The following is a 144,179-nucleotide window of genomic DNA, read 5'->3' as shown; positions in this document are numbered from 1 at the left end:
TACTTTATATTGCTTTGCACATTCCTTGCTAATTTTATCTCATCTGTGCTTTACAATACCTTTGAAAAATGGGTGAAAAAGAAATGTAATATGAGTTGAGACACAGAATGTTCTAAACCCTTGCAACTCAAGACCAAATTCTACTTTGACACTTACTACTTACTTCTATAGTCTGCCAGCTGTTCTCCCTGCCTCTTCCACCCCAACCCACTCCTGCCCCATCTCCATCAGGACATCAAAGGGCTCTTTTAAAAATTCAAATCTGATCATGATACTCTCCTGCCTAATCCTCCCCAATGAGCCCATGTCACCAACACTGCTCAGTATGTTTTCCAGGCCAGCATTTCAGCCCCACCAAAGCCTCCACGTGTGCATTCCCCCCACCTGGACTTCCCTTGCCCCACGTGGTCACCAGAAGGCCAACTCCTACTCACCCTACAAGACTCAGCACAAGTATACCATCTTTCATGAAACATGTTTCTTAGAAAAACTCAGTTTTTCATTAGGAAAGACATTTGAATCAGTGCCTTCTTTGGAGGGACACCCTTTGAGGGATGCTCTTGACCCTGGAGAGAAAGCTATACCAAACCTCAGATAATTTGTGTCTCTGCTTTTTCTTCTATCCAGTACCCACAATCCCTTCTGAAGAGGACTCAGCATACCAGAATGGAAGCCATGTTGATGTTACTATCACGACCTCAGAAAATAGACACGGAACCAGTCGAAGCTGACAAGGTCTCACAGGAAAATGCACATAGAAGCAAAAAATACACTTGATTATTTTCTGCCCTTGCATAATACACTTTCTGTGAAAGTAGATCTTCCCCTTTCATCACTGTGTCCAAGAACTTTTGGGAAATAAAGTGGCCACTCTGTGAGTTAATCTGTAAAACCATCAGATAATGAGCACACAGGAGGTTCAAGAGAAAGAACAGCTCCCAGACCAGCAAGACCCTCAGGACTAGATTAGCATATCTAAAGACAAAATGTGTTCCTTATAAAGGAGACTGGTGAGGCACAGAAGCTGTCCAGCCCTGTGCAGCTGGCATTCCTTGACTTGAAATTTCGTAACTCCAATCTCTGTCTCACCTTCATGAGACCATCTTTTCTGTCTTCTCCCCTTTTTTTTCTTATAAGGACACTTAAAATTTGTGATTTGTCATTGACTTTAGGGTGCCACCTTATCCAGGATGATTTTATCTTGAGATTGTTAACTTAATTGCATCTGCAAAGACCAAATAAGGTTACATTCACAGGTTTCAACCTACAACAGAAATCATGCATCACTCTAATTGAAACCTTAATCATGAACACCTCCAGTTCTGAATCCTGGCTGACCACACTTCTCTCTGATTGATTTCATGCCCCAGGTCACATGACCTCTCTGGAGTTCTGAGATTCCAACCTCTCTGCAGTTATATTCTTTATGGAAAATCAATGGATAAGAATTTTGGTTTTACACTTGAGTCTTGCGAGTCAAGTAATTGTGTATCTGTGCTGGAGAACCAAGGTTCCATCTTTTAATGTGTTGACCCAATACTCTTTCTGAGCCTACTGGCGTGGAGCCCAACTCAAGTGTGGTAAATTCCCTATGGTAAGCCACCAAGGAAGCTTCCAGAGAGACTGCTTACTGGCCATTCTGCAGATGACCCTCTCCTATGCCTGGCCATGCAAGGATAGAGAAGCAGAGAGGATCAGAGGTCCTCAGTGAACCAGTAAACATTCCGGATCTTTCCACTCTGTTTCTGTGCTGACCACAGTGGACCTTTGAGCCAATATTCAAAGAGACAACTGTGGAGCCAGTTGGGGTGGCAGAAGAAGAGGTAGAGAAGAACCTTGAAGACCATCGTGAGCCCTAACAAACTGTCTGAGTGAGCAATGCCCACTGCAAACAAGTGGGACTTGTGGCTGGGCAGCCACTTGAAGGGAAGCACAGACCTCCTGCATGGGCTTTGACATGCAACCTCTCCTCCTTTAACATGCTCAGCTCTGACTCTGGTCATTACCCAGGAGACAAGGAGGGATGACAGGGACAGATCTTGAGAAAAGTTATGGTCAGCTGTGGAGCATCTTCTCTGTGAGGCCACAGCATAATCCCCTAGGAGGGGGAGCCTGATTTCTGCAGCCTCTGCCAGCCAGGAAGCTTCAAGCCATTGGGATCCAATATCCTCAGTCTTGGCAGGCAAATGTCACCATCCAAGTTCTCAGGGTCTCCTCGTTAAGATCATATGTGTCACAATGACACTACATGTGTGTCCTCAGGAAGACATTTCAGCTGAGAGATTAAAAAGTTCCAGATGCTTTCCTCTGTGCGCTTCTGGCAACAGTAGAAATTCACCGACTGTGGATGTGCTCATTACCAGCCTATGGCCCCTGAAACACGGAAGGGACTCAATGTGAAAGGATGGGCATAAGGGCAGATTTGTGAAACCAGAGCTAGAGACAGGGAACTCAACAGTGCTTTCATGAAAATCATCCTGGTTTATGTTATTAAAGTTAATTTAACCTAAAAACACATTTTTCTTTAAGTATGAAACACATAGGTCTATAATGAGTGTCCTGCCGGGGCTCCTGGGTGGCTCAGTCAGTTAAGCATCCAACTTCAGCTCAGGTCATGATCTCACAGTTTGTGGGTTTGAGCCCCACATCAGGCTTTCTGCTGTCAGCACAGAGCCTGCTTTGGATCCTCTGTTCTCTCTCTCTCTCTCTCTCTCTCAATTAATTAATTAATTTTTTAATTTTTTTAAAAAATGAGTGTCCTGCCTGGCTTCCCTTCATCTCCCATACCAAAACTCACCCTAAATGCTGTCTGCCCAGTCCCTAATCAATTCTGGCCATGCAAGCAAGAATGCAATGGCAAGGAGCTCCAGTTCATTCGTGCCCAGTCCCCTCCCCATCCCCTGTGTCACCAGACATCCATGGGACGTTGTCCAAAAGTGGCAGTGGTTTCTGGAGAGAAAAAAATGACTTACTCGAAAGAAGAGTTCAAGGAGGGAGTGGTGCATGTTTTGTGTTGCATTTCAGACCTAACCCCCCTGGGTCTCTGCCTAACAGAAAGGAATGAAATATTCTGGGAAACATAAGCAGTGCGATCATTAACTCTTAGGCACAGTGTCCTAGATACCCACCCCCACAGCTCTTCAGACAGGAAATAGCAATACCACTTTAGCAAATAGCAATGAACTTAATAACTTAGTATTTCCTATAAAGAGGAGTAGAGGAAGAGAGAAATGACATGTTAAGCTTGCATAACCTGCTGTGTCTCACACGTACCAATCCTACTTATCTAAAGGCTTCAAAAGTCAACCCCAATGTGAACACAGAAATGTCACTGGTTGAGATGAACGTGTTATTGAATATACTTCTGCCATACTGACCTTTCCAAATGCCATCTAAGTTTCCTACAAGGATTTTGGAATACGTCATATACACCAATAGTAGGTATTTTTGTTACATTGAAGGGTTTCTCATCCTCAGGTAAGGATCAGACAAGAGCCTTAAACAACTCTTTTAAACCTGCCTGCCTTTTTTGTAATAGAAGTCTTCATTTTCGAAGGTGAAGCATGCTGTTTTTCATGACAGCTTTGTTGCCACCAACAGAAATTCAAAGTATGGTTCTGAAGGTGAATCAGGTAGGATTACCTACGTGCTGTTCTTGAAATCCAGCTCAGCTTATGGAAGAAGTGCCAACCATTTTCATATTCCATTTTCCAGGAAAACGTAGTCCATGTTCAACAGAAGGCCATTAAATCCCAAACCAGTGGACCCTGTCTGCCGGCGGGACACAGCTACATTTGAGTCAACATCTTAAAGAAATACATTATCAATGTGTAAACACGAACAGTTCCAGGAAGCAGGAGTTTGTATTCCTGCCTTGTGTTTCACTGAAACCAAGACCCAGAGCTCACGCTTTCAGACAAAAGTTGAGTCAGGTTTGACCCTTGCTTCCACCAACTTCACTGACACTCCAGAAAGGCAGAGTTGCCTGGATGAAACCAAAGAAACTTCTGGCAACCTCCAAATCCTGCTCCTGATAGTGGCCTATACAAAGTGAGCCTGAGAAGTGTAATTCATCCTAGGAATGCACCTGGAAAACAGCAATATTATATCCACCAGGGGAAAAGTATTCCTGGGGAGTACTGTGGGCTCTGAAACGTGAGGCTTCTCGTGCTTTCATAATTGTTATCCCAATTAATGTAACTGCAGACACCATTCTGTTCCCAGGTACAATTGTGTCCTGTTCTGAAGCTCACAAAGCCATTTGCATCAACACTTATCTCTGCGAGGGAGTCTCAAGGCTGATGACCCCTCACGTGGGCCCATGTACCTCTGTGCAAGTGCATTTTCTTTGCATTTCAGTTATATCCCTGACCTTGGAGGGGACAATGTAAAGGGGAAGCCTGATTAACTTTCCATTTATAAACCAATTATTTTACTATTGGCACCTTCATTCTGAAATCACTGACAGAAAATCTTTTACAAAACAAAATGTAATGAATGAGAAATCGATTGGATTTTTTTAAAGTCTGCCTCGAACTCAGCTATTAATAAGAGATGTCCTTTAATAAGAAAGGTCTCTCTGTAGAAGTTACTCCACATCAGAACCCAACTGTGCTGTTTCAATGAAGGACAACATTTTCTGCTCCCACCACAGACTCCTTGCCCTGAATATGACCCTCCCAGACACTCTTCCCAGAGGGCAGCTCAGCTGCCTCCTTTCTCTCCTGTAGGTCTTCATTCAAATGCCACGTTCTAGGTGAGGTCTTCCCTAACCACCCTGTTGATAACTGTAGGGCCCCTGCCCCATCACACCCACCCACTTTCTCTATTCAACTTTCCTTCACAGCACTTCTATACTTGACAGTCTTTACCTTGTGTCCAGCCCTTTATTTTGCTTATTGCGTGTCTCCTTCTATAAGAATGGAAGCTCCATGAGGACAGGGAGATAGTAACGACACCCAACCAGAAACCAGAACTGAGCAGTCACTCAATAAATACAATGGTCAATGTTTAAAATGGAAAGTCACGGGGCGCCTGGGTGGCTCAGTCGTTTGAGCGGCCGACTTCGGCTCAGGTCACGATCTCACGGTCCGTGAGTTCGAGCCCCGCATCGGGCTCTGTGCTGACAGCTCGGAGCCTGGAGCCTGTTTCAGATTCTGTGTCTCCCTCTCTCTGACCCTCCCCCGTTCATGCTCTGTCTCTCTCTGTCTCAAAAATAAACGTTAAAAAATTAAAAAAATAATAATAATAATAAAATAAAATGGAAAGTCAAAATAAAATTGCCTACCAGGGACAAATAATCATCCTTATCTCCACTAAGGTAGACAGTATGGTGAAGCCATTGTCCAGGTGAGCCAAGGACAAAAATATAATAGGAGGAAAAAACTTGCCTTGTGCCCTTGCACATCAGATACAAAGCCTTGTGCCTTCCATTCCACCTCGGATTCCTGACTCTGGCAATGGCCATGATCTCTCTGCACACCTCCACCTGAAAGACTCCAGAGAGAAGAGACGAAATGTTCCTTCTGGCTTCTGGCTTGCTTACTGAGACACTGGTCAGTTGTTTGCAGGACCGGCTTCAAGACAGTGCAATCAGAAGGGCTCCCATGCTTTGTTTAATGTTCTGTTGTCAATGTCTTCAAATTCTTAATAATTTCACCTTTGAACTTGAAAGTGAAGTCCAGTAGGACAATGAAGGGTACATGTGAGCAGAAAAGATTCATGAAATGAAGGGAAAAGCTTCATGTTTTAGTGCCTTTAACAGCTCTTTTTGTCTATCTTTTCCAACAAGCAGTGCACAGGGGCCCAACAATTATGTAGTTGGCCCCAACTGTATCCAGTTTTATTTCCGGAGGGCAACAAAAACTTTCTACAATGGTGAAAACCTGTTCTGTCTTACAATCTGTTCTCCCAACTTGAGAGAAACATGGTCATCTTTTTGGCTAACAACCACCACCACCACAAAGCTCAGATCCAATTAAACCAGAAATTAAGGAAAGCAAGTGAGGCAATGAGTTGCTTTTGGAAGGAAAGAAAAAATAGAGAAAATTATTTTATAAAAGTAACTACTGGAAATGTTAACAATAGCAGCTTGAAAACTAGTCCATTGTTTGGAGACTCGTCAAAAAGTTATTCATTGAAATCATAGGACAATGTCTATAGCAAGTGTACCAGGTACTAAAAGAGAACTGTTTAATCCACCTTTTCCCCAGGGGAAGAGTGGGGACCAGTAAACATAATCCAAGGCTTCTCAAATATTGCAGAGAATTTGGCCACTCAACAATTATGCAAATTAATTGAAGGCAAAGTGTATCTTTAATTCCACAATTTTCTAACTCTGAGAAAACTCTATGAACCCACAGGTTAAATTAAAATAGAGAAAATTTAAATGAGCTGCTGAAAAGCAAAAGTTAGATGGGTCATTTATAAATTAAGTTATCATGACATCCATGATGACAAGAAATCAAACAGTTTAACCCCCATAATCTCAAAGGCATAATATTTTCCTAATTTTCCAGACCTCCCCTGTTTCTGTAACTCCACTATCCTATACAAGAGGATACAAGACCTGAGAAGTAAAAGCCAACACCTCCAGGGGCCCAGACACATAACACCAATGTGTAAATCAGGCTGGATACAAGACAACAGGAGAGGTGGGTGAGTGGGAGTTGCATGTTTCTTTTCTAAGGAGGATTTTTTTTAAGTGGGGGCCTGTGTTAGTCTGGGTCTTCTGAAAAGCGAAAATCAAGAGAGGATGGCATGTACAAGTCATTTATTAAGAGAGCTGCCCATGAAAGGACATGGGAAGGAACCAGAGGAGGCTATGAGAGATGCTGGACCATGATGCAAGTCTGCCCCGAGGAAGGAAAGAAGTTCAAGGGGATGCCTCCTGAACTGCAGAGTAAGTCTACAGAAGGTTGGGCAAGGCCACCGAGGAGGGCTAGAGCCACAGCCAGAGGCATCCCACCTCTCCCAGAAACGGAGCTGCCTCCATATGTCACCTTGCTCAGTCATGGGAAGGATGGCCTCCGTGCCATCCAGTGATGGATTTCAGAGCACCACAGCTGGGGCTGTAAGTTAATTTCCACCCTCACCATTGGAGATCTGAGGCCATACCCATGGTGGCCATAGTGCCTACAAGATACACCTGAAAGCCAGCAGTTAGAGACTCTGCCTGAGCCCACTACAGTTGCATTCTTCATTCTCTTGACACCACTCTCTGGATGAACCGCCATCATCCTTTATATCTATATGTCTCTGCTGATAAAATGAGAGTTTAGTTACCCACCACCCCGTTCAGAGACTTTGAAAAGATTTATTAGTTGAACAATGGGCCTTGCATAGCTAGAGCAAACACATTTTCAAAACAAGCTGTCATAATAGATCTGTTGGACGTTCAGTCACTGGAGTTGCCTTCAGGCCATGAAATTTGGATCCGGTGTTCAGTTTGTTCCATTTCCTCAAGGAGGTCACTGTGCCCCTTGGTGAATGTGATTCCATGGTCAATAAGTTATGCAGAAACAAACAGCCTTTTTTTGACTAATCAATTTTATACGAGTTTCTGGAACATAAAGGACTCTCTCGTCCTCTGCTTTTTATACAGAAAAGTGTTGCCCTTGGGAAAGTCTCAGTGATCCCACTGTTCCTCCCACAGATACCAGAAATAGTGTCAGTGTTATATTTTAAAAGTTGGGAAGACAAAACCCCCAGCACCACCACACCCAGGGCCTGTGAAAACATCAGCAGCATTGTTGCCACACAGCGGGACCAAATGTACAATGGCTATATTCCCCAAAGTAGTCTCAAGTTACCAAAATCATTCTGTTGAAGGCTGAAAGAAAATAAAGTAGAAGGTCCCTGTAAATACGGAACTAGTGAAGAGAAAAACAATAAAAGGGCATCCTTTTAAAAACACAAATGTAATATGAAACATGAGGGAAGATTAGTAGCTAAGTCCTCACAGGGGGGACCAGAAGAAAAAAGACAACTCTGCTGTTGACATGTCCAAAATACCACCTGAGAAAGCACATTGCAATGGGCTTGTCAGAGGGAAGGTGACAGTCTTCCTCTGTAAGAGTAGGCAGAGAAAGGATCCAATAAAACTATGCCCGCAAAAATACATGGTATGTGTTTTTTGGAAGGAGATAAGTGGAGAAATACTTTGTCAAGAACTAATGTGGTATGTAGGGAAGAAAAGAACGTCAGAGTTCTAAGTGAGCAACATTTTACTGACATTGTTGACCAAGGCCTCAGTTAGACTATGTCCTCTGAAAATGAAATCGTGACATCATCTGTGTACTGCCTTTCCAGATCATTAGTCACCCACCAAGAAGCCCAAGAATCCTCACTTTCAACATGTTCCCCCAATGAACACCGTACCCTAATGTTTTCTTTCAGGAAATGGCAGCCATCTGTTCAGTCATACTCACTGGAAACCCAACCATCTTGGAAAACTTTTCTCCTTCACCCTTACACCACCCATCACCAAGACCACGTGGCTTCACTTTCCCTTGAATCCATGTATTTAACCCCAACTTCCACCCTCGTCCAGACAAAGGTCACTCTTTGCCTACTCTCCAGTGACTGCACTCCAACTGGTCTCCTCAATTCTACTCTTGCTGCACACCCCCATCATTCTCTGAAGAGCAGCCATCGATCTTCTCCAGACACAAATGGGATTGTAGTGCTCCACTGTAACCTCAACTTCTCCAGTGGCTTTCAGTTCTGCTTCACTTACAAAGACCCTCATCCTCAACGTGCCACACAAGATCTTGCATGGTTGCACCCCCTCTCTCCAACTGGTCCACCCACGTCCTTAGCCCCTGACACAGCAGCAGCACTGCCTTCTTTGAGCTCTTCCAATACTGTACTCTTTGTGGCTTCAGAGACTTTGCAACTACTGTTCCTCCTGCATTTTCTAAAGTTCAGAAGCCACTTCCTCAGGAAAGCTTTCCATAACATGCCTTCAACTACCCCATCCCAGAATAATTTATGCCTTTTTTAAATTTTCCTTATTCTTCACTACTTGTTACACAAAAGAGAGCAAACCGTGCACACTGTCAGGCACCTCGGTTTTTTGTTGTTGCTGTTGCTTAACTTAGCAATGTGTTCCAAAGACCTCTCTGAATCAATTCACTGAGTGCTTCCTTACTATCCTCTGCAGCTCCATGGGAGGGCACTATATAGAGGCACCATGGTTTGTTTAACCCTTTTCCCCATCCAAGTCTTTTGCTCTTTGAAACAAGACTGCAATGCCTGTCATTGTGTACATATATATCCAGGTCTGACTGTAAGGTCAATTCCTGCAGAAGTAGGACAATGGAAGTGTACTGATGATTTTGATAAATTTCCATGCATATATATTTTAAAGTAAAGTCTCACTTTGGAAATCTAAAATTCTGGGGAAAAAAATAAATCAGGAGATGGTGGGAAAGCCTTAGAGCCAGACATGTCCAGGCTTGAGTCTTTGCTCTATTATTTATCAACGATGTCAACACAGGTTAGAAAACTCCTCTCAGCCTGTGTTGTGGCTTCAAGCAATTCCCAAGCCTCCATGCTCTGCTGAAACTGCCCCCATTTTTCCACTTGCCAACTGGACACCTCATCTTACATGCCACACATCTTTAAATTGCGAATACCCAAAATGAAACTCATGATTTACCACTCTCTGGGTCTCATGGCCGACCCAGAGAGAGTCTAGGACAACCCCTCTCACCAGCCCTGAAGTGATCTTTCCAGAATACAAACCACACCTTTGTTGCTCCATTGATTAGAGCTGTTTGTTTGTCCCCCACCTTCTGTGGGCAGGTATCTACATACCCAGCATATGAAACACATAAACCACAGCCTCTCCCTGCCCCACGTGTACCCCTCCCCTGGCCTCTTGCCACAGCAAACTCCTGCCTTCCTCTGAGAAGCTATGTCTTTCAAGCAGCCTTCTCTTTGCATATGGAACTCTCGTTACCTCTGTGCTTTTCATTTCATTTAGCAAATAATTTCGAGTGCTTAATATGTGACATTTATCTTTTAACTCAAAAAAATGGATGTTTAGTTTGCCCCCAGACTACTGAACCCTTATAAACTTCATTCATGTAACAGACCCCTGAATTTTCACAAAGCTCCTCCTACTTCTGGTACACAGGTATCTTACTAGGGTAGTATTTCTCAGCCTTGGCACCACTGAAATTTTGGGCCACATAATTCTTTGTTGGAGGATGGGGAGGGTGGAGAGCTGTATTTTATAATGTGTGGTAGCACATTCTGGACTCTACCCACTAGATACCAGTTGCTCACAATCCCCCATTTGTGACAATCAAAAATGCCTATAGACATTCTCAAATGTCCCCTGGAAATTAAAATCCCCTAAGAACCAATGTTTTCAGGCATTTATGATGCTTTCCACATCCTGATCAGCAAGCCCAAGTAGCATGACGTCATTAGGAGGTGGACCCGAAGTGATGTTCTGTGCAATGTCAAGACGACAAGGCCCCTGTAGACGTGTTGACAGTGAATACATACAGCTGTCCTTCTCATATAAAGGCACCACTACAGATTTCCCCTGTTGATGAGGACTGAGAAGGAAGCATTTGCCAGATCAATAGTCACGTACCAATTTGAGAACATGTGTCGATCTTCACCAGCCAACACAGCACGTCCAATATAACAGCTTCAAAAGAGATCATCACCTAAAAAACTTTGTGGTGGCCTGATTACCTCTGCTATAATTCACCTGATACCTACACAGTGGGTAAATTTAATGGTGATATTATGGACCACCACCTTGCAACCTTTATGTCTTTGATGGTGGCAGTAATACCTACAGTTCCTCCTGGGATGTGATGTTGTTTCTGATTTACTATCTTGGATAATGGGGGAATAACAGTTTCAGGTGGTCTTACTTGGTCTTTGCTCCTATTATGTCCATTACTTCACAGGTCATGAGACCTCCTGGGAGTTCTAGAAACCACTGAATATGTCTATCCTGTTCTGGGACCTGAGAAGTAACCACAGGATAGTCTTGTGGACCGATGGACCCATTGCAAAATGGACATGGGGTAAAACTTCATTTGTCACCTACTCTCCTAAAGCTGCTAATCTAGCTGTGGACCCAATGTGTGGCATTTCAAATCCCCTGTTACCAGTGTCAGCTTAGGCCTTGTATGTAGAAGTTCTCGAAAAGTCTGGCTAGTCCCCGTTCTCTGGCACTGGTTACATGGGGAAATATCTACAGATCCCTCAAAGGGGAGGATTAAAATAGTAAATTTTCGTGTAGACTTGTGGGAAACAGTAGCATCCTTCTTCAAGGGGATCCCAGCCTCTCATTAGACTCTTTGGATTCTAGATGCAAAAACAGACTTACATTTGAAAACTGAGTGAGAGACCATCATTTTCCACTGAAGTTACCTTATGTTCTCCAGCTTCTATTATCATTATCATTATTATTATCCAATTTTAACAACACCCTAGCCAGCTGTCTGTCTGTCTCCTGTTTGGGAACACCGTGATCTCTTAGCCATTGCTGCACATCTCTGAAGGTTAAGGCACCCTAACTGCTACTCTGCAGTGTTTCCAATTATGATAATCATGGCCACCTTTGCCTCGGCTGGTTCAAAGCTGCTCCGGAATCTTATCCCCACTGACACTAAGGAGCCCAGCTCCACGGCAGTGTTTACCACCATTACCCCAGCCTACAAAAGACAGACGCCACCTCTCACACATGTCAGTGAGCCCTTAACTTGGGCATTCCCATTGCCTTCAGAAGGAAGTGTCCTCCAGTCTCTTTCAAGAAGCATTGTTGAGTGGAGGGTACTCAGGCTTTACATAGACAATCCATTCTAACATTCCCGACTCCTTGAGCCTGACCCTTTCCTCCAAATTATGTCAAATATACTGCAGCATCTCTCCCCTATCCATTTGAGGCCATCAACCCACCCAATGTCAAGGAGTCACCTCAACAGACTACTAAGACCAGCTCCAGGTAACCATGACAACCTGACACCCTCGAGATCCACTCCTACGTGTCTTTGCTGACACATCTGCCCATTCCTGTAAGTCCTCTGACACACGGACAGATTTCTCCCGGAGCTGAGTACATTTCCCCACCCACTGAAGCTGTGCTCAGCTCTGACTCCGGTCATTACCCAGGAGACAAGGAGGAGTGACGGGGACAGATCCTGAGGAAAGTAAAGGTCAGCTGTGGTGCATCTTCTCCGTGAGGCCACAGCATAATCCCCTAGGAAGGGGAGCCTGATTTCTGCAGCCTCTGCCAGCCAGGAAGCTTCAAGCCATTGGGATCCAATATCCTCAGTCTCGGCAGGCAAATATCACCATCCAAGTTCTCAGGGTCTCCTCGTTCTCCATCAGGGAACTTTCTTTGACATTAAAGGGACTTTAAGGCTGTCCATTTAGTCTTTTCCATTTCCTCCATCCTTCAGATCAGATCCTGACTTTTAGAACCTTGTGTCCTGCAGCTTTAGGAGATGAGAACTCCCTTTAGAGCTACGATAGGAATACCCTGGCTTTCAGAGAGAGCTTCAAGATAGCAATTAGCTGCCTATTATTTTCATCTAGTATTTTCTTTTTGCAAGGCTTCCAGTGCCTTTCAAAGTGATTATCCCACATCACAATCCTTATAAATTTTCATTGCCTCAAAATGGGCCAAGTGTCACAGTGAGTTGATACCTCAACACTCTACCTCCACCTTCTCCTTGTCCTCATTAACCACAGATAAAAGCTTTGGTAGCTGTGATGCCACCAGATGCCAGGTGATGTCACCATGTGCTTACCACAACCAACGCCCACCAGAGTGTCTGCTTGCTGGAGTCAACACAAATTCCAACTCTTTTGGCCCAAGTTCTCTAGACAAGAGACCCTGGAGCACACACTTATGTGCTAACACTTCACTGCAACGTGCACTCCTAGAGAAGCAGGGGTGTGGGGGGGCGGGGGCGGGGAGAGCAATGAAGCAGGGCAAAGGGAGCCTAAATGCAGAAGTGCAGAGTACCAAGTTGGCCAAAGCTTCGTAACAGCCTGGCTGTTTGCGTGACCTCATGAGATGTCTTCAGGAAGGTTGTAGGGACTATGACATCTCAGAACAATCACTGGGGCTCAGGGAGTGGGGGCAGTGGTAGGGAAGGGCCCGTCAACCAGCCTCTTCCTATCAGCTGCCTCCCACTGGGCAAAGTCAGCCCCATGGTTTTTCTGTCTCCACACTTTCAAGACAGAAACCCCAGCCTCTTCCAGTGCAGTGGGCTCTCCTTGCCAGTCAGGGCTGAAAGGACAGTGGCTTGACCTGCAGTGGTGGTAGCGGCGGCCTCAGTGACCTGACTCTGTGACTTTGGGAACAGTCCAGGCCGAGGCTGGGCAGATATGTGGTGTGCGGTGGGCGGATCTGGGTGGGTCCATAAGCGGACTCTGGCACACACCCTGAGCACTAGCCTTGCCTTTGCATATTAATAAGGCCAATGGGTTGGAGGTAAAGAAGCACAGACACGAGACACAATGACTTGCAAAGTCATGTGAAATCTGTTCTCATCCGTTTCAGATTCACATCCTTAGTTTCCTTCTCTGTTTGTTTTTTTAAAGAAAGACGGTTGTATAGCAACTAAAGACATGGCTATTTCCTTAATGCAGTCACTGAACCCATGAAGATAACCACAGTTTTCAGGGAATTTCACCTGCTTAACCAAGAAGGGGAATTTAGAAAACCAGAATTGTCTTAAATTATAAATTCTACCCCGGGGGGTACGTTCTTACAGCTCACTGCTGCTGTTCCATCCCCTGGATTTTTGCTTTAATTAGCTAGACGAATTGCATACATTCTGCATTTCATTTTGTACTTTACAGCCTCAACTCCTTCGGCTTCTTACCGTCTCACCCGCCCTCTGGCTGATGGTCACGTCTGACTGCAGAACAGCTGTGTGTGTATGCTTGGCGGCAGGAGCCCACTTGTCTGAGACTACAATCAGCCAAAGGAGAGAGAGAACGGAAAAGGTCAGAGTGCCTCCCATTTGCACCTACTAAGAGCCAAATTGAATCTGAGGGACCTGGGATATTTCAATTATAAAATGTACCATGTCTGACTTCATTACAGATTCTGCTCTTATAGTTCTTTTATTTATTTTTAATTTTTTTTTTATTTATTTTTGAGAGAGAGAGAGAGACAGGGCATGAGCTGGGGAGGGGCAGAGAGAGAGGGAGACACAGAACCTGAAGCAGGCTCCAGGCTCTGAGCTGTCAGCACAGAGCCTGATGCAGGGCTTAAACTCGTGAACCACAAGATCATGACCTGGGCCAAAGTCGGACGTTCAACCTACTGAGCCACCCAGGTGCCCCACAGATTCTGCTCTTAAAATGGCACAAAAGTTGACTACATCATATTTCATCTGAGTGATGGCCATTACTCTTTAAAGATACTGCATTGAATATTTTTATTACTGTACCATTTTGTGACGTGAATAATCACAATGTATTGCATCTGTGCTATCTGTTTAAGTCTACTGAAAAACCTTTCTGAATATCCCCGTATTTCATACGTTTGAATTTAGGACTTAGCAGCCAAAACAAACTTTGCCTTTGTATTAAACGAATAACACAGTGCAGTACAAGTCAGCCCAGGCCAAAAACAAGAGCACACACAAAAAAGTGTATTCAATGGCACATCTGCCGTGCCTACACAGTCTCCTGTTACAACCCAAGATAATGTGCACTTACCATATTATTCTGGTTTTGCATTCAGCAAACCAACATTCATGTGGCATTCGAATGCCACAAGAGGACAAGGCTTAAAAAGTAATCCTTCATTTTAGTTGTGGGTCCAGCTATCTTTGGAGTACATGACCTGAGCACTGCCAAGAGCTTACAGAGCAGCAAGATTGACAGCCCTGAAGGAGAGACAGCCAACACAATATTTACCCACTATATGAATGTGGAGGGGTTGTTTGTTTCCAGTAAGAAATATCCCCTCTTGGAACATGAATCTTTCAGACTGGATTAGAAAGGGGCTTTCGTAGACATCCAAGGAAACAGCTGATCGACACTTGGTTGTCAGCCACAGTGCCCACTGCCAGATATACAAAAGGGTCCCTCATGAGCATATTTTGCTTTAGGTTCTTAACTGTTTCCCAAACTATTCCTTTTCTGGAGTAAAATGAGAAAGAATATTACACAGATGAGAGAGAGCCATGTAGGAAAAAAGAACCTCACACAACAAAGGTATCCACCAAATACTTGAGGAAGGAAGGAAGGAAGGAAGGAAGGCAAGCAAAAGAAGGAAGGAAGGAAGGAAGGAAGGAAGGAAGGAAGGAAGGAAGGAAAGAAGGAAGGAGAGAAGGAAGGAAGCAAGGAAAGAAGGAAAGAAGGAAGGAAGGAAAGAAAGAAAAAGAAGGAAGGAAGGAAGGAAGGAAAGAAGGAAGGAAGGAAGGAAGGAAGGAAGGAAGGAAAGAAGGAAAGAAGGAAGGAAGGAAGGAAGGAAAGAAAGAAAAAGAAGGAAGGAAGGAAGGAAAGAAGGAAGGAGAGAAGGAAGGAAGGAAGCAAGGAAAGAAGGAAAGAAGGAAGGAAGGAAGGAAGGAAAGAAGGAAGGAAGGAAGGAAGGAAGGAAGGAAGGAAGGAAGGAAAGAAGAAAGGAAAGAAGGAAGGAGAGAAGGAAGGAAGGAAGCAAGGAAAGAAGGAAAGAAGGAAGGAAGGAAAGAAGGGAGGAAGGAAAGAAAGAAAAGGAAGGAAGGAAGGAAGGAAGGAAGGAAGGAAGGAAGGAAGGAAAGAAGGAAGGAAGGAAAGAAGGAAGGAAGGAAAGAAAGAAAAAGAAGGAAGGAAGGAAGGAAAGAAGGAAGGAGAGAAGGAAGGAAGGAAGCAAGGAAAGAAGGAAAGAAGGAAGGAAGGAAGGAAGGAAAGAAGGAAGGAAGGAAGGAAGGAAGGAAGGAAGGAAGGAAAGAAGAAAGGAAAGAAGGAAGGAGAGAAGGAAGGAAGGAAGCAAGGAAAGAAGGAAAGAAGGAAGGAAGGAAGGAAGGAAGGAAAGAAGGAAAGAAGGAAGGAAGGAAGGAAGGAAGGAAAGAAGAAAGGAAAGAAGGAAGGAGAGAAGGAAGGAAGGAAGCAAGGAAAGAAGGAAAGAAGGAAGGAAGGAAAGAAGGAAGGAAGGAAGGAAAGAAAGAAAAGGAAGGAAGGAAGGAAGGAAAGAAGGAAGGAAGGAAGGAAGTAAAGAAGGAAGGAAGGAAAGAAAGAAAAAGAAGGAAGGAAGGAAGGAAGGAAGGAAGGAAGGAAGGAAGGAAGGAAGGAAGGAAATAAGGAAGGAAAGAAGGAAGGAAGGACGGAAGGACATGGCACCATATGCATTTTTCTGTATCTAAGGTCTTATCTGTCTAGTTAAAGTTTGGTAAGATAAACTAAGCAGTGTCTTTTTCATCCCTTTTTTAAAGTAACATAAACAAGCATCACACTTATTAAAAAATAATATTAATTATAAAATGTGGAAAATAAGAAATGAAGTTCCCCAAAACCTATTCTTTAGCCATCACCTCCAGTAACCATTTGCTGCATATTCTTCCAGGCTTCTTTCTCTAGCATGTATAAAATATATGTACATATTTTTAACAAAATGGGATCATATATATATATTGTATCCTCTTCTGTAAGTCACTTTTAAAATCTAATTTTCTATTATAGACATGTTTTACGTCAGAATACACAGTAACTATACCTCACTCCTTTAAACACTGAATAATATTTTACGAATCACTTACCCAATCCCCTGTAGATGAAGCAGTATAATTATAAGGTCAAAAATAAAGGCACGTCCTTCTTCTTAATAGATAGTGTCAAATTTTTCTCTAAAATACTACACCATCAACAACACTGACTACTGTCAATTTCCTTAATGCTTATGATCTGGAAGAAATGTGTTTTAGTTGTTCTAATTTGTATTAGCTTGACTATCAGTGAGGTTAAGCACCTCTCCTATTTATAAGTTATCTATACTTCTGTGAATTGCTTTTTCATATCCTTTGCTATTTTTAACTGGATTGTTTACTGCTTCTCACTGGTTTGTAGAAACTTAGGCACTTCTTAGGTTAATTGTTTTAGTTATATATAGTGAATATTTTCTCCACCTTGGTAATAGTTTTTTAATTGGGATTATGGTACTTTTAGCTATATAGAAGAGTTTTTCTTTCAATGCTATCAAATACATCATTCTAAAACATTATGGCTTCCAGGTCACATGTCACGATTTAAAATGCCTTGCCTAGGGGTACCTGGGTGGCTCAGTTGGTTAAGCATCCGACTTTGGCTCAGGTCGTGATCTCATGGTTCATGGGTTCGAGCCCCATGTCAGGCTCTGTGCTGACAGCTCAGAGCCTGGAGCCTGCTTCAGATTCTCTGTCTCCTTCTCTCTGCCCTCCTTCCCTTGCTCACACTCTGTCTCTCTCTCTCAAAAATAAATAAACATTAAAAAATTAAAAAATAAATAAATAAATTTAAAATGCCTTGCCCACTCCAACATAATGAAAATGTTTTCTGTTTTTACTAGTACTTTAAAGATTTTCTTATGTTGAGATACATAATCATTTCAAATTTACTTTTACATGCAGTACAAGTTAGAGATACAACTTTTTAAAAATTTTTTTAATTCTTAAATCTTAGTTTTATTGTTTTTCAATTTTACCCAGTTACAGCCAGTTTAAAACATAATTTCTTCATTAATCCATCCTATTGTCACTGATTTAAAATGACTCCTTCATCATCTACCAATTTGCCACTTACAGTTAAAGGCTTTTAGAGCCAAGACTGAGGTTTTCAGAAGAAGAAGCAATTCTGCCTCAAGACTGCAAATAGAAACCCTGGCCGAGTTTCCAGCTTGCCTGGCCTGCCCTGCAGAACTTGGACCCAACTGTGCAACATCATCTCTTTATTTTATTCTGCTAATCTCTTGGTCGAATCCTGGGCTGGCATCTTATTCTTTGAATTACCATGACCTTATAGTTTGTTTCACATCAAGGGAAATAAGAATCTCCCCTATTACTCCTTTGCAAAAGTTCATTGGCTCTTCTAGTGCCTTGCTTTTCCACATTAACTTTAGAATCAAATCTGCAACATACACTTGCTGCCTTAGAAGAACCCTTTCCCTCCTCCATCCAAAGTCCACTTAGAAGGCATCTTCTGTGTGCTGGCCGTGGTGGGTAGGGGCTCTTGCAATGGTCCCAAGCATTAGAGAGCCCACAGTCTGATGGGTTATAGACTAATAAAGAGTGAATTTCCATGATATAATGTAATGAGGGAAACAAAGGATGATCTGGATGTTCGAACAAGCTCAACGCCAATACAGAGCTTCAGGAAAGGTTTCTACAGGAGGTGCTCTCTAAACCTCAACATAATAATCATAGGAGTTATGCAGAAAAAAAAATAAGGAAGAGAGTAGATCAAGGAGGCAGAAGATCAAGAGAGTAGGTTACAGAAGGCATGTTGAGCCAAAAGACCTGAAAAATGTCTAAAGTGATGGAAACATGATAGATGAGGCAAAGGGCCTGACACACTATATTAAGGAGGCTGGGTTTCTTCTGAAGACCGATGAGCTGCCTTCAAATGGGTTTTGAGCAGAAGAGAATAAGGGAAATTTGTCAGAGACAATGAGTAATCCTTGAGGATCTAAGCGTTCCCAGCCCAGTGGGGCACATCAGGTTAGGCGGTGCCATGTGACCAGTTCCAGCCAATGGGCTGTGTGTGGAAGTGACGTGTGACCTTCCATCCCAAAGCATTTAAAAGCTGGTGCTTGACCCTCCCACACTGGTTGCCACAGCAACCCGGAAGCCCCCGTGCTGAAACGGTGGCTCCCCAAGGTGGCAGCAGCCTGGACCACCAAGTCACTACTGCATGGGGGTAGCTGACCTGAAGAGCCACCCAACCCACGCTGGAATTATCACAAGGCAAGAAAGAAATCTCTATGTGCAAGCCACTGAGACCTCGAGACTTACTTATTTCTATGGTACAGCCTGGTGCTAACCTGACTAATAAAGTTCCCAAACACAATCCACCTTTTCAAAGCTCCACAAACCACTGAAAGTCCCTGTCCTCTATAGTTAAGAATACTCCTTCCTCCCTTGGGGAAAAAAAGGATGATATAAACTCATGTCATTGCTATGTCTTTTCAGGGATTTACAAATCACTTCACTGATGAGCTCTGTGCTCCCCTGAACAGATGTGAGGTTCTTCCTGCATAGGGAACTCCAATCTGCAATTTTCCTCTCTCCTTCTTCATGGTCCCACCTTCTCTCCTTATTGCCTCTTTGTTCTTTCAGCCCTGGCCTTTTTCCTATCTTTCTTCATCAGTGAGATGGTCCTGGTTGCTAACTCAGAGGCAGCCATATGGCAGCTATAGCCACACACAACGACTTTGCTTCCAGCCCCTCTGTGCCTTCACAGGGAGCAGACAGGCTCCATAGCAATGCTGCTCCTGCAGACAGAGAGACCTGAGTTCAAATCCTCCCTGGTCTCTTCTTCTTCATATGAACTTTGATGGGTTCCTTACCTTCTCTGAGACGTAGTTCCCTGTTCTGCAAAATGGGGCTACTAGTACTTTTTGGAAGTCTTTTGGAGATTATGGGAAATATAAAGTTCCTAGCACAAGGCCTCGGCCCACAGAACATGAATTTCCTAAAGGTCTGTTTCTTTTTTTTCTTTTGCCCTTTCTTCTGAAGGGTAAACCAGCTCCTTTTGGCTCCTCCCCGTTTAATTCCATTTTTATTCATCCAGGTCTTTTGATGGACAAAACCCCATACTCAAGTCTGTGGAGGATGCCAGTGATCAGCCAAACTAGGCACGGAGGCAAGATATACTCATGGAGGAAAGTTAGCAGGCTAGTAATAAAATTTGTAAATGCCCGGTGTTTAATATGAGGCATAACCCTTGAAGAAATACACAGAAGGAGAAATTTCCTAGGCTCGGGTTTAGGCTAATGACTCAGCACAGGAGGCAGAAGGGAGAAACTGGTCCTGTTTTCCCAGTGGCCAGGACTCTCACGGCTCAGTCAGGCACCCTCTCTAGTTCCTAACTGTTATCGGATTGACAGCTGTCCCAACGATGACAGACGAAGAGAGATTTCTGGACAGGCTCTGTCCACTCAAAACAGAGACCCCCTTAGGTACTATCACTTGTCTACTGATTCAGGAAAGTGAAACAAATCTACTTTTGAATGAATGTACCCACCCCACAGTTGTGGAAGGTCTGTTCTGTACAAGGCACAAGAGTAGTTACCACCAAGGCTGTTCTTGACATTGAAGGCTGGGACGGTGTCTGGTGCCGCTTAGCTTACCCTGAACCTAACACCAGCAGCATACACACAAAGGGTATTTACACAAGGTCAGAAGATCATCCCAGGGCCCCGTAAACAGTGCCCACAGATGTTCTCAAACTTCTGACTGGGGCAGGGCCAGCTCCTTACTGAGGTCAACACCTTCATGCAGCAGGTGGCCTGCACATGAATTTGTTTCAAGTCCAACAAAGCTCCAGCCACCACTCCCAAAGAGGAACGTGCACTTTATCCGATCCTATCACACTAAATACAAAAAATAGGCAAAGTTGCATATCAACATAACATACCCACGTGCCTAAGACTCCAATATCAAATGGCACATTCAAAGGCCCTGATAAAAGTAAAACAAGTCAATAGTGACTAGGTCAACATTTCTACTTCTGCTTCTTTCCAAACCCTTTGGTACATGGAAATTTAATGAATGGAAGGTTGATTTCTCCTCAGACTTTAAGGTAAACAAGTACCAAGGGTGTGACACAGCACCAAAAAAAACCAAACAAGATCTTAGGATGGATTCATCAATAGAGGTACACCATCATGAACAAAGGCAACAAATCCCCACATATGAATGATAGATGCGCCCCTCCACAATCAGACCTGGGGGATCCCTGAAGGAGGTGACAGAGTGGTGACCACTGTGCTTCCTTTGAATCAGTGAGGACATTCAGGCAGGAGACAATCAGCTCAAACACTGTGTCATCTTTAAATGTTGCAAGAACCAGTGTGAAGACAGCTAGATTTTACCACATAGTTCCCAAGGCAGTGCTGAGACCAATAGATAAAAGTGACAGGGACAGAATATTGCAGCCCTCAACCAAATGTGAGGGAGACCTTTCAAAACGATTAAAGCTGTTCAAAAAATTGTTCAAAGTCTCCTGAGGTGGTGAGCATCCTGTCACTGATATATTCACACAAATGTGTCTTTCCACTTTCGTGGCTACGTGGAAATTTAGAGGGAACATGAGATTCTTCGGGCTTCAAGTCAGGTTTTGTGGAAAGTGTCCCAAAGGACAGAGAGGTTAGGCCGGGTGGCCTCAAATGACTGTAGTTAAGGTAACCAAAAAGTGTTGCTTCCTCAGATATTTTCTCCTACGACAAAGGTTAAGAATTTCCCCGGGTCAGGTTTTGAATCACATCTTTAACATTTCCAATCCTTCTCCCCACAGGCATGTCCCCTGCTCAGTGGCATCTGGGTGTCTTTGCCCACTTCTCCCAGACCCCAAAGTCACACCCACACTCTTGCTAAAAGCTGTGGACTATAAACTTCATCATGTATAATGCAGAAAGGGAATCATTGATTTTGTTCTGATTAGTCATCATAATGCTTTTCTCTTATATGTACTTAATCGCTGTGGTTTCTCCGAGAATGGAAAGCTTTCCTCTCTATAGAAGAATCCAAATAGCTCTCTAAACAGACACCAGCTGGGCAAACAGTGCAGAGAATTTCGGTGCAATGTGATGAGAGCAACCACACCCACAGCCAAGGCCAAGCAGCCTCTCCACACGGCAGCCAAATTACAAAGAACTGTGGAGGGACTCCTTCTGATCTAACCGTAGGGTGCTTCCATTTCTTAAGAGAATGTTCCATCCAGCTTTGTGGTTAGTCGCAAAGCCTGAAAGTGATTAATGGACTAGAGCATCGGCCAGTGTTTCCCTTCCAGGACTAGAACCGGACGGAGTCGAGCAGCACCAGCTCCAGCAGGAAATGATAATTCAGCTGGTGGCCTGGCCTTGGGCCACAGTGACAGGCTTCCCTGTAGGCCCCGTCGCTCTGCAGGCTCCCCTTCCCGCCTTGCCTCTTCTCGCTAAGCCTGTCTCTCTGCACAGGGACGAGAGGCCTTTCGTGTCCATGTCTGAGGGATGCTGGGGAAGTGTGCAATCTTAAACACAGGAAACACAGACGGTGGCATCCAAGACAGTGTGCTCTCCTCCGCTCTCTGCTCTCTGTTCCAAAGGAGAGTTCCCAGCAGCTAACAGGGTTGTGTGACCACCCACCATTACAGAATTGTCTGGGGAAGGATGAGGTGGGGTAGGAAAAATGAATGGATGAATGGATGAATGAATGAATGAATGAATGAATGAATGAATGAATGAAAGTGACTTCTCTAAGACTACAGACTGTTGAATAACCAGGTGGTAATCTTCCCTTAACGAATGTTCTAGCATGGAGAGGCGGGGACATGTGGGTGTGAGAAGGGTCATAGCCTCCTCCTATTCTAAGGGAACCAATGCTTGCTAAGCCAAGAGGTTCCTTAGGGCTGGAGCTGGGACCTGTATTTCCAACTAATGCTCCAGAGGACACTGCAGCTGATGGAAGAGACAAGAAAGAAGAGCATCTTTGATGCCAAGGCCCCCTGAGGTCTGACCATGGGCACAGTCAACCTCCCAGAGTAGGCACAGCGAACTCAGAAGCTTCTCCTTGGACACAGGACCACCCAGCTTCTTGCTCCATTGGAGGAAGTATGAAGCCACATCTTCAATTTGTGTTTTCACATTAAGCAGCATCAAGCCCTTTTGTGTCCTCAGATTTTGCCTGGACTGGGTAGTGTCTCTACACTGCGAATTCCAAATTACCAGACACAAACACACTTTTATTTCTTTGCAATCTTTATTTGACCTAGAACACACTCGGCGGAAGCTGAGCTGCATCCTGCAAGGGTACACTGCCCCCAGCTGGTGCTGGGCTCGGCGACCCAACTGGACCACATCAGTAAAGCTGGCTCCACCTGGTCCGGGTCTCCAGGCTGAACACTGACCAGGCTTTCAAATACAAGACTTGGTGAAAACAGCGGAACTATTAAACCTACCTGTGAACTGAAAACTAAATTATATGTATGTTCATTCTCCTTGGAGCTGACCTGGGCATTAGTTACATCCATGTCTGAGAACTGTAATCAGCAAGATGCCAATGTCAACAGGGGGTGAGGCCCAGGGCACTGTGGGTGCAACAGTGCACTCCCCCTCTCTCTCCTTTGGAGAGTGGAAAGGGGTCAGCCTAAGCAAGGGCAGGGTTCTGGAGAGACATGGGGAGGGAGCGAGGGAGGCAGGTGGAGGCTGTGTTATTGGTATAGAGAAGCGCATCCCAGCAGAGAGGGTGTCTGCCTGGAGCACAGGTGATGACTGTCCTATGGACACAGACACCACAGGTGGCCTCAGAAACGAGCTCCTGCTCTGGCGGGCAGGAACCACGGGTGGAGGCCTCACAGAGCCCACCTCCCTGGCTTCTTTCCACGCTCCACCCTCTTTCCTAACTTCCTCCTCCAGAAGCTTCCATGGAGAAGCAGCTGTGCTGCGGGCAGGTGTGGTAGCTCCTGGGGCCTGAGTCCCATCCACAGACACAGGCAAGGAGGCCCCTCACTGCCCTGGGGCCAGTTTCCACTTGCTCTACCCTGACAGCAGCCCCAGCACTCTGGTCTGGAACTCTCCTTGTGGACTCTGCCCATCCTTCTTTATGTTCTTGTTTCTGCGTGACCCATGCTGGGATGTTGCTCTCTTTTTTTTCAGGGACCTAACTCGGTCTCTTCTTGGGAACTGCCCCAATTCCCTCTGTATATTGATTGCATTACCTCCACCGATTGTTTTTTGCAGAGCGTGGCTTTCCCCAGATCAAGAAATGCCCACAGCCCCTCTGAACTGAAGAACCGGGGTGAAACACAGAACTCTCTGGCTCCCTCTCCATCCTCCACACTCTCTGGCAAGCCCATCTTCCGGCACAGGCTGAGCCCTACATGTCGCAGGCGAGGAACCACTGGCAAGAGGCGTTTCTCATTGGGTTCCAAGAATGTGGAATCGTGAACACCATGGCACATTCAGGAGGACAAGTCAACGAGAGCTGGTACTGCGATGGGAACTGCGGACAGAATTCCTCAGTGATGCCTCAACTTTGAACTTGGACGAGCAGGTAAATGGCAAATGAGGGAAGGAAGACCAGCCAGAAGGGGCATGGGTGCATGTCCATGTTTAGATCCTCCCCCAAAAGTACCTGCTATCGTTATCCCCTTGCTTCATCATATACACAGTATGCGATGGTAAGTGTATAACTACCACCTCCCCCAAAATCAAATGTGTGTGTGTGTGTGTGTCCCTTTGTAAGTTTCTTATACATTTTTTATACACAGGATGTACAGCACACAATTTACAAAAAATGATAAAATACATGATATCCCATAATATTCTTTATTATAAATCTGTACAGTTAATTGATTCGCACAGACTTTTTTGAATTTTGCCACACCTTCATAATTTCAGCCAACCAATGGCCGTAATGGGGGAGCGAATGTAGTTCCAGGACGAATGTTGGTTAATATTTTGTTTACATTAACAAGTAAAGAGAAAGCAAAATGACAAAAGTATATGGCAGAGCCTCACCTCTTCATCAGTCATGTGAGCAGCTTTTTTGTTGAATCAGACAATAGTTTTCAAATAGTAGAAGACCATGTATTCAATTCCTGTGCTATTCGTGAGGTAACATCCACGGACACGACCAACTTTTAAGTTTAATCAGTTCATCACCATTCACATTTCGTCCACCATTTTGTTATGTGCACATGGGTATGTTTATACCGAACGATCAAGCCCTAGTTTGTAGCGTTAGCCATCTCTTTCATGTAAGTTACAAGTTCTCCCCTCATGGCCTATTTCAAACTACCAAGGTGACGTCACCAAACGCAGAGTCTGAAAGAGATCGTAGTAGCAGGCCAGCATATGAGATTTTCACACACACACATAGAATAGAAATAAATTACCTCAAAAGCACAGATAATAGTAAAATCCAGTAAATTAATTGGGTGATGAGGTTAGCATATTTATTACCATTGTCTTTAGTATATAATTTTTATTGTAAATTTATATAATTTAATTTTTAATGTTGGCTGCGCTTAACGACTGGCTCGCAAAGTCCCTGAAAATTTAATTATTGGGTCTCACAAGCCAGTTCAAGCCACCTCTAACACACCATTGTATGAAAATGGGATCACGCTCTATGTAACCTTCAGGCAGCTGTTTTATCACATATTATGTTATTCTTGTCTTTGGACCTCCCACCCTCTTCTTTGCTCACAGCTCTGTCACAGGATGTGGAGCCCTGAGAACAACTCCCAGAATCCCTTGCCAACAGGATTTCTATTCTATTACCAATGAGAGGTGGATGGGAGGACAAAAGTAGATTTCATCATCCTCAGGCAGTGATGGTGGCAGAAAACACGGGCTCTGCAGAAGCAGTAGTGGCTTCCTGAGACTTCCTGGCCTGTGAGGGGCACCCTCACCCTTGGGTTTTGCCCCTCCCCCATCCTTTCCAACAAATTTGTAGGGCCTGATTTCCTGTATTCAGCCCTTCCTGTTGTAAATATGTAGAATGGTTTCTGGTTTTCAGATTAGAAGATTGGGATTTATCCATGTTCAGGCATGGAGCCCAGTGCCACCATTTTCACTGTGGTATAATATTCGATTCTAGGATGGTATCACCTAGGACACCCCACAATTAGGCTCCATTTCACACCCTGCTGACCCAGGCTTTAATGCTTTCAATACAGCCAATATACCCAGATTATACTGTCACAAGCAACCAGACATTGTTCTCGTGTTTACCCAAATGGCTCTCATGCTTACCCATTAGACATGTCATTCCTTGCTCTTATCAGCACCTTCTGCAGGTGATCCAGTGGGCCTTGCCTTCTAGTCCATCAATCTTGACCTAATGTGCTCTCCTGTGTTGAAGGAGGGCCTACTGGTGGTCAAGAGACTGGTTCCTATAGGTCACTACAAGCCCACAGGAGCAGGATGAAAACAAAAATCATATAATAAAAATGTAGTTCACCTTCTCACAGTAAATTAGTGTTAGTTGTAAGTTTATAATAGTGAAACATAACGGGCAACAGTCCACATATGCCCACTAGTCAATCAGACTCAGCCACGACTTCTCTAGAGTGCCCCCTGTGCTCACACAATCTGTTCTGAGATATGCAGGAGAGAAGTTAATTTATTGTTAGGAAGAAAAGGGAAAATATTTCTCGCCTTGTCTGTGGGCCCTATTCACCCTTCAAAACCCAATTCAGACATCTCCTCCATGATGCTTTCTCAAACACTACCAATCTGAAATACCTTGCTCTATGTCCGCTGTGCCTTGTATATAATTCTTTATACCCTTGAGGGATGAGGTAATGTCTTTTCCCCAAAGAAGAGATTTGCTTACCACTTACTGTTAAGAGCATTGGAATCCCCAAGTTCTGTGTTCCTCAGCTGTGAGGCAAACCCCCTGCATGCTTAGTATCTACCTAGGCCCCTTCATGTTGCCCTGTGCGACATAGGGGATAACAAGAACCCATCCCAACATGAAGCTCATTCCACTTGCTGTGCCACGAATAACAAGTCCTTTGTCTCTGACCCAGGAACCTTGAATCTTTTGCCAGCATCCACAAAACAGGAACAGGCTGATGTACTAGCTTGTAAGCAGAATACAATCCCAGATCCTTCACAGATCCTGGACCGACTCTGTGTCTTTTCATCCTTACAGGCTCCAGAGTCCAACACAGGTCCTGATTAGTATATGTCTGGATTTTAATCAAGTTGAATTGACAAGGGGCGCCTGGGTGGCTCAGTCAGTTAAGCGGCCGACTTCAGCTCAGGTCATGATCTCACGGTTTATGAGTTCGAGCGCTGCACCAGGCTCTGTGCTGGCAGCTCAGAACCTAGAGCCTGCTTTGGATTCCGTGTCTCCCTCTCTGTCTGCCCCTCCCCCGCTTGTGCGCTATCTCTGTCAAAAAATGAATAAACACTAAAAAAAAGTAAAAAAAAATTAAAAAGTTGAATTGACTAGACCAAAGACAAGAACTTTTCTTCTACTGAGTACCATATAGCCCAATGTTTCTCAACCTTGGCACAACTGACATTTGAAGACTGTCAAACCAGGGCTTGATTGACATTCTTCATTGTGGGGGACTGTCCTGTGCATTGCAGGATATTTAGCAACATCCCTAGTCCCTGCCCAGTTGATGCCAGTAAACCCACTCTCTAGTTGTGGCAACCGACAATGTCTCCAGACATCGCCAAGTAATTGTTCTTTGGGGAGGCAATATCACTACCCCCAAGAACCACTGGATTAACCTATCCCAAGGATGTGGGTGACGGTTGGAAGGGCAAGCAAAGGGGCCATAATTAAATGATAATTTAGCATAGTCTGAAATTTTAACACATTGGGGAGAAATACAAAATACTGCATCATCTATTATATCTCAGTAAAACTAGGGGGAAAATATTGCACTACCTGCTTTTCACAGCTAACAGTAAACACAACTGTTGTTAACATCTATGGCATAAGTGCCATGCAGAGGCCATCAACTAGATCTCCCCATTTATACCCTCCAGCAATGCTGTGAAATAAGCATTTCATGTTATAGGAATCTGAGGGATGGATTGCATAAGTGGCTCACCCAAGTGGAACAGTTTACACTTAAACACAGAGCTACGAATCTCCAACACTCTTGCTCTTAATTATTAACCAACCTCGTGCTATAATCCCAGAAAGAAAGGGGGAGTCAGTCTGGTGGTTGGAAATCATGAAACGGGAAATCAAAGCCTATCTTAAGAAAAAAAAAAAAACCAAACTCACATGTCGATACCAGTGTCTTAACGGTTAAAAATACACAACCCTTTAGATATTTTAAGTGGGCAGATAAGTGTCAAAATCTGTAATAATATGTACTTTGATTCCTACATAAAAATGTTAAAATACAAGCCCTCATGTGTTGCTGTCTTTTCTGCATTAAAAAAAAAAAAAAAAAAATGCTAACCAGCCAGTCCAGGAAGGAGAAAAGTGCCAAAACCTGTTTCAACAAGGCAAACACCACTCAGAACTTTGGTGGAGTACCTTCTCCATCTGGCGGTAGGTTAAAGAATTGTCCCTGAAACACTTCGAGCCACCCAGTACTCTGAATGAGTCAGACACACAGTGATGCTCCAAACTGATCAGATTTGTAATTTGGAGACAGCAAAATTACTAATTACCTATGGAATTACAGGGCTGAGTAACTCCTAAATAAAAATACTATTTTGACTATATTTAAAACTTTCTCTGAGAAGCTAACATTCTTAAGTACCCTACATCCTTACATAGATTTGGTCCATTCCAATGGATTTGGTCCATGAGGATGTATTCCCAATATACTTAACGCTCAGAAATATTTTAAATGCACTACAGTGTTTCATCTTGGAGGCAGAGAAAGATAGCAAGAAAGGAAGGGGGAAAGAAAAGAAATGGAAGAGGGAGGATGTTTTTGCCATATTCTGTGGACAACCAAAAACCATAATTCTATTAAAAATACCTATGTATATTTCTCAAAGATTTAAAATTATATAAGTGAGCTTCTTGCAGGAATCCTGAAAAACATCATCTAGAAAAATAAATGACGACTTCTCAACTAAAATAATAAGTTTACCTAAAAGTGAAATTAATGTCCAATACTAAGATATACATGAATAACTTATGTTGATAAAAAATATCTTTGGGGCACCTGGGTGGCTCAGTCGGTTGAGCATCCAACTTTGGATCAGATCATAATCTCCCGGTTCATGGGTTCAAGCCCTGCGTTGGGCTCTGTGCTGACAGCTCAGAGCCTGGAGCCTGCTTCAGATTTTGTGTCTCCCTCTTTCTATGCCCCTCCCCTGCTCACTCTGTGTGTGTGTGTCTCTCTCTCTCTCAAAAATAAGTAAACATTAAAAAAAATTTTTTTTAATCTTTCTCCAGGGTGCCTGGGTGGGTTGGTCAGTTAAGTGCCCAATTCTTGATTTCAGCTCAGGTCATGATCTCACGGTTCATGAAGTTGAGCCCCACGTCGGGCTCTGAGCTGACAGCACAGAATCTTCTTGGGATTCTCTCGCCCTCTCTCTCTCTCTGCCCCTCGTCCCCTTCTCTCAAAATAAATAAACATTCTAAAAAATACACGTTTCTCCAATTATTTTGTTTCTAATATAATTGCCTCATATCTCCATTCCTCAAATCTTTAAACTGTTCTCTTTCTTTTCACGGTAATATTACAGAACAATCTGTAACACATTTTTATTCATCTAACAAATATTTTATTGAGCACCTACTATGTACCAGGCATGGGGCTATAGCAGCGAACAGCTATAACAGGAGAAGGGGCAATCCACAGGCTCTCTACTAAGTGTGAGACACCATTTCATTTCATTTTCACAGCTCTGGATGGTGGGTCTCATTATGCCCATTTTACACATGAGGAAACTGGGGCTGAGAGAGGTTGAGTGGTTTACCCAAAGACTCAGAGAATAAGTGGCAGAGGCAAGATTCAAAATCATGTATCTTCTCTAAAGCCCAGCTCTTAAGCCCTGTACCATCCAGCTACACATTTTCTTTCTTTAAAGTATATTTATTTATTTTGAGAGAGAGAGAGAGAGAGAGAGAGAGACAACACAAGTGGGGGAGGGGCAGAGAGCGAGGGATAGAGAGAGAATCCCAAGCAGACTCTGAGTTGCCAGCACAGAGCCTGATGCAGGGCTCAAACTCATGAACCACAAGATCATGACACAAGCCTAAGTTGGACGCTTAACAGGCTGAGCCACCAGACGCCCCCCAGCTACAAGTTTTCAAGAGCAAAGCAGACAGCACGCACGGGGAGCTGGTATGTGTGGGGCAAAATGCCTGGTCCTGGGGGGCACAGGGAGACTCGGCCCTGCCTCCTGGAACTGAAGCAGCACCTGCCTTCATGAGGCTTCCGGGACCAAGCACCCACCTGTCCACTCGCCAGCATTTGTTAACAGTAACAAATCTCCCAAACTCAGCTCCAACATTCTAGGGGGGAAAATCATTCTTAAAAATTAAAATTAAAGTGAAATTCAACAAAAAGACTAACATGAGGAGGATCATCAACAGGTCCTGTGATTTCCCCATAGAGGGGTGGGAAAGGTTAGGTTGGGGCTGCGGATTTCATGTGGCTTCCCTCCCTCCCCCCACTGAGTCAATGGGGCAGGCCAATTACTGGAATGTTCAGGCGGCCAAATACACAGACAAGTGGAGATCTTACGTCTGGACCAAGAATGCATTTTGAAAGGCTCGGCGACACAGAGCATAGAATGAGGAATAAAAAAATTACAAAAGACGCTCACTTGAATAGATGGAAAGTCAGCACTTCAATATATATCACTTCTATATATCATAGATTCAGGACCGCATCTAACAAAAACCAGAGTTGACATCAGAGGAGAAACCCCGTCGCAAACACCACTGCTCAATGAGCTCATTACTCCTGGCCGTTTCTGGCAAATCTTTGTTTCCCACTTCTTGTCTAAAACACACTGTTTGCTTGGCAGAAGGAGGGAGACGTGAGAACCTCCTACAGCAAATGTTGATATAAAGGAAATGTCCCAAGTGACCGGTGGTATTTATCCAGGTATTATTTCTGCCACCTGCACGGAGTTTACCAAGTAGGTTGGGGGGAAGGGGGCCGTGTCACTCTCTTGTCGTTCAGCTTGAGTTGCCCGGATACCCCTTTTTGGATTCAACAAGGAACATAAATCTAATTGTCCCTCTCTTCACTTAAACCGTAAGGATCCCAAATTAGGTCATGTCTGTGAACCACATGAATGAACCCTGGACACTGGAACTCTCTGTGTGGCTTGCGAGACCTGCCCTCTGAAACCAGAGGCAGCAAGCTTTGCAATCGAGATGTTCTGGGGTCTTGTCAAACACGGTCAACATTCAAGAGTTCTTCCCCTTGGCTCAGTCTCGGGGCGCCTGGGTGGCTCAGCTGGTTGAGTGTCCGACTTCAGCTCAGGCCATGATCTCATAGCTCGTGAGTTCGAGCCCCGCGTCGGGCTCTGTGCTGACAGCTCAGGGCCTGGAGCCCGCTTGGGATTCTGTGTCTCCCCCTCTCTCTCTGCACCTAACCCACATGCATTCTGTCTCTGTCTCTCTCAAAAATAAACGTTAAAAAAAAGAAAACAAGAATTCTTCCCCTTGGCAGGCATCCATTTTGGCGTTCTCACTCCTACTTACTGATACCAATGAGCAGCTCTCTGAGTTCTGATTCCCTTTCTGCAGCCAAACTGCTGACTTACGTTAAAAACACCCTCAGCATCGCGTGGGTGGCTCAGTTAGTTAAGTGTCCACTTCAGTTTGGTTAATGATCTCATGGCTCGTGAGTTCTAGCCCTGCATGGGGCTCTGCTCTGACAGCATGGAGCCTGCTTGGGATTCTCTCTCTCTCTTCTCTCTCTGCCCCTCTCCCCCTCAACAAATAAATAAACTTAAAAAAGAAAACACCCTCATAAACTGCCACTTGTGGGCACAATTGTCACTGCCCATTCACTTCAGAACATACTTAGTTTCCATGGAGCAGAAAAAGAGAAACAAAGGAAGAAATTTGATGAAAATAAACCCAGAAAAGGACACAATTATAAATGTATATAGGAGCAAACTTTAAAGCTGTAGCTACTGCAGAATCATAGGCAAGTCTTAAAATAAGGTTTCTAACCATTGTGGAAATTGTTAAAGTTTCTTTCATGAAATCAACTTTTTTTTTCCTTTAGGCTATATTTTCATATCATAGCATTATCACAACTGTGATTAATGAATTATCTGCATAATTTCTAATTTAATGTCGATCTCCCTGGTTATTCTGTAACTCTCTCAGGCGAGGACCTGACTGGTTTACATCCCAGCTGCCCTGTATATTATTAACTGGCACATAGGAGGGACTCAAAAAAATGTCAACACTAGCTTTGCAATAGCGCTATGATTTCATTATTTCCATGTGCCACCTGTGTCAAAAGCACTATACATCATTTCCCAGGTTTGTCACCATGCTACAGTTATGCAAGATGTTACAGGGGTGACAGGCGTATGGGACCTCCCTGGATATGTTTTTTATTTTGCCACTTCCTGTGAATCTTTGATTATTCAAAGTCTTTGATTTCACCTAAACAGTGGAACTTCCATTTGCCCTGACGCCCACACACCACACGATGCTCCTGGCTTGCTGGATTTCACCAGCGTTTTCCGTCTTTCACCAGCTCCACTTCTAACAATCCGACATCCTATATAATACCTAGGAGCTCATCCTTTCCTCCCGTGGACACTTGACACAGCAGATCACTGTGTACAACAGCGACCCTCCTGAGACAGCCAGCCAAAATGCCAACTATGATGGCGATTTTCATACGATTTATCCCTTTCTGTCTTCTCCACACAGACACCACCCAAAGTTGTCACATGGTAGTGATATTCAAGAAGAGCTAGCTGGAATACCAAGGGTCACGGAGAGATGTTATCATGATGAGCCAATCATCCCCTCAAGATTGTCGGTTGCCAATAAAATCCAGAACACGCGTGTCCAGGTTCCCAGTCGGTGAACCACACTCCTAAGTACTATGTAGCCACATCTGCGACAGCCTCACACTACACAAAGAATGAGGCCACCACCAAGCTGCCAAGAGCCTCAGAAAACGGTACAAAGTACTTTCAAATCAACAGAAAGGCTTGCCATGTCACAATTTTTGGATAACTTCTCACCCCTTCCTCCCCAAAAGCCACCACTGGCTGAAGTTTGACACCACAGGCTTGAATCACACAATCAGATTCAAACTCTTAAATAAACCACTGAACAGATATTAACTTCCCTGTAGGCCTGGGAACACAATTCAGCCCTGCTGGGCATAAAGGGAGATTGAGTATGTAGGGGCAGAGCCGCGTCAGGAGAGCAGAGCATTCTCAGAAAGTGGGTTTACCAGCTGCCCACACCAGCCCCGAGCTTGGCCCACTCTCTGTGCTTCTTGGCCCTCCTAGTTGATGTCCTCCTCCAGGGAAAAAAAACAAAGGGGGCCCACCTTAACACTGACATTAGTCTCTGTGGGTCAGAAAACAAGAGCTGTTCAGCTTTCCAATACCTTCACCAGCTCAAAGGCTCAAAGCATTACCTGTCGTTGACTCTTGTTGTAAAGACAATAGCAAACAGCAGAAATTCAAGGGCAAACAACTTTGAGAGCTTCTCTAAACAGTGAGGCTTGGCTACCAGGAAAGAGAAAAATAAATGAAAACTAATCTTCATTACATCCTGGACAAAAATGGCAGGGAGGGAGAGAGCCAAGAGAAGGAGAGAGAAATGATCGTCATTTAAAATGTTTTAATATGGCGGCGCGATCAAGACTAACTTTCCCACTGCCAGGCAGTGAGTCTGGAGAGGGCCAAATGGCCCATTCTCTCACAGGCTTTTCAGCAGAAAAGTAATACCCATTTGTATAACATTTATAAATCAATAAAGTACTTGCACATGTGGAAACTCAAAGTCTCAGCAACCCTGAGCTATTATACCCACTTTACAGATGAGGAAACTGAAACTCACGAGAGACACAGAGTCAGCAGGAAGTGGCAGAGCCAGGGGCACAATGGGACCAGTCAGCTGGTCAGTAGAGACATGAAAGAAGCGGCTGAGGACTGTGCTGTGCTATTCTTTGAGGAAAAAGAAATAAAGCATGGTCCCAACAGTTTATTTTTGTTTTTACTGTCCTTGCCTTAGAAGACATATCTAGAAAAATGTCGCTTCGGCCAATGTTAGAAAATATTGCCTATGTTCTCTTCTAGGATTTTTGTGGTTTCAGGTCTCACATTTAGGCCTTTAATCCATTTTGAATTTATTTTTGTGTAGGGTGTAAGAAAGTGGTCCAGTTTCATTCTTTTTTTGCACATAGCTGGCTAGTTTTTCCAGCATCATTCATTGAAGAGACTGCCTTTTTCTCCATTATATATTCTTCCCGCCTTTGTCAAAGATTAATTGACCATATAAGCATGGGTTTATTTCTGGGCTCTCTGTTCTGATCCATTGATCTATGTACCTATCTCTGTGTCACCACCACATTGTTTTGATCACTACAGCTTTGTAGTATATCTTGAAATCTGGGATTGTGTTACCTCTGGCTTTGTACTTCATTCTCAAGGTCATTTTGGCCATTTGGGGTTTCTCATGGTACATACAGATTTTAGTATTATTTGTTCTAAGTTCTGTGAGACGTGCTGTTGGCATTTTGGTAGAGATTGCACTGAATCTGTAGATTGCGTTGGATTGTATGGACATTTTAATAATATTCATTCTTCCAATCCATGATCATGGAAGATCTTTCCATTTGTGTCGTCTTCAATTCCTTTCATCAAAGTTTCACAGCTTTCAGAGTACAGGTCTTTCAGCTCGTTGGTTAAGTTTAGTCCTAGGTATTTTATTCTTTTTGATGTAATTATAAATGGAATTGTTTTTTAATTTCTCTTTCTGCTACTTCATTATTAGTGTATAGAAAAGCTACCAATTGCTGGGTATTAATTTTGTTGTACAGCAAAGGAAAGCACCAACAAAGCAAAAAGGCCACCTACTGAATGGGAGAAGATATTTGCAAATGATTTATCCAAAAGGGGTTAATATCCAAAATATATGAAAAGTGTATACAAATCAACACCAAAAAAACAAGCAAACAATCTGATTGAAAAATGGGCAGAGAAACTGAATAGACATTTTTCCAACAAAGACATCCAGATGGCCAACAGACACATAAAAGGATGCTCAACATCACTAATCATCAAGGCAATGCAAATCAAAACCACAATGAGATACCACTTTATACCTATCAGAATGACTAAAATCCAAAAGACAAGAAATAACAAGTGTTGGTCAGGATATGAAGAAAAAGGAACCCTGGTACACTGTGGGTGGCAATGGAAACTGTGGGGACCATTGTGTACCCATTGTGGAAAACAGTTTGAAGGTTCCTCAAAATATTAAAAATGGAAATATCATATGATTCCATAATCCACTACTAGGTTTTTACCCAAAGAAAGCAAAATATATATCTATATAGATATAGATATAGATATAGATATAGATATAGATATATATACCATATATAATATATAATATTCCATTGTGTATGTATATACCATACATGTATATCCAATATATATATGTGTGTATGTGTATGTGTGTATACAATGTATACAATGGAATATTACTCAGCCATAAAAAAAAGGATGAGATCTTGTCATTTGTGACAACACGGATGGCCCTACAGGGTATTACACTAAATAAAACAAGTCAGACTGAGATAGTCAAAAAGCATATGGTTTCATTCATATATGGAATCTAAAAAAAAAATGAATAAACAGACAAAAAGCAGAATCAGGCCTACAAATACAGAGAACAAGCTGATGGTTGCCAGAGGGAAAGGGTGTGGGGCGAATGGGCAAAGGGGAGTGGCACGTTCAAGCTTCCCATTATGGACCGGATAAGTCACAGGGATAAAAGGCACAGCACAGGGAATACAGTCAGCGGTGTTGTAATGACCTGTATGTTAACAGATGGCAGCTACACTTGTGAACACAGCATAACGTATAGACTTGCTGAATCACTACGTTATACACTTGAAACTAACGCAACACTGGGTGTCAAGGATACTCAAATAAAAAAGCAAGCAAGCAAGCAAGCCTAGTCCCCAGATGGGGATGAAGGGGGCTGGGGGATTCCTCTCCATCTTTGCAGTGGATCTAGGAAGCAACACTTCAGGGAGTTACTTTTATTCTCACCCTGACAATTCAAAGAGAAAAGTGCCTAAGCTGATAAATTCTCATTTCAAAGGTGATTCATAGACTATTATCTCCAAAAAGAAATCCACCCAGAAACTTGAGATGAGAGAGTTAGGAACAAAGGGCTCCAGCTGTTACTTGAATCTGTCGGTGCCTCAAACGGGACAGCAGCTTAAACCAAAATATCAAAGGACTTTTTAAGGCCAGCAGCTCACCTTGAAGTGACTCCGGAATACGACCCCAGCCGCAGATGGAGACACTGGATCTCAAAGGCCAGGCCCACAGTGGCAGCAAGAGGTCAAGTCCACGACTCAAACCCAAGACTGTTTTCTGACTTTGCCACAAGGAAGGGCAAGCGAGGCACACCCTCTAGTGCAGGAGAGCAGCGGGCTCTCCACCCGTGCATTTTGAGGACAGGCAAGCTCTCACCTGATCTCGGAAGGTGGCCTGAGGGGGGCAGAGAAGGAAGTCGGAGGTGAATGTTGCCGCAGCGGAAGGAGCAGAAGGAACGGGTTGGGTCGGACCAGGGCTCTGCCCTCCGAGAGCGCCCTCTCCTGTCGCCACTGGGAATAAAAGTGCTGGGCCTCGCTGGGAGCGAATCCAACCCTCGCCAGTGCCCTGGGAACATATAAAGATAAATAAATCCCGAGGCTGGAGAGAAGGGACTGGGGCAAGATCCACCCCACCAGCCAGGTCCCAGGGAGACCCCACCAAGCTTCCACCACCCAACTGCTCCCCACTGCTCTGGGAGAGAGAAACAAACGCCTGTCTTGTTCAAGGAACGCAAAACACACACACAGGCTTGGGACGAGAGACAACACTCCCTTTGATGACATTTTGGATGATATTTCTTCCATTTCAAAAGGCACCAGGAATTTGCTCTAACTCAATGCTCTGTGAGATAACTGAGGCTGCCTCAGTTTTCCCAGCTTACTTCTTCAGGAGGTTAATTCCAGATTTCTCTTTCCACCCTAAACGTTGTAAGGAGTTAGGCCCATTTTGTTGGCCTTTCCTTTTTTTTTTTTTTAATCGTGGCAAAATATGCGTAACATAAAAGCTGCCCTCTTAACCATTTTTAAGTGTACAGGCCAGTGGCGTTCGGTACCTTCACATGAGCCATCACGTTCCTCATCTCCAGACTTTTTCATCTTCCCAAATTGAACCTCTGTCCCCGTTAAACACAAAGTCCCCCGTCCCCCTTCCCTAGCCCCCCACATCCACCACTCTGCTCTCTGTCTCTACGTGCTTGACTACTCTGGGGACAGCACATACAAGGAATCCTACAGTGTTTGTCCTTTCGGGTCTGGCTTGTTTCACTGAAAGGTGACCTCGTAGTTCACCCCTGCTGTAGCATTGTGTCAGGATTTCCCTTCTGCATTTTTAAGGCTCAATAATGTTCCATTGTAGGGATCTATCACATTTGGTTTATCCATCAGCCATCAATGGACACTTGGGCTGCTTCGACCTTTTGACTCTGAATGACGCACCTATTATCAGAGAAAACTCTGCTTTTATTATTGTGATGTCACTGCCCAAGCCCATCTGAAGCTCGGGCCAGGAGTCGTCTCAGTGGTTTCGAAAACCCCCCTGGCGTTCAGTGCCCTCCCCCACGTGATACCCAGCCCCCACCACAAAGCCCAAAGCAATCAGAAAACAAAACTCCACGCTCACACAGTCCAAGCGTCACACACACCCCATCCCTCACCCACCCCAATCCTCACCCACCCCAACTCTGATACACCCCAACCCTCACATACCCCAACCCTCATACAACCCAAGCCTCACAGACACAGCAACTTGACATACCCCAACTCTCACAAACCCCTTCACACATACACCCAGTCCCCACACACCCCAGACCCCCCCTGTCTCTAGGGACTTTATGGGCTGGCCTCCAGCCTACACACAAGAACCACAGGGACTTCCCAGCCTTGGGGCATCATTCAGGGAGCCCCAGCATTTCCATTTCTGTCTCCCTCCCTCTCTTAATGGGACCGCATAGTTTTGAAAACAAAATGCCTCCCGCCTCTGCCACCTCTGCCATGTGAGCGAGGGCACCTCCAGGTCTCCTGGACAGAAAGCCCTGCTCTCACCTTAGACACTGGAAGCAGGGGGAAAAAGAATTCCTGTAAACTATCCTGAGTTATAAAGGTTTTTGCACACTAACCCCAGCCTCTTCGGACCTATTTTTATTACATTATGTTCACTTGTCATCCAAAAGGAGGACTCAAGTAGAAAAACGCATTTTAAATATTCTAAGGTTTTCCTGCTGTCCTTGGGCCATAGGTGGTACAGAAAGCCTATGGAGAGAGCTGTTAAGGAAGGAGATGGATCTAGATGCTGTTCTATGGATTAGGCAGAAACAGGCTGTGCCAGTCTCATTCACCAGCCGTTTCCCCGGTAAAGACTACAGGTATGTAGTTGGTGCCCAATCAGTGACTATTGAATGAGGAAGTGAAGAAACGTTTCAAGTCAATGGAAGGTGAAGGGAGAGAATGGGTGCCCCCTTGAGTGTCCATCTTCACCTTGAATCAGCCAGGGTAAAAGTGCTGCTTAGCAGTGGGAGCTTTGGGGAAAACCTAGAGTTGAGTCCAGGGGCTATTTAGTCTTCGCTCACCAGAAGAGGTTGGGCCAAGGTGAAATTCACAGGCAGGAAACTCTGGGTGCACCTGCCCAGCTCATGGACCTCACAAAGCATTCCCCTAAGCTGTGGCTGCATGAGATACAAGGACAAGAGTAACGAGACTCGCACAGATGCTCCTGAGCCCAGAAGGGCAGTCTAGTCTTTCTGGATCGTCTTGACAATGGGAAGTTGCCGCAAATTCCAACCTGCTTGCTTTCCGGCTTCTGAGCTCCAGCCCTCTAGGAGGTGAATTCACCACTCACTGCACCAGTAGGTAACCCACCCTGTACCTCCAACCTCAGGCAGTTCAAGCATCAGTTGGTCAAAGTAGGGAGAAGGATGCTTTCCCACACCTTTTCAGGAAGATTGGGGGAAAAGGTTTTTCTGCTAACAACATATGCATATTGGCTGACTTTACCAAGCCTGTGGTTAGTTACAGCCACAGATTTGGGCAAGATTTGGACACAAAACAAAATGACCCAGCTGCTAAGACCAGGACTGCTTCTCAACAGGGCACTAAGGAAGTAAATCTAGTACCAATCAAGTTGCTGATAGAGAAACCTGATCAGAAACAGCAGAAAAGATGCTCTCCTCTGTCTCTGTTAGATGGGCCCTTTTCTGCAACCAGTCTGTGTTTTTGTCATGAACCAGTGAATTCAGCTGTATCTCAGAAGACCCCCACTCTGGGCAGCAGTATGCTTGAACTTGAAACAGGAAAACTGGAACCCATCCTAGCAGGAACTAAGAGGTAACCTACAAGGAACAACACAAAGCTGTTGGCCCACCTCTTGTAGAAAGCATTGTTCCTGGTTTATTTAAAACACTAGGACCACTGCAGAAATAATTACGCGTACTAACCATACTCCTCCTCACTTCAGGTGACCTCTTCACAGCAACCGAGACCCAGGAAAAGTCTGTCATTAAGGTTCATAAAGAAAAGATAGGTGTATCAACATTGAGGTTTTGTGGTGAGCTGAGAAGAAGCCTCCCTAGAGTCTGCTGGTTCTATCTCACCAAGCTATTTTCTCCCAACATGGCTGTGGTCTGGTCTTCAAACAAGCTGAAAGATAAGCAAATACCCTTCCTCTCAGCTTACATTTGACTGCCTTCAGCATCCAGTGTGTTTCATGAATGACAACAATATAGTAGAAAGCCACAATTCACCCACACTCAACCACAGAACTCCCATCTAGAATAAACCAGAATTGGGGCAGAGGAACCCATCCAAAAACAAAATCAAATTTGATTGAAAGGTGATACAACCAGCCTCTTTCAGCTACTGATCATTCTGAAGTGGGAAATATGAGAGTTAGGGAAATCACATGACTAACTCAAACCACTATAAAGTCACAAACCATGTCTTAGAATCAGAAACAAAAACTTGAGAATGGATTGCTAGACAAAATCTACACTGTCCAACTCAGTACCACTAATGACATGCAGCTGTTTAAATTTAATTTTCAATTAATTAAAATGAAATAAAATTTACAATTCAGCTCCTTACTCTTGCCAACCACACATTTCAAGGGCTCAGCGGCCACATATGGTTAGTGACCACCATATTGAGCAGCACAGATATGGAATATTTCCATCATGGCAGAATGTTCTTTTAGACAGCACAGGACTACACACTAAGAAAGGAAAAAAGAAAGGGAATTTAAAAAGCAATAAAAGAGTTCTCCTCAAAAAAAAAAACAAAAAAAAAAAACCAGAAACCTAAGTATCCACCTTGTCCCTATCTTTTGCTTCCTGAAGGCATATTCAAACATAACGAACACATAGACGATATGAGACTTTAGGGCTACATAGACCACCGATGTTCCATAAAAGCTAGAAATGGAATATGTGCCATGGGTATTTTTGTAATTGTCATCAATAAGCTGAGAGCAACCCTTTCAACAAAATGTTAGTTGGTGGCCTCGTGCTCATTTTGTTGATCTATTCTTCTGATTTCTAGTGGAACAAGTTCAGATCCTCCTGAAAAGGAACAGGAAAATATCCTACTTCCCACTTCTAGAACACATATATTTACTAGCCCTCTTCTTTCCATAAATGTGCATCATAGATTAGAGTTTTTGTTTTTGTTTTTGTTTTCAGGAATTTCCTTAGCAGAAGCCTCTGCCCCACGACCACCTTGAACGCCAGCTTTGGGGCAGTAGAGAATGTCATAGTCAAGGTTCCTTGCACAACAAGCAACAGAAACCAATCTGTCCTACCTTAATTAGAAAAGGAAAATTGTCAGATGGATTCCAGAATACTTCATGAAGCCTAAGGATAATGAGGCATCATGAGACACTTCAAGACTTGACAATCCACTGTCTCTGTCTCAAATTTCTGCTTCCCTTTGTCCAACAATGTAATTTCTTGCTCTCTTCAGAACTTCATTCTCTGCTTCTCTTCTCACAGAGTAGAAAAGGGCCACCCCTCAGCTCTAAGGAGCATATGTGGCCACCTCATGACTCTTGAATTTCACATGTCCCTTGGTACTTAGAATTTCAGAGACCCAATTCCAAGAGCCCAGGAGAACTGATTAGCTCAGCTTATCTCTCAGTAGTCCAAACAATCATGGAGGGAGAGTGGAACCATCTAGAGTAAACATGTCAGCAGCAGCTACTGAGGTACAGAAGAGTGGGAAGCAGAGAATTCTCAGGGAGGGTGCTCTGAACAGTGATACCAAGGATGTAAATGGGAAAAAATGTGAGTTTAAGAAACTAAAGGGCCATCTAATAGATACATTCCAATAACCCAAAATATTATAATACAGGATGTCTATAAAATCTGGAAACATAGCTAATATTATTTTTATTTGTAACAGATTAAATATGTCTTTGAAAACAAGTATATTCATTCACTTGTGTTTCCCAGACATTATGGACATAGTTTACATCATATGCTTCTTCATTGCTACATTGCTCAAAGAAAGCAAAGATTTTATAAAGAGATTAAAGTGTTAGCAAATTATTTCCAATATACTTGAAAAGCTGAGATGATTTTTATTCTTAAATTTCTGAATATACATGCTTTCTTTGGAAAGGAAGTATAGCCATATTTTATAGTTTAATTTAGTGTTTTTGTAATAGTCTTTACTTTAGAGATATTCTGTGAAATTGATTTTTTACCAATTATCTCCCTGTTTTCTCAGAGATACTAAATATTGGTATTCTTTGAAAGGTACTGAAGCAAAAACGATGATAAAAGCCAAATTATCCTCTTTATATTTTTGCTGTGAAAAACTGAAAAAAAAAAAAAAATGGGCACCTGAGTGGCTCAGTTAGGCGTCTGACTCTTGATCTCAGCTCAGGTCATGATCTCATGGTTCATGAGACTGAACCCTGCATCAGGCTCTGTGCTGACAGTGTGGACCCTGCTTGGGATTCTCTCTCTCCCTCTCTCTCTCTTTCTCTGCCCTCCCCCACTCGCACCTGTGTGTGCTCTCTCTCTTGCTTTCAAAATAAATAAATAAACTTTAAAAAAAAACTAAAAAAAAAAAGTTTATAGGTCACTCAATGCAGCTCAGTTTTTTGGCAGACATTAATACTGTACTTTAATTTTTAATAATATTTGCCCAAATTTTTTATACTAAAAATTCATTTCTAAAGGAATACCTTTCCCTTGTACTGAAAAAGGCATTTATTCCCATTTGCATCTTTTTATCAGGTAAGTTTTTTTTTCTCCCGGAGCTCCCAGGAAAAAATAAAGATCAAGTCATTTAAAATGGAACACATCATGGGGGCCAGAATGGCCAAGGAAGTAGGTAACAAGGTGAACCTTTCCTTTATCCCTTTGGCTTTTCATGTCTCATGTCCCAGGCTTTCAAGATCTCCAGAAGCCCACCCAGTTTTCCCTCTGTTCATAGCTAGTGGGGTAACAGGAAAAACATGGGCTTTGAGGTCAAACGCTGTCAATAAGCTACATGATTTTGAGAAAATTACTTCATCACACAAAGCCTGTTTCCTCATCTGAAAATGAGATTAATGATGGAAATCTCACAGTTTTGTTGTGAAGATTAAGTGAGTCAACGTGTGTAAAGTACCTAACCTCAGCATACAATAAACATATCTATATTCATATTAGAATTATTATTGTCATTTTCTTTCTTTCAGTGGCATGGCTTTTAATTAGTACTATCTTTCTGAAAGTGACCTTCTTTAGCTTGGTCTTGCAAATCCCTCCTCTCCCAGCCTCAGTTCCAGCCCTCGGATGCAGCTCAGCCCAGACTCCGAAACAAAGGAACAGCAAGAACAAGTAGACGCTGAAATGGCTAATAAATATTGCTAAACCTCTATAAGTCTGATTGAAGAAAAGAGAGAAGGCACAAATAAAAAGTATTAGGAATGAAAAACAGAAACAGAAATACAGATGTGCAAATTAAAAAGAGAAAATTATGAACAATTTTTGCCACTAATCTGATAACTTAATTGAAATAGGTAATTACCTAGAAAAATATTAATTGTCAAAAATGACTATAGAAGATATAGAAAACCCGAATGGTCCTATGCCATTTACAAAATTTAATCTCTAATTTAAAATCTTTCTCAGCTGAGTAAGTACATGGAGTTTATTATACTATTCTCTCCACTTTTTATTATGGAAAATTTTAAGTATATGCAAAAGTTAAAATAATAATTTCTCATATAGAAATGTTTTTGCAGGTAAGTTTTATCAAACATTCAAGAAAGAGGGATTCTAATCTCTCATTAATTTTTTCAGATAATAAGAAAAAACAGTACAACTTACTTTTTATGCTAATATAATCTTAATGCCAAAAATAGACAAGAATGAGATGAGAAAGGAAATTTTAGGCCAGAGAAGCTATAATGGGAACCGGGGCATGTTGAACTCTATGGTGACCTGGACTTTCAACTTTTATCATCCTTCCTCTTTTATGTTGTAATTTATCTTATTTAAACTTCAGTCCTTCCACTAATGCCTGATAAATCCACACACCTGCAGGGTGGTGTTGTAGATGGATGTGAGGAATAAAGCCTGTCCTATACATACTGTCCTGGCTCTTCAGAGACCCAGAGACTAGATGCAGAGGCTCTAGACCATGTGTTCCAGAAAGGAATCCTAAGTAAAGTAAACAGTGAGGATATCAGCGACTCTTAATGGTTTTGCTGCCCCTTTCTCTAGGTGACTATTCAAAGAAATGATTTCATCTGATCACATCTTATGAATCAGACAGGTACACCCCACAGCAGCCCTATGGCCATGGCTCAGGACAGGCTGATGCCTTTCCCCTACTCATCTCATTAGAAGCAAAGCCCATGACCTGCTGCCCTTGTCCCCCAAGGTGTTACATCAGATACATCAGAGGTTCAGAGCTATCAACTACTGTACTCATGTGGCCCTCCAGCCAGCAGTGTGTCCTCATTGGAGTCATAAGCCCAACTCTACACTATCTTGCTAAGTGAGACTAATTTTAGTAACTTCAGAAACTAAAATATTCTTGCACTTGGCAATTTCCCATTGTCCAAGGCTAGATCATTGCTAACAGGACCCACGTAAACGGGGATGGGCATGAAATATTTAAAAGACTGACATTATCTGCCCGATTGATGTAGAGAGTTCATTTGGGGAGTACTAAAAGGTAAGTTTGGTTATACCAAGCTAGACCCAGGGGAGAATGGTGTTACTTGTTTGAATAAACCATGGGGGAGGGGTCCAGCATTCTTTTAGCAGCGGTGTAATTTTAATGAGTAAAATTACATAGAAACCTTCAATATATAAGGCTGATGAAATCAGAGCTGGTCTTCTTATAGAAGGAAGATGGAGATTCAGAAATTCACCCACTTGACTTTCTCCTATCCTCTGAGTCAACCCCTCTAGAACACAGACTCCTTCCCTCGGCACTATGGGTATTGGGCACACAGCTCAAAGTCCACTGACATGTGACATTAAAGTTCCACTTAAAATCTTTGTCACAGAGTCATCCATAACATGAAGTTAGGAGGTTTATGTAAAACAGACCCTCCACTTTGCCAGTGAGAAAACTGTGAGAAGGAGAGTCTTCCTGACCTGTCTGAATTCCACGTCTACTCAATGGCAGAGGCAAAAATATTATATATGCACCTTGACTCCCACCTCCTCCTATTTCCACCACACCCTACTGAAGTTTCGCCAATTAATTAAATGGAATTGGTGAACTTGCATCTACTACTGACTCCTGTATTGTTAACTATTCCCATACCTCAATGATACGTGTACACACTTCTGCATGGTTCTAAGGATACGTGTAGCAGAAGTCCTGGCTAGGCTATGGATGAGGCCTGCAGAGATAGATGGCCCAGCCACACACACACGTCATCCACTAAGCATCACGGTAGCCAGAAGCAACTTGAACTTGTTGAGCCTGGGGGCAGGTAGAACAGGGCCAGGGAAGGGGAATCAACAGAAGGGAGGAATAGGGAGACTGTGGGGGTCCCTGGGAAAGAGCCTACTGTGCTAGATAAAAGGGTTGGATCTGATGGTCCAATCTCACCAGCCGAACCTGAGGGATGGGGGGAATGGCAATTCCAGGTATGACAAATGCCTCTGCCTAGATGTTGCCCCAAACTCAACCACACTGACAGTGTGTACACGACTTGTGAAAGAGAAGAGGTGTGGAATACAGACTATTTAATAAGCTGTAAGTCCTAGAGGATCCAGCACCCAGAATCTCCACAGAGGGTCCCCCCACAAAAGAGATTAAAAAGGTGTTTCCCTACTAGCAAGAGTGGTGGTAAGCCTCGGGAGGCAACAGACACTGCATCCTTCCCCCGAGCCTACTCCCCACCCCCAAACAAGGGTCAGCAGCCGGAAGGAACCTCAAAGCTACAAGAGACCTGAAGTTCCAAAAGCAAAGCAAGGCCTCCCTTTAAGTCCAACACAGGAAACTACAGAAAATCACACTGATTGTCCCGGCTTGTGTCACATGACAACTCCCAAACCAATCGCCATGGGGAAAGGACATATGCCACGAGTGGCACGTGGAAGTCAGGTGCGCTTTGGGCCAGCCAGCCTCTCCCAACCATACATCATGGAGGAGGAATGGCAGGACCCCTGAAGCTGAAGATAAATGGGGGAGGGGCGGTGAACAGACCAAACAACCGCAGATTCTTAGGCTGAGAAATTTCTAGACTGTTACCTAAAAACAATCAAGAATAAAAGGTTTGAATAAGCTGAAATCCTTTTAGAGAGGAGTATCTGAAAAAGGAGATGCAGAAGAAAATTTAAGAAGGTAACCATCATAGGCAAGGGGATAAGGACACTGATAAGGAGCTAACACAACCAGAGATGGAATAACAAGAATACAGACGATAAAGGAATAAACTAAAGATCAATAAAAGCTACCACCTAGTCACACCTCCCAACATCTATGGTTTCATTTTATCCTCCTCAACAGCCCTGCCTCAAAAACTGTCATCCCCCAGCCAGAGCTAAGCAATCTGGGTTTCACGAGGTCATAGCATCCGAAGTCATTTAGCTAGTTCCACAGCAGAATTCGAAATCAAGCCCAGGTGTGAAGGACCTCTAAATCTCTCCCACCCCTTTCATGTCCCTCAGCCCCCTCCCACACCATACTGTCTCCCATGTTCTTCAGTTTTAAAGCCAAATCATGAGGATTTTGGAGCTGGTGTATTTTTGAAGCTACGGTAACAGCCATATTAGAGGCTAGTGTGTAAGAATTCAATAACTACTGAGAGTCTAACTGGAATGGAGAGAAGAAAATTGGAAAACCAGCAAGGTTTAAGGTAGTGCTTCTTGGGTATTAAAAGCATCTCTGAATGCTTATTAAAACTACACCTTTGGGGCACCTGGGTGGCTCAGTCAGTTAAGCGTCTGACTTCAGCTTAGGTCATGATCTTGCGGTTCACGAGTTCAAGCCCCACGTCAGGCTCTGTGCTGTCAGCTTAGAGCCTGCAGCCTGCTTCGGATTCTGTGTCTCCCTCTCTCTCTGCCCCTCCCCCACTTGCGTTCTGTCTCTGTGTCTCAAAAATAAATAAAAACTTCAAAAAAATTAAAAAAAACACTACACCTTCTAGGGGTGCCTGGCTGGCTTGGTAAAGGGGAGCATGGGACTCTCGATCTCAGGGTCATGAGTTCAAGCCCCACACTGGGAGTGAAGCCTACTCAAATTTTTTTAAAAAGTTTAAAAAAACAAAACCTGCACCCTCTAGGTCCTCATCCCCAGAGGTTCAAGGTTTTTAGGTGTGGGGCGAAGCCCAAGAATGCCAGCTTCAACAAGCACCAGTGATTCTGAGGTAGGCCATTGGCAGACCAGTGTTCAAAAACACTAGTGAGAAACCAGGGCAATTAATAATAGCAGAGTGTGAGAAAAATTGGAGAGAGATGTATGTAGTCTAATACTGTGCATACTGGGAAAAGAGGAAAAAGAAACACGTCAAAAGTGACCACTGAATTTACTTATCTCTGCTTTTGAAGATGGATGTCATCTTTGTCCCAGAAAGAGAATATTCTGGAAAAACTAAGCAACTGGAAGGGGCAGGGGGAGGGGGAAGTATCTCCTGCATCACTAAGTGGCAAAGTACCAAACCTAAGCAAAGGCTTAAAATAATTATTAATACTTGATCTAAGGTTATAAAAGAATAAGGAAAGAAAATAAGAGGAAAGAATACACTAAGTCAATGTTATTGATTTACACTCTCTGAAAGAAATGCCAGACTATTATTTAGATGTCAAAATAACTCCAAGAAGAGTACAAGGCTGTTTTGATCATTTGAAACCAAATACCTGCTTTCTCTGAGATGGGGCTTTCAGACATAGAGCCTCCTTAAATACCACTGCGATGCTCTGAACAGATCACATTTCCCCTTCAAAGGTTACACCATGTTAAATTATATGCAATTTCAAAAAGAACAAGTCGTTGTCCTACTTTGAGTCCCCTTCTCTTAAAAGCATGTTTTGACTAAGATTAATTTATAGCCCAAGGAGATTTGGGGAGAGGAAAAAACCTTGAAATTGCAAGCAAAAATAACTAAGAATTCCGGTCACTTCTTAAATATCAAGTGATGTTGTTTTGGGAATAGGACCAGATTTGCACAGAACCACAGGTAAATGGACCAAACTTTGGGATTTGCAGTATCCAATAGACACTTCAAGGCGGGGGGGGGGGGGGGGGTGTGGAATCTAGTGGATGCCACAGTTGTGGAGTGTAGCCATAATGGAGCTCAACGTTGGGCAATTTGCTCAGCCTCTAAGCCCTTCACCAAATGGAAAGTGGTACACTAAGAAAACACGAGGGCAGAGATGCTCATTACCCCACAGGAGTGGTGTGAGACTAATTAGTGAGTGCTCCTGAAGCACTTAAGAATGGATCAGCTGGGCAGTTTGGCTCATTCGACATTAGGTTTCTGTAAAATGTGCCCGTGGCTGTGTGGATAACTGCATCCTGACTGTTCCTATCACGATAGCCGTAGACGTGCTCATCTCTTTCTATACTAATAAGTCCCCTTATTTCCTTAATCAGATTTCTCCATAATAATGTATTGTTCGTGTTTCTTTTAATTTATTTAAGTTTACTTGGTTATTTTGAGAGAGAGAGACAGAGAGCAGGGGAGGGGCAGAGAGAGAGTAGAGGGAGAGAATCCCCAGTAGGTTCTGGGCATTGTCAGCAAGGAGCCCAATGCAGAGCTCCAACCACGAACCACCAGATCATAACTTGAGCCAAAATCAAGAGCCGGAGGCTTAACCAACTGAGCCACTCAGGTGGCCCCGTTTCTTCTTTTTAAAACAAACCAAAAAAAGCATCTCCTTGTGCTTTTTAATAATTTCTTCACATATGCTAGGAATCTCTTTGTCAATCATTTATGTAACACTTACTCTACCAAATCAATGTAACTCATTAACTGAAGGGGCCCCAGGAGAGCCTGTGTGGCAGGTGGTACTAGGGTTCATTCACCCACCTGAGGAAGAAAAACGTCCTTATACACCTCAGCTTTTGCATAGGGTCACTTTGGTAATTCCACGTCCAGAATTTTTTGATTATTCAGATGCAAATTATTGAAGGGAAGATGTTTTCAATGGGATAGGGATAAAGTACTTTCATTGCGGTTTTGATCTGTTGGGCCATTTCCTGGGTCCTTGTATTTTAAACTCTGGCCCAAGACTCATGGATCCTCTTTTGAGGATCTATGGTCTGCTAGGACCGCCATGACAAAACACCACAGACTTGGGGGCGTAAGCCAGAGACATTTATTTTCTCTCAGTTCTGGAGGCTCGAAGTCCAAGATCAAGGTGTCAGCAGGTTTGGATTCTCCTGAAGCCTCTCTCCTTGGCTTGCATATGGACCTTCTCACTGTGTCTCACGTGGCCTTTCCTCTGTGTGCACACATCCCTGTATCTTTACCTCTTCTTATCTGAAAACCAGTACTATTGAAGTAGGCCCCCAGCCTCCAGGACTTCATGGTATTAGAGTTCTCCAGAGAAATAAGCCATAGGATATAAAAGGAGACGTCTATAGAATTGGTTCATGTGGTTATGGAGGCCAGGAAGTCCTATAGTTTGCTGTCTGTCAGATGGAGAACCAGGAAAGCCAGTGGTATAAAACAGTTCAAGTCCAAAACCTGAGAAACAAGGGGTTGATGATTTCAGTCCCAGGCTGAGTCCAAAATCCCAAGAGCCAGGACTGTCAATGTCCGAGGTCTGGAGATGGGTGCCTCAGTTCTTGTAGAGTGTAAATTCAACCTCCACTGCCATTTTGTTCTCTCTAGGCCTCTCAGTGGCTTGGATGATGCTCACCCACACGGGAGAGGGCCATCTACTTGATACAGTTCACCAATTCAAATGCTAACTTCTTCCAGAAACACTCTCAAACATATCCAGAAATAATGTTTTACCAACTATCTGGGCATCCTTTGGCCTAGGAAAGTTGACATAACATCACATTCATTGAATGCTAATTATCTCCTCCAAGGGCCTGTCTCCAAACACAGTCACATTGAAGATTAAAGCCTCAACATATGAATTTGGAGGAGCACAATGCAGGCCATCACAGAGGATATACCAGACACATTAACAGAACCAAAAATTGAAACTCTGTAGAATGGTGGAGAAGTTTAAGCAATTGCTCTATGTTAACTTGACCCATAACACCATCAGAGCACAAGTACCATGAGTTAAACCATACTCCTGAAATAAATCAACTGTATATAGAATAAAAGCACTGAATTTATGGGAAGGGATTGGTCCTATTGCTAATTTCTATCTTTTAATATAATTAAAAGGGGATTCTACTCAACCAGAACCCTTGGACATTCATTTCATATCCAAATGATAAAGGATGTCAAAATATGCATCTTGGAAACCAACTGTATTTAGCTTCTGATAGGGAAAAATTTTGTGGACATAGCATTTAATAAACAAGAGAAGAGGGCTTTTCATTCAATATCCTTATGATACGAAAAGTGGCTATTAAACTTAATAGCCATTACTATTTCAATAAACAATGAACACAACCCAGAAAGCACTTTATCCAAAATGTATAAAATCTATGCAAATCATCAACTGTGACTAGCCAATGGGAAACTTGGGCTTCCAGCACTAATTTGCTATTGGCCCCCAGTACTTACTCTTCCCCTTCATCAAGATGCATGGCTCTACAATTCTCTGAGCCCTGATAGATATCTGTTGTGCATAGGACAGCATAGCCAAGGGGCAACTTATAACACAGATCATTTAAAGGAGGGATAAGATCCTGGAAATGGCCCTAGATTATATTAAATAGCATCTTAAAACAGATATAACCAAAGCCTACAGATAGCTTTTTCTGAACTTCAGACTACCCAACCTTTTCTGGCAGCTCATGACATTTCTATCAGCTGCCCACACCTGACATCATCTAAGTGAAAATGTGCTGGGGCTCTCTTAGCCTAACCAATACTGTTAGCTTAAATTTCCCATGTGTCTTCATATTCTTTATTATTTTCTTCTTGTTTCTAGCATTGGGTTATTTCTTCTGAGCCCCAAATCCATACTACTTTAGATGACTATATCTGTATCCAGTGTGTCTGACCTCCCATGAAAGTGTTCTATTTAACTTCACTATGCTGAAGAGTTATGGTGATGAAGACCTACTAATAATTATTAGCAAAGCAGGATGGTGGGGGGCGGGGCGCAGATAGAATTGCAGGGGATACACAAGAAGAAACAGCCCATAGGACAGACTTTCCTTTGTAGTAAAGAAATTTGTGTGTATATGGTGTCTGATTCAAGACATGTATGGCTGGTAATGGCATAAAAATTGGGAAAACATTTTTTACTAACACTTACTGTAAGGGGGAAAGAACCGTGGCTGTTTTTTCTGTCAGTGGCACCCAAACTCTGAAGAACTTCCACAGATAGGACCTACACTGTCCAAATTCTTCCCTGATTACTCTTCCCAAATTATGAACTAAAAAATAACATGGGAGTGGTAGCTACACTGTCCTGTTGCTGTTCTACAGTAAATCGTATTTTACTCCAGGAAGGAATATTTAAAGTGAAGAATACAAAACACTACATTCATATTAAATTCCCAAAGCAAACCCTCTACTTCCTTGGTTTAGAGTGACCGAGGTGGCCTTAATGTTTCCCCCAGCTTGACTAAACCTTAGACAGACTTATTCTTGACCCTAGACACTGACCTCCCTTTCCTTGGAGATTTTGTCTAAAATAACTTGTAAATTCTTTTTCTGCCACTTTCAGATATATGACATCTTTTTTAAAGCTTCTTGCCAGTTTTATAGTCCAGGGATGTCTTTCTCAAGGACCCGGGAGCCATTGTTTCAAAACGTAATCATCAAAGGAGATAGCAGCCTTATCTCCCAGTCTCTGGGGGAGGGCAGGAGCCCCATATGATGGCCTAATCACAGAGAAAACATTTGCGGACTCAGTAAATAAGCCAATGTGCTCTACACATCGCACCCATCAACCTCCTGCTAACATCCTCCACCAGCTCATCCCAGCCCTTAAAAACCCTCCTGCCCTTTCTTTCAGTAAATCTGACTTCAGACTCCAGTTCCTCTCCCCTTTTGTAACAGCCTTGAATAAGGCCATCCTTGACTGCTTAACTTTGTTTACTGCAATTTTTGCTTTGACAAGAGTTTATCATTCCAATAACTCTGCTCTTCATGGAGAAGCGGGAAAGCTCCTTTCCTCTTGGTTTCAACGAAGTACTTACTTCACAGTTAACAAAGGATCCCTAATTTCTTCATGGTAAAGTGCCTACGAGACATGGACTGTTAATTGCAGGCAAGCTGTTTGAGAAGTCCATGTACATGTGTTAATAAGGAGCTCTAAAGATATTCATTGTTATCATCATTCATTCAACAAACATTTACTGAGCGTTGACCAGCAACTGTGCTTTGGTCCTGGGTACACACTGGGAAGCACGCAGACCCGGTCTCAGCCTGTAAGACACTTCAGTCCAGCATCAGTGTTACAAGGAAAGCATTCGTGGCTTTTTGTTTTGTTTTGTTTTGGTTTTTTCTCTTTTGCCTTTCTCTTTGCTCTGACCTTTGCAGACACCCTTCTGTCTGGGGGGAGAAAGAGGATTATAGAAGGCATGCAAAGAGACAGACCAATGCAAATCATCACCTTCATGCATTCAAAGTGACGTTCTAACATAATATTGATTTCTTATTTGATGCATTTGTTTTAAAAAGAAAATTAAAATAATGAAGAATAACTTTATTTTTCAAAAAAAAAAAGTGATGTTTTTGTAGCAAGAGATGGCCCTTCAGCCTGGGGCTATTGTCTTGAGAAAAGGTGTCCAGCTTTCTTATTTCCCCAGTAGCATATCAAGAGCCAGGCTTAGAGGACTAAGCCACGGGGTCTTTATACTGGAGGCCTGGACAGGACCTGCCCTGTTTGGGCCCTGGGTGAACTGTGGTGAGGAGAAGGGAGCCCAGAGGCATGAGGCAAGACAAGTGCCTTATTCCACTCTGGCTGCTATAAAAAACAATGCCATAGATTGGGTGGCTTAGACAACAAACTTCTTTCTTTTAAGCTCAGGAGGCTCAGAGGTCTGAGATCAGGGAGGCAGCATCGTCGGGTTCTGGTAAGAACTCTCTTCCTGCTGTGTAGATATCTCTCTTCTTGGTGTGTCCTCACATAGCAGAGGGAGGCCAGGAGCTCTGGTCTCTTCCTCTTCTTACCAGAGCACTAAGCCAGGGGCGCCTGGGTGGCTCATTCGTTTAAGTGTGTGACTCTTGATCTCAACTCAGGTCTTTTTTTTTTTTTTTTTTAATTTACCTCCAAGTTAGTTAGCATATAGTGCAATAAAGATTTCAGGAGTAGAATCCAATGATTCATCCCTTACATATAAAACCCAGTGCTCATCCCAACAAGTGCCCTGCTTAATGCTTCTTACCCATTTGGCCCATCCCTCCACCCACAACCCCTCCAGCAACCCTCAGATTGTTCTCTATATTTAAGAGTCTCTTATGTTTTGTCCCCCTCCATGTTTTTATATTATTTTTGCTTCCCTTCCCTTATGTTTATCTGTTTTGGATCTGAATTCCACATATGAGTAAAGTCATATGATATTTGTCTTTCTCTGACTAATTTTGCTTAGCATAATACCCTCTAGTTCCATCTGATAGGGAAAAATCTGTTATAAGATGGCCAACAGGACCGATAGGGAAATTCCAGTCGCCGACCCAAGACTTCCCTTCCGGGTTCTTCTTCCTACCCCACTTGCCGCGCGTTCCAAATTTCTACTAATGCAGAATGTGGAAGTAACAGACTATAAATTGTTTCCTCTGCTTATGCTCAGGACTCAGACCTCTGGATAGTGATCTCCTCTGAGCCCGCCAATGTGGTGAAATAAATCTCCTGCCTTCCAAGATCTCCGAGTGCTGCTTGGTTCTTCCGCTGGGTGATCCAGACCAGGTTCCGTAACACATCCATGTAGTTGCAAATGGCAAGATTTCATTCTTTTTGATTGCTGAGTAATACTCCATTATATATATACCACATCTTCTTTATCCATTTATTTGTTGATGGACATTTGGGGATCTCAGCTCAGGTCTTGGTCTCAGGGTCATGAGTTCAAGCCCCACATTGGGCTCCATGCTGGGTATAAAACCTACCTAAAAACAAAACAAAACAAAGCACTAATCCCATTTGGGGGGCTATACTTTCATGACTTCATCTAAACCTAACCACTTCTCAAAGGTCCCAAAACCATCACACTGGGGGTTAAGTTTTCAACATATGAATGGGGGCTGGTGGGAGACAGAAACATGCAGTCTGTAACTACAAGCCAACAGGTAAACTATTTTTCAAGTGAGGACATCCAGGACAGAGTTGTGGCCAGACTACATGTGGCTACGAAGGAACCAGCTTACAGGCTGCCCCCCGTCTCAGTTCAGGGCCTGGACACATCCTGCAAAATCTGACAGCACACAAAAGCACGGTCATTCCAAAGGATGCCTTGAAGAGCAGTCATCCTGGGCCGCCCGGATTCCTGGCTTGGAGCCAGGTAGGGAATGAGGCTCAGAGGTCTGCAGGTAGCAACAGTCAGCAAGGGAGAGCTAGCTGATGTGTCCCAGAGGTACTGCCCGGGACAGGCTGCAAGTTCACCAGCTACAGACAGAAGAACCAGCACAGGGAGGAGAGAACTATAAACACAAAACCCCCCACTTCCACCCAAAGCCATTTTAGGAAGGGAAACAAGGGAGACTCCCGGACCATGTTGCTCTTTAGGCAATTGCCTAAAGAAGCTTTTTAAATTCAGTTGAGGCTTTTTAAATTAAATTGGATGAGATAAAATTTAAACTGGAGGGGACTGAAAGCCAGATCTTACCCAGTAACCTGTGGGGTGGGCTGGGGGGAAATTGGATCACACAGCCACAATGAAGGCTTTACATTTTCTCTGCAGTATCAGTTAAATTGATGACCCTGCACAATAGGCAGCCTTGGTCGCTTGCAGAGGTACATTTCACCCTCATGACAGCTGGCACTCTGCTTGTCCTCATTTACAGATGAAGAGGAGGGGGCACAGGATGGATGACAAAAACTTTCCATGGTCCCAGAACTGGTAAGTGGTGTATCAGGACCCAAATTCAGGTGAGGCTCAGTCTAGAACCCACACTTGTAGCTCGTACCCTATACACCCCTAATCAGAAGACAGTTAAGCAGAAGGCCTGGGTAATCAGGATGCCCATTCAAGCAAAAAGAAGGTACCATATAAAGCTTTCATATCAAAACATCAAGCAAAAATGCCCTAGCAGCAAGCAAAGCTCCATGACTCCTAAGGGTCTTATACCCAGTGACACAATCTGCCCCAAAAACTAAAAAACAAAACAAAACAAAAAAAAAAAAAGAAAAGAAAAAGCATAGCAGCAGCAGCAATAATTAAAGATGAGATGAGAGCAATGAAGAGAAATGGAAGTTGGAAGAGATTCCCCGTGACAGCTTTATTTTTTAGGGAAAGAAAGACAAGAGACTGATTTTTCTTCCCACGACTCTGGATCAAACTGAGGTTTGATTAAAGAAATGACCTTGAACCAGAGCAGAGAATAATAAAAGATAATTTCCAGTAAGTATGCTAGCTCAAATTAATGACTTACTCTTTATTTTTAAACTGAATTCAGTAGAGATTTACATGCATTAGGTTACGATGATTAACATTTGAAATTTGACCTTGAAATAATCTTTACATTGTAAATTCTTAATGATCAAAACAATGTTCTCAGTGATTAAAACATATTAGTGATTAATTATTAAAGGAGAATAATTGCAAATACACATTCCTAAAATCTCAAGGCTTTTAAACCATTTGTACAAATGACTGGACATTTTTTAAATTTGCTAAGAAAAAAAAACCCTCCATCTGATTCGCATTGTCTTTTTTCTTTCTTTTTTTTCTTTTCTTTTCTTTTTTTTTTTGATTCACATTCTGAATCCAACAACAAGAGAAAAGGTACTTCTTGCAAACTAGAAATGCACACAACTGTGATCACATCAAAGCCAAAGAGAGTAAAGAAAATTGTTCTGTATAAATCTGTAACATTAAGAAATAATCCCAAGAACTTCCTAAGGAAGGTTAATAAAAGACCAGTAGTTTTGATCATCATTTATCTTTTAAAAAACACTTTGAGGGGCACCTGGGTGGCTCAATCAGTTGAGTGTCTGACTTCGGCTCAGGTCACGATCTCACGGTTCATGGGTTCAAGCCCCAAGTCAGGCTCTTTGCTGGCAGCTCAGAGCCTGGAGCCTGCTTCAGATTCTGTGTCTCTCTCTTTCTCTGCCCCTCCCCTGCTCGTGCTCTCTCTATCTCTCTCAAAAATAAATTTCAAAAAACATTTTAAAATTCTTAAAAAATACTTTGTACTCAGTTTAATAACATACAGTCATGATCTTAATGCTATGTCTAATAACTATGACTGATGCCCAAGCTGATAACTGGACAAGTGAGCTACCTAGCAAACTAGATTTGCCCAGGGGCACCTGGGTGGCTCTGTTGGCTAAACATCTGAATTTGGCTGAATTTGGCTTTCACGGGTTCATGAGTTCTTGTCCCATATCAGGCTCTCTGCTCTCAGCATAGAACCCACTTCGGATCCTCTGTCCTCCTCTCTCCCTGCCCCTCTCCCCACCTTGCTCACTCTCTGTCTCTCTCAAAATAAATAAATAAACTGAAAAAAAAAAAAAAAAGCTAGATTTGCCTGAACAGTTTTTCCTGAGTAAGAAGGTTTCAAGAAATAACTGTATCTCACACCATAGGGAAATAATACTCAACCAGATTTTGGCCCCATGTATTTTAAGCCATCTTTCCTGATGCCATGGCTCTTCTTAACTAGGATGCTCTTAGGGTGCCTGAGTGGCTCAGTTGCTTAAGTGTCCGACTTCAGCTTAGGTCACGATCTCATGGTTCATGAGTTCAAGCCCCACGTAGGCCTCTGGGCTGACAGCTCAGAGCCTGGACCCCCCTTCAGATTCTGTCTCCCTCTGTTTGACCCTCCACTGCTTGCACTCTGTCCCTTGCATTGTCTCAAAAATAAATAAACATTAAAAAAAATTTTTTTTAAACATTAGGATGCTCTTGTGTGGAGATTTCCTCTTGACAAAAGGAGCCCCAGAGTGGGTACAAGCCAGGGCTGACTATGGCTGTCCCAGGGCCAGGATGAGGGCCTCTCAGGAACCCCTGCCTCCCAACAGCCGACCACACCTGGCCAACTCTTTGGGGGAAGATCCAAAAGCATTCCCTACACTCTCCCCAAATCTGTCCCTTGGCTTTGGGGTCCCATAAGTAGTGACGACCTTTAATAGAAAAAGAAAAAGGAAGAAAGGGAAATTTTCTGGGGCATTGACCTACATAATTTTCTCAGTGGTCAAACATTACTTTTCACAATCTATTCTATGTTGATCATTTACCTATTTTTTCCAACATAAAGGAGTGATATTTGAAATGTTACCTATAGTAACTTTCTATTGCTATGTAAAAAATCACCACAAACTTAGTGGCTTAAAGTAACACAATTTTATTATTTCACAGTTTCTGTAGGCTAGGACTGGCACATTTTAACTGGGTCCTTTGCTCTGGGTTTAGACTAAATGTTTGTGCCCCCCCCCCCCACAAATTCAGATGCTGAAGCCCTAATCATTTATGTTCCAGGAACTTTGGGAAGTAATTAGCCTTAGATGAAGTCATGAGGGTGAGCCCCATGATGAGAAGAGTGTCTTATGAGAAAATGAAGAGACCAGATCACTCGATCTCCACTATGTGAGCACACAGCAAGAACACAGCCATCTGCAGAGCAGGAAGAGGGCCCTCACCAGATGCAGAATCTGCCAGCATGCTGACCTTGGACTTCCAAGATCTCAGACAGTGAAAAATACATGTCCGTTGCTTAAGCTGCTCAGTCTATGCTATTTTTGTTATAGCAGCCAGAGCAGACTAAGACAGTCTCACAAGGCTGAAATCAACTTGGAAGCCAGGTACATCTTCACTTGCGGGCTCAGTGAGGGAAAGAACCGCTTCCAAGCAGCTTCAAGTTATGGGCAGAACTTGTTTCCTTGGGTCTATGTGACTGAGGTCACCATTTTCTTGTTAGCTGTCAGCTGGGGACCACTCTCAGCTACTAGAGGGTGCTCTCAAGCCCTTGCCACATGGCCCTCCCCAGAGGCCCCCTCACACTTCAAATCAATCTCTTCAGAAGGCACTCAGTCACTTTTAAGGGCTCATCTGATTAGGTCAGGCCCACTTTCAAAATCAACTGATTTGGAACCTTAATTATATCTGAGAAACTTCTTCATTTATGTCACATAACATAACCTAATCATTGTGCTCACAGTACCATCCACACTTGAGGAAGGAGAATTGCATAGGGTGTATATACCAGGAGTCCGAAATGGGGGGCCATCTCAGAATTCTATTGGCCTGGTTTCTCCGGGGAACACTGACTAACATACACAGTTATTCTGTGAGTTATATTTCAGGCTCCACTGGAGGTCTCTCCAAACCCAACGGGCCCTTTATTTTACACACTTTCATGCAAGAGGCAAAAATGGTAACCCCTGAAGGATTTTTTAATGTTCCTGACAGCCTAAAGGATCCCAGCAAAGTTTTATTCCATGTAACCTTGAGTCTGTACTTGGTTTGCTTTCCACAGAATCCAATGACTCTCTGGTCCCTTTGATGCTTTTTTTCTGCAGGTGCAATTTGTGTTCTCTTAGCCTGATGATATAGGAAGTGGGAGACAATAAAGAAAACAGGGAGTGCTCTTGTTGAAGGGGGTACCATAATCAGTATCAGATATTGTCAGCTGCATATAATTGAAAACCTAACAAAAAGGAGCTTAAAAAAAAATAAAGATAGTGTTACTTCACATAACAGAGATGTAGGTGGGGTGAGAGGGAGAGAAAGAGAGAGAATAGAGAAGGGAAAGAAGAAAGAGAAGAGAGAGACTCCAGGGTTGATTCAGTTGCTCATCAAGCACGTGCCCTCTTTCTTTCCTTCTTCTACTCCTTCTTTCCTACTTTCTACTTTCTACTGACATCCTGGGGGTATTGCCTTGGGATGACTGCCTTCCTAGTTGCAAAGAGGCTGCCATAGCCCCAGGCATCACACAGAGATGACATCAACAACATCTAGAAGCACAAAGGTACTATTCCTTCTCAGTTGCCTCTTTTTACATTACAAAAGAGAGCATGAGGAGACCTACGTTATGCTACAAAATACAATGAAAAACACCAATACTTCACAAACTCTTCCAAAGAAAAGAGGAGGAAACACTTCCAAACTTTTTTCATGGGGTGAGATTACCTAATCACCCTAATACCAAGACAAAGATATTATAAGAAAACTTAGACCAATATCCTCTATGAAGATAGACAGAAAAATCATCAACAACATATTAAGAAACCCAATCCAGCAACATTTAAAAAGGATTATGACCAAATGGGATTTATCCCAAGAATGCAAAGCTGGCTGATATGAAAATCACTTTATAAGGGGAAAACAGCCTTAGACAATTGGTAAACAAATAGATATGGCTGTGTTACAATAACACTTTATTTACACACTTCTGGGTATACACCCAAAGAAATTGAAAGCTGCAACTCAAACAGATATTTGTACATCCATGTTCAGAGCAGCATTATTCACAATAGGCAAGAGACAGAAACATCCCACATGTCCATCAACTGATGAATCGATAACAAAATATGTTATATACATACAGGGGAATATTACTCAGCCACAAAAAAGAAGGAAATCCTGTCACATGCTACAAACTGCATAAACCTTAAGGACATTATGCTAACTGTAATAAGCAAGTCACAAAAGGACAAATACTACATGAGCCCACCCCTAGGAGGTAGCTAAAGGAGTCAAGCTCTTAGAAACAAAAAGTAGAATTGTAGTTCCCAGGGGGAGAGGGGAGAAGGAAAAGGGGAGGTGTCATTCAATGGGTGTAGAGTTTCGGTTTCACAAGAGGAAAGAGTTCTACAGATCTGTTGTACGATGACGTGAATACTGAACTGCACATCTGAAAATGGTTAAGATGATTAAGTTTTATGTTATGTGTTTTTCTCACAATAAAAAAAAAAAAAGCAGTGATGCAAGTTGAATAAGTTCTGGAGACCTAATGTACAATGCCGTGGCTATAGTTAACAATATTATATTGTGCATCCAAAATTTGCTAAGAGGGCAGATCTTAAGTGTCCTCGCCACAAAGGGAAAAAAAGACATGGTAAATATGTGAGGTGATGGATATGTTAATTAGCTCAATTGTGGTGATTATTTCATAACGCACAGATGTGACAAAGCATCCAGTTGTACACCTTAAACATATGCAACGCTTAAGTCTCAATTAAACCTCAGCAAAGAAGAGAAGGAGCAATGAAATGCCGATTCACACCACATCACGGATGAACCTCAGAAACATGACGCCAAGTTAAATAAACCAGACACAAAAGGACACACAGTGTATGACTGCACTGCTATGAAATATCTCAAATAGGCAAATTATAGAGACAAAAGGTACATTAGACACTACCAGGGGCAGGGGTGGGAGGGGAGTTACTGTTTCACAGATACAGAGCTTCCGTTTGGGGTGATGAAGTTTTGGAAACAGGCCGTGGTGATGGTTGCACAGCACTATACTCAATGCCACTAAATTGTACACTTAAAAATGGTTACAAGGACACGTGGGTGGCCCAGTGGGTTCAGCATCCAATTCTCGGTCTCAGCTCAGGTCATGATCTCACGGTTGGTGGGTTCGAGCTCCACATTGGGTTCTGTGCTGACACCACAGAGCCTGCTTGGCATTCTCTGTCTCCCTCTCTCTCTGCCCCTCAACCCCGCCTCTTAAATAAATAAATACACATTAAAAAAATGATTAACTGGGGCGCCTGGGTGGCTCAGTCGGTTAAGCGTCCGACTTCAGCTCAGGTCACGAACCACAATTTTTTTAAGTTTGTATTTAGAAAAAAACAAACTTCAGTTCCAAAAATAGGGACTGGCAGTTCGCTGGCCCCTGATCTAGAGTCTCTATAACACTGAGGGGACTGTCGGTATATCTTTTTGCTCCAGAACTACCCCAGTGTAGGAGATATAAGGTGATACGTACTTGCCATGAACTCTGACGTCCTGTGTCCTTTCCTTACGAGGACGCACGTATACACGTCTGGAACGTGGAGGAAGGTGTCCTTCTATTAGGTTATGTGGCTTTAAAAAGCCTCCACACCCTGTCGCGGAGGCTGTACTGTGTCCCTGGAAGAGAAAACACAGAGGGACTGTCTGGGCAGAGTGCTCAGACCAGCTGTTCAGGACACCCGGGCACGGCTCACCCCAGCACTGTCACGCATGCACTTGTGCTCACGACCTCAGTTGGATCTGCCGGTTCGAATTTGCTGGCTCGATGACACCCTGCTTGGGAAAGCATGTCGCTTACAAACGGGACCAAGTGAGGGGGGCATTGCGCGTTTGGCGGATGGCTGCCGCCGTCCTTAGGCGTATTTTCAACCAGAAGCAGAAACAGCCTGGTAGGAGCAGACATGAAACGCGAGGCCTGAAGTCATAATTCAACGTAGAACAACCTGCGGGCCGGCGCAGGTTTATTAGACGGCTAATAAAAATAAATCATGGATGTGTTTTTAAAATGACTCCCCATGTGTTGTGGTTATTTCTCAGGCATACTGTAAATTACCTGTGAAGTGCTACTTCCTACAGGGATTTGTTTTTCTCTCTCTCTCTCTCCAATACAAAGGGGTTATAAGGCTAAAGAATGCAGACATGCATCACGTCTGCAGAAATCATAAAAAAAGATCAAATGTAATATTTTCTTTCAACATGGATGACTGCTTTGAGATTTTCCATTCAAGCAGCCTTGAACACAGCGTCCAGCGTTTGCCAATTACTCCTGACAAATACCATTTGGGCCTGAGTGATGTTGTAAGTGAAATAAAACAGTGGGAGGGAAAGACCAGAACATGATAAAAGGCATTTTTTTTTTTTTTTTGGTCTGCTGAGAACTTACTGTAAGTTATACATTCACGAGGGAAGGCCTTGCTTCCTGCCAGTGATAGACCCCATGTGATTTTGAGTTCTAAGGTGACTTTTGTTTGACAGTAAGAGGAAGGGAAGACAAAACTCAGTTTTCATGTCCCTTAAAAGGGAGTCGGCTCTGTTTTCCTCCTACACAAAGGAAAAACTGTATATAAACAAAAGAAGGGACACCAGGCGCTGTTCCTCATCATTCCACACAAATATAAGCTCATGTGTGAGAATAATGCCGTGAAATCAGCTGTCGGCACGTCGCCTGGCACCATCTGCGAGCTGGAGCATGTCAGGACCCATCGCAGGTAACCAAAGCCACGAGACAGGAAAGGCACAGCCGGGGTCCAGAGTGCGGTCGTCTGTCCCCCCCACACACACACACACACACCAGGAACCCCCGGATGGCCCACTTCCTCATTCTTTGAGATTCCAACCAAACTCAGCCCTACTCTTGATCACAGTGCTGCAGAGAATCGGGGAGCGGCCCACAGAAGTGACCGGAAAGAAGCTGCGTGGGGATGAAGCCCATGTGGCGTCAAGAGGACCAGAGCCGTGTGCAGCGCAGTCTGCCCTCTTGGGCAAGGAAGGGACTTCGCCTCGTGACCCACTGAGCTGGGCTTTCTTCATCCTTCAGACAGAGAATACGGCATGGCAAGGATAGAATCAGTCCATGCATGGCACCCATCTGGTCCCGCGCTGGCCCCTAGAAGCTAGGCAGACCCCGGAAATAGGTAAACCAGGTAAACACACGGCCAGGCTAAAAGTCCCCGGACTCTCCCGGTCAAGGCCCACCGGTGTTACCCGTGTTAATGCCTCTGCAGTGGCTTGGTGATTTCGTAACAACACTGCTGCATTAGTATCTACTTTTTCCCTGTGAATGTGAACCTCAGAAACGTGTGTCAGGGAGACTGGGGTTCCATGGCCAACTGCCCAGCAGCTCCCCAGCATGGGGGGCAGGTGAGAAACTGGCAGCCTCTGTCGGGCTACTCACCTGGCACTGCGGGGGCAACTGCGAACAACCATGCCCCACAGTAAAAGGGGCAAAACCATGATCATTGCTGCGATAAGCTGGCCTTATGAGTCCTTGTGAGTCCTGCCCGAAGAGTCCGCAGCCCCGCCCCACTCTCTGTAGATGAGCCAGCTCCCAGGGCACCTCGCATCAAGGACCAGCATCCCCCATCTGTGCTAAACGGGTTGCTGATGGTCAGACTGGCCCAGGAGACTGGGAAGGCTCGACCAGACACAATCCCCAGGGCTAGCCGTACTCCTGAGTTACCGCTTTCCTAACTTTTGCAGACACACGCATCCTGTTACAGTGCAGACTCTGATGTGGAAGGTCCAGGGTGGGGCCTGAGACTCTGCATTTCCTTCTTCTTTCTTTCTTTCTTTCTTTCAATAGAATTTGTTGTCAAGTTAACTAGCATACAGCATATACATTGTGCTCTTGACTTCAGGAATAGATTCCCATGACTCATCGCTCACATACAACACCCAGTGCTCATCCCAACAAGTGCCCTCCTCAATGCCCACCACCCATTTTTCTCTCCCCCTCCACCCCTCCCCCATCAGCCCTCAGTTTGTTGAGACTCTGCATTTCTAACAAACCCCCAATACTGGTGGTCTGCGTATCAGCCTTTGAGGAGCAGGGTTCTAGGTGACCCCAATAAAAGATGCCGACAGCACTTAGCTTCCTGAGGGATGGTTTCTGGTGGCAGTGGCCTCCGCTATAGACCCCTGCCACTAGCAAAACATAAAAGAAAGAGGGTGGGCTCTAACAGTTGTCCACTGCCAGGACTCGGGCCTACTGGTACCAGAGACGCTGCCTTCTGAATAAAGAAACAGGAGATTTCATCTTTCACCCAATCTCTGCTGACGTTTGTGTCCACGTGAGCCATGATTCCCAACCTCGGCTGTGCTGCGGCTACCTGCTCTGAGTCTTGACCCACAACGGTCAGAAAGAGCTGGTTACCCCAACGTGAGTACTCTGGACCAAGATCTCTTTCCCAGACGGACAGCTGCCACCAGCAAGGCGACTCCAATCAGATAAAACGGTCATCTGCAGCTTTCTCTTGTCTCTCAATTAAGGGGGGAAAAAATCCAATATGGTAGTAAGGGGCCTTGTCCAGGCCTTGCCAGCACACTTTAGATGAAATGCCAAGGAGAAAACAAGCATCCAGTCAGGGCAAATCCAGAATGTGTATCAATAGTGAGAGGTGTAAAAGGAGAAGGGCAATCAAAAGGAAAGAGGTGTGATAGGACCTCCCTGATCTGCAAGGTGAGTTAGTCTTGATCTAAGGACAGATGAATGCAGAAAGTCAGGCGGACCAAAGAAGTCATTTCAGGTGAGGCTGCCTGCGTGGCCACTCTGGGATGCTGTGCTAGGTCACTCAGTTCACATCGCCCGCGGTCTGATCCGGAAGCTGTCAGCCGCCTGTGGACAGGGAAGCCCAAGGACATGCTGATGTTTCCACTCTACCTTGAAGCTCTGTCTTCAGATCAAACGCACGCCTCTAACAACAGATGGGCCAGCTCTCCCATCAGTCAGAAGAAACAGCTCCTCTCTAGCTCTCCACAAAATTAGCCCCATTTTCTAATTCCAGAAACATCTGGCAGAAGTGGAGTCACAGGAATACACCCTTTTCTTTGTGTGGGTGGTCAGTTTAAACTCCTTAAAAGCTCCCTGTCCTCTGTTTGCCTGTGTGTCAGTCAGGACCTGAGTCTACCTGCTATCGATGATGTTAGAGATGAAAACCTGCTATCTGCTGTGAGAAACTGTTTCTTTCTCAAAAGAAAGTGCTAAATATCAGCATTTATTTATGGCTTGTCTGAACGCAGGGACAGGGCAGTTTCTGCGTCTTATCAGACCCCTCCCCCATCCCATCCCCTTCCTCTGAGCACAACACACCTGGCTAGGCCCCCTATCTGGCAGCTGTCACCTTGAACTAATGTTTATCTGCCTGTGTTTCTCACCCAAGGAGATCCAACACCCCACAGAGCATAGGAACCTCTGCATTTCATCCCAGTAGCAACACACAGAGTTGTTTTTGCCTTGTCTGGATCCTACTAACATCTGAAAGAAAAAAAAAAAAAGATACTCTGCTGCCTCAATTCGACAGAGCCTCCGTGACTGGGAGTCAGCATCCCCAGCCTGGCGGTCTTCTGGTGCCACCTAGTGTACGAAAATGGAAGTGTCTCAAGCTCAGAGCAAAGTCCCACAAAGATTCACAGATCCAGTGTGTATTTTTCAGGCTTCAGTCCAAACACTTGGGACTCTTACAGGTGTGACTTCTTTTTTAAAAGTGTTTCAAGAAAATAACTAAAATGCTCTGAACACCTGTTGTGATCTGGCCACTCACACTTAAGCACACTCACTGAACCAAATGTTAAAGCATTTGAGCTTTGGATGAATCTGCTCTCAATATGGATTGGCACCATTTAAAAGGTTATTTCAGCAGCATAAATGTGTGTAGTCATATAGCAATGGGCACTCTGTCTCCTGCCTCCCAAACTATTGTCATTGGAGGCATTAAAGCAATACCAGAGTATTCCAGCTAGGACAAGTTAAAGCAGCTTGTTCCTCCAGTGCAGAGGCTCAGAAAGGGAACTATGGCATATATTAGAGTCACCTGGGAGCTTTCAGTTCCCCAATATGTTGGCACATCTAAGACCAATTAAATCAGAGCCTCCAGGTGGGACCCGGGCTCAGCAGTTTTTAAAGCTCTGCCATGTGCAAGAGAGGTAATATCAGTCAGCAAGATGGAGAACCAGGGGATCCCAATCTCATCTCGCCCACAGAAACAACAAAAACTGTAAATAAACAATGACAGACCAATGAAAATAACTCAGGGAAAGCTCTGGACTACAACAAAAAAGCAGCAAAACTCCTGCAGAGCTTAAAACCCAAGGGTGGTCACATAGAACAGCACAGGAAGCATTTTGCCCACATCTCCCCCTCCTCAGGTCAAGAGCAGCTTGGTGCACGGGGATCCACTCAGAGGAAGCTCCTCACGGGGTAAATGAAAGCAGAAGAACCCCAGCAAGCCACACCACTGTGGATGTTTGCAGCCTTTACTACCATGGCCTCCCACGGTCTACACCATTGCTGATCCCAGCTCATGGAGCTGTCCAGCCTCCCCACCACCAAGGCCCTCCTCACAGCTGGGGCTGTCGGTGCAGTAACATGTGGGGTCCTGCCACTGCTGTGTCCAGCTCTTTGGGATCGAGACTTTGCCCCACCACCTACAAGATGGGTGCTACTACTGCCCTGAGCCCTGCCCTCAGCTCAGGTCGCAACTTTGTCCCATTACAGGGGCTGCTGTGAGCCCCACCCCCAGGTCCCAGGTCAAGGCTGGGAACCTTCATTGCTTAGGCTGTGTGGCCACTGCTCTGACCCCCACCCTTCAGGTCCCAGGCGGCTGCTCTGAATCATTATTGCCAGGTCACACTACCTCTGCTCTGATCCCTGTCCCTGGGTTCCAGGTCAAAGCCCTGAACTGTCATTGGCAGGGGCACTGCTATGCCCTGAGTCCTGACATGCTCCCTGGATCCTAACATGTGGCTTTCAGAGGCCATCACTAGGGATGCGCTTCTGTTTTCCTGCAACCTTCCCTGAGGCCAAAGTTGGGACTTTGACCCACCACCATCCACAGGCTGTACTGCTACTGGCCTCTGCCCCCTGCCCTCCTGGGCCCAAGCTACCGCTGTACCTGCCATCCCAGGGCCTGTGCCACTGCTGCGTCACCCACCTGGCCAGAATCATTGCAAGACCCAGAGACCCAGACCCTGGTTTCACAGAGTTCCACGTACACCCACCTTAGACATCAGCGTCACTGCCACGGGCAAATGCATCTGTGCCTCAAGACCCAGGAACAGTGGTAGCTCCACATGGCTCTGATCCCAGGACTCTGAGTGCCAGCATGCCAGACTATATGCCAAGAGGGATCCTCCCTCTGCTAGAACTTTCTCCCATGGGCAAAAATAGAACAGAAGATCCTAGCAATCTTCACCTCTGAATATCCCAAAAGCCTTAGTTACCACTGTCATCCAGTCTTGGCCACAGAAGACCCCCCCACAAGTCTGCGCCTACACTGACCTCAAGCTGATGAAGTTGCGTGGATACTACGCTGCTGTGCCTTCCAAGAACCAAAGATGCTACGTCCCACCCAGCTGGCACCCTTGCAGCCACCTTTTGGTGAAAGTTTTGCCCCACCAAAGCCAATTCAAATGGCTGGAAGAGGTGAATGCACTCCCAAATGTGTAAACATCTACACAAAGTCATCAGAAGCATGAAAAAGCAAACATGACACCATGAAACAAACATGATTTTCCAGTAACCAGTTCCAAAGAAATGCATATCTGTGAGTTACCTGAAAAAGAATTTACAATAATCATTTTCAGGAAGCTCTATGAGCTTCAAGAGAATACAGACAATTTAATGAACTCAGGAAAACAACACATGAACAAAATGAGAAGTTCAACAGAGATATAAATCATTGAAAAAAAGAACCTAACAGAGACTCTGAGTTGAAAGAATACAGTGAATGAAATAAAAAATGCAATAGAAATCTTCAACATTAGACTCAATCAGGCAGAAAAAAAGAATCTGGAAACTTGAGGACAGATCAAATTGAAATTACGTAGTCAGAGGAGAAAAAAGAAATTGGAATGAAAAAAAAGTGAGGAAAACCTATGTGAATTATGGAATACATCCAATGAAATAATATCTGCACTATGGGTGACCCAGAAGGAGAAGAGACAGAGAAAGGGACAGAAAATTTACCTAAAGAATGGCTGAACACCCCAAATCTGGGGAAAGTTTGGCCATCCAAGTACATCAAGCTCAAAGGTCCCCAAATAGATACAACCCAAAGAGATCTTCACCAAGACACAAAATCAAAGACAAAAAGAGAATTTTGAAAACAGCAAGAGACAAAAGATTAATCACATACACATACAAGGGAATCTCAATAAGTCTATCAGCAGATTTATCAGCAGAAGCCTTGCAGGCCAGGAGAGGAGATAATATATTCAAAGTGCTCAAGGAAAAAAAACTGTCAACCAAAAATATTTTACCCAGCAAAGTTATCCTTGAGCAATGAAGGAGAAATAAAAACTTTCCCAAACAAACAAAAGTTGAGGGACTTTATCACCACCATACCTGCTAAACAAGAAATGCTAAAAGGAGTTTTGAGGCTGAAACAAAAAGACACTAATTAGTAACATGAAAACAGATGAAAATATAAATTCACTAGTAAAGGAAAACATATCATCAAATTCAAAATACTCTAATACTGCAAAGGTTGTATGTAAATCACTTTGAACTCCAGCATACAGGTTAAGAAACAAAAATGATATGGGGCACCTGGGTGGCTCAGTCAGTTAAGCGTCCGACTTCAGCTCAGGTCATGATCTCAGAGTATGTGAGTTTGAGCCCCGTGTCAGGCTCTGTGCTGACAGCTCAGAGCCTGGAGCCTGCTTCAGTATCTGTGTCTCCCTCTCTCTCTGCCCCTCTCCTGCTCATGCTCTGTCTCTCTCTGTCTCAAAAATAAATAAAAACATTAAAAAGAATTAAAAGAAAAAAAATGATTAAAAAAAAAAAAACTATAGAGGGGCACCTGGGTGGCTCACTTGGTTGAGCGCCCAACTTCGGCTCAGGTCATGATCTCACAGTTCATGGGTTCAAGCCCCATGTCGGGCTCTGTGCTGACAGCTCAGAGCCTGGAGCCTGCTTCAGATTCTGTGTCTCCTTCTCTCTCTGCCTCTCCCTTACTCACTCTCTCTCTCTCTCTCCCTCTCTCTCAAGAATAAATAAACATTAAAAAAATTTAAAAAACCTATAGAAGCAATATTTTGTTAATGGATAGACAATATAAAAAGGGTAAATTGGTACACGAACAACATAAACTGTGAGTACAAGCAAGTAAATGTGTATAACATTTTTATGCAATTGAAGTTGTCAGTTCAAAATAGTTATAATTATAAGGTGTATTATGAAAGCTTCATGATTACCATAAAGCAAAAAAATCTATAATAGATACATGAATAAAAAAGAGAATGGAATCAAAGCATACCACTGTAAAAAAAATCATCAGCTCACAAAGAAACACAGCAAGAGAGGAAGAATGGAACAAAGTAACCACAAAACAATAGAAAGCAATTAACAAAATGGTGATAGTCTTTACCTATCAGTAATCACTCCAAATGTAAATGGTTTAAATTCTATAATTAAAGGCAAAGAATGAATAGACAAAAAATGGATTAAAAAAACAAAACCCAACTAAATGCTGTTCACAAGAAACTCATTTGTTCACAAGAAACTCACTTGCAGGCTTAAAGTAAATGGTGGAAAAAGATATTCTGTGCAAATGAAAATCAGAAGACAGTAGGGATAGCTATACTTACATCAGATAAAACAGACTTTAAGTCAAAAACTGTAACAGAGACAAGGAAAATCATTATATAATGCTAAAGGGGTCGATTCACCAAAAGGATATAATTACTGTAAACATCTATGTACTCAATATTGGAAAACTTAAATATATTAAATAATTATTAATAGATCTGAAAGCAAAAATAGACAGCAATGTAGTAATAGTAGGGAAATTCAATACCTTACTTTTAACAGTGGGTAGATCATCCAAAGAAAAAAAATCAGTAAGAAAATAACAGACTGGAATGACACTTTAAACCAAATACCTAATAGACATATATAGAACATGCCATCCAACTGCAGCAGAAAACAAATTCTTCTCAAGCACAAATAAAACATTGTCCACAATAAATCATATTTTAGGTCACAAAATAAGGATTAAGAAATTTAATAACATTGAAATCATATGAAATATCTTTTCCAACTGCAATGGTTTGAGACTGGAAATCAGTAACAAGAAGAAACCTGGAAAGTTTACAAATATGTGAAATTTCAACAACACACTTCTTAACAACCAATGGGTGAAAGAAATCAAAAAATATCTAGAGGCAAACATAAATGGAATCACAACACACCAAAACTTATGGGATGCATCCAACCCATAGACAACCTATCATTACACCTCAGGGAACCAGAAAAAGAAAAACAAATTAAGCCCAAAGTTAGCAGAAGGAAGGAAATAATAAAGATTAGAACAGAAATAGATGACATGAGAACTAGAGAAACAATAGAAAATATCAACAAAACTAAGGGTTGGCTTTTTGAAAAGATAAACAATTGACATTTAGGTAGACTAAGAAAAAAAAGAGAGACCTCAATAAAATTGTAAGTGAAAGAAAGACGTTATAACTGATACAACAGAAATTCTAAAGATCATAAGAGAAACTGTGATCAATTATATGCCAACACATTACATAATTTATAAGAAATTGATAAATTCCTAGAAACGCACAACTTACCAAGACTGAATCATGAAGTCATAGAAAATTTGAACAGACCCATAACAAGCAAGGAGATTGAATTAGTAATCAAAAATCTCCCAACAAATAAAAGCCCAGGACCAGATGGCTTCACAGGTGAATTCTACCAAAATTTAATGAAAAATTAATACCAATCCGTTTCAAACTCTTCTAGAAAATTACAGAGGAAGGAACACTTCCAAACTCATTCTATGAAGCCAGCATGACTGTGATACTGAAGGATACCACAAGCAAAGAAAATTAAAGGCCAATATCCCTGATGAATGCAAAAATCCTCAACAAAACACTAGCAAATCAAATGCAAGAACACATTAAAATGATCACAGGGATTAAAATGATCAAGAGGGATTCATCCATGGGATGCAAAGATGGTTGAACATAAGCAAATCAATAAATGTGATACACCACATGAATAGAATGAAGGATAACAATCATATGATCATTTTAAAAGATGCAGAAAAAGCATCTGACAAAATTCAACATCGTTTCATAAAGAAAAAAAATCTCTCAACAAATTAAGTATAGAGGAAGTGTTCCTCAGCATAATAGAAGTCATATATGACGAGCCCACAGCTATATTGTATACAGTGATGAAAAGTTAAAAATCTTTTCCTCTAAGATCAGGAATAGACAGGGATGCTTACTCTCACCATTTCCATTTAACATAGTACTGGAAGTCCCAGCCATAGCATTTAGGCAAGAAAAAGAAGTAAAGGCATGAAATCAGAAAGGAAGATGTAAAATTATCTGTTTGCAGATGACATGAGCTTATACATAGAAAACCCTAAAGACTCCACCAAAAATCTGTTAGGATGAATAAATAAGTTCAGTAAAGAAGCAGAATATAAAATCAACGTACAGAAATCCATTGTATTTCTATACATTAACAACAAACTATCTGAAAGATGAATTTAAAAAGCAATCCCACTTATAACAGCATCAAAAACAATAAAATACATAGGAATAAATTTAACCAAGGAGATGAAGGACCTGTATACTTAGAACTCTAAGACACTGATGAAAGATATTAAAGAAGATACAAATAAATAAAAAGATATCCCATGTTCATGGATTAGAAGACTTAATACTGTGAAGATGTTCATACTACCCAAATTATCTACAGATTCAATGCAATACTTATCAAAATCCTAATGGTATCATTCACAGAAACAGAAAAAAGCATACAAAAATTTGTATGGAACTACAAAAGGCCCTAAATAGCCAAGGAGATCCTGAAAAAAAAGAAGAAGGAAGAAGAAGAAGAAGAAGAAGAAGAAGAAGAAGAAGAAGAAGAAGAAGAAGAAGAGGAGGAGGAGGAGGAGGAGGAGGGGGAGGAGGAGGGGGAGAAGGAGGAGGAGGGGGAGAAGGAGGAGGAGGGGGAGGAGGGGGGAGGAGGAGAAGGAGGAGAAGGAGGAGGAAGAGGAGGAGGAAAACAACAACAACAACAGCAACAACAACAACAAAGTTGGAGGTATTACACTTTCTGATTTCAAGCTATATTACAAGCTATAGTGTGGTACTGGCATAAAAAACCATCATATAAACCAGTGGAAGAGAATAGAGAGCCCAGACAAAAACCCACACATACATGGTCCACCAAATTTTGACAAGGGCACCAAGAACACACAATGGGGAAATGATATTCTCTTCAATAAATGGTGCTGGGAAAACCTGATATCCACATGCAAAAGAGTATAACTGGGCCCCTATCTTACACCACTCACAAAAATTAACTCAAAATAGATCAAAGATTTAAATGTAAGACCCGAAACCATAAAACTCCTAGAGGAAAACATAGCAGAAAAGATCCTTGACATAGGTCTTGGCAACAATTTCTTGGATAAAACATCAAAAGTACAGGCACAAAAACTAAAATAAACAAGTGAAACAGCATCAAACTAAAGAGTTTCTGCATAGCAAGGAAACAATCAATGAATTGAAAAGGCAACCTGCAGGATGGGTGAAAATATTTGCAAACCATATATATGATAAGGGGTTTATATCCAAAACATACAAAGAATTCATACACTAGCAAAAAAGCAGATAATACAATTTAAAAATGGGCATAGGACCTGAACAGACATTTCCCTCACACACACAAAAAAAAGACATACAAAAGGTATTTGAAAGGTGCTTAACATCACTAATCATCAGAAAAATGCAAATCAAAACCACAATGAGATATCATCTAATGGGATGGCTATTATCAAAAAGACAAAAGATATCAGTGATGGTGAAGATGTGGAGAAGAAGGACACTTATATGCTGTTAGTGGTAATGTATATTGGTATGGCCATTATGGAAAACAGTATGATTCCTTAAAAAATTTTAAACTGAACTACCATACCATCCAGCAATCCCAGTCCTGGGTATATGTATCCAAAGGAATTGAAATCAGTATGTCAAAGAGATATCTGCACACCCACCTTCATTACAGCATTATTCAAAATAACCAAGATGAGGAAACAAGGTAAAGTGTCCTTCAACTGATGAATGGGTAAAGAAAATGGAATATTATTCAGCCACAGAAAGGAAGGAAATCCTGCCGTTTGCAACTGCATGGATCAACCTGGAAGGCATTTTGCTAGGTGAAATAAGTCAGACTGAAAAAGACAAATACTGTATGATATCATTTACATGTGGAATATTAAGGGGGGGGGGCAGTTTCACAGAAACAGAGAATAGAACGGTGGTTGCAAGGGCCGGGGGAAAATGGGAGCGGCATACATCCAAAAGTACAATCTTTCAGATTAGGAACAGTAAGTGCAGAGGAACTAACATACAGCGTGTTGGCTAGTTAATGCTATGGTATTGTTTACTTGAAAGTCACGGAGAGCAGATCTTAAGCATTCCCACCACAGAAAGAAAACAAAGTTAACTGGGGACTATGAGCCGATGGATGTGTTCATTATCTTGCTCTTGGTGACTGTTCTGTAATGTGTACATATATCAAATCATCACGTGTACACTTTAAGTCTGTACAAATGTATTTGTTAATTATTCCTCAATAAAGTTTCTAAAAACGCTGCACATGTGGTTCCCAGGGACTTCAAACGGCTGCTGCGACCCTTACTGTCTGAGGCTTGGGAGGACCCGAGAAGCAAAGATCTATGCTGCCTGTGACAAACACACCCTTAGACTTGACCCTCCCCCCACTCCCCGGGTCAGTGACATCCCGAATTCCCTTTTATCTTGAGCACTTTGAAGTCTCCCTTTGTGACAAGGGCAAAGTTAGAACGGGAATTATTTACTGTCCTAATAATTGCTACATAGACCCTGCACAGTCTCGGTTTTTGCCTTATCTTCTGGCACTGGCAGAAGGCTTCTAAACGCCCATCACCACAGCTGCATAACCAGACAGGGACCCTTGAGATCAAAAGGAGGGCCCCACCCCCAGGACAGATTTTCTCTGAAATGGGAGAAGGCTGCCTTGCAGGATCACTCACCCCTTCTCGCCCCTCCGCCTTTTGTGGGATGTGGGTGTCACAGTGACAGGGAGGGGGCTGTAAAACTGAAAACCACAGGGAGAGGGCTTGGCCCACAGGGACCTCTGGGGAGGCCCTCTTTCTCCTCGCACCTGGGTGCTGCCTGGCTCCTTGTCGCCAGTCTGCCCAATGAGGTCGATGAAGTTGCCTACTAGAACATGCAAACAAGGGGCGCCTGGGTGGCTCAGTCAGTTAAGCATCCGATTCTTGGTTTGGGCTCAGGTCATGATCTCACAGTTCGTGGGTTTGAGCCCCTGCTTCGGATCCTCTGTCTCCTTCTCTCTCTACTCCTCCCCAGCTTGCACTCTCTCTAAAAAATAAATAAACATTAAAAAAAAATTTTTTTTAAAGAACATGCAAACAAACCAAGACAAAACAAACCACTTTAAGTTTAAGGGGGTCTCTCCCCACCCTGCACTGGAGGCTGCCCATCTTTGGAGGCAGAAACAGGTGTAACTGACAAGTGACAGACTTGAATTCAGACTCCTGGGTTCTAATTCCAACTGTTTGATGTGACAGGTCACGTGACCCCTCTATGCCTCAGGTTCTTCATCTATAAAACATGTAACACCTGCCTCATAGAGCTATTGTGAAATTAGATGGGAAAATCCAATGAGAACAAGAAGGCTGGAGCAAGGTGGGGTCTCTGCTCCTGTTCCTTCTCCACCTCTTCCTGGGCTGGGCTACCCCTTCCCTTTCTCCTCCAACTGCCTCACTCCCCACTCTGATTCTTTTCTAGAAGAATATAGTTGGGGAGTCCGTTTGAGAGAATGTCTAGATCTTACACTATGGAAAGAAAATGCAGGACAGTGAAAGGTCTACCAGAATCAGAAAGAAAATCTGGATTCTGATGCTAAATCCAAGGTCCAGAGCGAGCTCCTCAACCTCTTGGGCTGCAACCACAAAATAAGGGGTCTGAGTGGATCAGCTCAAGGACCTCTTGTCACCCCAACCCTCAGACAGTGCATGTATTCAGAGGCCCAGCCTTGGATTCATGTGATCTGGGGTCTGCCTAACAATTCACATCAAGAGTCATGAAAGGACCGACTAAAACCTTGGAACCAGCACCTGAGAGTGGAGGGTGAGGGGGCACAGGCCTCTCCCATTGGAATCTCTACAGCCACGGTTCACAAACAGTGGGCACTCAAATCACCTGGGGGCTCACTGAAAATACATATTCTTGGACTTACCCCTAGAGATTCTGATTCTGTGGCTTTGGGATGTGCTTGTACAACCTGGCAGTTTCTGATGCCACAGTCAGGGCACCACATCCTGACAAGCATGCTCTTTGTTTTTGTTTTTATTTATTTAAATTCAAGTTAGTTAACATACAGTAGTCTCAGGAGTAGAACCCAGTGATTCATCACTTACATGGGACACCCAGTTCCCATCCCAACAAGTGCCCTCCTTAATTAATGCCCATCACCCCTTTAGCCCATCCCCCTACCCACCACCCCTCCAGCAATCCTCAGTTTGTTCTCTGTATTTAAGAGTCTCTTATGGTTTGCCTCCCTCTGTTTTTATCTCATTTTTCCTTCCCTTCCTCTACGTTCATCTGTCGTGTTTCCCAAATTCCACATGAGCGAAATCATATTTGTCTCTGACTTATTTCACTCAGCATAATACACTCTAGTTTCATCCACCTTGTTGCAAATGGCAAGATTTCATTCTTTTTGATTGTTGAGTAGTATTATTCCGTTGTATACATATATACCACACCTTCTTTACCCATTCATCAGTCGATAGACATTTGGGTTCTTTCCAAAGCACACCTCTATCCCTTGGATAAATACCTAGTAGTGCAATTGCTGGGTCGTAGGATAGTTCGATTTTAATTTTTTCGATTTTAATTTCCATACTGTTTTTCACAGTGGCTGCAACAGTTTACATTCCCAGCAGCAGTGCAAAAGGGTTCCTCTTTCTCCACATCCTCACCAACATCTGTTGTTGCCCGAGGTGTTCATTTTAGCCATTCTGAAAGGTGTGAGGTGGTATCTCATTGTGGTTTTGATTTGTATTTCCCTGATGAGTGGTATTGAGCACTTTCTCATGTGTCTATTAGTCATCTGGATGTCTTCTTTGGAAAAGTGTCTATTCGTGTCTTCTGCGCATCAAGCATGCTCTTAATAAAGGCTTCAACTATGTGTGATAGAAGGTAGCCCCACCCCCACCCCACATGGCTCTGCACTCACCTGCTGAATACCTTTGGCCATGTTACCTCCCTTCTCTGAACCTGTCTGCTCTTCTATAAAGTGTGGTTAATAACACCTCCTCTCAGGGAATGAGTTGTCATTTTTGAAGACAGGTTCCCTGGGCCATGAGTCTGCTCTTCCATATCTATACTGAGGAGTCTCTTTGCGTATCAAAAGTAGATGCCAGGAGAGAGAGGAGTGATTGATTGATTGATTGATTGAATGATTCATTCATTCATTCATTCATTCAAGAGAACAAATCTACACCTTTATTTACTTTTCAGTCAGTTTAAATCCTTGAGGGGTACAGCATCACACGGATTCTGTGGCCAATGGCTTTAGCATGAAGGTTACTTCGGAATTTGGCACGAACCATGTCATTGTTTCCGTGAGCGTGAGGTACCATTCCCCAGATTACTCTGGTTTTATTTGGTTTGCCACCAGGAGTGTTGTTGTTCTTTGCTTTGTACACATAAGCACCTCTCTTGCCTAGATAGAATTCAGTTTCATCTCGAGCATAAACACCTTTTAAGAAGGCATGTGTGATCCCTCTGGTTCCAGAGACTCCACTTACAGCCAGCAAAAAATGGCTTTGGACCACAGCCTTCCAGGAGCCCTGTTCCCAGAAGGCCTCCACAGGTTCCAAGATGGCAGAAAGAGAAAGGCCCAGGAGAGAGGGGATTTAAATAGGCAGGACTGTAGCATCTCAGCCCTCCAAATGTTCTTCCAAGGCTGGCTGATCCAGCCACACTTTAATTTTACAAAGTCCTAATCAGGTGAGAGCAGGTGCCTCCCTAAGCCTGGGTGCATCTTTCACAGACACGGTCTTTGCTGTATGAACCCTACAAGCGTGGCATCTAGAGGCCAACCGAGGTTTGAATCCTAGCTCTGCCACTCAGCAGCTGTGTGACCTCAGCAGTAACTTTACATTTACATTTACAGAATCAGGAAAATATGAACTCAACCGGTTGTGGTAAGGATAAACAAGGTGATCAATGCAGTGCATGGGCAGAAGGTCTAATGCTATCAGACCATTACTGTCATTGTCAGATTGACAGACTCTGGACCTTCCTGGAAAAAGCATGAGCTGTGAGAAGAGGGGTAGAATCCTCACCAATCAGGCACTAACCTTATTTCTTTAAAAAAGAGCTTTATTGTCGTGTAACTCACAGGCTACACCACTGACCCATTTTAGATGTATGACACGATGGCCACCACCCAATCCCTCCAGCACCCTGGCCCACCCACGGCAGCCACTAATCTACTTCCCATTGCTCTAGATTTGCCCTTTCTGCACATTTCATATAAGTACAATTTTATTTCAAATATTTATTTGAGAAAGAGAGCATACACGCATGAGAGGGGGAGGGGAGGAGAGAGAGGGACAGAGGATCTGAAGCGGGCTCTGCACTGTCAGCACAGAGCCCGACATGAACTCACGAACCATGAGATCATGACCTGAGCCAAAGTGGGACGTTCAACCGACTGAGCCACCCAGGCACCCCTCATACAAATACAATCATATGTGGTCTTTTGTGACGGGGTTCTTTCATTTACCATGTTTTTAAGTCTCATCCATGTTGCAGCGTGTATGTACTTTGTTCCCTTCTGTGCCTGAATGATATTTCATTTTATGGCAAAATCTCATTTATCCATTCATCTGCGGATAAACATTTGGGTTGGAGCTGTTATGTTGTTGTATAGCTGTGACAAACACTGCTATACAAAGTGCTATGAACATTCGTGTTCACGCTTTTGTGTGGACATGTGTTTTTAGTTCTTGGGAGAGAGGGGAGTTGCTAAGTCAGAAAGAGTCTCTGCTAAAACTTTTAGGAACTGCCACACTGGGTTTCCAAGCAGCCACACCGTCTTACTTTCCATCAGCAGAGCCACAGGGTTCCGATTTCCCCACATCCTCAACACGTTATCTTTTTTATTACAGGTGTCCCAGTGGGTGTGAATGGTAACCTTGCATTTTTATTAAATTCTACTATGTTTTTGTGAGTTTTTACGAATGTACTCGCAGCCTAATGTTAAAACTACGGAATAGTTTATAGAAGGAAAGTAAATGAAATATCCCCTCAAGGAAACGTTGTAACAGAACAAAGAGAGGGAGCTGCCCTCTGAAAGGTGAAACAGAACAGCCCCAGAGAGAGCACATGGCACTGAAGAATGTGGCACACGGGGAGGTTGTACGTGGCACATGGGGAGGTTGTACGTGGCACACGGGCAGGCTTATAGAAAAATGCTTCAGGCCTGCTTGTTCCCTCTTAATGTTCCATTCCCTTTAATTCACAAATGACTTTCTGGATCTGTAAAAAAAAAAAAAAAAAACAAACAGGCCCTTTTCCAACAGGGTGGCATTCCTGACAAAACTCTATATTCAAATGTCAGCTGACTGGGGCGCCTGGGTGGCTTAGTCGATTAAGCGTCCGACTTGGGCTCAGGTCATCATCTCGCGGTCGGTGAGTTCAAGCCCCGCGTCGGGCTCTGTGCTGACAGCTCAGAGCCTGGAGCCTGCTTCGGACCTCTGTCTCCCTCTCTCACTGACCCTCCCCCGTTCATGCTCGGTCTCTGTCTCAAAAATAAATAAATGTTAAAAAAATCTTGAAAAAACAAAGAAACAAAGAAAAGTCAACTGACAAACCGATTTGTGTTTTATTATTCTTTGCTCCTCCAGATAAGACCTACTACCCAACATTAATCTATCACACAGAATGTGGCTGCTGTTTGCCAACTGAAGAGCTAAAATAAATTCCCTATTTCTGTGCCTTGATGGGCCCTCTCAGGATGTGTCTAGGTGGTTCAGTGAGAGCCATTTTCACAGAATTACAGCTCTGATTGCCTAGGTCATTACCAGTCTCCACCTTCAGGCAGAAGCACTTAAAGTGCCCCAGTCAGAGGAGTGCATCTGCTGTTTTTAGCTTGAAAGATAAGGACAAATGGTCCTTAACTTCGCAATGTGTGTCCCCTCAGGCCAAGTCGGCCAGTGGGAGGCTTACCACCCACAAACTCTGTAACCAGATACCGATGAGGAGAAGGTGTGTTAGTAAGTGACCTCAGGCATGCCCAAGGCAATAGTGAGGAGCAAACAGAAAAGGAGGAAGAAGAAAATGGGGGGGTGTGGGGGTGGGCGTGTAAACTAAAGAAGGAAGAAAATCATGCCACTGGGAAAGAGCCTGGCTTTGCCGGCCCTCACGATGATTTTGCGAGGACAAGCCAAAGGCAGCTGTGTGTCACAGTCAACAGTGGTTTACCCTGTGGGCCAGACTGCCCTACGAGGAGCCATAAGCTCCGCAGACTTTGCAAGAAGTCTGCGGCACACGTATACCAAGCATGGTCTATAAATGGAAAAGTCTTATTCTGCAGTTTTCCAAATACACATAGATCTGGTGTGGATGATGAAATACTTCTCATTTGTAAATGCGTGAGTAATGACTTTTCTCATTGTCTATTGTTTTTCTAATCACTGGACAACTAAAGCACAACAATGTTCATGTTAAAGGGTGGCTTTGTTTTTGAAAGTTGTAAAAGCACCTTCACGTAGGAGTTCATACGTATGTGTGTGTAAATATATTAATATATATAGGTCCTAAATGTCCACTAATAGGGGACAGGAAAAATAAGTATGGTATAGCACAGGGGTCGGCAAACGATGGCCCAAGACCTGTCTTTGTAAATAGTCTTACTGGAACACAGACATTCAACTTGTTTGCATATTGTCTATATGCTGTGCAATAGTCGGGACAAAGGCCGTATGGCTCAGAAAGCTTAAAATATTTACTATTTGCCCGGTCAATGTTTGCGGACTCCTGGTATAGCACATCCTGAAACACACTGCAGCGTGCAGGTGCATGCGAGTAAACAGGGAAGTGGGGGGGGGGGGGAATCCCAAGCAGGCTCCACACTGTCAGCACAGAATCCACCGCATAGCTTGATCCCACGAACCATGAGATCATGACCTAAGCCGAAATCCAGAGTCAGACACTTAACCAACTGAGCCACCCAGGTGCTCCCCACTGCAGCTACTTAAAAATAAAGTCAACACCAACTGCATATAAGAACAAGGAAAGACGTCCAGACACTGTCTCCTGAGGTGAGTGGGTCCCATTTGTTTGGGCTGCACTCAAGGACAGGAATTCCAGTGCTGGGGAAGAACAAGACCTGGGAGGGAAAACCGAACTCTGGGCACCGATGCCCGAGAGGGGCAGCCCCTACACCATCTGGCCCCAGTCCGTCCCCAACCTTGGAGAGGCCTGGCGGTCCCTCCACAGCTCCGGCCCCTGAAAGACTTCTCCACGTGTCCGTCCCCTGGGGCCAAGGACTGTTGAGGGCTGTGGAGGGAACATCCCCTCTTCCCTCCCTGGTTCTGAAAAGGATAAACAGGGAAAGAGTAAGGATGGAAGCTCACATATGACCATGGCTTTAGGTCAGTTTGCCCACACTGAGCCCCAGAATCCAGCAGACGTCCCCGCTGAGGTAGAGCTGCACCAGAAGGCCCGGGCCTCCCGAATGGAAGGTTGACGCCCACTGACGTGGAGGCAGCAGGCCCACGCGCATTAACTCCATCCCCACAGCAGGACACAGTAAATCCCGGACACGAACACACCCACGCTGTGGACCCTGACCCCTCCGAGGGCAGGGTGAGTGGGCATTTTCTCTGTAGCACACTAAGTGTGCAATCTTAGGCAATTTCTTCCCCTTTCTATTCATGACACAGGGTAACCGTGAGGCTTAAAACTCTGCATACCAAGGCCTGAGCACAGCACCTAGCATCTAGCAATGCTAACATTTAGTAAATGTTATTGTCTTATGTTCCGATGGCAGTCCAGTTTTTATAGTAAGGGCATATTTTGCTCCTGTGACTGATGATAGAACACCTGCTCCTACTCCCTCCCAGTGGTTCTGACTGTTGACTGACAGGCAGGAAACCGCTATGAAAAGTGTAAATCCTGAGCCAAACTCTGAGTACTAAAAAAGTACTAATTAAGTACACACTTTATATACAAACCATAGTCAGAGGAAAGTCAATAGCCTAAAATGCTTTTATAATTATGAAAGAAAGGAAGAAAGAAAGAAAGAAAGAAAGAAAGAAAGAAAGAAAGAAAGAAAGAAAGAAAGAAAGGACTCTGAATTCAAAATGACCAACTGAGCACAAAAATTCATCTCCTATACCTCCCAACCCCCCATGAAAATGATAGAAAAGCAGCAGAATAAAAGTGTTAAACACCAGGGTGCCTGGGTGGCTCAGTTGGTTAAGCATCTGACTTCAGCTCAGGTCGTGATCTCACAGTTTGTAAGTTCAAGCCCTGCATCGGGCTCTGTGCTGACAGCTCAGAACCTGGAGCCTGCTTTGGTTTCTGTGTCTCCCTCTCTCTCTGCCCCTCCCCCACTTGAACACACTCTCTCTCTCTCTGTCTCTTTCTTTCAAAAATAAATATACATTTAAAAAAAAAAGTTAAACACCTACCACAAAGAGACTGGGAAAGGAACATGTCTGACAAGAGACTTAAACACATTCTGGAAAACCACAGAGGGAGGTCTGCTGAGGCAGGCCCTACTCTCTCCTGTATTTAATGACTGAACTTCCATTCAATCAAACTCACAGAAGGTGCCCCAACTGTCCCTCCTATAGCCAGCTCCCTGGTTCCTGGTGAGCAAGGGCAAGAAAGCGAAAGGTGGCAGGCATCACCTGGGCCTCTACCCAACACGAGTCCCAGTCCCTGGCCCTTCTACATAGGGGGTCCACAATCTCCTTTTCAAGTTGGAAATCAGAAGGGAAAATGCAAAGTGATTTGCTCAAGTTCAGTGCAGCTGGGGGCCACGCCCGGCTGGGACTGGGGCCTGCCCCACACCACCTACCCCATTCCCCACCCAAAGCCACCCACCACCAGCACATCTCTAAACCAAAGTATCAGAGCAGAATAAAAGCACAACTTCTTGCCCTTTTACAGCTGCTGAGTCAGCGGGGAAGTGGGACACCCAGGGAAAGGCCACACACAGAGCCCCTCAGGCCCCCTCTCTCCTTACAGAGCAGTGCTTTCCTCCTACTTCTTTCTACAAAACTGGGGTCTGTTTTGAGAATATTTTTTGAGGTGCTGTGAGGATGACACATCCATCATCACTTACACTCTAGAATCCACAGAGCCTGCCCTGCCCCCTGCAGATGTCCTGCATCGTCTGAGAAGCGGCCACTGCTCCATCCCACAAACAGAGAAAAGCAGAAGGAACAAGAGAAGTATACAATGGTTTAATAGAAACCACTCGGTGACTGTAAATGATTCTATACAAAATAAACCTTTAAAACTGGTGAAGAAGTCACACCCACCACAGGAGGTGATCAAACACATTAGGTGAGGTTACCTAAAAGGTGTTTGCAAACTGTTTAGAATCAGAGCAGAGGCCTGCAGAATCTTTAGCTCTTCTGTCCACAATGTTTCTACCAAAGTTAGTTGGTTTATCGAAGCCACTTCTTCATCTTTCATATGAGAAACCTGGAAAGCATTTTAAAATTATTTTTTTCTTGCAGTAAAATATACATAAACATAAAATTGACCATTCTGACCACTTTTCAGCATACACTTCAACGGTACTAAGTACACTCACAATGTTATGTGAGCCTCGCCACCACCCACCCCACATTTTCCATCGTCTCTAATGGAAGTTCTGTACCCTATTAACACCAACTCCCCAGCTCCCCTCCCCCCAGCCCCTGGTAACCTCTACTCTACTTTCTGTAGACTCTGAATTTGCCCATTCTAGATAACTCATGTAAGTGGAATCACACAGTATGTGTCTTTTTGTATTCTAGTTTATTTCACCTAGCATAAGGTCTTGAAGATTCATTAAAATTATTTTTCAATCCCAGTGATGTTTCCATTAAAATGAGTTGATTTCTCATTTAATTAAAACATTTGCTAAATAAAAATATTTTTTAAAAAAAGAGTACTTGAAAATTTATCCAATATAAACACTATGCTAACGGTCAAAAAAACCCCAGAAATTACACCAGTGTTCATCTATGTAAGCATCAAACAATGCCCAAATAAGGTGTAACAGCAAGTACAAAATAGGTAACTTCTTAATCAAAACACTTCTTTAGCAGAAGAATGCGATATTCTAGAAGCATACCTTTTGAAGCACTGCATTGGTCTCCTCTATGAAATAATGGCATATTTTCTGGGCTATGTCCAAACTTGTCTTCTCATTTGTATCTGAAATGATTTCTCCAAGAAGTACTTTTTTCCAGCATGTACTAGAACCAAATTGTTCAGTAACATAATGTCAGCAGGCTCTCAAAAAGTAAAGAAGGCTTTTACACCTCAACACAACACACAAACTCTTCTCCTGTTTTTCTAGAAGCATAACAAAACTCACTAACCTCCCTAACCTCCCCCCACAGATTCCCTAACCTCCCCCCACATGCAGCTCCTGTGTGGAAGCAGACAAGGTATAGAAGCAAGAAGGAGGAACAAGCGAGAGTAAGAATCAAGATAACTGCCGCTCTTTTGAGGGCAGGCACTGAACCGTGTTGTCATCGCAATCCTGTGTCTGGCACGTAGGTAAGTGGAGTTATGTCCACCAGCCACGGAAACAGAGCAGATGACAGAACAGGAAGGTGAGTTCCAGCCAAAAGGACTAAGGACTGAGGAAACAGGTAGAAGAATTTTCCTTCTCCTCAAGTGACTTTCCTAAACTATGGTAAACTGGACAGAACATGTTTCACAAAGTAAAATGCTCTCAAGATGGAAGGAGCAATCTACGATGAAGCCTTCCTGTACACACAGGTCATTCCCATTTTATAATCCAAATATATGTAGGAAATGGGGTTGAGGGGGCAAGTGGGGCCAACTTTCTGCAGGCAGAGGAATGTAAGTGCTTCAGGCTAAGCAAGAGGGAGCCACAGCAAGATCTGAACCAGAAGGTGGCAGAGCCAAAACTACATGCTAGAAAGCAGCACTAAGCAGAGAGGAAGAGAGTGGAGGAAGAGATTCTGGATGCAGAGAATCTGAAGTGGAATGGCTTAGGAAGGGAAAAGTAAGGTGACAGGTGTCACATCAGAGTTGAAGTATACACAAGTCACTTAGAAGTTCAGAACAGCTGGCAACCCACACAGGGAATAAAGTCTTAAAGGTCTTGAGCTTTAGAGATTACAACTGAAACCTCAGGAGTAGCTAAGTTTTCAAGGAAGGTAGGAAGGAAGGATGGATGGATGGATGGATGGATGAATGGAAGGAAGGAAGGAAGGAAGGAAGGAAGGAAGGAAGGAAGGAAGGAAGGAGGGAGGGAGGGAGGGAAGGAAGGAAGGAAGGAAGGAAGGAGGGAAGGAAGGAAGGAAGGAAGGAGGGAAGATATGCTATATGCTATTCCATATATTCACTAGATGCTAGGCACAGTGTTTCATATAAAACAATCATCTAATTAAATCTTCACAATTACCTAGCAAAGAAAGATTATCCCCACGTTAGACACAAAGAAACTGAGAACTGGGAACAGTAAAGAACCCACCCTAAGTGACAAAGCTCAGGAGAGGTAGAAACAGCATGCAAACACAGAGCCGGCAGAATCCCGGCCTTGGGCTTCTTCTGCCACACCACTCCAGACCATTAGGAGTAAGTCAAAGGGAGGAAAAGCGGTCCAAGGGTGACCTTTGGGAAACAGCCTGTTGTTTTATTTAATTTGAGGTATGTGCCTAAGGACTTGTACCTTTTTCCAAGAAGGACTTAAAGACCCTTAACATGAGCACACAGGAGATGAAACAGGTGAGATGAATGGACAGGAAAACAGGACAAAGGAATATTAAGGAAGAAGGAGAAGATACAACCAGGATACACTGCATGCCTTAAAATGCTACACATTTGAAGGAACCACAGACTTGCCTCTGAGTTTTCTAGCAAACAATAAAGAGAAAGAAACGTATCAGACACAGAATCCACAATGACTGTAAAATAAAAACACCCCATCTGCTGAGAATGAACACAACTCTTTCTGCTGTTGAGACCGGGGAGTAAGTTTTCTCCCTGAGTCCCTGCAGAAAAAGAGGTAAGCCATATCTTAACAGCTGCCATGGAATAAGCACCAGCTACTTCCAGGCACAATGCTAAGGGTTATCTCTACGCATCAATTCATTTAGTCCTCCCAACTGCTCAAGGACCGGCTCACCATCTTCAGCAAGTCCTCTCTTCAAGTGCTTTCTCTCACCTGAGCTTTTGCCAAGTAGTGGACCCGGGCTGAAGGAGCTGCCTGGACCAGGCAACACGCAGCCATATAAGCGGACAGTCCTTTCCATGCTGGGGGAGGGACTGGCAGCCTGAAGGTAATGTTAAGGAGCCTAACCAGGAGGTGTGTCTACACCGGGGGCTCCCCTACCTGCCTCCCCCATTGAAAGGCCTCTCCTTTAGCAGGGGTCTGGATCTGCCCCCGGGAAGGATATAGCTCCCCAAGAAGCGATTTGTCCCCAGGGAAAAACTCGGTACTCAAGAGGCTTCCCCCTGAACAGTGACGATGCATTTTTTTAAAAATATTTCCTCTAAACAATGCAGGTCACCAGGGAAAAATACCTGAGAATAAAAAGTTCTCAGGGCCACGTACTCTGATTATGACTCTAAAACCAGAATTCCAGAAATGGCAAAAACTTAGAAGTGAAACACTCACCACACGGGCAAGTTCCATAAAGAATAAGCCACCCAGTACACAATGGCAGATCTTCCTCCTCCCAGGCTGACTGTTTGAACTTAAGCTAAAAGAAGCCCCTGGGTTATGTCCAGGTTTAAGTACCGCTCATGACCGACACACGTGAAACTTACAATTCTTCAGCTTCCAGACATAACAACTTAAGCGCTGTGAGTAACCTCCAAGATGGTCCATCCCATCCAAATGTCAAATTTCTAAAGCATAAGAACAAACAATGTCACACCTGTCATTTCAGTACTTCATGGCACCGTGGCAATGGCTGAAGAGCCAAACATTTTCTGAAGGGGCTGAACATTATGTAACATTTTGTACGGCATCTTGGTCACAATAGTAAAAGAGAAAACTAAGTCCTCAAATACGTAAGAAGAAAGCCAGAGTCAAAACAAAACAAAACAAAAAAACCCACAAAACTCTTTCTTTAAAAAAAAAAAAAAGGTAAAAAACAACCTTCCAACAGATTGTGATAAGGAGCTGAGCCTGGCCAGAGCAAGAGGTCACATGCCACAGGCCCCAGAGATGAAAGGTGAAGAATGCGCATCACCCCGGGCATCAGACAAATGGCAACCACAGCCAGACTGCTCTCACACTGCTACTGGATCATTTCAAACTTGGTTTCACTTACAGAAGAAAATCTGAAAGGAGAGCCTCGAACCCTGTGTGTCCCACTTGGCGTGGAATCACCTAGCCGCCCCCGCCAGCCCTGCTCCCTGAATGCCTGCAGGACGCCGCAGGGTGACTGAGGGCCAGCGAGGCCTGCGGCAGCCCGATGCCATCCCAGCTGACCACGTGCTGAAGGCACGTCGGTCTCCCAACCGAGATAAACAGGGCTTTCTTTTGGTTCGATCATTTAATACTTCAAATTTGTATCTTATATTCCCAAATACTCTTCTTGAAAAGTATCTTACGCTCTTGTGTGCCCGCATCAAACACGATTTAGTACACATAGTAAATGCTCAGCAAATACCTACCTGTCAACTGGAACAAGTCAGGAGGTATCTCAGACCTACAGAAACCCTACCCTCCATTTTCTCATCAAAGTTTCCTGAAGGAATAATTTTAAGAAACACTCACTCTATAAAGTCATGATCCTTTAAAATGGAAATCTTCTTGTTCATCTGTTTATCTGTTGATGGAAGATATTTAACAAGTATATCTATATAAAATAAAAAGATCAGAATGAAATTTAGGGTGTCATTCGACAGACATGAGCACCTTCTAAAGTTACTCGACCTTCTCAACAATCAAGACGTGTGTGAACAGTTTTACCTAATTCACATCGAAAAGCTCCAGTGGAGTCCAAGTCAATGAATCTTTATTTGGTCCCTGAAAAGCTACAAGAATTCCAGGGCAAGGGACCAAACATCCACAGTCTCAACGCACGTTCCCACTGAGCCCATGAACCCACAAAACCAGGTCGTTAGGCAGGATGCTGGGAAGTTACACTGACCAGAAACACAGGAGCTGTACAAACATGAGGAATTGTTTGGAACATAAAGGTTTCAAGAGCCAGAATTCAAAATTGGATATTTGTGATTGTGATCATAAGCAATAACATGCAAAAATTAAAGTTTTTTGGGATAACAGGGTAATGCCTGATTTTTCTGTTTTTAAAATTTCTCTTTTGGGGTGTCTGGGTGGCTCAGTTAAGCGTCAGACTTCAGCGCAGGTCACGACCTCGTGGTCTGTGAGTTCAAGCCCCGTATTGGGCTCTGTACTGACAGCTCGGGGCCTGGAGCCTGGAGCCTGCTTTGGATTCTGTGTCTCCCTCTCTCTCTGCCCCTCCCCAGCTTGCTCGCTCTCTCTCTCAAAAATAAACATTAAAAACATTTTTTTAATTTTCCCTTCATATTTGTATGCTTTTATTTTTTAATGTAAAAATAACTAAAATGTAAACTTTGTTCAAAACTGACAAATTAATATTTCATGGTCATCAATATTAAAGCTATTCTGATAACAGGAGGTTAATCTCAAAGCTAGTTTTCTAAGAGACCCAGCAAGGCCCAGTTTTTGCCTTTTTATTTCTATTTTGAGAAATAATATTATTATTCTGCCTACAGGATGGAGTTGTTTCACCTTGAACAAAAGTTTCCATTTCCATCAGAACTTGTTTTAAAACTATCCCAAATTATGCATTCAGTAAACCTCTGGCCATATTTCTTCATAGCCTAGAAAACTATTTCTCTGCTGCATCAAGAGAAGGGAAGAAATCAATTTTCTATGTACTGTTATTAATATTACATTTGGAATTTCCACAGCATAAATTTAATAGCGCAATTATTTCTTTTAAATAGTAATACCAGTGATGGCTAATTAGTAGGCCGCAAAAAATAGAAATGAAATCAAGATTTCATCATGACATTAAACACCCCAAAATAAGGACTATGTAAAAGATTTATTCCTGTGATTACCACAGTGCCTCATGCAGTAGGTGCCTAAATAAATTTTTATGTTTTGCTCTCCAATCTATCCTGTATTTAGTGACAGTGACAATGTCTCAGTACAAACATTTCTATTTCTTCTCATCTTTTCAATATTATATTCATTTCCTCAGCGGTTTTCCTTTTCTTCTGTTCTACTGTCCGACTTAACCCAACACAACTTTTCTCAGTTCTTCCTATCCTCGATATCGATGAGGCTTTGTTGTTTCACTGGCCCTATCTAAGGGAAGATAAATGGTATGTATGTTAAGGTTCTGCCATTTTTACTAAAACTTAAAAAAACTATATCCCAAGATGGGGAGGAAAAAAGAGTTATATCATCTTAGTAAGAACAAAGTTGATTCCAACCTTCCGAGACATAAACACAAGCGTGAGGATTATGGATGGAAACGAATCCATACTCCAGGAGCAGTCGCTGATTATCATGAGGGCCATAGCAGATGAACACCTCTTCATGCTTCCTACAGCTTGAAGCTGTTCTAATTTCATAACAGCGAGTTTCCTCATTAAATGCCGCTTCTACCTAGAAAGGAAAATTGTTCAAGTTTTTTTAAAGCCAAGCATACAACTAAAAATATTAAGTTACTGTATTAATTTACGGCAGATGCAGCTTTCAAACACTCATCACTGAATCTAACCACCCGTGGAAAAAACCACACCTGCACCAGGGCCTCTTGTTTGCCTCCACGTCACCCCTCCGTAAGAGAGGGGGTCCTGCCCGAGGATTCTCGGGATGGCTGCACACATGACACCTGACAATGGACAGGTAAGACTGACAGCCGTTTACCAGTCACATATACAGCAATAAGGACACACCAGCCACACAGGGCTAACCGGGGGCTATACTCAGGAGCAGTGTGACCAGCAGGGGCCATGGGGAGCAGGATCTGGAGTAACGAGAGGTGACCCCCTGGCTCTCATGGGAAGACGTGATTGCTTGCTTGAATAGTTTCAAGGACTGGCGGGAAGGTGAAACCCGTTAGGTTGAGGCCAGGTGGGGTGCTCTAGTCTAGCTGACGGGGCCACCGCGGGGGGTGGGGAAATCAGCCTAGCCTCCGGGGGGCCCTGTGAGACCCAAAGACATCAAGGCAGCACATGAATTTCAGGTTTTACAATTCACAGCCTTTGAGCAGCAGGATATCGGTTGACACAATCACGTGGATTTTGTGACAATTCTGTTAGTTAATAGATGAGAAAGGAAAAGATGACCTACCTGCTCTCCACAATAAGGAGTGGGTACAGGCACGGAGGCCTCCATACTAAGCAGTAAATCCCAGTGAGGGCAAGGACCAGCAACAGGCTGAAATTGCCAGCTTGCAGCACAACAGATGAGGGCTATGGTCTCGAGTTATGGGCCAAAAGCCAGCTGCAACTCTTTAGACCAAGGACCTGCCATCTTTTTTCCATAGAGGGCCAGAGGGCAAATATTTCAGGCTTTGCCAGAGCCCTGGGGCCACATGCCCACAGGCCGTAGTTTGTGATGCCCCTACACTTGGCTGTGAAATCACTAGTTTAGAGCACAAATGCACTAACAGCCCAATACAAATAAAGTCAGGCCAATGAGGACTCAGTCCCTGTGTCCAGCATCCTATTACACCACATGCCCCCAACATTATTTCACTGACATCAATCACAGACACACCCATCTAGCCTCCACCTCCTCTCTTAATACCGCCAGAAACGCATATTTCTACAAAAGAACAAGCAGACAGGCAAGGAGACTGCCTCGGCCTAAGAAAGCATAGTACAGGCCTCCCTGTGCTCGCCTCTCACTGGCATGTGGGCTAACCAGATGCCATCGATCTTCTCCGTATGGGGTAGAGTATGAAGAGAACAGCATGGGCAAGGGCCCAGCCAGTGTATCTCACGTGTACCCTGAGCAGGTTACAGGTAAGCTGACACGTGGCTACCTCTGCCCTCGAAGCCAGGCACTTAACCCCAGCAAGCCTACAAACATCATCATCTCCGTTATGTGCCACAGGGGGAAAGGGCTGGGGACGAGATCTAGGACTACCTCCCAAAGAGGGTTTCTTTAATATTTCCCCAACTCCATTTCCCCACAGATATCCATCCATTCAGTAAAGGTTTATCGAATGCCCACTAGGTGCCCGGCCCCGCAACGAGCACTGTGGTTACAGGGCAGAACAAGGCATAGTCCCCGTCCTCACACAGCTCACGGAGGGGGTCGTAAGTCAGTCAGTGATCGTGGCAAAGGTCAACGCTGACAGCAATGCCACCACATGCGAGAGGGAACAGGGCAGCAATCTGGACCTCAGCCCCCACGCTGGCAGGAGAAGGAGGACGCTGCACCAAAGGTGAGCGTGGGTGGCTGCTGGTTAAGGTCATCCAGGGGACATAGCACTGAGCGCTGTGGGGGAAAACACAGCAGAAAAAAAAGGGATGCCACAAAGGGAAAACGGGGCTGGGAGAAAGGACAGAAAATTAGCTGGTGGCAGGCAGGTTTACCTAACGCCAACAACACCTCTCTCTATGGTTTCAAAGTCACAGGTTCTACACGTCAGAGTCCCTCCTGTCCGAACAGAACTTGCGCCCTCGTCAACTGCTCACCTGCACACGGGGGCTGTGGTTCAGCAGATCCAGGTACGGGGCGAGCGCACAGGTGTCTGGCTCCGCGGAAAAGTCGCGCCTCTGCCTGTGCTTCACATACACGGCCCTGGTGTTGACCGTGCACCAGGCCCACAGGAGGGCACGGTAGCTAAAGATGCTCCCGACGGCCTCGGAAAACAGAGGCTGCAGGGAAGAGAAGAAGCCTCTGGAGGAAGAAAAGAACTCTCGCACACGGGCTCTCTGCTCTTCGGCCTTTGCTCTCAAAGGTTGGGGAAAAAGCTTCACCACTTCTGGCTCCAAACAAACGGGGCAGGTGTAGGCCTTTGGTAAAATCTCTAGGTAAGGTTTCCAGACGGACTGGTCCCCAGCATGCTTTTCTGAAACCAGAAAGGTACACAGAGCCAGCAGAGGAGATGGAGGAGGCCGCCATCTGTTAAAATGAGAAGCCAAACATAATTTAAATTATTAAATTATTAAAAGGCAGATTAAAAGAATTACTTTTATTCAAAATATGGAATGAGCTAGAGACACAGATACCCCGGGGTGTTTTCTGCTCCCAGAGGAACTGTAGCCAAACTGTGACTACACTCGGAGTTTATTTGACGCACCCGACAGGGGGTCTCTTGCCTCCTCAAACTTTCCTCTCCAGATTGCACCCTGATGTAAGTGCCCCAAAGAAGTACACTGATAAGCGACAACTGACTCACTGACCCAAAGTTCCAGCTTTGTTTTTAGGGATTCCTTTTTGTAAAAAGCTTCTTTGCTTCCAACTTGGTTCTCCAGTTTTAAAGCTTTTGCTCCGTTTCACTTAAGTCACTTGGCTAAGGGCATCAAACGTGGTAGGGAAAAAATGGGTGGAAAGAATCTAGACCTGCCCCATCCAATACAGTAACCATTGAGTACTTATAGCTATTTCAGTTTTAGTTTTTTTAATTAAATGTAGCATTTAAAATTCCTCAATCATGTAAGCCACATATCAAGCACTCAATAGCCATATGTGGGTAATGGCCACCATACTAGACCAGGCAGAGCGAAACACCCATTTCTATCACTGCAAAGCTCTACTGCAGGATACTAACCCAGACAGAAATTCAAGAAACTCATCATATATTTGCTAACGTTTTAATTCCTAAATTTACCCACTCTATTACCAATTATACCTTGCAGTATGCAGTATTTTTATTTGTTACCAATAAAAAGATCTCATGTTGCATGAATGTATTTAGAAAAGTTTTCATTAATCTCACAGTCCAGATTCTACACTGCCAATTATCCTACTCAAAATTTCAGAATGATACAGAAAATGTTAATACAAAGAGTATCCTTGCTTCTACTCAGGTCAATAAAGATACATTTGCCCTCAGAAAAACATGTTGAGGAGATTAAAAGTCCAGAATTTACCCTGGATTAAGAAGCAACATAATCTTTCAACCCTCATAATTTAGAAACCCCTTCTGCTAAGGATCTTGCTCACTCTGTCCTCATAAAAGTCCCCCAAAACAAAGGCCCCCTATTACAAAAGCCAGAAAACAGTTCTCAGCTCCTTTTTTGGCCTTCTCTCTTCTCTGCTAAACAAAACTAACTCATAATGTCAACAGCTCTTCATAGTTGAAAGAGAATTCAACCATGTACAGTAAGGGTAAAAATAAGAGTAACATTTGTCAAGACCTACTACGATGGAGAACAGGCTACGAGGAATCAAGGTACTCAGAATGATTTACATCTATTCTTCCATTTTATCTTCATTTTCTGTAAGTAATAGATCAGGATTCAAACCCACATCCAAGGCAGCCTATTAAAAACCTTAAAAATGCAGTTTAAAATGAATAAAGAACAAACTTCAGAGAACAAACATGTATCAGGTGTACGAAGGGGTGGTCCTAACGAACTAGGCCTTAGTTGACATATTTGCCGACGCTGTGGACTTGAGAGGATAAGCACTTGAGCAGACAATCACGTGTGCGGTCACTTACTTAGCGATGTACGCCCCTAAGTAGCTTCTAATCACTGTGTCCGTGGTGAGCAGGCAACTCTCAGGCAACGAAATAATCACCTGTCCCTCCTTACCAAAAAGAAAGTAAAGTTTAGAACACCCACGCTTTGAGAAGGACCTGTGAGTACAAGTTCTGTGAAGTCCTTGAGTCCATGATCGCCTCCTAAGAACCCAGCAAAACCCAACCACGGACACCAGAACCCACCGGCAGTCTGGCTCCCACGTCCCTGGGTCAGCGGATGCAGGCGAGACTGCTCCGATGGCAGGAACCGCAACCCCAACAACAATCAAAGGTGACTCATTTGACTGCCATCCACTAGCAGTCAGCCTTTCACCAGCGCACATGGAAACACTTTGACAACTCACATCACATTGTTCCTTCACTTTCTTACACCAGGGAACAGTGTTAGCTGTGGGAAACGACAGAAACCATTCCATCTGGCGAAATGCGTGCATCCAGTGACTGCTCCCAGCAGTGGCCTACTCTCCATACCACCTGTGCCAACTAGATAAAGCAAAGGCAGCCCGCCCGCACAAGGATCGCATTTTACTACCCGCAAAAGTGTAGTTTGCATTTCCTCCCACTGAGACAGGAATACAGAAAGAAAAATTAAGATGTCAAGTAACAGACACCAGGAAGAAATAAAGCATTAAGAAGGCTGATGTTAATTAAGATCCTGGCTTTCATTATAACTGGCATCTAAGTTGGTTAAAAGTCTCAGCCAAAAATCTTCCGGGTTCAATTTCTGGTTTCAATATATGTAAATCAAGATCAAGTTGGACGGTCCCTAGAGTCCCCTCCTACTCCAACAGCCCACAATTTCAAAAAGCCACTTAATAAAATGTTCTGTATCTTGACTGGAATAAATCTCATCATCATCAACACTTAACAAACTAGACACTTAAAATCTGTGCATTTCACTATGTGTAAAATACGTCCCTAATATTCAAAAAGTTTAACGGAAAGCCATATTTGAAAGCAGATGTGAAGCAACTGCCAATCATCATTTCAGAATCTAAACAAAGATGACCTATATTTACTGCTTTATACGTGAGGCGTATTTCTCCTCCGAAAATAGAGCACAGTCAATTATATGTTCTCTCAAAAAATACAAATACTGTGAGCTGCCTAAGTGGCTCAGTCAGTTAAGCATCCGACTCTTGACTTTGGCTCAGGTCATGGTCCCAGGGTTGTGAGATCAAGTCCCAAGTAGGGTTCCATCCTGGGCGTGGAACCTGCTTAGGATTCTCTCTCTCCCTCTCTCTCTGCCCCTCCCCCACTTGTTCTGTGTCTCAAAAAAATAAATAAAAATATTGTACAACAATGTGACTGTACTTAATATTATTGAACCGTACACTTAAAAATGGCTAAAATGGTAAATTTTGTCATATATATTTTACCACAATGTAAAACTTTTAAGTTAAAAAAAATATAAGTACCATAGTAGAGTTATACATTAAATGGTACCACTCTTTAGGCTAAACATGTGTACACAGCTGGATTTTATAAGGAACTAAAAATAAATTAAGGGATTAACTTCTAGCCTTACAGAAAATCGTGTATTGGATGTCCTTTAAATAGAACAGAAAGAACTAAAATGGACCTGGGGAATCACCTATGTCATCTACCTTGTTTTCCAGGTGAGGAAACAAGCTGGGGGGCTAGGGGTTGGGGGCCTTGAGCTGAAGGCCACCCTGCACCCTGGGACCGGCTCCGAGGCTCTGCCCTCTGCTTCCTCAGGCGGCACTCATATACCACACACAACCTCTCAGGTAAGTGTGGCTTCCTCCCCTGGCACATTTAAAATATGACCTGCTTTATACAATTTGCTGTGGCAGAGATGGCTAGCTGCCAACCTAACGTGCCTTCTCCCCTCCTGCCATTAATGCAATCGTATCTGGAGGTGCCAGGGAAAGGACACGTCTCTCATCCCTCGAAGCCAGCCAGGGCTGTGCACCCGGTCACTGTGGATGCAATGGGGCTGGAATTTCCTTAAAAGAAGGAAGCCTGCCCTTCCTCATCCCCTGGCTCCATGCTGCTGCTCAAGCTCCAAGAGCTAGACCGTGGACCTGAGGGTGCAGGGCTTCCTCTAGGATGTGCACAGAGAGCTGGAAGGAGCCTGGGCCTCTAATGGCCTGGGAGCACCACACGTGCCCAGGTCTGCCTATCCAGGCTTGCTTACTTGAGAGCAAAATAAACTTCTACTTTGTTTAAGCACTGTTACTTTGGGTTTGTCTCTTATATGCAGCAAACTTAATCCTGACACAATTATATTCAAACCTATTATTAGGTAAAAAATGGCTGTGTGTCTGAAATATCTTTAATTCACTTGATCTAAACCACAAAAACAAAGCAGCAAAATCTATACTAGGCGTCAAGGAAAAGAGAAATTCTTACCTGCAAGGATGTTTTGCTCATCAGCCCTCTTCCTGTACCTAAGACACAAAAAGAAAAAAAAGGGTAATCCTATGATATCTTCAAGATCTCAGGGATATCATTTTGAATAAGAAAAATGCAATTGAACTTCAAAATTACACAGCTGAAGCTGGGCACCTCTCATCCTTCGGCTCCCAGGGGAGAGAGAGGATCAAGGAGCTGTTCTGGGAAATGTCCTGACCTCCTTTTGCATTTATAATCCTTGAAGAGCAAAGAGTCAAGACCTAAAGATAATCGACTTTACACACATCTGCTGAGGTGTCTCTTACAGGACCCTCTGAGCTGGACCCTCTCTCCGGGGACCTACCAGCCATGCTGGGGGCCCGCTCTTGATGCCCACCCAAGCCGAGAGGCTGGACCCTCAACCACTTTTACCCACTACCAGCACCAGCTTTCCAGCGATGATCTTGAGACCTCTTTGACTGGCTGGCCAGTAAAACCCACTCAGGTCCCACAAAGACTGCAGACGACACCCTCCCCTCCCCGATCACGAAAGCCATTAGACTCTCCTTGACCCGGTGAGCTCAGCAGGCGCAATCCAGGACCAGCTCCTCCTTGTGAACCAAGGCCTTGGCCAGAGCAGTCACAGCAAGTAATCTCACCAGCTGCACTGTCAACACCACCAACACCCAGAAATTAACCCTTCCAAGCCAAAGGCTGCCTTCCCGTAACAGTCAGACAGCAGCTTTTCTGGCAGGCCTAGGTACACTGTGACCTATAATTATTATGAGGTCCAGAACGTTCATCTTTTCAAATTCATACTTCCTCATCTTTTTCTCTCCACTCGGAGGGACTATAATTCAGCAAAGGTCAATCCCTGCAGGACTACTAGGAGCTCCTACTTCATGGATGGATCTTCTTCCTCAAGTCCTGGATCAGGGGTCTGTCAAGTCTGATTTGACGAGTCATAACTCATCTCCCCACCCAGAAGCATACTGTCTGTTCAGTATTTGGTTTTAAGAACTTATTTAAATATCTTCTGTATGTCCCACAGCAGAGTTAATCACCCCTGTGGGCCAGAACCCTTCCTGGAACCAATTACTAATGGGAGGATTTTTTTTTTCTACAAGGTCATCCTTTAAAAGACCCGCATACTAATCTAAGTGGAAATTTCTCTTCAAATACATATACGAACAGAACCTGGCATACGAAATAAATCTGGGAGATACTTCGCCTGTATTTCTACAACATAGTGTTCAGTATCAGAAAACAAATCACAGAAACCTGTACTTACTAAGGCAAGGTAGGAGGTGGCCATTAGGATCTTATAAAAGTAAAGCTTATTACAGACTTCCCAGCACCTTAAAATTTCTGTAATCATAAATCTAACTGGGAGACCCAGATTGGCCAGTGCTTTTGGTGGCAAAAGGAAATAGTAGGGTCAGTACTCAAATCAGGTGAGAGTCTAAAGACTGAATCCTGCTTGCAACTGAGGAGTCTTGCCTTGCCCCTCCACAAACCAAGATTAAGTCCTCGGAATTTTGTACACCTTGACAGACTCCCACAAATGTTCCCTCCCATCAGATTAAGAGCTAAAAATATATAAAGCATTTAGAGAAGATATGTTGAAATCCCAACCCACAATGTGAGGATGTCAGGAAGTGTGGCCTTCGATAAGTGATTAGGTCATAAGGATGGAGTCCTCGTGAATGGGACTTGGTGCCTATGGCAGCAGTAGGAAGAGACCAGAAAGCTTGTCTAGCTCCCTGCTCTCCAACACATGAGGGCCCAACACGAAGATGGCAATTTGTAAACATGGAATCAGTCCTCACCAGACACTCAATCTGCCCATGCCATGATCTTGGACTTCCCAGCCCCAAAACTGTGAGAACGAAATTGTTGTTTAAGCTACCCAGTCTATGGTAATTTGCTACAGCAGCCCAAACTGACTAAGACAGAAGGTTCTTTGCCCCTAGAAATGTAAGTAGTGGGCTCTGATCATTACCAAACCGTTTTGCTTTAGCTTCTCTGTGACCACGAACCTGGAGGTGGGCCCAGAGACAGTTGTTCCCACTAAAAACAGTAACTCTTTACCGCTCTAAATTATAGATAGATTACTTATTTTAAGGCATCCCATTTAAGCATATGCCAATCCCTGCCTGCTAATTTTAATCCTATCCTTTTTAAGGCAAAGAGACATCTGAGGCATAGACAGGCCAAAGGCACAAGTCAATGCCTGACACTATGTCCTCTTGATCATCTTGTGAAGAACTCCATCCAGTCAAATCTAAGAGCATGGCTTTTACTATTTTTTGTGCTTGACACACAAAAACAGAAAGTTCAACATTCCGTTAGAGCCTGAAAAAAAGGTTTACCGTCTTAAATAGGAGTAGTCCTAACAGATAATGGCAAGTATTTTAGCCCAAAGTCACCATGTGTAACTGACGCAGAGGGAATAACTACACACATCACCTCATTCAACCAGGCCCACACGTGGTCAATTATTTATCTCGGTGATGTATAAGGAAGTTAATCTGCTCAAAGTTAAATTATGTAATGGCTACTTAATCATCTCAGTGGCCAAAAGGAGCACTCAAGAGGCATACGGTTTAATTTTCTGTAAGGTAAGTGTGCTGTACCTGCCCTGACGGCACAGCAGTCTCTATGCTACACCAGACCCAGAAGCCTTCCGAAAAGCATCTTGGTCCTCTCCGCGGATACCTCAAGCCCACTTCTGGATGGAATTGGTGGTATGCAGGCACACACCCAGAGCAAGCTGCCAACTTCTATGAGAGAATGTTCCAGAAGAAAATGCTAATCCAAACTCCACATCAAGCTCCTGAACTTCAGAAAATTATGTTAATTAGCCTCTGCTTAGGTGACTGTTAAAGCTACGGCCACACAGAAGGCACACAGAGGGCTCCTCCTCTAACACTTGGAGAGCACAGCCACAAGCCAGCTGAGGCCTTCCTAAGGACTCCTCTCCTCGAACCACACCACTAGAGAATGAGCACCTCCACTGGTTGTTTGGAACCTCCTTCTCTTAGAAAACTGTTTTGACTCACCTGAGCTATGGAATAATCCCATCAGCCTGCATGGCTTGAAAAATCCCATGAAACCACCATAAGCATGATGATAAGGACACCAGGTACATTACATAAATGTCTTCCCTATGAAGACCCAGCAAAGACATTTCCTTCAGGTCTCTTCCAGGAATACCTGCACTTCTGCCATGTAAACAATTTAATTTTCTTTACAGAACACAAAGACTCAGGTGTTGATCATATAAAGTGTCTGGCCACTGGAAAGACAAGTCAAATTTGTGGCTCACCTCCCAGGTGTACAATAAGATTTTAGAATCAGGGCTTTTATGTATTATTCTTATCCCTGCCTTCACCTTATTTTTCTATGCTCATTTTCCTTTTATAATTTTTGATATTATTTCACCACTTGGGAACTTCTCCCCATAAGCCACTTCAACTTATTTTTAAAAGAAGGCGAAGGATAAATAAATATGACAGCTACAAAGTAGGAAGCCTGACACACAACAGAAGATGTGCTCCCAGACAGAATACAGACCACCTTTAAGAACTACACGTGTTTTCCTATCACCTGGGCCCACACGTCTCTCATGTGAAAAAAGTCATGAGACTTGAATAACAGGCCTTACCTGGAAAACAAGCAGGTATTAAGTTTGTATCTTCAAACTTTCTATCTTTCAGCCACTTCTTAAGCTCTATAAATTCAGGCTTGTAGCTCTCATTCACTAATCAAGAGAGAAAAGAAAAAATGGAGTATAAGATCAATATGTAATCAGATCACCATTTAAGAAGTAATGGTCTCACACAGTCCTATTATAAAAGAGAATAAATTTTAAAATATGACTAAATAATGTGAACTAGAAAAGAAAAACCATGATCACCTCAAAGATTCAGGAAAAACATTTGATAAAATCTAACATTCATTCCTGTAAATAATGCCAACAAGGCAAGGATAAAATTTCCTGAATCTGATGAAGACTATCTAACAAAAAACCTACACACCTGATGAAAAATCATTGAAACAGAAAGCAGAATGGTTGTTGCTAGGGGCTAGGGAAGAGTGAAGAATGAGGAGTTACTACTTAATGGGTATAGACTCTCAGTTCTACAAGATGAAAAGAGTTCTGGAGATTCATCACACAACAATATGAATATACTTAACATTCCTGGAGTATACTTAAAAATGGTTACAACGGTAAATTTTAAGTTATGTGTATTTTATCACAATTAAAAATATTTTTTTAAAAGATCTCGTCAGTAAAATGAATAAATGGAGAAATATACCTACCTTGTTTATGGCTTAGAAGACTCAACATTGTTAAAATGTCAAATTCTCCCCAAAGTGATCTATAGATTCAATATGATCCAGTCAAAATTCAAGCAGACATTTTGTATAAATTGACAAAATGATTCTAAAAGCCATATGAAAATGCAAAGGACCTACAATAGTCAAAACCACTTTGAAATACTGATTTCAAAACTTATTATAAGCCATAGTAACCAAGATTATGTAATACTGTCATCAAGACTAATAAAGAAATCAATGGAACAGAAAAGAAAATCCAAAAACAGACTCACAAGTATATGAAGAGATGATTTTTTACAAAGGTGCAAAAGAAATTCAGTGGAAAAGGATAGTTTTTTCAATAAATGTTGCTGAAAGAACTGGATCTACATAAGCAAAAAAGGATGCACTTATTCCTATCTTGCACCATCTATAAAAATTAACTCAAAATTAATCACAGACTTAAATATAAAGCCTAAAACTACGAAACTACTACTAGAAAACATACTAGAAAATCTTTGCAACCCAGGGTTATACAAATTTCTTAGGTACACCACCAAAAGGAAGATCCCTGAAACAACAAATTGATAAACAGGACTTTATTAAAATTTTAAATTTCTGTTCTTCAAAAGAAAGACACTGTTAAAAGCATGTAAAGAAATGCCACAGAATAATTGAAAACATTTGCACAACACCTATCTGATCAAAGACTCGTATCCAGAATATCTAAAGAACTCTCAGTAGTCAAGAAAAAGAAAACAAGACATTTTTCCAAAGAAGACATCCAGATGGCCAACATACACATGAGAAGATGCTCAACCTCACTCATCATCAGGGAAATGCAAATCGAGACCACAATGAGACATTACCTCACACCTGTGATTTTAGAATGGCTAAAATCAAAAGCACAATAAACAAAACAAGTATGAGTGAGCATGTGGAGAAAAAGGAACACTTATGCACTGTTGGTAGGAATGTTAACTGGTGCAGCCACTGACAAAGACAGTAAGAAGCTTCCTCAAAAATTTTTTTAAAAATAGGATTACCATATCACTCAGTAATTCCACTACTGGGTATTTACCCAAAGAATACAAAAACACTAATTCCAAAAGATATGTGCACCCCTATGTTTACCGCAGCCTTATTTACAATAGCCAAATTATGAAAGCAGCTCGAGTGGCCACTGACAAGATGAATGGATAAAGAAGAGGTGGTACACACACACACACACACACACACACACACTGCAATATTACTCAACCAAAAAAAAAAAAAAAAGAATGAAATCTTGCTATTTACAACAAAACGGATGGATCTAGAGAGTATAATGCTAAGTGAAATAAGTCATTCAGAGAAAGACAAATACCATATGATTCCACTCATACATGGAATTTAAGAAACAAAGAAAAAAAGAGATAAAAAAAACAGACTCTTAAATATAGAGAACAAACGATGGTTATAGAGGGGAGGGGGGCGGGGGGAGGGGAAATAGTTGATGGGGATTAAGAGTGCACTTAAGATGAACACTGAGTAATGTACACAATTGTGCAATCACTGTATTGTACACGTGAAACTAGTATAATACTCTACATTAATTGTACTGGAGTTTTAAAAATTAAATAAGCTATAAATAAATAAAAATTATCATGTTCAGCTCAAAAAACAATAAAAGAATAATAGTGCAAAAAGACAGAAGAGAATTTACTAACACAGTGTCGTAAAAAATCAAGGTGTAGAAATCAACAGCCACGGGGCGCCTGGGTGGCTTGGTCGGTTAAGCGTCCGACTTCGGCTCAGGTCATGATCTCACGGTCCGTGAGTTCGAGCCCCGCGATGGGCTCTGTGCTGACAGCTCAGAGCCTGGAGCCTGTTTCGGATTCTGTGTCTCCCTCTCTCTCTGCCCCTCCCCTGTTCATGCTCTGTCTCTCTCTGTCTCAAAAATAAATAAACGTTAAAAAAAATTAAAAAAAAAAAAAAAAAAAAAAAAAGAAATCAACAGCCATCACAAGTACAAATAAGAGCCAGATAGAAGATGTAATGGAAGAGAATGACTTTCTTACCATAACCAGAAAACAAAATAAAAAAAGAAGATGAAAAAGAAAACAACCTAATAAAAACATGGGCAAAAGATCTAAACAGTTTACCAAAGAATGCCTATGTAAATAGCAAATAAGCTCAGCAGTCATTAGGAAAATACACATCAAAACCACAATATGACAGCACTTGTACCCATTAGGACGGCTACAATCAAAAAGACAGTAAGAAGTGTCTGCAAAAATGTGGAGCAACTGGAACTCTCACGAACTGCTGGTGGAAACTATACAACCACACTGAAAAACTGCTTGACAGTTTCTTTTTCTTTAAAAGCTGAACATATATCTATCATATGATCCAGTCTTTCTACTCCTAGGTATTGACCCAAGAGAAGAGAAATCATGTGTCCATGCAAAAGCAAAGACTGTACACAAATGTTCATTAACAGCTTTATTTTTAACAGGCAAAAAAAAAAAAAAAAAATATGAAAACAATCCAAATGTACATCAAGAAGACAAACAAATCATGGAATGTATTCAGCAATAAAAAACAATAAATATTGATAGACACAATTATCTCAAAATAACTATGCTAAGTAAAAGAAGCCAAATACTATATATTATTATATGACATACTATATGGTTATATGAAAATATAAAACGCAAATATATCAATAGTGACAGAAAGCAGATCAGGGGTGGCCTGGATGGGGGCTGTTGTTAAAGAGGGGCAAAAGGAAAGGATTACAAGGGGAAACAAGGAAACTTCTTGAGATGGATGGATATGTTCATGATCTTGATATGCGGCATTCACCATATGTCAATTATACCTCAATAAAACTTTTCTAAAAACACCATCCAAAATATAAGGCTTCCAAAATATGTTACCATAAACTAGAGAATAGATTTTACAGTAAGAGCATTTAATCAGTGAGCATTTAATGAGCAACTACTATATACAGAGCACTATGTTAGAAACAGTGGGGAATGTTCAACATGTTCTTCAACCTCAAAAGTTGACATCTTAGTTGGGAAATAAGACCTCCATGAGAAACAACTAAAAAACCAGTAAATAGGTCTTTAAGAATAACACCCAATAAGCATCTTAGCAAAGGGTGACATTAGTAAAAAGTGAAAATGGCATTGCCAAAAAAATAAGACCTCAGCTCAGTCTTAAAGGCTGGAGAAAAGCTGAATAAGCAAGGAGAAGGAAAACAGCTGTTCTAGACTGAAGAAGGATTCAGAGGAACGACAGAGGCAGACATATGTGGGGTGTGTCCAGGGAGCGGCGAGTGGAGAACATACTTCTGGTACATGCAATAGCAGGGTGAAGCCCCCTCGTAAGGAAGGTAATGTTAGGCAGGAGGAGTTCATCTATCATGCAAAACGGAACGAGGATCCCTGGAAGCTTTTAAACCAAAAAGGCAACATGAGAACAGTCCCTTAGGAAAGTTAGACTGAGAGTAACTAATGGAAAAATAAGCAGGGAAGAAAAACAAGGGTGTAGATAACCCAGTAAAGAACAAGCTGAAATCATCTTTCGGTAGTAGAAGGGAGAGGGGGAAGCTACCTGACAAAAACTAGACAAGATTTAGTAGGACACTAGCGAGAGAGAGAGAGAGCAAAGAAAGAAATTGGAAAAGATTGCCTAAGATGGTGCTGACAGGCTTGGGATCAAGTAGGAAAAGTTTTATTAATTTTTATCAAAATAACAACTGCATTTGTTGGCCAAGCAATTCCACATACAATGTCTTGCTCAGACTCAGTTATGCTGAATCTGAAATGATGAATTTACATCCAAATGCTGATATTCTACAGGTAGCTATAGGTCAAGAGAAAGGTCAGGACTGGAAACAGAAACCTGGAGTCATTCCCAGAGAAGACACAGGTGAAGCAATGAGAAATACACTGACATTCCCACAAGAGTTTAAAAGAACATAATGGTATTCCTAAAAAGAGTATTAATTCTCTTTGAACACTGCCCATGGGCCTCTGAGAAAAGCTACATGTGTCTGTTAATACCAATCAACAAAAGATTCCTTTTCTTCATCACTGGCACCAAAAGATCAAAACTGTACCTCCTCTTGATACAGAACTTCTGAAGAGTTTCCGTCTTCTGATCCGGCTTGTTCTTCCTCTTCCCATCTTCATATCAAAACTGCAGTTTCTGTTCAGGTGCCCAATCTAATATAAAAGCTTTTTCTTTGCCTTTCTTTCCAGTTGTATGATAAGCACTGTTCTTCGTACCTACAAGGATTTGAATACACAAGCTTATGTTATTTGCTAAACCATTTCTCTAGTGTTTCTGTACACAAACCGTTTATACTGTAAGCTAAATCATCATTCCTTATGCAGTAAGGGACTGCCCATTATACTCCTCCCTCTGAAACAGTTTTATATTAAGGTCCTACTAAATGCTGACTAATCATCAAAATCCTCAACTATTTCACCACTGTGTGCTTTGGTGACTTATGCATCTCAATTCAAATCAGCATTTACTAAGCACCAACCTAACATACTTGGAAAAAACAATGGCCATAAAGCTTCTATAAGCTGTCTTAGAGGAAAAAAGAAAACATTCTGGGGTGCCTGGGTGGCTCACTTGGTTGAGTCTGACCCTTGATTTCAGCTTATGTCATAATCTCACAATTCATGAGCCCCGCTGTGCTGACAGCAAAGAGCCTCCTTGGGACTCTCTCCCCCTCTCTCTCTACTCCTTCCCCACTCGCACACACATGCTCCCTCTCTCTAAGCAGTTTGTTTTTCTTTAAATGCTCTTTCAATGTGAAGTAATTTGTTCTTAGAACTAGGATCCTGAAATCAATAGAAGTAAATGGGAGTTTGCAACAAATTACAGAGGAAATGACCACCAAGAAGGCAGACAAAACAAAGAAATGATCGTGAAATCTACACTGACTATTGGAATATTACTCAGCACTCAAAAAGAATGAAATCTTGGGGCACCTGGTGGCTCAGCTGGTTAAGCATCCGACCTCAGCTCAGGTCATGATCTCACAGTCTGTGGGTTCTAGCCCCACATCAGGCTGTGCTGACAGCTCAGAGTCTGGAGCCTGCTTTGGATTCTGTGTCTCCATTATTCTCCGCCTCTCCCCTGCTCACACTCTGTCTCTGTCTCTCTCACTCTCTCAAAAATAAATAAATGTTAAAAATTTTTTTTTAAACAATGAAATCTTGCCAATTGCAACAATGATTTCCATATGTGGAATTTTTTTATTTACTTTTTGAGAAAGGGGGAGAGGGGCGGAGAGAGAGAGGAAGACACGGAATCCCAAGCAGGGTCCAGGCTCTGAGCTGTCAGCACAGACCCGACCGAAGGCTCAAACTCAAGAACCCTGAGATCATGACCTAAGGTGAAGTGTGATGCTTAACCAACTGAGCCAGTTAGGTGCCCCAACATATGTGGAATTTAAGAAAGCAGATGGGGACACCTGGGTGGCTCAGTTAAGAGTCTAACTTCAGCTCAGGTCATGATCTCCTGGCTCATGGGTTCGATCCCCACATCAGGCTATGTACTGACAGCTCAGACACTGGAACCTGCTTCGGAGTCTCTGTCTCCCTCTCTCTCTGCCCCTCCGCTGCTTGCATTCTGTCTCTCTCTATGTCTCTCAAAAACAAATAAACATTAAAAAAAATTTTTTTAATAAAAAGAAACAAAGCAGTGAACATCGGGGGAGGGAGGGAAAAACACAGGATAATAACAGAGAGGGAAACAAACCATAAGAGATTCTCAAAGACAGAGAACAAACTGAGGGTTGGTGGAGGGGAGGTGGACAGCGGGATGAGCTAAATGGGTGATAAGCATTAAGGAGGGAACTTGCTGGGTGTTACTGTATCATTAAATTATTAATCATTAAATTCTCCTGAAACCAGTACACTATATGTTAATTAAGGTGAATTTAAATTTTAAAAAATGGTATTTTCCTGCTAAAAAATGACCACTGCAGTTTTTACATGGTACTTCTTTGGAAGCATAAAAAATGAAATCCATTAAGCACACCAGCATGATACAGACAATGGAGTGGAGTATTATGCAGCCATTAATAAGAGGAAGGTATGCACTGTGTTCAAGATACATTAAGCGAAAAACATAAAGTTGCGGAACATTCAATGATCCCATTGGGGTTGGCTTTTGACGCATCCTGTATGTTTATAAAACAAGAGGATTTAAGGAAGGTTATTCAAAAGACGTGCCCGGGCAGGGGGCCTTTACTATTCCTTTGGCAGCCTCCTGTCCTCTGCCTTACATGTGTCTCAACACATAAGTGACACAACAGGACTATTCCTTAGGGGCGGGCATATGTATGCAGCGTAACCACAGGACTGCTTTTAAACTCTTCGACTGACTCGTAAACACCGGACCGAAACGAGGAAGAAGTCCTGGCGCTATGGCGACCCCACCCCCGCGGGGGGGAAGGCTCACTGATCTACCCCAAGTCCCGAGGCCAACCGCGGCCCGTCCCCTCCGGTGCCCAGCGCTCCGCCCGCACCCGGACGCCGGGTGACAGCGCGACGAACGCCACGGGCCTCGCTCCCACAGGCACGGACTCGCACGGGAGGCCGGGTCTCGGCCCCGGCGGTACGAACTCCCGGCCGCAGGCTCCCGCGCACCCCCAGCGCGACTCGACCGCGGTTTAAGCGGCTACACCCGCTGAAGGATGTCCAGGTGACGGGGGTGAGGCCGTCGCAGCGTAACGCCAGGCCTGGCGGGGGTCTGCGAGCTGAGCTCTTCTCTTCACCTCGAACAGTGAAAACATACGGAGAGCTCCAGCGCTCCCCGACCCCGGGACCGGGACCCCGGGGTCACCGCTTTCCGTCTCCCCGTCGTCCTGCCGGCTCACCTCGCGGCGGCGGCGCCGGGCACACCGCACGAGGAAACCAAAATCAGCGCCCCAGGGAAACGTGGGTTAAGGCAAGAGCCCAGCGTCACACGGAGAGGTCGAGCTGCCACGCCCGCTTCGAGTCCTGACCAACCCAAGTCCTCAGGCGACTCGCGGTGCTGTAGCCCCAGCTTCCTGGCGTGCGACTGCGCCTGCGCCTTCGTGTGCGCGTGCGCCCAGGTTCCCGGAAACGTCACGGCCGTCCCCCCCACGCCGCGCCGGGGTCAGGGGTAAGAAAACCCAGCGGTCCCCGGGCAGGGAAGCTGAGCTCCATACAGCTGGCCTGCGGAGTCCTTCCTTCCCTAATAGAGGGGACGAACCTCCTCCGGCGTGCGTCCCGACCCGGCCCCTAAAGCCGCCAGGCCCCGCCTGGCCCCTCCATCCACCGACTCGGGCCGAGGTAGCGTCCTAGCAGACAGCGTCAGGCCCTACCTGCCAACCTTTGCCTTGACCCCGCCCCGCCCTTCCCTTCCCCGGCCGACCCGGCCTCGCCCCTTTACTCGGTTAGTCCCGCCCCACTTCACGTTCTTTAGCGTAGCTCTCCCGGTACCGTCTTTACCGAAGTTCAAATCCTTCCTGGATATGGAGCTCAATTTCTGCCTCCTTCCCCGCCTTGATTGCCATCTATGCTTAGTGACTTGCTTCCAGAGAGTACATTGGGGAAAGGGGAGAATATTAACTACAGTGGAGAAACCTGGCTGATACTCCCTGGTCACGTGATGAGGATTCATGGTAATCATGTTGATGTTGGGTTCACCATATGTAACAAGGGTAGTTCATCTCTGGTATTCCTCCCGAAACCTCATAACCCCAGTTCTTCCTTGCGGAAAATACCAGACAAACCCAAAAACACCCGACCATATATACATTGACAAAAGCTGTCAAGTTCGTGTAAAACAAGTGAACTCTGAGAATCTCTCATTAGGCGGAGAAAATTAAGGAGCCATGACGGTAACATGTAATGCGGTATTCTGGAGGGCATCCCGGAAAAGCATCACAATCTCACACAAATGCATTCAAGACAGGAAGAAAAGGACCACATGAAACAAGGATTTTCCTTTCATGAGGGAGGGAAAAAATGCCTACAACCTTTTTCTAGATGGGAATTGACAAAGATGCTCCCCTTCAGCAAACTCAAACCAGGCTGCTCTGAGGCTGCTTCTCAACCAGACCTCAACCCTGGCCTATGAAAAGTACAAACTCAGAACAACTGGTTTCATCCACTACCCGCCCCCTACACACACAAATTAAAAGACTTAGCATTATATTTTCAAAAAGCAAACACTAACATAGTTTCTAATAGCTCACAGCCACATCCTTAAGGTGACCCTAGCCCTCTATACCTGCCAAAAGAATATCTGTTTGTTCTAACCAACAATTGATAATGGGCCCTTCAGCACCCTTTATTAGAGGATTTACTAAAAAGGATTCACAATTTGAGTCCTTCCTCTGTCCATTTGAGGTATAAATCTATCTCTTACACCTCAGTAGTGTCTTAAGGATTTGAAATGTTATCATCAGAAAAGATAGGGCCTCTGTCTCCCAGTCTCTGTGTAGCCCACACAGCTGGCCTAATGGCATTTACACTGACACACTCTTGGTAATTCTTCATTTCCCTGACTCTACTCAAGCCCCTCCATTCCCCCTCTCTGTGCCCTTATTCTCCCTTTAAAACACTCAGCCACCTCTGTACAAATCCAAGTTAAGTTCATTTCACGCTGGGCCCAATTTCCTGTTTCAATAGTATATTCCTGATTAAAATCTGTCCTTACCACCTTAACCAGTATCCAGCGTTGTTTAGCTTTGATAAAATTAAGTACATTGCTTAGATTTTCATATCTCCTAAGCAGCTCAGTCACAATTTGATTCCGGGAATTAAAATTCATGCACCACCCTTTTAAGAAGGCTTATTGAACAAGCTTAGAATGTAAGAAGAAAAGCCAGTGTCAGAGTTCTGTGAGGGTAAATAATCATGGGCAAGGGAAGACCCTAAGAGCTTCATAACTTGTCATTTAACAATACCGTTTTCCTACATCTTTTATGTTAGTAGACACCATAGAACTGGGTACTTTAGGACAGAACAACTGTTTTGAACCAGTGGGTAGTAAAGATGTGGGTTTATTCCACAAGTTAAAAGACATGATAAAAATTCTTTCTCCATATAGCAGCCAGGATGACCTCAGACTTGACTCACAACTAACGAGTATCTTCCATGCTAAACATCAGCAGTACTAACAGAGATCTGGGGCCTTCATCTTTACTCTTTTGTTTTCTTTCTCAAGTTGTTCAGAGGTCACACAAGGTGCTATGTATGGAAAGTGGTGGTGACCTCGCAAATACACAACCAGGATCGAGACCCAAATGTGACGGGGCAAAAAAAGAAAAAAATCATCAAAACAGAAATTAATTCACTGGCTTTAAATTAGCATGCTTTTCAAAAAAATAAAGTTTCAAAACATTTCCCATACTTAAATCTGTCCTTTCCTTTGTGATGCTTCCCCTGTTCTTATGCTTACAAAGTCCTTTTCCCACAAATTTTAGTTATATTTCCTTACACTTGTTTTATGGTTACATTTATAAAACTATAAATTTAAGAAGTGAGAAGGCACTTTTTTGTCTTGTTAGAAATTAACCAGTGTACATTATGCAATCATTTTTGGGATAGTTCTTTCTTACCCCCATAATTGTTAATACCACTTTCATCATAAGCTAAATTCATATTTCCGTGTGATATTTTATGCATTGCATTTTCTTGAGCATCCTGCGTCATTGGCCATCAAGTCTTGTGTTCGTACAAGTACCAAAAGGATAAACAAATCAGCCAGAAAATATGATTCGTGGTCCTCTTGTTTTGCCTTTTGAAACAGCAGGCCTCTCACCATGCCCAAAGTTCCCTGCACACTATGTACTATCTCTGTGGCTTAATTTGGTGAATTTAATTCATCCCACTTCCTTTTCACACTGGCTCACCCCAAGTATAGAAGAAAGTAGGGAGTGGTGTGGAGGGAGGCCAGCAAATGGCAGACCAAGTATACACTTTGATAAAGGAGAAAATCCAAAACAAAGCACTTAGTTATCTTGAGTGAAAAAAAAAAAAAATCCCCAAAGGTTACACTGCACAACTCCATCTCTATAACGTTTTTGAAACAATAAAATTTTTAAATGAAGAACAGATTACTGCTTCCCAAGGAATTGAGTGGAGGCGGGGGTGGGCAACAGAGAGATGTTTGGCTATAAAAAAGCAACAATGGGGATCTTTGTGCTGATGGAAATGTTTTCAACATCTCTAGTGGTGGACAGACAAACCCAAGCATGTGATAAAATTGTATAGATCCAAATACACAAATAAGCACAAGTAAAACTGAGGAAATCCGAATATGATTGATGGATTGTTTTCATGTGACTATCCTTATTATGATATCCTACTATATTGTTGCAAAATTTTACCATAGATGAAAACTGTGTAAAGCGTAAGGAATCTCTGTATCTTTTTTTACTGCTATATGCAAATCTGCAATTATCTCAATAAAAATTGGGGTCAAAAAGAAGCAAAGGGGTTTCCCAAATTGTTTGTTTTTTGCAACTAATTGGAAACCCACCTTGAATTGCAACATAATTGGAAACTATCTAAAGCACTGCTTGTAAATTTCTGTTGTAATGGAGATACTATAGATCTGCACTATCCAAAACAGCGGCCACTAATACATGTGACTACTAGCGCTTGAAATATGGCTAATGTAACTAAGCACCGAATTTTAAGTTGTATTATTTCGATTAAATTTACATTTAAATAGCCACTCATGGCTATCATACCAGGCAGTGCAGAAATGAGATTTGGTTTCATAGTCCCCTTTTCCTCTGTTGTAAATAAGACATAAGAGGGGCGCCTGGGTGGCTCAGTCGGTTGAGCGTCCGACTTCCGCTCAGGTCACGATGTCAGGGTTTGTGAGTTCGAGCCCCGCATTGGGCTCTGCACTGACAGCTCAGAGCCTGGAGCCTGCTTCTGCTTCTGTGTCTCCCTGTCTCTCTGCCCCTAACCCACTCGCCTTCTGTCTCTGTCTCTCTCAAAAAATAAATAAACATTTTAAAAAATTTTTAAGAAAAAAGAAAATTCATTTCCCACCATTGACCTAATTTATGAACTTCTTAGGATCCATTTCCTCACTTTAAAATGGGGAGGGACGCCTGGGTGGCTCAGTTGGTTAAGTGGTCTACCTCAGCTCAGGTCATGATCTCCGGATTCACAGGTTCAAGTCCCGCATGAGGCTCTGTGCTGACAGCTCAGAGCCTGGAGCCTGCTTCCGATTCTGTGTCTCCCTCTCTCTCTGCTGCTCCCCCGCTCACTCCCTCTCTCTCTCTCAAAAATTAATAAACATTTAAAAAAATAATAAAAAATAAAATGGGGAAAATAAGATGCACCCTGACAAGTTATTTTGAATGTAAGAAAGGGCTTCAAACCCCTCCTTCCACCTGTACACTGCAGAACCTGCATACAAGTAACCTGATGACCCTGCAAGTGTCGGGGGAGGTAACCCTGTGACGATTTAGTGACTGTTCCCCACTCTAACGTGAAAACCAACCAAGGACAAACCGGTAGATTTGCTTTCACATACTTAGGGAAGAAAACAACACACACTTGATCTCCTAGCTTATTCCACAACTATAGTTCCAAACACTTCAAGAGATTTTTTTTCCTCACCCGGAAAAACAGACAAAACAGTCCCTACAAATGCCCTATTTGTTGAATTACACAAGTCAATGGTTGAATAGTTGAGAGGATACAAAGAAAAACCCTTGGAGAACCAGGGATACAGGCTCAGTTTAGACTCAATGAGGGACATGGCCAAACAGAATGATTCTCTCCGCTGCCAGGCGGGCAGCTACCTAACCAGCCTCTGCCACCCACCTGCCCTTCCCATTCTCCACCACCCCTGGGAGGTTCCCGGGAAGCCACGCCCTAAGGGGGAGGTGCGTCCCGCCCGCGCGCCCCTAGCGCCCTCTAAACCCGCGCAGGCGCGCCGAACTTTGTGCGTAAACTCCAGAGGCACCGAGCGCAGTGAACGCTTTCTGAAGGTCCGCTCCCCGCGCAAGTACTTCGTGCACCCCACGCGCAACCATGTCGTCACACACCCGCGTGGCTCTGGTAACCGGGGCCAACAAGGGTATCGGCTTCGCCATCGTGCGCGACCTGTGCCGGCAGTTTTCGGGGGACGTGGTGCTCACGGCGCGGGACGAGGCGCGGGGACAGGCGGCAGTGCAGCGGCTCCAGGCCGAAGGACTGAGCCCCCGCTTCCACCTGCTGGACATCGACGACCTGCAGAGCATCCGCGCCATGCGCGACTTCCTACGCAAGGAGTACGGGGGCCTGGACGTGCTGGTCAACAACGCGGGCATCGCCTTCAAGAGTAAGGGGATGGGGGCACGCAGGGGAGGTGGACACCACGGAGCACCTCCAGCCAGGGTGGGCTGCATCTGTTGGGGAAATCGCTGCGGTGGGGCTCTCAGCGCCTGTGGCGGCCCAAATGGCTCCGTAGGGCTGAAGGAGGGATGGGGGACAGGGGTGGGGCCCGGAGCCAAGTCCCAGGGGAATCACAGCGCTTTTCATCCAGAGTGACCTTTGTGTTTCCTAAGACTCCTCGGATTCTTTCCAGGTTGTCACAGGGTTTCTCTGGGATTGGGCTTCAGGGCAGTTGGGTGGATTTTTAATGCATTTTGAAATAAACAAGAAAATGGCACAAATTGGTGAACACAGATCCCGTGTGTGCCCCCTTCACCCACCCTCCCCAAGATGGTGCCATCTTACAACATTCTCCAACCTTATCAAATGAGGACGTTGTCATTGGCACAATACTATGAACTAGAGGCCAGTTTTACAAAAAATTCACCACATTTCACATGCACTTTTCCTTCATATGCCATTCTGTGGAATTTTACCACATGGCTGCTATTAACGCTAATCTCTTTCTCCCTGAAAGCCAATGATCCGACACCGTTTCATATTCAAGCGGAAGTGACGATGAAAACAAACTTCTTTGGTACCCGAGACGTGTGCACAGAACTGCTGCCTCTAATGAAACCCCAAGGTAGGTGTGACAAGGGACCCAGGCAGTGGTGTTTCTGGAATGATCTTGCCGCTGCCTCTATGACTTCATCTACGGGCCCTGCTCCCTCTCCCTGCTCAGCCACACTGGCCTCCCTGCTGTATCCCCACCTGGACAGGTGCCCTTCCCCTCAGGACTCTGTACACACGTGTCCAGCACTCAGCAGTGCCCTCTGTCCCACTGGCCTCTCACAACTGGCTTCTTCTTCTCCTTTATATCTTCATTCCAAACTCTCCTCCCAGAGGCCTTTTTCTGGCTCTGTGTCCTCACAGGTGCACTTCCCTGGGGATTTCTTCCTGGACCCTTCCTTCTCCCTCTCCCTCCCTCTGAGTGATCTTATTCAGGCTAGTGGACTCTTCCCTATCCAAACTTGTTAGGGCCCCCTAAACTCTGTCACCTGCCTAGAACATTCCCAGAGCCCCAGACACACATAGTTCTCCTCCTGCCTCTCTTTCTCCTCAGGACGCCCTGCCCAGGCCAGGTGCAGATCCCTCCCCATCGCCTCCAGAAGGCCTGCACACTCACATGTGCCACAGATGGCCACAGGCCAGTGGTCTATCTCCAGGCAGATGAGGCAGCTCTACTGTCCCTCAGGCCTGCTGTCACCTGGAGAGGCCCCCACACCACTGCCTCCGTCCAGGCCTGCTCAGGCTGCCTATATGCACATTTTTTTCCATAAGCATACGTACAGTACTATAAATATATTTTCTTTTATTTACGATTTTCTTAACCTGTTCTCTACCTTACTTTATTGTAAGAATACATCATGTATGTTAATCGACTGTTTATGTCATGGATACGCCTTCAGTCAAAATCAAACTATCAGTAAACTTTTGGGGATATCAGAAGTTAATGTAGATTTTTTACTGCATGGGGATTCAGCAATTCCTAATCCCTGGGTTGTCAAGGTTCAACTGTATTTGGATCAGGAAGCACAAAACCAGAAGTAGTTAGCAATGCTCCATTGACAGGTGCTCAGGGAAGGACTATGATACAGAAAAACCCAGAATTAAGGGAAGAAAATTATTGATTGAATGTAACTTCAAGCTTAGTTGGTTGTTTGTGATCGGTCGTCCTTAGGTTTCAGTTTTGTAAGTTTGAGGCATTTACAGGCATTGATTTTGGTTTGCTACATATGCCACCAGGGTATTAGAGCCACCGCAAAGTAATGGCCTCCTTGTTTAATTAATTTAACAGTATAGAAATTAGCTGACAGTCAGGTAAATCCAGTTTTTCATCAGGCTTGTCATTTTCCATCAGTATTACATCCTGAGCAGACGGTCACTCAGTCTTCCGGTACATTTGCTCATCACTCTCCATAGCATCATATGATTCATTTATAGATGGTAGTTGAATCTTACTAAGAAGTCCAATGTGACACCACGTCACAGTGCAGTAGCACATCTAACAGAAAAATAAGAATCAAGAGATGCTGGCACATTGCTAGAGTCCCACTTGGTCACTCACAGTTGGTTCGGTCCATATCACATGAGCAAATCTGCCACAGAGATGTCACTCAGGTTCTCAGGCCTACATTCATCCTTGTTAGTGTGTTCTTATAGGAGCCATTTCTGATTTCCTGTGGAGCATCTGCTCGGCGCCCTCCCCACCAGAGCATTTCTCAGGCATCATCGGAGACATTATGGGTATAACAAGTTTAGGACCGTCCTGTCCTTGACTCATGCAGGCAGTCTTCATTAATGCTCACAGCAAACTCATGATACTTCAGTGGAAATTTTCTAGTACCAAATCTTAGCGAAACTGGAATTCATCTTTCTTTGCCCTTCTCCATAACATTTTGTGTTGTGTTTTAGGCAGAGTGGTCAATGTGTCTAGCATAGTGAGCCTCAGATCGCTTAAAAACTGCAGCCCAGGACTGCAGCAGAAGTTCAGAAGTGAAACCATCACAGAGGAGGAGCTGGTGGGGCTCATGAACAAGTTCGTGGAAGACACAAAGAACGGGGTGCACAGGAAGGAGGGCTGGCCTGATACTGCATATGGAGTGGCAAAAATTGGTGTCACGGTCCTGTCCAGAATCCATGCCAGGAAACTGAGTGAGCAGAGGAGAGGGGACAAGATCCTCCTGAATGCCTGCTGCCCTGGGTGGGTGAGAACAGACATGGCTGGACCTAGAGCCACTAAAAGCCCAGAAGAAGGAGCAGAGACCCCCGTCTACTTGGCCCTTTTGCCCTCAGATGCTGAGGGACCTCACGGGGAGTTTGTTATGGAGAAGAAAGTCGAACAATGGTGAACCGAATTCATGGTTCCATCTATGGGGCCCTCTGTGAAACCCCCTCCCTTGCCCAAAAGAACTCTTTCCCTGTCGATACTATCCCTATCCAAAACAAAACAGAGTGTAAAATATCCCTACTTGTATTTGAGTAGTCTGCTAATTCTGTGAAAGATTTTTTATTTTAGCTGTGAAAAGGCAGAGAAAAATGAAATCACTGAAATAACACCAGAAATGAATAAATGGTTCTTTATAAAATGCCTGTTTGTACAGACTGTATATGCTAAACCAGCAGAAAAATCTAATACACCTGAGTAGATGAGGAGAAGTTACAGTCTAGTTCAAGAGTAAGCAAACATTATAGAAAGAGACAGATAGTAATACTTTTAGCTTTGCAGGCCACACAGTCCCTATAGGATCTACTCAGATCTGCTGTTGTAGCTGAAAGAACCCAGAGCCAACACATAAGCCAATGAGCATGGTTGGATGTGCCAGGGAGCATTTTTCACCAGCCTCTAGTATAACATGGGCAACACATCTGCTGTGATCTCTTAAAATATCGGATTCCTTGGGAAAAACAATCGCCACGTGTGAAATAGGAGTGAGAACACAAGATACATCCATACGGCGATCTGAGACAAGGGGAGGAACTGAGTAAGATTGGGTGTAGATCATGACTCCCAAGTGACTCGCCCCAGGACACCAAAGTGACAGAAGATTCTTCCTGCCCAAACCAAGCCTGGCTCCTGTGGGCCTGAATGAACACCCACCACCTACCTGCCTCCCTTCACAGGAACATCCCTGTTCTAAAGATGCTTCTACTTACTGATTACATTTCTTTTTTTATATATATATGAAATTTATTGTCAAATTGGTTTCCATACAACACCCAGTGCTCATCCCAACAGGCGCCCTCCTCAATGCCCATCACCCACCCTCCCCACCCTCCCACTCCCCCCCATCAACCCTCAGTTCTCAGATTTTAAGAGTCTCTTACTTTTCACTCTTCACCAGGGATTTTCAGCCTTACCCAAATGAAAGGTGACAGACCCAGAAAACAAGGGTAGGGTCCGTATTTTAAAAGTTTTTCACTTCAAAGGGGTGAATAATTTCCTCCCTGTGAGCTTGTATTTCTAATCTGACCATGAGGGAACTCAATGTGTAGAGCAGCACAATAGAATCTCAATTGCTCCTTTGGCAATCCATCACAAACATCTTTTTTTTGATACCATAAAAATAACGCCATATATATAACATTTATTTACTGTGACCTTGGAAGAACATAAAAAATAGGCAATTTAGGCAAATGGGATTATATAACCATTAAACATTCTAAGCAATGCCTCAGCCCTCAGTGACCTTCATAAACATTCCCTCCCTCTCAGGGCCCACTGGCAGTCACACTGAGGGAGAAGCCCAAAAGTTAGGACAAGACCTAATTCTCTACTTCTCCCTCTTGAATTTCTCTTTAAAAAGCACGGGGATCTTGTCCCCAAGGGCAGTTCTGTGTAAGCAACTAAACTGAATTTTGCAAAGAAAGCAACCTTATCCATTCTGCAGAGAAAGAAGGACACATGCTCAAGACAATATCCGTGCTCCTTTTTTTCTGCTGGGGTTTTCCCAAAATAATTTTCATTCACCTACCATGAATCTCAACCCCATATAAATCCATGACCAACCACCTTTATTTTGGGGAGCACAGCATTCCAACCAGAACCAATGCTGGGCCTAGAGGGAGGGATCCTAAGAGGACACAGGCCTGGTTGGGCTCACAGTGCAGCCCCGGGGGAGACAGATTTGGTATAGAGAGCCTTCTGGTACCTTCGCTCTAACTTTCTTGAAAGGACGAAGGCGGGGCCTAGTGTTCTAGGAGTCAGCACTGAATCCCAGCACACAGTTCTGGGTCCAGGCCTCCGCACCACTGGCCCTCTGTGTGGCCCACAACACCATCCGTCCCACACACAGGGCCTCCCTAGCACTCCACACGGTCATGCCATCACACATCCCACGTGCCACTGGTGACTGGGGCCAACAAGGGCATTGGCTTCGCCATCGCACATGACCTGTGCCGGCAGTTCTCCGGGGACGTGGTGCTCACGGCACGGGACGAGGCGCGGGGACGGGCGGCCGTGCAGCAGCTCCAGGGCGAGGGCCTGAGTCCACGCTTCCACCTGCTGGACGTCAACGACCTGCAGAGCATCCGCGCCCTGCGTGACTTCTGCGCAAGGAGTACGGAGGCCTGGATGTGCTGGTGAACAACGCGGGCATTGCTCTTGCTAGTAAGGACATGGGAAGGCCAGGAGACCTCCCTTAGGGGACCAGCCAGGGTGAGTTTGGAGCTGGTGTCTGAACCGCTGCTGTGGGGCCATAGCTCCGAGGGGATCAAGAATACCCACCCTAGGGAAGAAGATAGACTGGAGGCAGAGGGAGAGAGGACCCTCCAGGAACTGCAAGCCTTTTCAGCCAAAGGACCTTGGCATTGCCATAGATCAGGCTCTCAGGGACTTCACCTGGGTTTTTGCATGTTTCTCTCTTTGAGAATCTCCATGAGTCTTTTGTTTGTTTATTTGTATATTTTGAGAGAGAGAGAGAGAGAGAGCAGGGAGGGGAAGAGAGAGGGAGAGAGAGAATCCCAAGTAGGCTCCACACTGTCAGCACAGAGCCCAATGTGGGGCTTGAACTCAAACTGCAATATCATGATCTGAGCAAAGTCAGACGCTTAACCGACTAAGGCACACGAGTGCCCCTCCATGAATTTTGACTAATTTTGAAATAACACAACAAATCCCACAGGGTCATATGCAGAGATGCCTTGTGCACCCTTACCTTAGCTTTTTGCAATGGTGCCAAATTACAAAGCTAAATAGCATCACTGCGTGAGATAATTCCCTTTGGAACAAAGTGTACACTAACCTACACACTTGAAAATTGACCAGATTGCACATACAACAAAAATGTTACTGTCACTGCATGGAATCTTCTTAGAAGGCTACTACTTACTAACCTACTCTCTTTCTCCCATACCAGCTAATGACCCCGCCCCTTTACATATTCAAGCAGAAGTGACGATGAAAACAAACTTTTTGGTACCCGAGACGTGTGCACAGAACTGCTGCCCCTAATGAGACCCCAAGGTAGGTGTGACGACTTACAGCAGTACTGTTTCTGGAATGATCTGGCCCTGCCTCTCTGACCGCATCTACAGGCCCTGCTCCCTCTCCCTGCTCAGCCACCCCGGCCTCCCTGCTGTGTCCCCACCTGGACAGGTGCCCTTCCCCTCAGGACTCTGTACACACGTGTCCAGCACTCAGCAGTGCCCTCTGTCCCACTGGCCTCTCACAACTGGCTTCTTCTTCTCCTTTATATCTTCATTCCAAACTCTCCTCCCAGAGGCCTTTTTCTGGCTCTGTGTCCTCACGGGTGCACTTCCCTGGGGATTTCTTCCTGGACCCTTCCTTCTCCCTCTCCCTCCCTCTGAGTGATCTTATTCAGGCTAGTGGACTCGTCCCTATCCAAACTTGTTAGGGCCCCCTAAACTCTGTCACCTGCCTAGAACATTGCCAGAGTTCCAGACACGCATAGTTCTCTTCCTGCTTCTCCCTCTCCTCAGGATGTCCTCCTTTCCCTCCTCAAATCCCAGCCCTCCAACCTCCCCCCGCCCCACACCTCTACCTAAAACTCTAACACACATCTAGATAACACTTGTGCTTTCCCAATATAATCCTGGTCACAGACCCCACCATCCACCCTCCATGACAAATGAGGTCACCATGCCCACCTCCTGATTATCACTGACCAGGTCCTAACAGTTGCCCTATGGATTTGCCCCCAACCTTCTCCATCCCAACTCTCCAACAGAGACTCAGCTGTCATTTCTGGCCAATTGTAACCTTCCAAAGAGACGCTACTTCTTCAGTCTTTTCCTTTCTGGTTATTCCCTGTACTTTCTGGGTGCTCATTTACTCCCAAAAGTCTAGGACCAAAGCTCAATCCTGAGCATAGCTTCTAGGGATCTCTGTCGTCAGACCTGCCAAAGTCCAGGCCCATCAGTTCCCCTCACCTTGTTCAATGTTTGCACAAAACAAACTGCTATAATTCCCTGGTTCTAAACCACTTTAATATTTACCTCCACGTTAATATGATGGGAGAACCACCACTCGTTTAGTACACTGAGTAAGTGAGGTGACACTTTTAGAAAGATCAGGGTGTCTGGCCTGAGTGAGCACATGCGTATACAGTTTACTGTCAGTTCTGCCCCCACTGCCTCTTCATTCCTGGAAATTTCTACTACTTCTCCTTCTACCACTGGTTTCACCGGCACCCAAAGGGCAGCTCTCAAATGTCCCCTGACTCCTTTACTCACCATAAGGTTGATGTGGGACGAGTTCCTTGTGCCAGCATCACACTTCCTACACGTATCCCTTAGAAGGCAAAACTCACTTCTGGCCGATTGTTTTCTCACCTACAGAACAGTGTGGGTGCCTGCTGTGTATTTGGTCATGGACCAGAATGAGAAATGAGTGTTCTCCTGCATTTGCTGAGGCAGGCTCTAATCAAACAACTGATCCTGACTCAGAAAAATTAGACTCAGGGACCTAGAAATGCAAGCTGTACTCTCAGTGTAAGAGCAGGGTTTTCTTGACTTTGAAAATAGGAGAGTTCTTCCATTGTTTGGGGGGATGGCAGCCACAGCAGTTCATGTTACCATAACTTTACACCCTTTAGCAAGACTATCTGGGAGAAATCCTAGCTAGCATAACCAAAAGCAAATACTTTCCCACCTCCCACCTACTTTGGAAACCAGGATAGTTTCAAGAACAATCTTGAATGACGTCCACCAGATCTCTCTAGTTCAGAACCTATTCAAAAATGCAATGTCTGCTTCCAATGTCTGCTTTGGGTTTTGGCATGAAAGGACAAACCAAAAGACAGAATCGTGAACCTAAGGTCACAATAGTATATGTTCATTCTTCTTACTTTTTAATCCTTTCTTCAAAAAGAGTTTTACTGAAATAATTTAGCCACAAAAACAAAATACTAAGAATCTACAACACCCAGGTGCCCACCACCAGTCTTAACCAGGCAATCAGTATCAAGGTCATGTAAACCCTTTCCCACATTCTATATCATTTCCCTCCCCTGCCCCGCAAATTCCTATTCCTGAATGAGAAGGATACTCTCTTTAAAAGGATAAGCTGTTGTTCCTCTTTATTGTCTTTATCTATGGTTTTATTTCAAAAAGATATTAAGATATAAACATCTCTAAGGAATTGAGCAAACTGGAAATCTGAACATTGTTGTTCATCAGATATTAGCTTAAAGTACTAGGCGGAAATACAGTCTTGTTAACGCTGCACTTATCAAGGAAACCTTAAAAAAGGTGTTCTCAACCTTCATTTGAAAAGGTACTGCTTTGCAATATCCTTAGTCTGAAACGCCACTAGAGGAATTTGCTTGGAAAATTACAATAGTAAACGTAACTCACTCACACACACCCTCTGACATATTGGTTCTAGAAAGGATAGGTGGCTGGGCATTCTAGATGTGATGTACTGGGCATCTTATATATGGTGCCCATTAATAACATGGAGGAATAATGAATCTCAAGGTCACGAGCACAGCTGGTTGCAGACTGAGGTCATGGGACATCCAAACTAGTGGTTCTTCCCACTACTCAAGGTCCTCAAATCATTTTTACTTGATCCCCCTCTCCAAATGAAGCCTTACCTGGTAGGTTTAGAGAAACAACATAAGGACTCTGCTTGATTGGGCCTATGTCTTCCTCGTCTCAGGGCCCCAGGTACCTCAGGGAAAACCACAGGAGGCACATTTAAAACCCTGAGGTGTTTTGTGAAAACCCCCTATCAGTCCAGAGACTTAACAACTGGTCCTCTTGGTATTAGAAAACATGAATCTTCCAGGGAATGTGATGAATGTGAAATCATCAAAGGTCACAAGAACCAGCTTGAACTTACAGACTCTGAATAGCCTTGAGAATCAAGTAATGCACTTGAAATTTGTGACTCCCAATGAGATGATGTCTAAAATACCCTGCGTTGTGTAGATCACTGTGGCTCTGCTTGAGGACAGTGAGGTTTGGAGAGTAGGAGACAGTGAGAGATTTCCTAACAATAGATCCCTGGTCACATACAGAGTAATGGTCTGGATAAACTGTAAGCCCAACACACACCCCGGCCCCACCAGCACAAGAGTCCTTTCTTACCTGGGTAATGTGCTTTTCGTAGTGACTGTGACAGGGCAACTGTCACACTACCTCACGCACAGTGTCACATACTTAGAGTCACACATACAGTCTCTGTCTCACGCACACTCCCATTCACATACATATCACACACTGACGTGAACTCACACACCCTTAGCACAAGGACACTGGGATGGTCCATACACTTCTTAGTATATAGGCTGCGTGCATTCCGAAATGACACTGAAAGCCATGAGTCCACGCTGACGACAAAAATGTTTGGATCAGAGTCTTTGCTGTATAAACTCCACAAGTGCTTCCCATTCCTTCTCATGTGATTCCTGTCCTGAGCTGTCAGACCAGAAGCATCTACCATCTCTCCCAGTTCTAGGCGAAGCCCCCTGACAGCCACCCTGCCCGCTTGGGGATGTGTTCAGTGCATGGGACAGGCCTGAGGAAGAGGGTTTGGTTGCAGCATCTACTACCAGGAATTTACCTACAAAACCTTTTACTCCCCATCATGCTTACAGGTAAGCATTTTCACAGCTGATACTAGACTTCCTGAGATAGAAAGTAGAGAATAGGAAAGAGGTCATCACTTCATTACAAACAGCCTACAGAACGTTAGTAGAGTTTTCCATTTACTATCTATACTAAAGGTACTTAAGAAACTGGCTCTGCACCCTAGGGAGTAAATGTAGCAGTCTTTCTACTATAGCAGTTACCCAATGTTGGTTCCTCTACTTCTGTCTTATTTCACACACTTCTGTTTTTGAAACTTCAAATCGTTAATATATGTTACTTTTGTTGTGAAAGAGGCAAATGATTTTTGAAAATGAAATAAACTAGTGAGAAGTAATAAAATCGGAGAGCTGCTTACTAAAACATCTAACTTTTCTAAAAATATTGTTTAATGTTTATTTATTTTTGAGAGAGAGAGAGCTGTCAGCATAGAGCCAACGCGGGGCTCGAACTCACAAACCACAAGATCATGACCTGAACCAAGATCAAGGGTCAGACATTTAACTGACTGAGTCACCCAGGTGCCCCTAAGTTCCATTAATCTTAGCTTAGTATGTTGTAGATGGAAGGAAGTATGGAGTAACTGACTCCTTTCTCAAAGGTATTCATCTTAGAAACCTGTTACATTAATAAGACAGTTTCTGCAATTCATTTTAATTGTCTCTAAACACCACCAATGAGAATCACAGGGTCATGCATTATCTCTTACACTGAACTTGTATGGCACTGACATTCCTTAGTGGGATGGAGCTCAGAGTTAAGTGACCATGACTGTCTTTCCCGGATATTTACATAAAATAGGGATAGTTTCCTAATTTATTGAAGCTCTTACTGTTCGTAAATTCTCATAATCTTTCTATTAGGCTAAAGATACTCATGTAGATGGAAAAATAGTAAACTATTTATACATGTCAATGTAAGTTCACTTTTATGAATAATAAATATATTTTTGAAAAAGAATTAGAACTGTGAGATTGCTTTACACTTCTAACCACTTTACTGAGATACAATTCACATATCATACACTTTACCCGTTTCAGGTATGCAATTCAGTGGAATTTAGTATATGGACAGACTTGTGGAACAATCACTTCTTTAAGATTAGCATACTGTCATCACCCCAAGGAGAACCTGTGCCCTTAGCACCAGCCCTCTTTTCCCACAATCCCACTGCCTGAAGCACCTCTAATCTATTATCTGTCTGATCATCTACTTCTCTGGACATCCCATATATAGAGAATCATATAATGAGTAGTCTTTTGTGACTGGCCACTTTCTTTTGGGTAATGTTATCAAGATTCATCCATGTTATAGCATTTCTTTTTTATACTATCTTTTTAACATGTGACTGTTCCATTGCCCCTTCCCATAACTATATTGCCTGGTGTTTTCTCACTGCTCCCAAGTTGATGAAATTCCAACATAGAGAAAATACCACACACCTTAGCCCACTGAGGTGATTTCTTTTTACCTGGTTTTATCAGAGGGACAGCCCACAAAACACATGCAGTCTGTTCTTCTTCAAAAGGTCATCACTAAAATGATCAGATGTTTGTTGGTTAGTAGACACTTGTTCATAGAGCACTGGCCATGGGACCATAAGATGTTAAGATGGTTCCAAAGGGGACCTGTGAAGAAAAGTGGCTCTCTACTCATGATTGCAGTGAGCACCGACTTACCTTCTGATAGCACGTTCCTGTAGAAGTCACTTTCTTTTCTTTATGGGACATCTGGGCACTGCACACCCCATTAGATCATTTCTCTGACATCCTCTGAGACATTATGAGTCTTGCAAGGTTCAATATTGGATTGTGTCCTTCATTTATATAGGAAGACTACATTCACACTCCTAGCAAACTGGTAACTGTCTCCCAAATGGGCAAATCTAAGGGATTTTGGTATTCATCATTCTTACACATGCGATTCTACATGACCATTTGTGTTGTATTTTAGGCAGAGTGGCCACTGTGTCTAGTATAATGAGCTTCATAGTTCTTAACAACTGCAGCTCAGAACTTCAGCAGAAGTTCAGAAGTGAGACTATCACAGAGGAGGAGCTGGTGGGGCTCATGAACAAGTTTCTGGAAGACACAAAGAGCGGGGTACACAGGAAGGAAGGCTGCCCTGATATGAAAGTACTCACATATGGAGTGTCAAAGATGGGTATCACTGTCCTGTCCAGAATCCATGCCAGGAAACTGAGTGAGCAGAGGAGGGGAAACAGGATCCTTCTGAATGCCTGCTGCCCTAGGTGGGTGAGAACAGACATGGGTAGACCTACAGCCATTAAAAGCCCAGAAGAAGGAGCAGAGACCCCCATCTACTTGGCCCTTTTGCCCTCAGATGCTAAGGGGCCTGACGGGGAGTTTGTAATGGAGAAGAACATTGAACAATGGGGACTCCCCCCCGCCCCAGTTCCCTCCATGGGTCCCATTATGATACTTCCATGATATGAACAAAAGGACTACACTGTTAACAATGTTCATATCAGAGGAAGTAGAAGGAGGAGGAGGAGGAAAAGGAGGAGGAGGAAGAACCACTGTCCATATTGAGTACTTAAATTGAATTGGTTACTAATTCTGGGAAGTCTTTTGTGATTTCTTCTGTGATATATGAGAAGAAAAAGTGGAATTAATGCCAACCAACAATGAATGAATATCATAGATGAATAAACAATTATAAGTAAATGTCCATGTGTGCAGATTGTTTCTTGCCAACCTGCCCCAAAGTCTAACAGACCCTAAGTTAGGTCAAGAGCAGGGACAGTTTCACTCAGGTGTTGGTAAACATTAGTGAAAGAGCCACATAATGAATATTTTTGCCTTTGCAAGCCAGTGGTCTCTAATCAAATCTGCTTTTGTAGCTTGAAAGTCACCAGAGACAATATATAAACCCATGAATAGGGCTAGATTTCCCTAACTAGCATACTTTATCAGCCTCTACTACAAAATAGACATCGTTGTGGTCTCTTTAAATAGCAAACTCACTGGGGAAAAAAAAACACAATTGCAAGGTGTGAAATGGGAGTGGGCACTAGAGGCATATCCATGAGACAACCTGAGACAAGGAGGAAAAGTGAATAAGGATTGGTATCAATGGATATGAAAGAATTACTGTCAACTCTCAAGGTGAATGCGCTATTCATGTAAGGAGAAACGGTCAAGTCTGTAACATTAACATGGTCCAGCAAAATCTCTACAGAAGGTGAAGGATAGTAACACACTCATCACTACTGAGGCTAGTTTGGAGGATACATGGGTGTCCACAGTCCTATTCTTTCCACTTCTCTCTTTGAAAGCTTTCAAAACAAACATCTGGAAATGAAAAGATCCTGGCTCTGCCACCTACGGGTTGACCTTGAGCAAAATCCTGCATGTTGCTGTATGTCAGTCTCCTCAAGTGTACAATTCGGGGGAAGTCTTAGGATTTCCATGAAGAGTAAAGGAACTAATACACGTGAACAGGCTGAAAACAAGGGCGGTGCAAAGTGCCCTCCATAGGCGTCCCCGGACTGGGACCTGACACATCCAGGGCCCTGAGGGGAGCTTCTTACTGCCACACACCCAGCCTGGCTCCCTAGGGGCCTCCGTGAATGCCCACCACCTCCCACCCCTCACAGAAGCATCCAGATTGTTCAGACTCCCTCCTCTCATGATTATTTTTTAGTCTTCACCAGGGGTTTTTAGGCTGACAGAAATGAGAACAGATAGGCCCTGCAAAGCAAAGGCACGGTTTTGTTTTTTTTTCTTTAAGTTTATTTATTTGGAGAGAGAACATGAGCAGGGGAGGGCAGATAGAAGGGGGAGAGAGAGAATCCCAAGCAGGCTCCTTACTATCATCACAGATTCTGAGGCACAGCACGATCTCACAAGTCATGAGACCAATACCTGAGCCAAAATCAAGAGTTGGACGCTCAACTGACTGAGCCACCAAGGCGCCCCATGGGGTAAGGTTTCTATTTGGAAAGAGGTTTCCTGTGGGGCGCCTAGGAGGCTCAGTCGTTAGAGCATGGGACTCTTGATCTCAAGGTTGGTAGTTGGAACCCCACGTTTGGTATAGACATTACTTAAAAACAGCCTTTTAAAGAATAAAATGAAATAAAAAATATAAGTGAGGTTTCCTTTAACGTTTTCTCTTCAACAAGGCTGTTAATTTCCTCCCTGTTAGCTTGTGTTTCTAAAATGAACCTTGAGGAGTATCACTATCAAGGACAAGACATATCACGTCTACTGCTAGTTTAGAAATATATCCCAGCATCACAGGTCTGTGTTCCTCAATACTTTAAAAATAACACCTAATTACATATAATACTTATTAACTGTGACCTTAAAGAAAACAAAAAAGCAAGCACTACAGGCAAACGGGATTGTGTAACCATTAAATTAAACATTGCAATCATTGCCTTGGCCCACATGAACTTCATAAACATTGCCTCATCTGGGGGCACACTGGGACTCACACTGAGGGAGGAGCCCTGCCCACACCCCAGTCTCAGCACAGGACCTAATTCTGTTTCTCACCCTTGAGATTCTCCTAAGAAAGCAAGGAGATCTGTATGCTCAATACCGGTTTTGTTGTATGAACAATTTCACTGTATCTTAGAAGGCAACCATTCCCATTCTGCAGATGAAAGGCATATTCCCAAGATGATTGCTCTCTTTTTCTCCTATAGAGGTTCTCCCAAAATTGTTCCCTCAAAAGCTATGAAACTTTAGCATCCTTTTAATCAATCACCCACAACCTTTGTTTTGGGAAGCACGTCAGTACTCCTCAAAGCACTGCTTGGCTCAGAGGAGGGATCCTAAGAGGATAGAATCCTAGTTGGGCTCAGAGTGCAGCCCCAGGAAGGACATATCTGGAATAGCGTCATTAGGGAACCTCCTGGAACGTCTGGTCCCTGCTTTCATGGAGGAACGGAGGCAGCGCCTGGGCTCTAGGAATCACAGCACTGGATCCCAGAACACAGTTCTACTGGCATCTCTGACTGTGGCCAGGCCTCCGCACCACTAGCCCTCCGTGTGGCCCACAGCACCATCAGCTCCACACACAGGACCTCGCTAGCCCTCCACACAGCCATGTGTTCAGACACCGTGTGGCACTGGTGACCAGGGCCAACAAGGCATTGGCTTCTCCATCACGTACAACGTGTGCCTGCAGTTCTCGGGCAACATGATGTTCATAGTGCTGGATGAGGCGTGGGGACAGTCGGCTGTGCGGCAGCTCCGGGCCAAGGGCCTGAGCCCCTGCTTCCACCTGCTGGACATCAAGGACCTGCAGAGCATCTGCGCCCTGCATGACTTCCTGCCGAAGGAGTACAGGGACCTCACGTGTTGGTCAACAACTAGAGCATCATTTTCGAAGGTATCATCTTCGAGGTTAAGAACACTGGAGCTCTTAGGCCAGGAAACCTCTCTTAGGGGACTACCCAGAAGCGGTTGGGGTGGGTGTCTGAAGAGCTGCTGTGGGGCCTACAGCTCTGAGGGGTTCTAGAACGGCCTTCCTAGGGAAAGAGGTCAGATCAGACGTGCAGGGAGGACAGAAACTTCCAGGAGTTGCAAGCCTTTCCAGCCAGAGGACCTTGACATTGCCATGGATCAGACTCTCAGGGACTTTACCCAGGTTTTTGAAAGATTCTCTCTGTTGGACTTTGTGCATCTCTATGAATTTTTAACTTATTTTGAAATACACAAAAAATGCCAAAGAGTCATATGTAGAAATGCCATTGTGCCCTCTTATCTTTGCTGCTTGCAATGGGTGCCAAATAACAAAGCTACACAACATCAACCAGCCAGATAATACAAGTTGGGACAAACTGTTCACCTGTCTACACATTACTGAGAACTGACCAGATTGCACATACAACAAAAAATTTTAAGGTGACTGGGGAAATCTTCTCAGATGGCTACTTCTTATTAACCTGTTCTCCTTCTCCCCTACCAGCTAATGATCACACACCCTTACATATTCAAGCAGAAGTGACATGGAAAACAAACTTCTTTGGTACCTGAGACATGTGCACAGAACTGCTGCCTCTAATGAAACCCTAAAGTAGGTGTGACGACTTACAGCGGTACTGTTTCTGGAATGATCTGGCCCTGCCTCTCTGACCGCATCTACAGACCCTCTCCCTGCTCAGCCGCCCCGGCCTCCCTGCTGTATCCCCACCTGGACAGGTGCCCTTCCCCTCAGGACTCTGTACACACGTGTCCAGCACTCAGCAGTGCCCTCTGTCCCACTGGCCTCTCACAACTGGCTTCTTCTTCTCCTTTATATCTTCATTCCAAACTCTCCTCCCAGAGGCCTTTTTCTGGCTCTGTGTCCTCACAGGTGCACTTCCCTGGGGATTTCTTCCTGGACCCTTCCTTCTCCCTCTCCCTCCTTCTGAGTGGTCTTATTCAGGCTAGTGGACTCGTCCCTATCCAAACTTGTTTAGAGCCTCCTAAAATCCTTCACCTGCCTAGAACATTCCCAGAGCTCCAAACACATAGTTCTCTTCCCGCCTCTCCCTTTCCTCGGGATGTCCTCCCTTCCCTTCTCAAATTGCAGCCCTCCAGTCCCCTACACATACCCCCATCTAAACATCTAAAACATGTCCAGATGATACTTGTACTTTCCTAGTATCATCCTGGTCACAGACCCCACCATCCACTCACTATGACAAATGAGCTCACTATGCCCACCTCCTGATTATCACTGACCAGATCCTAACAGTTGTCCTTTGGGTTTGTCCCCACCTTCTCCATTCCAGCTCTTCAAAAGAGACTCGGCTGTCATTTCTGAACCATTGCAACCCTTCCTAAGAGACTCTGCTTCTTCAGTCATTTCCTTTCTGGTTATTCTCTATACTCTTCGAGTGCTCACTTACTCCCAACAGTCTTTTAAGAATGAAGTGACCTCTAAGGGAGTTGTAATAGCCTTTGCAGCATGATATTTTACCATTACCATCCTTTAAATAGGAGCCATCAGGAAACCATAAAAAATCTGCATTGGTTAGAGGAGTTTCCTGTAAATTGTCATGGGGAGTCAAAAGGTAACTTGTCAGTTGCTGGCAACGCCAAATCCTTGGAGTCCAAATACAGTTCTCATTTCAAGATCTCATGCATTAAGTTTCTGACCTGAGTCTGGGTTAACTGCACTGGTTTCCCTGGAGACCTTATGTCTCTTTATGGCCCAAGTTTTAACAGGTAGATGCGATCTTCCTGTGAAGACGGTCGAGAAGGTGAACAGAGAAGCAAATCATCTACATGCTGAGACAAAGGAGAGCCTGCAGAAAACTTACTATCATCCAAATCAGCCTCTAACCGTTGTGTCAAAACAGAAAGGACTCTCTGTGTAGCCCTGGGACATTACTGTCCCTGTGCATTGCCATTCTTCCCAAGTGAAGGCGAAAAGAGACTGGCTGTCCTTATCAACTAGAATCATAAAAACTGTACTGCATAGGGCTATTACAGTGAAAAATTTGCCTTCAGCGGCAATGGATGTCAGTACGTTTGTTCGTGGGTTGGGACAAATAGGGTGCTGAGGTTAACAATGTTATTGGTTGCTCTGGGGTTTTGGACAAACCTCCATCCTCAGCGGTTAGGGTTTTTTGGTTGTTTGTTTTTTCTGTTTTTTACAGGTAAAACAGGTCTGTTACAATGACTTGTGCAGGGGATGAGACTCTTGAGCCTTGTAATCTATTATGGGCTTGATGCCTTGAAGGACTTCTCTATTTGTAGGGTGTTGATTAATTTAGGGGAGAGGTTTTGAGGGACCTATGTGAATCTTGATGGGATGTACACTGTGGATTCTGCCCATATGGGTTGATGGTTTTACCCATAAGAGGATGATAGCTGATCCAATAGGAATAGATTAACAGCACCCTCAGACTCAGCTATAGTGCCCTCAGAGAACCCGCATAGGAAAGGTGCCCAAGGGTCACTTATTTTCCCTTGTTGGTGATTTTGGTTACGACTGTCAAATTCTAGAATCCCTTCCCTTTTCTGGGAGTAATTCTGGTATGATACGTTTCCAACAAAACTGAGTGCAAGAAATGGATAGGGGCAGGGGAACTAAGAAGAAAAGGGTGTGTATCTGTGCAAGGGGTGAGACGCAAAGGAAAAGGTTCAGAGACAGGGACCTGTTAAAGTTTATTAGAGATCCCTCTATTTCAATTGTTTTAGTACTCCAGGCGGTGGAGCTGCTTTATAGCAGCGGGGTTAAGCAATGAGAGTGTAGATCCTGTGCCAATAAGGATAGAGAGAGATTCATTCCCAATCTGGAGATGCTTTGCCCAAGCTGATGAAGAGGGAAGATTGGGAAGAGCCCTTATAGTTCCTCAGAGCCCCACCACTGGGAATCAGGAGGACATGGGAAAAGTTGGCTAGTGGGCTAAGGTGCATGAAGTGCTTCCATGTGTTACAGTCTCTTTCCCAAAGTCCTGATACCTTGCAACAGTAGCAGAAATTACACTTCCGGTTCTGTTTTGGGGCCTTCATTGGCTGCACATTAAAAATTTCAGTAGGTCCTTCCTATAGGTGATTCATCTAGGGTGACCCCAAGCTGGTTTTCCAGGTCTGTTAAATCTGCAGTGGCCATAGTTTCCCATGCTATCCTGGTCCTTTTGACTAAAAGGGAAAGATCCCAAATCAGCCCAGTGAGAAACACAGACTGAAATGCTACCCAGGTGGACTCACATCTAAAGGAAGACCAGAAGTTTTCTTTAAAGACATTTTTGAGTTGACTGTAATTATTATGAACAGATTCATCAGGCCTTTGTATACAACCCTGAATTTTGTTCCAATCAACAGGCTTAGGAAAAGCCACTGTCCTTGCTCAGTGGACATTTCCAGCGAGTATCGTAGCAGAAGTTCAGGGTCTGTTCTTTATATCCTGTTCAAGATGTTCCTGCTGAGCTAGTCTCATCCAATGTTTTGCCTGGCCCTCACCAACAAGCATGTGACCAATTGAGAAACGTGGTTGGTAACGTTTGGCTAATTACGTTAAATTATTCAGCAAACCTATGGGTGTTCTCAGTGACTTTAGGAAACTCTTTGACTCTGAATTCAGCCTTAGTCCAGGGAATATAAGAAATGTGGGGTCTATTTAGATCTTTAGAAGACTTAACTTGAAAGGGGCAGGTTTGAGTAGGTTCAGGAGAGGAGGAAGCAGAAGGAGCTTCAAATGAAAAGGAAAGTTCAGCAAAAGGATCAGAATGAGAGGGCCCAGAGAAAGAGGAAGGTGCAGAGACAGAGGAAGATGGCTGCCTCCTGTCTGTAAACGAAGAAGGTAGAGAGGAGGGAAAGAGGCCTCAGAAGCCATGTTGTTTAAAAAAATGTTTTAAGTTTATTTATATATTTGGGGGGGGGGGGCGGTCAGAGAGAGAATCCCAAGCTGGCTCCACACTGTCAGCACAGAGCCTGACTCTGAGCTTGACCTCCCAACGGTGAGATCGTGACCTGAGCCAAAACCAAGAGTCGGATGCTTAACCGATTGAGCCACCCAGGTGCCCCATCATTTTGCCTCTTTCAATTGTGTGCCTCAATGAATTTAGAAACAGTACTTTCCAAAGGGGCAAACAGAATCCAAACACATCTGCAAGAGTCAAGGTACCATTTAAATTTTTTTTTTAAGATTATTTATTCTTGAGAGACAGAGAGAGACAGAGCATGAGCAGGGGAGGGGCAGAGAGAGAGGAGGAGACACAGAATCCGAAGCAGACTCCAGGCTCCGAGCTGTCTGCACAGAGCCCAATGCGGGGCTCGAACTCACGAACCGCAAGATCATGACCTGAGCCGAAGCTGGACGCTTAACCAACTGAGCCACCCAGGTGCCCCAAGGTACCATTTAAAATAGACATCTCATTCTTTTTTTGTTTTGATTTTATCTTCTTTCAAGAAGAAACAGTTTTTTAACTTAATTTTGAGTAAACCAAGTTTGGAGATATTGAAAGTCCCCCATTATGGCCACTGAAGTTTCTGAAAGTTTGTAACAAAAAACCTCACTAAAAATGGAATCAGGAGGTGTCTGCAGGGAAAGTTCTCATGCCCTACCACTCCTACTCAATTGCAGGCTCAACTGCAGACTCAACAAGAAGAGACGAACTTGACCTTAGAAGGATTTGACCTTGCCCATGGATACTACTCTACTATACCAGCCAGAAATAGAGACACTTTCCTTTTCCCCCCAGGCAACACTCAGCCACTGAAAAGCCACTGCACTTCAGACACCCAATTTATGCCAAGGGACTTTTAATTTATAAAAGCCTTCCCAACTTCCCCCTTTCTTCTTAAAAAAGCATACCTGTCCTTTGTTCCCTGGACTTGTCTACAGGTTTTGCTGCAGCTTGATTTTCCTGACTTGCAGTTCTCTTTACTCTTGAATGTATGCATCTGTTACTGGTAAATTAACTGGCAGTTTTACTTTTAAGGTTAACAAGTCCTGAAATGCTTTTGTTTAAGGCGGTCCATTTAGTTAGGAATGTGCCTACAGAATAACCATAGATTTTAAACATAAAATGAGCCATAGTCCCAAAGGGGAGGGGTGTCACGAAGCATTTTCTTGCAGGGGATCCCATTTTCTTTAGCAGTTTTCCGGGAACAACCTAGTTCCAGAATGACTCAGACCAGAGGCCAGCAGGTTCCAAGAGGAATAGTCCAGTACCAAACAGAACTCGGACCCAAGGCTAGTGCATTTCCAACTGGCACAGTTCTAACTGCAACAGTCCAATCCCAAAAAGAATTTAGACAGAAGGCCTATGCAGCTCCAAATGGTACCATTCCAACAGGAACAGTTCAATCCCAAAGCAGAATAGGACCGAAGACCAATGCAGTTCAAACTGGTACTTTTCCAACAGGAGCAGTCCAATCCCAGAAGGAATTAGACCAAACGAGAAAGGAGTTCCGTTAGGAACAGTTTGATTCTGAGAAGGAATCAGAGGCCAAATGAATACTCTCAGAGATCTAAAAAAAGAAAGAAAGAAATCACAGACAAAAAGCATGGAGCTGGAAGTCCAGGAGAAAAGCTTACCCTCAAACCCTATGGTTGGTGAGAAAGCAGTGAGCCCAAACACCTCCATGGATACCACACCTGCTTGCCCACCAGAGTAAGAGGCCTTGGGGATCTTCCCTGGATCCCCACGTGTGTCACCGAGGAACGTCAGTTGTAAAAATGTAACCTGCCAGTTATTTTACCAGCAAAGTTGGGTTTCTTCGGGAATAAAGGGAATTGCAATCTGGGAAAGCCAAGCTGTGGCAAAACTATAGGCAAGTCCAGGGAACAAAGGACAGGTACATTTTTAAGGAGAAAAGGGGTAAGTCGGGAGGGCTGTTTTAAACTAAAAGCCCAATGGAGTAAACTGGGACGTAGAAGCGTAGTGCTTTTCATTGGCTGGGCTGCTGCTCCAGGGATTTAAAACAGGCATATTTTACTCTGTCTGGACTAGTACAGTTGTGTTCATGTGCAAGGGCAGCTCCCTTGATCAAGTCTCTCTCTCTTCTTCTTGGGACTGCAGTTGACTGGGAGTGGTAGGGCATGAGTTGCTCCCGCTGCCGGCTTCCTGACTGCATTTAGTGAGGTTTCCCATTACTGATTTTCCACAAAAGATAAAGATTGGTGGATTGGAATTGAGCACATGCAGGTACATCTTACTGTCAGTCCTGCCCCCTTTCCCTGTCCTGTCTGAAAAAGTTCTACTATTTCTACCAGTACTGAGTTCACTGAGTTCACCTCAAACAAAGGGCAGCTCTCAAATCTCCCCTGACTCCTTTACTCACCACAACATTGATGTGGGACAAGTTCTTTGTGCCATCACCACACATCCTACACATATCCCCCTTAGAAGGCAAAAATCACTTCTGGCTGATTGTTTTCTCACTTACTGAATAGCGTCATCGCCTGCTGTGTATTTGGTCGTGGACCTGAATGAGGAATGAGTGTTCTTCTGCATTTGCTGAGGCAGGCTCTAATCAAATATTGATCTTGCCTAAGGAAAACTAGACTCAGGGACATGGAAATGCAAGCTATATTCTCAGCAGAAGAGCAGGGTTTTCTTGCCTTTGGAAATAGCAGAGTTCTTCCATTATTTGGGGGGATGGCAGCCACAGTGGTTCATGTTATCAGGACATTACCCTCTTCCGGGAGACTATCTGAGAGAAGTCCTAGCTAGGGCAGCCAAAGGAAATACTGTCCGTCCTCCCCCATACTTCAGAACCTTACATACAAAAAACAATCTTGAATGTTTTGTACCAGATCTCTGTGGGGGCAGAACACATCCAAAAAGTCAATGTTAACCTTGTTGTTTACCTTGGAAGGAGAATATCAGAGTAGGATGACCTTATGGATAGGATACCAAAGGATAATAGATGTGGATTTCTTCTTCTTACTTTTTTTAAAAAAATGTAAAAAATGTAAAAAAAAAACAAAACTTTTTTTTAAAAAATGTAAATTTCTTTCTTTTTAAAAGAAATTTCTTCTTACTTTTTTATTTATTTTGAGAGAGAGAGAGAGAGAGAGAGCAAGGGAAGGACAGAGAGAGGGAGATAGAATCCCAAGCAAGTTTTGCAATGTCAGCCCAGATCTAATGTGGGGCTGAAACTGATGAATCGTGAGATCGTGACCTGAACCGAAATCAAGATTTGGACGCTTAACCGGCTGAGCCACCCAGGTGCCCAACTTCTCCTTACTTTTTAATGCTTTCTGTAAAAACAGTGTTTCTGAAATAATCTAGCCACAGAAGATATAAGAATCTACAGCGGCCAGGAGCCCACCCCCTATCTTAACCCATCAATCAATGTCAGGGCCATGGAAACCCCTTTCCACATTCCATGTCTTTTCCCTCTCATTTCCCCAGAATTCCTCTTCCTGACTTTGGAGAATATTCTCTTTAGTGCTCATTAGCTGTTATTCTTCTTTTTTCTCATTAAATTATAATATGCATTTATTTCCAAAATATATTATGGAATGACTATTCTGAGGAATCAAGCACACCTGTGAAATCTGAACACTCTTGTTCATCAAACAGTAGCTGTAAAAGTTCTAGGAGCAAAACAGTCTTGTTAAGGCACACACACTATGTAAACCTTAAAGAAGGTGTTATCAACCTTGATTTGAGGTACTGCTTTTCAATGTCCAATAGTCTGGAAAATCACTAGGGGAATCAGCTGGCAGGGGGGAATTACCACAGTAAAGGCACCTCCCTCACACACCCACACTCTGACATATTATAGTTCTAGAAAGGTGGGGTGTATGGACATTACTACATTTGATGTGCTAGGCATTTTATATATTGTCCCCATCAAGAACATGAAGGAAAAACAGATCTCAAGGTCCCATGCACAGCCTGATGTAGACCAAGTTCATGTAGCTTCCAGCCTAATGGTTCTTCTCACTACTCAGGGTCCTCAAATCTTTTATGCTGAGGATCCTGTTCCTCAAGTGATTTCTTGCCCAGTAAGGCTAGAGGGACAGCCGATAAAGAAACTCACCTTGACTGGGGCCAATGGCTTCCCACCACAGAGCCCCTTGATACTGTGAAAATAACACCTATTTATATATAACACATTAACTGTAACCTTAAACAGAACCAAAAAGTAGGGATTTCAGGAAAAAGGGGCTAATGTAACCATTAAATCAAACATTCCCAACAATTTGTTGGCCACAGTGAGCTTCATAAACATTCCCTCCCACCCAGGACACACTGAAAATCACAGAGGGAGGAGCCCTGTCCACACCCCCATCACAGCACAGGACCTAATTCTCTGTTCCTCACTATTGAGATTCTCCGAAAAAGTAAAGGGACTGTGTCCACAGAGGCAGTTCCCCTGTGCAAGCAACTTCACTGCATCTTGGAAGAAAGCAACCTTTCCCATTCTGCAGAGGAAGAAGGACACATTCCCAAGACAATATCTGTACTCCTTCTTTACTTTTGAGGGTTTCCGAAAATAATTTTAACTAGCCTACCATGAATCAGTAGCCCCCTATTAACCCCAGGGCCAACCACCTTAGTTTGGGGAGCACATCAGTTGACCTCAAGCCATTGCTTGGCTCAGAGGTAGCATCCTAAGAGGACACAGTCCTGGTTGGGCTCAGGGTACAGCCCCAGTAGGTATGGATTTGATACAGCTTCATTAAACTACTGGAACTCTGGCCCCTCCTTTCATGGAGGGATGGGGGTGGGGCTTCGGCTCTAGGAGCCACAGCGCTGGAACCAAGAACATAGTTCTACTGGCGTCTCTGACTGTGGCCAGGCCTCCGCACCACTAGCCCTCGGCGTGGCCCACAGCACCATCGGCTCCACACACAGGGCCTCCCTAGCAATCCACACAGTCATGTCGTCACACATCCGTGTAGCGCTGGTGACCGGGGCCAACAAGGGCATCGGCTTCGCCACCGTGCGCAACCTGTGCCGGCAGTTCTTCGGGGACGTGGTGCTCACGGCACGGGACGAGGCGCGGGGACGGGCGGCCGTGCAGCAGCTCCAGGCCGAAGGCCTGAGTCCGCGCTTCCACCTGCTGGACGTCGACGACCTGCAGAGCATCCGCGTCCTGCGTGATTTCCTGCGCAAGGAGTATGGGGGCCTGGACGTGCTGGTCAACAACGCGGGCATTGCCCTCGATAGTAAGAACGTGGGAACTCTTAGGCCAGGAGACCTCCCTTAGGGGACCAGCCAGGGTGGGTTTGGGGCTGGTGTCTAAACCGCTGCTCTGGGGTCCAGAGCTCTGAGGGGATCTAGAACGGCCTCCCTAGGGAAGAAGATGGACTGGAGACACAGGGAGAGCAGGACCTTCCAGCAGTTGCAAGCATTTCCAGCCACAGGACCTTGGCATTGTCATAGATTAGTCTCTCAGGGATGTCACCCAGGTTTTTGCAAGTGTCTTTTTTGACTGGATCTGAGTCATTTGGTAAAGATTTAACCTATTTTGCAATGAACAACAACAAATTTAAACAAGGATACACAGAAATACCATTGTGCATCCTTCCTTTAGCCTCCCCACATGGTGCCCACTTACAAAGCTGCACAGCATCAACCAGCCAGATAATTCACACCCAGACAGTGGTGTTACCTAACACAGAAATTGCTGAAAATTCACCAGTTTGCACAGAAAAAAAGTTATTGTCACTTCATGGAATATTTTCACAAGGCTACTACTTACTAACCTATTCTCCTTCTCCCCTACAAGATGGTGACCCCACCCCCTTACATATTCAAGCACAAGTGACATTGAGAACAAACTTCTTTGGTACTCGAGACATGTGCACAGAACTGCTGCCTCTAATGAAACCACAAGGTAGGTGTGACAACTTACAGTGGTACTGTTTCTGGAATGATCTGGCCCCCAACTCTCTGACCTCATCTACAGGCCCTGCTCCCTCTCCCTGCTGTGTCCCCACCTGCACAGGTGACCTTCTCTTCAGGACTCTGTACACACGTGTCCAGCAGTGATCAGTGTCTTCTGTCCTGCTGGCCTTTCACAACTGGCTCTTTCTTCTCCTTCACATCTTCATCTCAAACTCTCCTCACAGAGGCCTTTTCTGCACTGTGTGCCCCTCACAGGTGCACTTACCTGGGGATTCCTTCCTGGACCCTTTCTTCTCCCTTTCCCTCCCTCTGAGGATTTAATTCAGGCTAGTAGAATTTTCACTATCCAAACATGTCAGGCTCCCCTAAAATCTATCGCCTGCCTAGGACATTCCCTAGAACATTGTCTTCCTGTCTCTCCTACTCCTCAGGATGCCCTCCCTTCCCTCCTCAAATCTGACCCTTCCTGCCCCTCACCCTCACCCCCATCTAAATATCTAAAACATGTCCAGATAACACTTGTGCTTTCCCAATATCATCCTGGTCACGGACCATTCCATCCACCCACCATGAAAAATGAGGTCACCATGCCCACCTCCTGATTGTCAGTGACCAGGTCCTACAGTTGTCCTATAGATTTTGTCCCCCAAGCTATCTGCATCCCAACTCTCCTCCAACAGAGACTCAGCTGTCGTTTCTGGACAATTGAAACCTTCCTAGAGACACTGTTTTTTCTCTTTTCCTTTATGGTTATTCTCTCTACTCCCTGAGTGCTCACTTACTCCCAAAAGTCCTTCAGGATCAAAGGCAGCCTAAGCACAACTCGTAGGGATCCGTCTTGTCAGACCTGCCAAAGTCCAGGCCCATCAACCTCCCTTCACCTTGGTCATTGTTTGCACAAAACAAACTGCCACAATTCCTTGGTTGTTAACTACTGAAATATTTACCCCCACGTTAATGTGATGGGGGAACCACCACCCATTCAGTACACTGACTAAATAAGCCGACACTTTTAGAAAGATTAGGGTGTCTGGCTTGAATGAGTACGTGCGTGTACAGTTTACTCTTAGTTCTGTCCCCATTCCCTCTTCATTCCTGGAAACTTCCATCACTTCTTCTACCACTGGCTTCTCTGGCACCCAAAGGGCAGCTCTAAAATGTCCCATGAGTCCTTTACTCACCACAACGTGGATGTGGGATGAGTTCTGTGTGCCAGCATCACATCCACCACCTTAAAGGCAAAAATCACCCTTGTGGCTGATTGTTTTCTCACTGACTGCAGAGTGTCACTGCCTGCTGTGTATTGGCCTCAGACCAGAATGAGGAATGAGTGTTCTTCTGCATTTGCTAAGGCAGGCTCTAATCAAATATTGATCTTGCCTCAGGAAAACTAGAGTCATGGCCATGAAAATGCAAGCTATATTCTCAGTGTAAGACCAGGGTTCCCTTGCCTTTGGAAATAAGAGAGTTCTTCCATTATTTGAGGGGATGGCAGCCACAGTGGTTCATGTTATCAGAACATTACCCTCTTTGGGGAGACTATCTGGGAGAAGTCCTAGCTAGGGCAGCCAAAGGAAATGCTGTCCCTCCTCCCCCATACTTCAGAAACCAGGATACAAAGAACAATCTCCAATGACACCCACCAGGTCTCTGCGGGTCAGAACACATGCAAAAGGCCAACATGTGCTCTGTTTTGAGGTGTGTAAGGACAAACCAAAAGACACAATTGTGACTTTAGGGATATTGAGAGATAGTACCTACTGATTCTTCTTATTTTTTTTAATCAACTAAACCAATACTCAACAAATTGAACCACCCCTGCACCCCTCTCCTTATATTTTTTTAAGTGTATTTATTTATTTTGAGAGCGAGAGTGCCAGTGGGGAGGGGCAAAGAGAGTAGAAGAGAGAATCCAAGCAAGCCCCATGCTTTCACTGCAGGGCCCAAAGAGGCCTTGAACTCATGAACCATGAGATCATGACCTGAGCAAAATCAAGAGTCAGACGCTTACCCAACTGGGCCACTCAGGCACTGCAATTCTTCTATTTTAATTCTTTCTTCAATAACAGCTGTAGTTAATATTTTAGGCAGAAAACGAAGATAAGAATTTACAACAACCAGGTGCCCATCACCAATCAGTCTAAAGCATGTAATTAGTGTCAAAGTCATATAAATCCCTTCCCACATTCCATATCTTTTCATTCGCATTCCTATTCCTGAATTTGAAAGATATTCTCTTTAAAAGGATAAGCTGTTGTTATTCTTTTTCTCATAAATTACACTTATTTCAAAAAGCTATTAAGACAGAAAGCACTCTAAGGAATTGAACAAACATTGAAAATATGAGCACTCTTTTCATCAGACATAAACTTAAAATAGTAGGTAGAAATATGATCTTATTAAGGCTACTGTAACCAAGGAAACCTTACAGAAGTTGTTCTCAACCTTCCTTTGAGAAAGTACTGCTTTGCAATATCCTGTAGTCTGAAAAACCACTAGAGGAATTTGGTGGGAAGATTATAATAGTAAACATAACTCAGTCACACACACACTCTGACATATTGGTTCTAGAAAGGATAGGTGGCTGGACATTTCTAGGTGTGATGTGCTAGGCATTTTATATATGGTCCCCATTAAGAACTTGGAGGAATAATGGATTTCAAGGTCACAAGCACAGCTGGCTGAAGACCGAGGTCATGCGACATCCAAACTAGTGGTTCTTCCCACTACTCCAGGTCCTCAAATCATTTTCCCTACATCTCGCTTCTTCAGATGAAGCCTTACCCAGTAAGGCAAGGGAAACAGAAAATAAAAGGACTCTGCTCTATTGGGCCAATGCCTTCCTTATCGCAAGACCCCCAGGTACCTCAGGGAAAACCACAGGAGGCACATTTCAAAACTTGAAGTGTTTTCTGAAAAACCCTTATCAGTCAAGACACTAAAGAACTGGTCCTCTTGATATTAGAAAACATGGATCCTTCAGGGAATGTGACAAATGTTAAATCATCAAAGGTCATGAGACCAGCTTGGACTTACAGATTCTGAATAGCCTTGAGAGTCAAATGCTGCCCTTGAAGTTTGTGACCCCAGATGAGATGACGTCTAAAATAGCTTGTGTTGTGGAGATCACTGTGGCTGTGCTTTAGGACACTGAAGTTTGGAGAGGGAGAGATGTTCCTAAATAGATCCCTGGCCACATACAGAGTAATGGCCTGGATAGACTATAAGCCTGAGACGCACGCCAGCCCCACCAGAACAAGAGTCCTTTCGTATCTGGGTGACATGCTTTCACGCTGACTGTGACGGGGCAATTCCTTCACACGCTACCTCATACAGGTCACACACTTGCAGTCACACATCCAGTCTCTTTCGCACACACTCACATGCAGACATACGACACACTCAAGTGCACTCACACACCCTTATCACAAGGTCTTATGGATGGTCCATAAACTTCTTTTCTTTTAAGTTTACTTACTTATATTTGACAGAGAGGGCACGAGTGAGGGAGGGGCAGAGAGCGAGAACGGGCATCCCAAGCAGGCTCCAAACTGTCAGCACAGAGCCCAACGCGGGGCTCCAACCCACGAACCGTGAGATCATGACCTGAGTTGAAATCAAGAAGCAGTCGCTTAACTGACTAAGCCATCCAGGCGCCCCACCCTTAAACTTCGTAGCGCACGGGCTGCGTGCATTCCAGCTCAGAGTCCTCAAAACGATACATGAAAGCCATGAGTCTACTCTGGAGACCAAATGTTTGGATCAGACACTTGGCCGTATAAACTCCATAAGTACTTCCTATTCCTGCACTTGTGTTTCCTGTCCTGAGCTGTCACACCAGAAGGGTCTACCAACTCACCCAGCTCTCAGGTGAAGCCCGCTGACAGCCAGCCTGCCACTTGCAGATGTGGTCAGTGCAGGGGACAGGCCTGGGTTGAGGGAATGGTTGCAGCATCTACTATAAGGAATTTACCTACAAAACCTTTTACTCCCTGTCAGACTCCCTGAAATACACAGGTAAGCATTTTCACAGGTGATTCTAGACTTCCTGAAATAGACAATACAGAATAGACAAGAGGGCATCACTTCATTATACATTATACACAGCCTGCAGAAAGTTAGTAGAGTTTCTCCATCTAGTGTCTATAGTAAAGGTACATAAGAAAATGGCTCCAAGCCCCTGTGAGTAAATGTTGCTGTCTTTCTGGTATACCAGTTACCCAGGGTGGGTTCCTTGGCCCCGTCTTATTTCATAAAATTCTGTGTTTTGCGATTTTGAAACATTAATGTGTATTATTTTTATTTTGAGACAGGCAGATGATATTTTTAAAAGAAAATAAATCTAATTAGTTAAGTAATCAAACATGAGAAGTGCTTACTAAACCATTTAACACATAAGTTCCGTTAAAGTGACACTTAACATGTTTTAGATGAAAGGAAGGACTGGAATAACTGACCCCTTTCTAAAAGGTGTTTATGTTAGAAAACTGTTACATTAATAAGGTACTTTCTAGAAATCATTTTAATTATCTCTAAACACCACCAATGAGAGTCACAGGGTCATGCATTATCTCTCCCACTGAACTTGTATGGCACTGACATTCCTTAGTGGGATGGAGCTCAGAGTTAAGTGACCATGACTGTCTTTCCCGGATATTTACATAAAATAGGGATAGTTTCCTAATTTATTGAAGCTCTTATTGTTTGTAAATTCTCATAATCTTTCTATTAGGCTAAAGATACTCATGTAGATGGAAAAATAGTAAACTATTTATACATGTCAATGTAAGTTCACATTTATGAATAATATTTTTGAAAAAGAATTAGTGAGAACTATGTGATTAACACTTTTAACCACTTTACTGAGATAAAATTCACACATCATACACTTCACCCATCTCAGGTATGCAATTCAGTGGAGTTTAGTAAATGGACAGAGGTGTGGAGCAATCACCGCTTCAAGATTAGCACACTGTCATCACCCCAAGGAGAACCTGGACCCTTAACATCAGCCCTCTGGTCCTGCATTCCCACTGCCCTAAGCAACCTCCAATCTATTTTCTGCCTGAACATTTACTTTTCTGGACATCCCACATATAGAGAATCATATAATGAATAGTCTTTTGTGACTGGCCACTTTCTTTTGGGTAATGTTATCAAGATTCATCCATGTTGTAGCATTTCTTTTTATACTATCTTTTTAACATGTGACTGTTCTGTTGCCCCTCTCCATGACCTTATTGCCTGGTGTGTTCTCACTGCTCCTGAGTTGATGAAATCCCAACATAGAGAAAATAGCACGCACCTTACCCCACTGAGGAGATTTGTTTTTACCTGGTTATAGCAGAAAGACAGCCCACAAAACCTATGCAGTTGCTCTCCTTCAAAAGGTCATCAATAAACTGATCAGTTGTTTGTTGGTTGATAGACACTCATTCATAGAGCACTGGCCATGGGACCATAAGATGTTAAGATGGTCCCAAAGGGGACCTGTGAAGAAAAGTGTCTCTCTACTCATGATTGCAGTGAGCACCTACTTACCTTCTGGAGCACGTTCCTGTATAAGGGGCTGTCTTTTCCTTATGGGACATCTAGGCACTGCACTCCCCATTAGATCATTTCTCTGACGTCCTCTGAGACATTATGAGTGTTACAAGGTTCAAGACTGTATTGTGTCCTTCACTTATATAGGAAGACTACAATCACACTCCTAGCAAACTGGTAATTGTCTCCCAAATAGACAAATCCAAGGGATTGTGGTATTCATCATTATTGTGCATGCCATTCTATGTAACTACTTGTGTTGTATTTTAGGCAGAGTGGTCAATGTGTCTAGCATAATGAGCTTAGTAGCTCTTAAGAACTGCAGCCCAGGAATGCAGCAGAAGTTCAGAAGTGAGACTATCACAGAGGAGGAGCTGTTGGAACTCATGAACAAGTTTGTGGAAGACACAAAGAACAGGGTACACATAAAGGAGGGCTGGCCTGATATGAGGGCACTCACATATGGAGTGTCAAAGATTGGTGTCACGGTCCTGTCCAGAATCCATGCCAGGAAACTGAGTGAGCAGAGGAGGGGAGACAGGATCCTCCTGAATGCCTGCTGCCCTGGGTGGGTGAAAACAGCCATGGGTGGACCGAAAGCCATTAAAAGCCCAGAAGAAGGAGCAGAGACTCCTGTCTACTTGGCCCTTTTGCCCCCGGATGCCAAGGAGCCTCACGGGGAGTTTGTTATGGAGAAGAAAGTTGAACAATGGGGACCCCCCTCTCAGTTCCCTTCATGGGTCCCGTTATGATACAGTCATGATTTGACCACGAGATTCCACTATCAGCAATGTCCTTGTCAAAGAAAAGAAAGAAAGAACCTTTATTTGTATCAAGTACTCACCTTGAATTAGCTACTATTTCTGTGAAGTCTTCTGTGATTTCTTCTGTGATATATGAGAAGGAAAAGTGGACTTAATGACAATAGTGAATGAACATCATAGATGAATAAACAGTTATAAGTAAATGTCCATGTGTGCAGCTTATTGCTTGCCAATCGGCCCAAAAAACTAACAGAACCTAAGTTAGGTTGAGAGAAGGGACAGTTTAACACAGGAGTTGATAAATATTAGTGAAAGAGACACAGAGTGAATGTATTTGCCTTTGCAGGCCAATGGCTTCTGTTGGGCGTACTCATATCTGCTGTTGTAGCTTTAAAGTTACCAGAGATGATATATAAACCCATGAATGGGGATGGACTTCCCTTGCTAGCATACTTTATCAGCCTCTACTATGACATGTGCACCCCACCACAAATAGACATTCTGTGGTCTCTTTAAATATCAAACTCACTGGGGAAAAACAATTTCAAGTTGTGAGAGGGAAGTAGGCTCTTACGATGCATCCATAAGACAACCTGAGACAAGGGAGAAAAGGGAATATGGATTGGTATCAATGAATATGAATTACCGTCAAATCTCCTCAAGGCGAATGCGCTATTCATGTACAGATAACGTGTCACCAAGTTTGTAACATTAACAAGGTCCAGAAAGATCTCTAGAGAACATAGAGGATAGTAAAATACTCGTCATAGATGAATCTGGTTTGGTTGATACATGGGTGTCTACCGTCCCAGTCTTTCCAAATACCTCTTTCGAAGCTTTAAAGACAAACATCTGGAAACAAAAACGTCCTGGCTCTGCCACCTTATGGGGTGACCTTGAGCAAAATCCTGCATGTTGCTGTACATCGGTCTCCTAAGTGTACAATTCTGGGGAAATCATAGGATTTCCATGAAGAGTAAATGAACTAATACAGGTGAACAGGCTGAAAACAAGGGCGATGCAAAGTGCCCCCTATAAGCGTCCCCAGACTGGGGCCTGACACATCCAGGGCCCAGAGGGGAGCTTCTTACTGCCCCACACCCAGCCTGGCTCCTGGGGGCCTCCGTGAATGCCCATCACCTCCCTCCCCTCACAGAAGCATCCATGTTGTACAGACTTCCTCCTCTCATGATTATTTTTCAGTCTTCACCAGGGATTTCAGGCTGACAGAAATGAGAACTGATGGGCCCTGCAAGCAAGGGTTGGGTCCATACTTTATGTCTTTCCCTTCAGGGGTGCTTGAGTGACTCAGTCAGTTGAGCGTCTAACTTTGGCTCAGGTCATTATCTCAAGGTTCATTAGCCCCACATAGGACTCTGCCGTCAGCACAGAGCCCACTTCAGATCTCTCTCTCTCTCTCTCTCTCTCTCTGCACCTCCCCTGCTCTTTCTCTTTTTCTCTCAGAATAAATAAACTTTGAAAAAATAGGTCTTTCCCTTCAAAAGGGCTATTAATTTTCTCTCTGTTATCTGGCTTTTCTAAACTGACCCATGAGGAGCATCAATGTCTAGGACAAAACAATAGCATGTCAACTGCTGGTTTGGAAATGTATCCCAGTATCACAGAGATCTCTTTTCCTTGATACCTT

The 144,179-nt window shown here is 43.8% G+C and overlaps 3 protein-coding genes and 1 pseudogene across 9 annotated transcripts; 3 read left to right on the top strand and 1 right to left on the bottom strand.

The window, feature by feature from the left end:
- Positions 1-35,367: 35,367 nt before the first annotated feature.
- Positions 35,368-106,333, bottom strand: SETD4 (SET domain containing 4). Of its 7 annotated transcripts, none has more exons than XR_008422417.1 (14): positions 105,853-106,034; positions 103,072-103,240; positions 98,305-98,400; positions 94,656-94,693; positions 92,238-92,326; positions 90,265-90,694; positions 88,045-88,219; positions 86,330-86,411; positions 85,372-85,452; positions 82,697-82,820; positions 81,929-82,059; positions 73,466-73,683; positions 60,551-60,693; positions 35,368-36,487 (listed from the first exon to the last, which is right to left on the bottom strand). XR_008422417.1 is itself a non-coding variant. In XM_053903093.1 (12 exons), the coding sequence occupies exons 2-12, from the start codon at positions 103,142-103,144 to the stop codon at positions 73,605-73,607; spliced, it is 1,398 nt and encodes a 465-aa protein (XP_053759068.1). In that variant the 5' UTR covers positions 103,145-103,240; positions 106,212-106,333; the 3' UTR covers positions 72,853-73,604. The 7 variants fall into 7 exon arrangements, 5 of the variants coding, with proteins under 5 accessions (XP_053759068.1, XP_053759067.1, XP_053759069.1 ...); XR_008422418.1 differs by having other exon boundaries at positions 35,370-36,316; XM_053903093.1 differs by lacking the exons at positions 35,368-36,487; positions 60,551-60,693; positions 105,853-106,034 and adding an exon at positions 106,212-106,333 and having other exon boundaries at positions 72,853-73,683.
- Positions 106,334-110,907: 4,574 nt separating this feature from the next.
- LOC109249759 (carbonyl reductase [NADPH] 1) lies at positions 110,908-114,480 on the top strand. The gene is made up of 3 exons (XM_019420286.2): positions 110,908-111,296; positions 111,867-111,974; positions 113,807-114,480. Exons 1-3 carry the CDS (start codon positions 111,008-111,010, stop codon positions 114,241-114,243), a joined length of 834 nt encoding a protein of 277 aa, XP_019275831.1. The 5' UTR covers positions 110,908-111,007; the 3' UTR covers positions 114,244-114,480.
- A 267-nt stretch (positions 114,481-114,747) lies between these two features.
- On the top strand, positions 114,748-123,462 carry LOC109249660 (carbonyl reductase [NADPH] 1-like; annotated as a pseudogene).
- Positions 123,463-135,128: 11,666 nt separating this feature from the next.
- LOC109249758 (carbonyl reductase [NADPH] 1-like) lies at positions 135,129-142,734 on the top strand. Its single transcript, XM_019420284.2, has 3 exons — positions 135,129-135,541; positions 136,105-136,212; positions 142,038-142,734. Exons 1-3 carry the CDS (start codon positions 135,253-135,255, stop codon positions 142,517-142,519), a joined length of 879 nt encoding a protein of 292 aa, XP_019275829.1. The 5' UTR covers positions 135,129-135,252; the 3' UTR covers positions 142,520-142,734.
- The last annotated feature ends 1,445 nt before the right edge of the window (positions 142,735-144,179 follow it).

This window comes from Panthera pardus, unplaced genomic scaffold (assembly GCF_024362965.1).
Source record: "Panthera pardus isolate Hobbes unplaced genomic scaffold, ASM2436296v1 HiC_scaffold_16, whole genome shotgun sequence".
NCBI classification, from domain to species: Eukaryota; Metazoa; Chordata; class Mammalia; order Carnivora; family Felidae; genus Panthera; species Panthera pardus.
This window is presented reverse-complemented; position numbering and strand designations above follow the sequence as displayed.

Excerpts from the sequence above, each read along its gene's own strand:
- SETD4 (XM_053903093.1), bottom strand. The coding sequence starts at position 103,144 with ATGAAGATGGGAAGAGGAAGAACAAGCCGGATCAGAAGACGGAAACTC. Across the intron at positions 90,695-92,237 it reads TTAGGGGCGTACATCGCTAA|ATGGCGGCCTCCTCCATCTC; the intron begins GTAAGTGACCGC and ends TCATTTTAACAG. Across the intron at positions 82,060-82,696 it reads CCAATGCAGTGCTTCAAAAG|GTTTCTCATATGAAAGATGA; the intron begins GTATGCTTCTAG and ends AATGCTTTCCAG.
- LOC109249759 (XM_019420286.2), top strand. The coding sequence starts at position 111,008 with ATGTCGTCACACACCCGCGTGGCTCTGGTAACCGGGGCCAACAAGGGT. Across the intron at positions 111,297-111,866 it reads CGCGGGCATCGCCTTCAAGA|CCAATGATCCGACACCGTTT; the intron begins GTAAGGGGATGG and ends TCTCCCTGAAAG. Across the intron at positions 111,975-113,806 it reads GCCTCTAATGAAACCCCAAG|GCAGAGTGGTCAATGTGTCT; the intron begins GTAGGTGTGACA and ends GTTGTGTTTTAG.
- LOC109249758 (XM_019420284.2), top strand. The coding sequence starts at position 135,253 with ATGTCGTCACACATCCGTGTAGCGCTGGTGACCGGGGCCAACAAGGGC. Across the intron at positions 135,542-136,104 it reads CGCGGGCATTGCCCTCGATA|ATGGTGACCCCACCCCCTTA; the intron begins GTAAGAACGTGG and ends CTCCCCTACAAG. Across the intron at positions 136,213-142,037 it reads GCCTCTAATGAAACCACAAG|GCAGAGTGGTCAATGTGTCT; the intron begins GTAGGTGTGACA and ends GTTGTATTTTAG.